Source organism: Malus domestica, chromosome 02 (genome assembly GCF_042453785.1).
Source record: "Malus domestica chromosome 02, GDT2T_hap1".
Classification (NCBI taxonomy): Eukaryota; Viridiplantae; Streptophyta; class Magnoliopsida; order Rosales; family Rosaceae; genus Malus; species Malus domestica.
Genome location: NC_091662.1, coordinates 34633446 through 34774145, shown reverse-complemented (window position 1 = coordinate 34774145; position 140700 = coordinate 34633446). Strand labels below are relative to the sequence as shown.

The 140700-nt window shown below is 38.8% G+C and overlaps 15 protein-coding genes, 2 long non-coding RNA genes, 1 other non-coding gene and 3 pseudogenes across 24 annotated transcripts; 10 read left to right on the top strand and 11 right to left on the bottom strand.

Moving 5' to 3' along the window:
- Positions 1–131: 131 nt before the first annotated feature.
- LOC103407428 (protein LNK2) lies at positions 132–8322 on the top strand. 2 transcript variants are annotated; one of them, XM_008346367.4, is made up of 10 exons: positions 185–581; positions 1921–2209; positions 4059–4188; positions 4687–4814; positions 4893–5002; positions 5102–5188; positions 5795–6532; positions 6616–6773; positions 7489–7892; positions 8003–8322. In XM_008346367.4, exons 1-9 carry the CDS (start codon positions 558–560, stop codon positions 7859–7861), a joined length of 2037 nt encoding a protein of 678 aa, XP_008344589.2. In that variant the 5' UTR covers positions 185–557; the 3' UTR covers positions 7862–7892; positions 8003–8322. The 2 variants fall into 2 exon arrangements, with proteins under 2 accessions (XP_008344588.2, XP_008344589.2); XM_008346366.4 differs by having other exon boundaries at positions 132–581; positions 4687–5002.
- A 1413-nt stretch (positions 8323–9735) lies between these two features.
- On the top strand, positions 9736–10638 carry LOC114823732 (F-box/kelch-repeat protein At3g06240-like). Its single transcript, XM_029099164.1, has one exon. The coding sequence runs from the start codon at positions 9736–9738 to the stop codon at positions 10636–10638; it is 903 nt and encodes a 300-aa protein (XP_028954997.1).
- Positions 10639–26996: 16358 nt separating this feature from the next.
- LOC103407453 (F-box protein CPR1-like) lies at positions 26997–28180 on the top strand. Its single transcript, XM_008346388.3, has one exon. It carries the CDS (start codon positions 27053–27055, stop codon positions 28178–28180), a length of 1128 nt encoding a protein of 375 aa, XP_008344610.2. The 5' UTR covers positions 26997–27052.
- A 1298-nt stretch (positions 28181–29478) lies between these two features.
- On the bottom strand, positions 29479–31537 carry LOC108174988 (uncharacterized). Its single transcript, XM_070817895.1, has 7 exons — positions 31372–31537; positions 31146–31235; positions 30968–31001; positions 30785–30883; positions 30410–30454; positions 29926–30103; positions 29479–29790 (listed from the first exon to the last, which is right to left on the bottom strand). The coding sequence occupies exons 1-6, from the start codon at positions 31394–31396 to the stop codon at positions 30088–30090; spliced, it is 309 nt and encodes a 102-aa protein (XP_070673996.1). The 5' UTR covers positions 31397–31537; the 3' UTR covers positions 29479–29790; positions 29926–30087.
- Positions 31538–41537: 10000 nt separating this feature from the next.
- LOC103447588 (F-box/kelch-repeat protein At3g23880-like) lies at positions 41538–42722 on the top strand. Its single transcript, XM_008386784.2, has one exon. The coding sequence runs from the start codon at positions 41538–41540 to the stop codon at positions 42720–42722; it is 1185 nt and encodes a 394-aa protein (XP_008385006.2).
- A 474-nt stretch (positions 42723–43196) lies between these two features.
- LOC139190623 (uncharacterized) lies at positions 43197–47679 on the bottom strand. The gene is made up of 4 exons (XR_011574952.1): positions 47317–47679; positions 47079–47123; positions 44402–44444; positions 43197–43506 (listed from the first exon to the last, which is right to left on the bottom strand). It is a non-coding gene; the product is annotated as an uncharacterized lncRNA (long non-coding RNA).
- Positions 47680–50263: 2584 nt separating this feature from the next.
- LOC103411520 (F-box protein SKIP5) lies at positions 50264–53617 on the top strand. Of its 2 annotated transcripts, none has more exons than XM_008350149.4 (5): positions 50264–50569; positions 51269–51413; positions 51494–51572; positions 52206–52264; positions 53083–53617. In XM_008350149.4, the coding sequence occupies exons 1-5, from the start codon at positions 50410–50412 to the stop codon at positions 53429–53431; spliced, it is 792 nt and encodes a 263-aa protein (XP_008348371.2). In that variant the 5' UTR covers positions 50264–50409; the 3' UTR covers positions 53432–53617. The 2 variants fall into 2 exon arrangements, with proteins under 2 accessions (XP_008348371.2, XP_008348378.2); XM_008350156.4 differs by having other exon boundaries at positions 50344–50569; positions 51300–51413.
- Positions 50858–50977, bottom strand: LOC114823798 (U5 spliceosomal RNA). Its single transcript, XR_003771745.1, has one exon. It is a non-coding gene; the product is annotated as a U5 spliceosomal RNA (small nuclear RNA).
- Positions 53618–54128: 511 nt separating the features above from the next.
- LOC103411508 (uncharacterized) lies at positions 54129–61383 on the bottom strand. 3 transcript variants are annotated; one of them, XR_011578547.1, is made up of 12 exons: positions 61207–61373; positions 60725–60796; positions 60445–60599; positions 58415–58699; positions 58015–58144; positions 57048–57155; positions 56843–56945; positions 56625–56750; positions 55626–55819; positions 55268–55396; positions 54749–54844; positions 54129–54489 (listed from the first exon to the last, which is right to left on the bottom strand). XR_011578547.1 is itself a non-coding variant. In XM_029096124.2 (11 exons), the coding sequence occupies exons 2-10, from the start codon at positions 60775–60777 to the stop codon at positions 55300–55302; spliced, it is 1251 nt and encodes a 416-aa protein (XP_028951957.2). In that variant the 5' UTR covers positions 60778–60796; positions 61207–61383; the 3' UTR covers positions 54129–54489; positions 55268–55299. The 3 variants fall into 3 exon arrangements, 2 of the variants coding, with proteins under 2 accessions (XP_028951957.2, XP_070673995.1); XM_029096124.2 differs by lacking the exon at positions 54749–54844 and having other exon boundaries at positions 61207–61383; XM_070817894.1 differs by lacking the exon at positions 54749–54844 and having other exon boundaries at positions 54129–54483.
- A 627-nt stretch (positions 61384–62010) lies between these two features.
- Positions 62011–64617, top strand: LOC103411499 (uncharacterized). Its single transcript, XM_029096128.2, has 3 exons — positions 62011–62484; positions 63087–63487; positions 63947–64617. Exons 1-3 carry the CDS (start codon positions 62320–62322, stop codon positions 64383–64385), a joined length of 1005 nt encoding a protein of 334 aa, XP_028951961.2. The 5' UTR covers positions 62011–62319; the 3' UTR covers positions 64386–64617.
- Positions 64618–65057: 440 nt separating this feature from the next.
- On the top strand, positions 65058–69445 carry LOC103411490 (E3 ubiquitin-protein ligase DIS1-like). The gene is made up of 4 exons (XM_008350124.4): positions 65058–65406; positions 66443–66674; positions 68115–68501; positions 68731–69445. The coding sequence occupies exons 2-4, from the start codon at positions 66465–66467 to the stop codon at positions 69049–69051; spliced, it is 918 nt and encodes a 305-aa protein (XP_008348346.3). The 5' UTR covers positions 65058–65406; positions 66443–66464; the 3' UTR covers positions 69052–69445.
- A 1428-nt stretch (positions 69446–70873) lies between these two features.
- LOC103412188 (protein PTST, chloroplastic-like) lies at positions 70874–76373 on the top strand. Its single transcript, XM_070817893.1, has 9 exons — positions 70874–71103; positions 72368–72402; positions 72662–72971; positions 73618–73707; positions 74491–74559; positions 75082–75187; positions 75685–75773; positions 75914–76026; positions 76102–76373. The coding sequence occupies exons 2-9, from the start codon at positions 72368–72370 to the stop codon at positions 76202–76204; spliced, it is 915 nt and encodes a 304-aa protein (XP_070673994.1). The 5' UTR covers positions 70874–71103; the 3' UTR covers positions 76205–76373.
- A 769-nt stretch (positions 76374–77142) lies between these two features.
- LOC103407425 (small ribosomal subunit protein eS25y) lies at positions 77143–77967 on the top strand. The gene is made up of 2 exons (XM_008346362.4): positions 77143–77375; positions 77462–77967. The coding sequence occupies exons 1-2, from the start codon at positions 77373–77375 to the stop codon at positions 77783–77785; spliced, it is 327 nt and encodes a 108-aa protein (XP_008344584.1). The 5' UTR covers positions 77143–77372; the 3' UTR covers positions 77786–77967.
- Positions 77968–81082: 3115 nt separating this feature from the next.
- On the top strand, positions 81083–86685 carry LOC103411460 (probable ADP-ribosylation factor GTPase-activating protein AGD11). Of its 3 annotated transcripts, none has more exons than XM_008350095.4 (11): positions 81083–81609; positions 81709–81788; positions 81892–82041; positions 82672–82752; positions 83376–83460; positions 84116–84191; positions 84296–84459; positions 84545–84767; positions 85050–85166; positions 85258–85353; positions 86094–86685. In XM_008350095.4, the coding sequence occupies exons 3-11, from the start codon at positions 81993–81995 to the stop codon at positions 86373–86375; spliced, it is 1173 nt and encodes a 390-aa protein (XP_008348317.2). In that variant the 5' UTR covers positions 81083–81609; positions 81709–81788; positions 81892–81992; the 3' UTR covers positions 86376–86685. The 3 variants fall into 3 exon arrangements, with proteins under 3 accessions (XP_008348317.2, XP_008348320.2, XP_070673993.1); XM_008350098.4 differs by having other exon boundaries at positions 81165–81625; XM_070817892.1 differs by having other exon boundaries at positions 81456–81588.
- Positions 86686–88291: 1606 nt separating this feature from the next.
- On the bottom strand, positions 88292–90726 carry LOC103407448 (subtilisin-like protease SBT4.4). Its single transcript, XM_008346383.4, has one exon. The coding sequence runs from the start codon at positions 90638–90640 to the stop codon at positions 88457–88459; it is 2184 nt and encodes a 727-aa protein (XP_008344605.2). The 5' UTR covers positions 90641–90726; the 3' UTR covers positions 88292–88456.
- An 11671-nt stretch (positions 90727–102397) lies between these two features.
- LOC103412178 (subtilisin-like protease SBT4.4) lies at positions 102398–105205 on the bottom strand. The gene is made up of 2 exons (XM_008350780.3): positions 104737–105205; positions 102398–104210 (listed from the first exon to the last, which is right to left on the bottom strand). Exons 1-2 carry the CDS (start codon positions 105203–105205, stop codon positions 102466–102468), a joined length of 2214 nt encoding a protein of 737 aa, XP_008349002.2. The 3' UTR covers positions 102398–102465.
- Positions 105206–106219: 1014 nt separating this feature from the next.
- LOC103412159 (uncharacterized) lies at positions 106220–112614 on the bottom strand (annotated as a pseudogene).
- Positions 112615–118469: 5855 nt separating this feature from the next.
- Positions 118470–122894, bottom strand: LOC139193959 (uncharacterized). The gene is made up of 2 exons (XR_011578546.1): positions 122803–122894; positions 118470–118680 (listed from the first exon to the last, which is right to left on the bottom strand). It is a non-coding gene; the product is annotated as an uncharacterized lncRNA (long non-coding RNA).
- Positions 122895–123808: 914 nt separating this feature from the next.
- Positions 123809–125403, bottom strand: LOC103411453 (uncharacterized protein At5g39865-like). The gene has a single exon (XM_008350087.4). It carries the CDS (start codon positions 124988–124990, stop codon positions 124169–124171), a length of 822 nt encoding a protein of 273 aa, XP_008348309.2. The 5' UTR covers positions 124991–125403; the 3' UTR covers positions 123809–124168.
- Positions 125404–127200: 1797 nt separating this feature from the next.
- On the bottom strand, positions 127201–129453 carry LOC103418568 (subtilisin-like protease SBT4.9; annotated as a pseudogene).
- A 4542-nt stretch (positions 129454–133995) lies between these two features.
- LOC108169274 (subtilisin-like protease SBT4.6) lies at positions 133996–136168 on the bottom strand (annotated as a pseudogene).
- Between the last annotated feature and the right edge of the window lie 4532 nt (positions 136169–140700).

The following is a 140700-nucleotide window of genomic DNA, read 5'->3' as shown; positions in this document are numbered from 1 at the left end:
CTCCAAAATCGAAAGAGCCAGTGGGCAAAAATAGTGGCTTCGGTTCAATCCAGCCCCACTTTGGAAAGCGACCTCCAGACCCAGCCTCCACCACAAACCAAATTAAAACAATTAAAACCGGACCGAAATGCAAGTGCAAATGCAAAAACCGGACCTCGAAAAGTCCTCCGGCCAATCAGGTCGCAGCATTAGATCACCCCTCTCTCTGACCACGAGTTTAGATACGCTTCCCGTCACCCGTGTCCCCAAAATTCACCCGTTCACGTGAGCCTCACGTGACTTCGGGTCCACGCACCACAAATCCAACTCCTCTTCTCTGCCATGCTCTCGAAGGCTCTCTCTCTCTCTCTCTCTCTCTCTCTCTCTCTCTCTCTAGCTCTGAGAGGCTGTGCTTCTGCTCTTTCACTCTCTCTCTGTCTCTCTCTTCAGCTCTGTGCGTGTTGGAAGGTTTGATTGGATGCTGACAGTGTGAAGTTTCTTGGCGATGTGTGGACCAAACTGTGTGCGTCGATCTGAATTCGGTTTCGGTTTTGCGATTAACTGTGGCTTCTTCAGAGATGTTTGATTGGAACGACGAAGAGGTGTGCCTTTTCTTCATCTTCTTCTTCGCAATATTTTTTGGATTATTAAGCAATAAGATTAAAACATTTAAATTTGTTGCGTTGATTGTGAAATGATTAAACTTTTGAATTTTTCTTTGGTTTTTGAGTGAAAAGATATGAGTTTCCGTTGCTGTTGTTGAATTTTAGGTGAATTTCTGTGTGTTTTTGGTGATCAATTTGGGTTTATTCACCAAAAATAAGAGTCAAATAGTTATATTTCTTGAATTTGTGTTACAATTTAGCCAATGAGAAACCGAGATAAAGAAATGGTTGTTAGTAAATTCTGAACTCAGTGAGAAATTTGCGAAATAAGTTGATTAGATATTCGACTATATTTTTGTAAAACGATTGAAGCACAATGGAGAGAGTCCAAGAACAAACAGTTCCGAAGGTGGTTTAGTTGTTGAACAGACGGAATATCAGTTATGTTGTTAAGGTGTTTGGAATGCCAATTTGAATTTGTATTGGAGTCACTGCTTATTAGTATGAGGATACGAGCACGTAGTCATCAAAAGTAGGGGATAAGGTGATTATACATGATGGTGAAATAGGTCCTTGGTGGAGTGAAAGCAAGGCGAAGAAACCTTAATCGGGCAGAACTAGGGTTCATTAAAGTGAAATGAAATGAAGACCTGATAAACAACATTTTCAGAATTGATGTTGCTCTAAGTGGAGGTTATGCAGGAAATATTGAGCTTTAGGGGTTATATGGAGTTCTATGGAAAATGTGTTTCGTTAGGGTTTCTATACTGTAACTGGAAAATATAAGAGTGAAGAAGGTACAAGGAAAAAAAAATACTAATAAAGTCTTAGTCTTGAAAGCTATAAAGCACTGTCTCGAAGGCTATTATACACACTGTGGTAGTTATAGAATACCTAAACAACAATGAAAACTACGAAAGCTGTATTGTGGAACTGCAGAATTGGCATATGTTTGGGAAATGGGATCTAGGCTTATCAGGTGTATAAATGCTTGGATGCAATGAGTACGGTTCTCATGCAAATGTGCTTGGATAATGTTAGCATTTTGTTCTCCATTCAAATTTGCGAAGATCAAAATTTGTAAAAGATCAAGAAGCTTCAAGATTTGTGGTTGTCCAATGAGTGCACATTAATCCTCATGCAGTTATTGATTTTGTCTCTATATCTCTGATATTTATGCAATCTCAAGAAGTGATAAGCCACTGAGCTGACAGAATCTTCTTCTATTACTTTCAGTGATCTTTTAAGTAGTTTATACCAACTTTTCAACGATACTATTTAAATATTGTTCTTGGCATGCCCTAATGCTAATGTTAAAGTTCTTTTATTCTTTCAGCTTGCAAACATAATATGGGGTGAGGCAGGTGAGAGTGATGATCATATTGTGCCTTATAACGAGGCAAGTGATGATTATTACAACAAGAAGGAATGGAAACAAGAGTCTCACACCATCAAGCCTACCAAACAGAAGATCCATGGGTCCAAAATTGACTTGCAAGACAGAAAGTTGGAAAACAGTTCCAATTTTGATACGGGTGAAGGAATTTCTACCTCTGAATTTGGAATGGACTCGTGGCCTGATTTATCATTATCTAATGTTGCAAAAAGTGAACAACATTGCACAGGTACTGAAGCACCTAACAACAACTTAACTGAAATTATCACCTTCAATTAAGATTTATTTATTTATCTATATTTTAATCATAATGCATCTTTAGTTTGGATAAGATGTTGGAGAAACAAACACTGACAAACTAACACACAAAGAGACCGTCATAGGGGATTGATAATTGAGTGTCAGTTAACCCATGTACATTTCTGGTTGACGATGGACATCAATTATTTTTATTCAGGCTTAGGTTAATTTGTTATGCTTCATGTATCCTATTGAAAAGTTAGTCTTTATCTCAGCTCCATTTACTACTGGTCCTTCTATTCTTTATAGGACCTTTATAGTTTATTAAATGCTGAGTCTTTTTTAGTTAAGTGTTGTTATTTTCTGGGACGTCAATCTTTCCATTAGTTTTTTTCTGTGAAGTTGTGAACACAATTAGACTATCTCTGATTAACTTGTTAAATCACCTGAAAAACCCAATTTCATCGAACTGCTCGAAATTCCAATATTATTGATAGTGTGGTGCAATTGTTTAATATGAGATTTTAATTGAGTTGATGTGGCATAATGTTGGTAGAATATATGCTTTAAACAACATTCATGGTGATTTCCGTGTGTCTTTAACTTGCAAGATCAACAAAATGAAGTTAGAAGCCAAAAACATGAACTTGTATTCAATGAAAAAAAAAATGTGGGATGTGGTCTTTCTAAAAATGACAAAGAAGCTAAATAGCACCATGATAAGCAAATAGCTATAAATTGTGCCTGCATACATACATCCCCACTCTCACATTTCCTTTGGTTGTTCAATAGAACCTGCATGGTTTGCTACATGATTATTGGAGAAGCGAGTAGAAGTATTAAGTTTTTTGACAGGCTGATTAGGGAGGCAGAGAAGTTTCTGTAGGTCTTACAGGACAATCAATCTGCTTGTCCAATTTTAATGACAGGTTTGGTTTCTAAGTTGTACAGATTCATTTTTGCACTTGATTGGGAGGGGGAGTAGCTGGATGTTGGACGACAACCCTAGTTTTTGGACTAACCGTTATACTGTTCTGGTGGATTCGTCTTGTCAGATTATATTTGATGATTAGTGGTTGCAACATAAGTCTTTCAGGGGTTGTTTTGAAAGATGGTGGCTGGAGTGTTCAGTTCAGGGATGGAAAGGTTTGAAGTTGTTTTGAAAGAAGGTTTTAAGTTTCTAAAGAAATTGCAATGAGCTTAACAAGCTGAAAGTGTGTAATAAGAAAATTTCTGGTGATGTGAGTTAAATAACACAATTTTGAGCATGACTAAGGAGATTGATTTGTTAGATGAGGAAGGAGTCTAGGTATCGGACTGAGCTAGAGGAGTGATATTAGAAATAAATTGTTCCAAAGAAGAAGGCCTTATGACTACATTTTTCTACATTGACTCACTAGGTAGATTTGGGCTTGCATGTTGGTGGTGTTTTTATTTTTGTGACTTGTGAGTGGTCCAAGGAGCTTTTTTTTATCATTGTTGGAGGGTAGTTGGGCAGAAGGAGGATAGCAAAATGGTGCTCAGTCTAGAGAAGTGCTGATTTTTCTCTCATGTGGAGTGTTAGGTCAGAACAGAACATGAGGCTCTTTGAGGACAGAGGGGAGGATGTGGAGTTAAATTGGTAGGATAAACCTTTAGCTTCTTGACGGTGTCTGCTGTCAAAGCATTATAAAGGAATCCCTGTTAATGCAGCTCCTTATTTGTTGTGTTGGGGAAGGGGACTGTTGTCTCTACCGTTTCTTGTATAGAAGTGATGAATTTTTCGTCCATCTTATATCTTATTCTGCTGGTTTTTACAATATTTGTGGTTCTTATAAAATGTTGACCCTTTTTAACAGCTGAGGGAATCCAACTTGATAAAGATGGTGAAATTTTTCAAAACTCCAATGAAGGTAAAGAACAAGGTGATCTTGTTGACTACGGATGGGCTAACATTGGAAGTTTTGATGATCTTGACCAGATTTTCAGGTAATTTATAATGACATCATTTTTTAATTGTTAACGGAGCATATTTGACTCAAGAACATTCTGACATAAATGATTTTTTTTTCTTTCACAAAAATTGCAGCGCATTCTTATTCTTTTCAGATTTGACAAGCTGGCACGATCTGCAGAACTAATTAAATGAAAACTAATTGTGTAGTTTCATTATTTCTCAGTAGTTTCTAAACACCCATGCCTAAAAAAATTAGGTTTGTTCCGCGACGGTTGTGGCCTTTTTCCTTTCAAGTACCTCATTTTTCCTTTTCCGCTGATGTACAAGTTCACAAACTGAAAGTACACCATATGCAAAATACACAGTAGTAAATTACATTAGAATTTCTGACCATGAAATAAATATTAATAAGTTATGATACTCCTCTCTCCATTCCTCTACATAGATTATTCTACTTTCCATTTTTTTTTAAAATACTATTAATAGTATCCATCCAACTCTGTAGTCTCAAACAATTAATGATTTTGCAGCAATGATGACACTATATTTGGCAACGTAAGTCTTGGTAATGCTGAAGAGCTATGGTCTTCTAGAGATGCAACTAACAGTCCAATCAAAGCCTTTCCTGTATCTTCAGATTCACGGAGTTTCACATCAGGTGCGGTAACGAATGCTTCTGAGCATTTGGAAATTAAATCAGACTATATCCAGAAAGATGACCAGTCGATCATCCCAGGCTATGGGAAGATGGATTATTCTACAGGTCATGGTCTGCGGAATGTGCATGCCACACTTGATCAAGTAGAATATGCTGCAGGTAAAAGTAAGCCCGTGGACAAGGAACAGGTAAGAGTTAATCTAAACATGATTAGTCCATAGCATAGTCATGTCTTTCACCTAATTAAGCAAGCCAAGTGATCTCATAATTGTATTTGACTTTCACAGTCAGATATGGACACGGGCAAAAGCACTTTGACAAATCCTTACCTGAATGCTGAAAATTCTTCTTCCCCAAATGAAATAGCTGATAAGGTACTGCCACTTTTTTTCTTTTTATTACTCTTATGTTCTGATATGTCAAGGTCCCGTGATGAGGCAAATCAGTTATGAATGTTGGTAAAAAGTAAACGGAGTGTCAATTTTTTGTAATGAAAGTCTGTTTAGCAGGGAGGCAGAGTAACTAGTAACCAAATTGTTATAGAGGCGCAGTGTCCATAGCCTGGTTATCCTTAGTCAAAGTATGGTTGTTTTCTTCTTATATCGTGTTTTTCAGAGTTTTTCCCTTAGAACCTAGGTGCCAGCGGTAGTTAGAGTACTATCATTAATCTTTTACTTGCTATGTAGATCGAATTGTACTACTTTCACATTTCATTGACTCGCATTCAGAGAGAATGATGTACTTAACATCAATTGTAGAAATGTCATAATCATTCTAATTATCCGTCCGACTATAAAGATATATTTTATTTCTTCTATGGATTCATGCGGTTATGTAATATTTTGAACATTTCCTTTGACACCATAATTTCCTCGAGGAAAGAAAAATCTTTACTGATGACGACGTGTCAAACTACTGTTATAGTTTGTATTTATTCATCGTTCAAATGGTTTATAGTGTTTTTCCCTTCATACATGCAGGTTTCTAGGCAGAAAAAGTTAATGAGGTGTCGTAAAAAGTTGGAGGAAAAAAATGAGGAGAAATCAGTGCAAGATTTTTATGGTACTTGGCCTTCATCAAGAACCCCTTCTGGACATTTTGAAAACCAATCGGAACACTTCATGCTACAATCTTCCCCTTCTGCAGCTCTCAGTCAGAAGAGACAGCTTCAAGGACCCGAGTCTTTACCCTACCAGGAGTCTTTACCCTACCAGCATATCTCAAACCAAAGTGTGGCCCAGTCTATGTATGGGAACCTCACTAATCCATCTATGCATGTGTCATCTCACATTCTGCCTGGGGAATTTAAGCATCAAAATTTGTTTTCTGGTTGTGAAGTTTCTTCTGGAAAGGCAAATACTATAAACAAGTCATTAGATACTTCTGCAAAGCCGCTAACCATGTCTCCTCAAGAAAAAATTGAAAAGTTAAGGAGGCGGCAGCAACTACAGGCAATGCTTGCCATTCAGAAGCAACAGCAACAACTTAGTCATCAAATCTCTAGTACCACTCAGTCTAGCTCTCAAAAATGTCCGCAGGAAAATCAAATTCAGCACTTTGAGAGAGCTGATCTGGAAGTTGAAGGCTTAAGTACTCTTCCTTCTCTGGACCCAAACTCATCCATAGAACAAGATGATTCCAATATAGTTTCTGCAGCAGTTGATGATCACTCAGCGGAGGATACAATACTTTATAGGCTTCAAGATATTGTATCAAAGGTATGCTCACTTTCAAAGTAGATTCTCTTCCTGGTAAGATAACTTGGATTTAGTTACAACCGAAAAACAATGTTTTACTACAGTTGGACATCAAAATAAGGCTTTGCATACGGGATAGCTTGTTCCGGTTGGCTCAAAGTGCAGTGCAGAGGCATTATAATAGTGATACTAGCAGTTCAAACAAAATTAGCAAGGATGAGGATGAAGTCGTTGCAAGGGATGAAATCAATAGTCATAACAGGTTAAAAAGCTTTCTTTGTTCTCATAGGTTTTTTTTTTTTACATTTTCATTTTGCAAGTGTTGGTTATCCTTTGTATGCTGAATGCCTTCATGGATTTTACACATCCCACATCGAAAGATGGAACTCTTGCCTACGTGCTTAAAAGATCTTGGGCCTCTCCATGCCAACTGTTTTTGGCTTGGATGCTCATATTTTAATACAGTCCCTGGCATACTCCATAGTCCCACATATGCCACGTCAACCATAAAAATGGTCCATGTGAGGTTGTGTGTTGAGAATATCTCATATCGAAGGATGCAATCTAAATGCTAAAAAAAATCTTTGGACTCCACATTGCCAATTGATATTGTGTTGAATACTCACATTTTCACCAAAGGGGAATGGTCAGCCAGGTTCTTGTACAGAGACAAAGGTGGAATGGTCGGTTGGTCCATGGAAATTTTATAAAGAAAACTACCTTATGCTGTATATATTTCTTATCTTCTATTAACTTTCTACAGACACTCACAGCTACTCCGGTTCTTCATGTATTACGTCTTCTTGACTATACTCAATAGCCTATGTATTGCTGAATGTTCGAGCTTTTGTTTTGCTCTATCTATTTGTGGTGTACAAACTGCGGTCAATTTTATATTTGGGTTAGGGCTAAGAAACATTTCGTTTTTAGTGATTGTTTCTTCACTCACTTTTCCTGTTAATCCTATGGTATTGTAGGTTTGGTAGGATACTGGATTTGGAAACAGAGACCAATCCCATAGATCGAACCGTGGCTCATTTGCTCTTCCATAGACCTTTGGATTCATCAGGAAAAAAATCCGACGCGTCTGAATCACCTATTTCTACCAAGTTGCCATGTGAACACAAAACAGCGGGCTTAGTGAACTTGTCAAATGAATGCTTTCCTGACAGGGTGAAGATCAAGCAGTGCTTTCCTCGCCAAGGATCTGTAAGTTGTTGCCCATCGGCTGATCCCGGTTCTGTGGACCAGTTTAAAAATAGTCCTCTGATGGATACCTCGGAAGACGCATCTAACAATGGTCCGGCACCAGCGCATGGTGGAACTATGAAGGTTGAAGCTTCTCTCTGAGGAAGTCCTTGCGCCTCAGAATTCGATAAGGGTATAATTCCTTCCATCATCTCTCCCATGCTTGTTAATAATTTAATACATTTCTCATAAATGGATGTAAGGATTTACTGGTAACATGGAGATTTTCTTTCGATGTCTTAGCGTTCGTGGAGCTTCAGCCTTCGGACATCAATCATTACCGATGGGGAGCGTCCTGTAAATCATTGTGCTCTGTAAAACTGGTTGCATGCATATACATATCATGTTGCAAGACTTAGTGTCATAAGATTAGCTGGTGTGTTTCCTTTAAACATATTCAAGGCAATACTTGAGACCTCTGTAAGTAATATTTTCTTGTACGAAGGGTGGGAGCCTGTGCACATTGGATCCGTCTCTCCGCCTCTCTTCGGCTTGTAAGAAATTTGTACGTTCAGATGGCGAAAATAAATCCAGAGCTGAACTGAGATTCTTTCGTACCTTCAGCACCAAATGGATCTCATAGCATCAATTTAACAGTATCTAAAACAGTCAAAACAAACAGAAGGCTTAAATCGAGAGGTCGTCTTGGCTCATTTTGATAAGCATTCCCAAACCTCAAGAAATATTTTACTGGGCTGGACATTGGCTTGATGTGTCAAGTGTCATATACAAATAGTTGAATTTTTTTTTTTTTTTTTTTATGTTTCTAATCAATTGTACTATTACAATTATTATACCGGTATTTGTTCCTGGCACACTAAAAATCTCTCTCAAACCTCTTAGGTGTAATGCAGTTTTGTCTTTTTCATGGAAATTAGTTCAACAAAAATATTTTTCTATATAATAATATTAATTTGGACTACCCCTTTATAATAAGAGTGAGCTCCTCACCGGATCCTCTTTATGAGGATCATGGGGATCCTTCGCACGATGAACAGATGTGATTGGAAGATGTTCGGAATTCTCACAAAGATGATCCAGCGAGGATCCTCCTGGTTATAATAATATTATATGTTTTCATTGGGCCTTACCCAGAGAGGTTGAAGAGAAATTTACGTAAGCAATTAAAGTACAATAACATGGTCACTTAGTATTACGGTTTATTAATATGTTTTTCATTTATAAGTGAGAGGTCTTAGGTTTGATATCTCGCCAAATACGAATTTAAACCACATTATTACTTGCCTATTGCGAGGTTTAATTTATCCTCTCCCTCTTAGTCTAGATAACACCTAAAAAAAGGCTTAAATGTCAAATGGTCCCTATGTTATAGCCATATGGTCAATTTAGTCTCCGTGTTGTCAATTTGACCAACTTAGTCATTGTGTTTATCTTTGTTAGCCAACTAAGGACATTTCTTTTAATCTCTGTTAAAAAATTCATAAGAAAAATCATAAGAGATATAATTACCCTTTCTCTTTACATAAAAATGCAAATTAATGAGAAATAACACATATAAGAAGAAAAAAAACTTCCAATTTGAAAAATTATTAAGGTTATGACATAGAAAAGAGAGGCAAGTAACGTTAGGAAGGAAGTCAGAGAGTTGGGAGGAGAATAATTTTTTTTTAATTTTATTTATTTTTAAATACTTTAAATCAAATAAATAATTTAATAACTAAGTTTATAATAATTTATGAATTTTTTACGGATATTAGATGAAAATGTCTTTAATGGGCTAACGGAGATAAATACAATAACCAAATTGACCAAATTAAAAACACAGAGACTAAATTTACCTGATGACTCAAACAGAGACCATTTTAACATTTAAGCCAAAAAATAATAACGTATGCAAGTCTGGAGGCCTGCTTGTCCCAAAACTCGAGGAATTGGTGGAAGCCAACCCAAACCATAAAAACCCACGCACAAGTGACGCCTAACCCTAAACCTACAGAAATTCTGCAAGCTTTACCATGCGGGAGTTCCCACCGGAGTTACTCTTTGAAATCCTTTTGCGGCTCCCGCCTGAGGACTTGTTGCGATGTTTATGTGTTTCCAAAGCTTGGAATGCTACCATCCATGACAAAACCTTCATCAAATCCCATCTCCAACGCTCCATCCAAACCAATTCATTTGGCTCTCTTTTTGTATCTGCAACTTTTCCTTGCAATAAATGTTCGTTCAAGTTCTCTGATATTTACGACGACGGTACTATAGAACGAGCCATGAAAATCGAGCAGCCGCCACTGCAAGACGCAGAAAGCCGGACTCCTTTTCCTTCCGCGTTGGTCTCATCCAATGGGATAATTTGCATTCGCACCGGGCTGTACGAGGACGATTTTGTTTTGTGGAATCCGTCAATTCGAAAGTTCAAAAAGATTCCCTCCCCAACGTTTGAGCAGTCTCCATCACCAGATATACATGTGTACCTAGGCTATGGATTCGGGTATGATTCAACAAATGGTGACTATAAACTTTTGGGAATTGCGAATTTTAATGAGGCTGTGCATCAATGTCAAATTTATAGCCTAAAATCCAACTCATGGAGAAAGATAAGAAACATGCCTTGCGATGAGTTTCATATGATTGTAAGTCGGATCCTGTTTTCGAACGGTGCTCTAAGTTGGCTGGCACAGAACATGTTAGATAGAAAAATGCATGTTGTGACCTTTGAGCTTGCCACCGAGAAATATCACTGGTTTCCCACCCCGGTTGATGAGAATGTGCAGTTAGAGGTCTTGGGAGACTCTCAATGTATTTTTCGTCGTTTGCGCACCATGGATGCTTGGATTATGAAGGAACATGGATCTTGGACCCTGCTTTATTCTATAGAGCTGCCCCCTATGAGTAGGGTTAATCGGTGGTGTTTGGGATAAAATCTGAACTTTGGGCCAGAGAGAAAGTCGGCCCAAACCCAAGGCCCAGAGGAAAACTTAGGAGGCAGGAAAGAGGCTTTCGGCTGGGCACAAGTTACAAAGGCCACCTGCTTACCTGCTCAAAGACCACAGAGGGTAGGCTATTCAGTCACTACACAGCCCAATAAAGTACTTTATTGGTGGCATTCATGTAAAAAAGCTAGTGAGTCATCACCAAACCGCATTCGGGCACCGCTATTGCTACAGGAACCCAAGCTGAAGTCGTCTATAAAAGGAGGAAGAGAAGACAGAATTAGGGACACTCAAACAAACAAACAAAAGCCAAAACTCTGCTCAAGCCAGATTTGCCTTCAACGAAGCTGTAGTCAGCACAAGCCTTCATCCCATTCGGGATAAACCTTCCCAAACCCCTGTAATAGCTCTGCTACCTTGTTCATGGTGGTATCGATTCATTTTGTATCCTCTTCTCCCCCGTCAACCCCTCTAAAAGCTTTCAGACCTCTGACAGAGCCACAAAGATAGATTTTGTAAGAAGTTCAGCCTTGGCCGATAAGGTTCAAACTTACCCGACTATCTTTGCTCTGTCTTTGTCTTTTCTTTCTTTTAAAAGCACAATAACATGTTATATATTCCCAGTTATATACAAGTTATTTCTAGCAAAGTCATAATGAAAATGAGTCTTCAGCACTTGAATCCGATCTGAATCGCGTCAGAGTTCAAATCAGATCTAAGTCTTAAGCCCGGCGGGCATGTAATTTAAAGATCAGTTTAAAAGTCCTTGGCCTCAAGGCATAAAAAAGAACTCTATGTGGACTCAACCCATCCACGACAATCCTTGATAAGCGAGAAGTCCGAAGTTACTTGGGGCGCAAGTAATCAATCTATTTCTCCGTTTTGTTGCTATTATATCTTGATTCGTAGAAAAGGCTTAAGCATGGAGTGAATTCTGATAGAAAGCCTCAAGGCCTACACCTAAGGCCCCACGAAGGCATCTATTTAGCTTCATTTCATGTTGCGGTCTAGTTGGTCCGAGTATAAGGATTAACTCTGATGGGAAGCCTCAAGGCCTATACCTAAGGCCCTACAAAGGCACTCATTTGGGTTCGTCCTACCTCTTGGATTCAGATAATCAAAGGTATAATAGTGATAAAACTCTGGCAACCATAAAAGACCAAATATGATACACCCAAGCGCTGGTTTAGTTTGACAGGAAGCCTCAAGGCCTATACCTAAGGCCCCACAAAGGCACATGTTATATCTAACTTGGTTTCTCGGGCGTATACATATTCAATCAAAGCTTAACACCCATTCAACATCTGCCATACTGAAGATGGCAGTGGCACGCCTGAGCACGACAAAGTTAATCTTGATTGTGAGCCTTAAGGCCTACACCTAAGGCCCCACAAAGGCACCCTTTCAAATTAACTCTGTCCTTCTTTTTCAGAACTGCCCGACGAGCCTTGCCCGAAGTGTGTCTTGCCCGACCAAGATCTGCCCGACAAAGGCTTGCCCGAACGAGCCCGAGAAGAAAGCAGAAGTACGACAGATACCCTCAACCGACGCCATTCTCCCAGGGGAGCTGTGTGCTCGTCCGCCAGGAGATTCCTGCGACGAACATAGTTTTGGCACGCCCGGTGGGATCCTCTGATCTGAAGATAAAGATAAACATGCCAGAAGATTTACAGAATACATTGTTTCAAATGCTACAGAGACTGAATGAAGCCTCCCTAGGCTCTAGAAATGAGACAGGTTTGGCTCCTCCTAAAGGAGAAAGACACAGGACTACCCAACCAGATGAGGTAGTCATAGTCAACCCTGTGTTGCCCTTTTCTGAAGCCCCGGTAAACATGCTCAACATGACCTGGGCAGAGAAAGGAAAAGGGAAAATTATAAGGGAAGAAGAAGAAGGGAAACTAGCCAAACGACCTACGGAAGGGATAGGCAAACCATCCGAGTACCCAAAGGCTGCCATAATCAAAGGGCTGGTTATGTGTAGTAAATGCCAGTGTGAATGTGAACTCGAGATTCCCCCAGCTGGAGTCCTTATTGATCACGAGTTAATTAAAAGAGAAACCCGCGAAAGGATTAAGCAGGCAACAAGAAAAAATACTTCCCGAAGCGTTTTTCAACGTTTAGGAGGTGATTCCCAACCCAAGGCGTTGTCAGAAGTATTTCGAAACTATGAAGTTTCTGACGAGGCAGAGGACATGGAAGCCAAACTCCAAAGAAGTACAGAGCAGCTTCAAAATGGCCAAAAGGGGAAGGAAGTCAGAAGAACTGATGGGATAGCTAATCCTGTTAAGAAAGCAACTCCTGCATATCGTGGGCGGAAATGGTATGTAGTTGGAAAAGATGGGCAGCCCACCAAACCAATGGGAGCATCCATGGTCAGAAGGGTTCAAAGGCAGCACAAAGCCTACATGAATTCCCTGATGACCCCCATCACCTCTGAAGCCTCAAAAAATCAAAAGCCAGAGAGGGCAACATCTGGAAGTAGTAGTCAGCTTCGTTGGCGAAGTAAGAAGGAAGTAGAAAGGGCCAACGGCAAGACGGAGGGTATGGGGAATCATGTGCCACAAAGCCAACATCCTGGCAAGTATAGGATCTTAAGAAGGGCTCAGGAAGATCTGACTATGATGCCAACACCTGGTTGGAGGCCAGGGCCCACCCATGAGGAAACTGTTGCATCTGAGAGGAGACCAACCTTTTTGCCTTTGGATCCGTTTGGTGAAGTTCCAAAGCAAGCGCTGTACGGAGACATGAATCAACCACAACAGGAAGGGATACCAGAGCCCTTACTACCAGCCGATGCAATGGCCTGGTTAGACGAGTTCATGGATCACATTGGGAGCAAGAAGGAGGACTTGCTCGAACCCAGCAACTTCCACATCAACATGACGTATGTGTTATCCGCCATGTTTGGCGCCAGGCCTGACCAGCCCGCTACCATGGAAGGTGATTATTTAACAACTGAGTCGATGATGGCTCACGTCAATGTGGAGGTAGTTACAGAGGAAGACTCAGGCAAGGTTGAATCCTCAAAAGTACCTAAAGGTGGTCCCCTACGGATTTACACAGATAAAATGGTGTTCAGCCACCCAAGTATTTCGTTGGCCAACCACCTGAAGCCTATATACGTTTCAGCTCATCTGGAAGGTGTACCTTTCAAAAGAATTTTGATTGATGGAGGAGCGGCTGTTAACATATTGCCAGCCAAGCAGATGAAGAGGATGGGGAGAAGCACTGAAGATCTTATTCCCACAAACCTTACAGTCTCGAGCTTTTCAGGTGCCATCACCAGGACTCATGGGATATTACCTTTGGAGGTAGATCTGGGGTCCAAGAAAATAATGTTGGCGTTCTTTGTAGTAGACTGCACTTCCACTTACGGGGCCCTACTTGGAAGAGATTGGATTCATCAAAGTTTAGCCATACCTTCTACTCTTCATCAACAAGTGGCTGTATACCACGAGGCAAGTACTGAAGGATCAAGCTTTTGGGAGTTGGTAGAGGCCGAATCACGGCCGTTCCTCCCCTCAGCTAATGTTGCAGAAGCAAATTTCTACAATCCCAACGTAGGAATTTTGAAATGTTTAGGAGCTGATGAGAACGGCCGCCCTACCAAGGTGACGGCCCGAAAGCTTCTAGAACAAGGGATGCTCCTTACCAAGGAGGAGTGGGAGAGACCCTGTCTTATACCAAACTCTCTATACCATTAATGATCGAACAAAAGAAGAAAGATCAGGTCATGGCAGTCAGATCCCTGATTAAAAGACTGTTGGTGTATGGAAAGGGAAGAAGACAGGAAGAAAAGCTCTTGGATAAAGAAGAGCAGGAGTGGCAGGGGAAAGTTTCTACCAGCCAGCAGGAAAATGAGGAAGAATCTTGCACAGAGGAGTTAGATAAGGCCATTCAAATGGCCGAATGCGTCTACGATATAGACGAGCCAGACGGTCTACTCGAGAACCCGGAGTTAGTTGAATTTTTGTGTGCAGAACCTGATAAGCCACCTCCAGAAGTCCAGGATCCATTGGAAGTTATTGATCTAGGCACAGAAGAGGATCCGAGACCAATTCAAATCAGCGGTTTATTAAGGATTGAGGATCGGGCCAAGATTATCTCTCTTTTGCAAGAATTCAAAGATTGTTTTGCTTGGCATTACACCGAGATGCCAGGATTAGACCCAGCCTTGGTGGAACATAGAATGCCCATCAAGGAAGGATATAAACCTGTCAAGCAGGCACCACGAAGGATGTCAAAGGAGATAGAAGAAAAAGTCAAAGAAGAAATTGAAAGGCTGGTGAAAGCTGGCTTTATTAGACCAGCTAAATATGTAGAGTGGCTAGCCAACATTGTACCCGTTTTAAAAGCTATAACAAAAGCAGTACGGTGTTGTGTTGATTATAGGAATATTAATAGCGCCACACCAAAGGATGAATATCCCATGCCCATGGCTGACTTATCCATAGATGCTGTAGCAAAGCATAAAGTTTTATCGTTTATGGATGGAAATGCCGGTTACAATCAAATAAAGATGGCGCCAGAGGATATTCATAAGACAGCTTTTAGATGTCCTGGTCATGTGGGGGCATATGAATATCTGGTCATGCCATTCGGGCTCAAAAATGCAGGCGCCACGTATCAAAGGGCAATGAATGCCATTTTTCATGATTTAATTGGCCAAAGCATGGAGGTGTATATCGATGACATTGTGGTGAAATCTAAGACAGAAGAGCAGCATCTCGTGGACCTCAAGCAAGCATTGATGAGGATGCGGATCCACAAGTTGAAGATGAATCCAAAGAAATGCGCTTTTGGAGTAAGAGCGGGCAATTTTTTGGGATTCTTGGTGCATCAGAGAGGTGTGGAGGTGGACAAAAATAAGTCTCGAGCAATATTAGAGTCACTTCCACCTACCAACAAAGTACAGCTTCAGAGATTGCTAGGTAAAATCAACTTCTTAAGGAGATTCATTGCCAATTTGGCGGGCAAAATCCAGCCACTAACTCCGCTACTGAGATTGAAGGATAGGGAGAATTTTGAGTGGGGGCCAACCCACCAGCAGGCATTTGATAGCATCAAGGCTTACTTAACTTCCCCACCAGTGCTGGTGCCACCTCAAAGGGGAAAGCCATTGAAACTATATATTTCTGCATCGGAAAGATCAATTGGGAGTCTACTAGCCCAGAATAATGAAGGAGGAAAAGAGCAGGCTGTGTATTACCTCAGCAGAATTCTGACCGAGGTAGAAACAAGATATTCTCCAGTGGAAAAACTGTGTTTGGCTCTATATTTTACTGCCAGCAAGCTAAGGCATTACATGCTACCTTGTCATGTGCACATTATCGCCAAAACAGATGTGATAAAGTATATGTTGTCAAGACCTATGCTAGCAGGGAGGATTGGGAAGTGGATTCTAGCATTATCAGAATTCAGTTTTCAGTACATACCCCAGAGGGCAGTCAAAGGCCAGGCAATTGCTGACTTCCTGACCGAACATCAGGAGTCTCAAAGCGAGGAAATCAATATCCCGGGAAGTTTAGAAGTTGCTAATGTATGGATCCCACCAAGAAGTGATGTTTCGGGCAAAGAAGATTGGATCCAGCAAGAGATAAGGAGAGTAGCAGGTCTTTGGATTACACCTTGGAAGCTATATTTCGATGGATCCTACACTCAGAAGGCAGCAGGAGCTGGAATTGTGATTATAAACCCTAAAGGAGTTTATCATTACTATTCCTTCCTACTTGATTATCAAGAAAATACCAATAATCGGGCGGAGTATGAGGCATTGATTATCGGCCTGGAAATCCTGATGGACTTGGGGGCAACTGAAGTAGAGATCTTTGGTGATTCAGAGTTAGTAATAAATCAACTAAATGGCGAGTTCAAATGCAGACATATCACTATGGCAGGGTACTATATGGCAGCAACACAACTGCTGAGTTTGTGGGAGTCTGAGATATCAGTCAATCACATTCCTAGGGGATCTAACTTGGCAGCCAATGAAATGGCGTAACTAGCTTCAGGAGTGCCAATGCAAGAAAGGAAGTATGGTGTTGATGTTGAGATCCAAACAAGAAACCTTCCCTCTATCTTAGATCGGAGGTTCAGTCTGGATGTAATGGTTCTAGTGACCGAGGTGGAAGATTGGAGGACACCTATTACTCAGTATTTGAAAGATCCTTCTTCACCCACAAGTAAGAAGAACAGGCAGCAAGCAACCAAGTATGTCTTGTGGACAAAAAATCTGTTGAGAAAGACCCCAGATGGGTTGCTATTAAAATGCTTAGGCCTAGAGGAATCCATGAGAGTAATGGCCGAAGTACATGAGGGAATATGTGGAGCACATCAAGCGGGAACAAAGATGAGATGGCTACTCAGAAGGTATGGTTATTTCTGGCCTGACATGGAAAAAGATTGTAAGTCCTATGCCCGCGGATGTGAAGAATGTCAGAGACATGGACCCCTCCAGCACGTACCATCAGTACCTCTCAATCCAGTGGTCAAGCCTTGGCCGTTCCGAGGATGGGCAATGGACTTCATCGGGCAGATTTATCCGGCCTCTAGTAAGGGACATACTTTCATAATTGTGGCAACGGATTACTTCACCAAATGGGTAGAAGCATCGGCAGTAAAATCCATAACTTCAGCCGTGGTCAAGAATTTTATTGAGACCAAGATCCTGCACAGGTATGGGGTGCCTGAAACTATAGTAACGGATCGTGGGCCATCTTTTATTTCAAAGGAGGTTGAAGAGTTTGCAAGCAAGTACAAAATAAAGATGATCCAATCCAGTCCATACTACCCTCAGTCAAATGGGCAAGCAGAGGCTAGCAACAAGATCTTGGTCAACATTATTAAAAGGATGGTGATTGATAGTCCAGAAAGGTGGCATGAGATGCTAGGGAACACATTGTGGGCATACCGGACTTCTAAAAGAGCGGGGACAGGCACGACTCCTTATGCCTTGACTTTCGGGCAAGATGCAGTGCTTCCTATGGAAATCAACGTCAGTTCCGTAAGAATTCAAAACCAATTTGGGTTGCATAGTGCAGAATATATCGAAGCCATGTGTCAAGGTATTGAAGATCTGGATGCAGCCCGAATTGAAGCCTTGAACCAGATTCAAGAAGGAAAGATTGCTGTTGCCCGAGCTTATAACAAAAGGGTGAAGTTAAAGTCTTTCAAGGAAGGAGATTTAGCGTGGAAAACGGTCCTCCCGCTAGGCGCTCAGCTGCGTGGCTTCGGGAAATGGAGCCCGACATGGGAAGGTCCTTTTATTATTAGTCGGGTTTTGAACAAAGGAGGATATTATCTAGCAGACCTCGAAGGCAATGAGCAGAAACACCCTATTAATGCAAAATTCTTGAAGAAATATTGTCCTACATTATGGGATGTTAGGGATTGCTATATCGAAGAGGGAGCAGAGTGAGACGGACCTTAGAAATTCACATACGGTATTTTGTTCATCCAAACATTTAAAGAAGGCAGAAATGCAGAAATAGATAAAAATACTTATTTCATGTCGACAAATTGATGAGATTACAAGATACCAAATCTTATGTATTACATTTGATCCTCTCTGAAAGTGTTGGTGTCTTCAACTGGTTTCCCGCTATCTTCTTGGTTGAAACCCAATCAGGTGATCGGGTTGTGCGGCCAACATGAGCTTGGTAGAGGACCCTCCCACAAGATCTTCACCATGTATGATGATGAAGCCCGACTTATCACCACAAGTTGTGGGAAGATCAGTCATCAAGAGGAGACCGCCTGACCAAGGGTGTTGGAGGTAGAGGGGTGATCGACCAAAGGTGTTAGAGGTAGCAATCATCAGGTGAAAACTTTCTTTTTTCTCACGAAAGGGGAGTTTCAGGAAACTCCACTCAAAACCTGAGGAACCCATTTCTCAGTGGGGAGACGGAAGGATTCAAGGTGGATGAAGGGTGAAGACCAAAATGAAGAAGAGGTGATGATTTGAAAAGGGTTTCCAAAGCCAGAATTTATAGAGAACCAGAAGGCAGTTTTAAGGTCGCAAGAAGCTCAAAGGGCACGCATGCTGTTATTCATTTAATGTTGGCGCTTGGGATCCCAACCTTAACATCAATTGAAGGGGGCACTGTTTGGGATAAAATCTGAACTTTGGGCCAGAGAGAAAGTCGGCCCAAACCCAAGGCCCAGAGGAAAACTTAGGAGGCAGGAAAGAGGCTTTCAGCTGGGCACAAGTTACAAAGGCCACCTGCTTACCTGCTCAAAGACCACAGAGGGTAGGCTATTCAGTCACTACACAGCCCAATAAAGTACTTTATTGGTGGCATTCATGTAAAAAAGCTAGTGAGTCATCACCAAACCGCATTCGGGCACCGCTATTGCTACAGGAACCCAAGCTGAAGTCGTCTATAAAAGGAGGAAGAGAAGACAGAATTAGGGACACTCAAACAAACAAACAAAAGCCAAAACTCTGCTCAAGCCAGATTTGCCTTCAACGAAGCTGTAGTCAGCACAAGCCTTCATCCCATTCGGGATAAACCTTCCCAAACCCCTGTAATAGCTCTGCTACCTTGTTCATGGTGGTATCGATTCATTTTGTATCCTCTTCTCTCCCGTCAACCCCTCTAAAAGCTTTCAGACCTCTGACAGAGCCACAAAGATAGATTTTGTAAGAAGTTCAGCCTTGGCCGATAAGGTTCAAACTTACCCGACTATCTTTGCTCTGTCTTTGTCTTTTCTTTCTTTTAAAAGCACAATAACATGTTATATATTCCCAGTTATATACAAGTTATTTCTAGCAAAGTCATAATGAAAATGAGTCTTCAGCACTTGAATCCGATCTGAATCGCGTCAGAGTTCAAATCAGATCTAAGTCTTAAGCCCGGCGGGCATGTAATTTAAAGATCAATTTAAAAGTCCTTGGCCTCAAGGCATAAAAAAGAACTCTATGTGGACTCAACCCATCCACGACAATCCTTGATAAGCGAGAAGTCCGAAGTTACTTGGGGCGCAAGTAATCAATCTATTTCTCCGTTTTGTTGCTATTATATCTTGATTCGTAGAAAAGGCTTAAGCATGGAGTGAATTCTGATAGAAAGCCTCAAGGCCTACACCTAAGGCCCCACGAAGGCATCTATTTAGCTTCATTTCATGTTGCGGTCTAGTTGGTCCGAGTATAAGGATTAACTCTGATGGGAAGCCTCAAGGCCTATACCTAAGGCCCTACAAAGGCACTCATTTGGGTTCGTCCTACCTCTTGGATTCAGATAATCAAAGGTATAATAGTGATAAAACTCTGGCAACCATAAAAGACCAAATATGATACACCCAAGCGCTGGTTTAGTTTGACAGGAAGCCTCAAGGCCTATACCTAAGGCCCCACAAAGGCACCTGTTATATCTAACTTGGTTTCTCGGGCGTATACATATTCAATCAAAGCTTAACACCCATTCAACATCTGTCATACTGAAGATGGCAGTGGCACGCCTGAGCACGACAAAGTTAATCTTGATTGTGAGCCTTAAGGCCTACACCTAAGGCCCCACAAAGGCACCCTTTCAAATTAACTCTGTCCTTCTCTTTCAGAACTGCCCGACGAGCCTTGCCCGAAGTGTGTCTTGCCCGACCAAGATCTGCCCGACAAAGGCTTGCCCGAGTTAGCCCGAGAAGAAAGCAGAAGTACGACAGATACCCTCAACCGACGCCATTCTCCCAGGGGAGCTGTGTGCTCGTCCGCCAGGAGATTCCTGCGACGAACAGGTGGGAACCCGTGCTGCTTTCAAAGAATGGTGAAAGTGTTCTTCTGATGAATGACTCACACAAGTTTGCTTGGTTTGATTTAGTGAAAAATAGTTGGAAAGAAGTTAAAACTGCAGGTCTATACCGTCATTTCATATATACCATTTGCATGAGGAGCCTATGTCTTCTTGATGGCGACCCAATTATTGTTGAGAGCAGCAAGTCCCTCTCCCTCAAGAGGGGGAAAACTTCAAGAAGGGATACTTGATCCAATGGTCAGAGCAACAGAAGATGATCAGAATAATTAGGAGAAAAGTCGTTAATTGGCACAAGAAGGGTACGTATTTTTCTGGTTCAAGTTGTATGCGAACTAATCTCAGTAATCAATTGCTTTCTGTTAATTTAAGGCAACATTATGTATTATTTATTTCGTAAACTTGTGTTCTACTCATATCCTTACTGGTCTTCTGGTTTTTTTAACTGTTATGTGCAAAACATACAATGAAGCTGATGGTTGTGCTGAGAAATTCAACCGAATGACATGTATATATGTCATTTCAACTTTCAACTTGGTCGATATTATCCCATCTTCTTTAGTTAGTAATATTCATGAAGCTATAACACAGCGCCTTTAATTGAATTCTCAAGGAATGGTCTGCAAGCTTGAACCTTAAACACACCAAATTTGGCCCCAATATACGCTTGTTTCAAATTTTCTTTTGAGTGTTTGCATCAAGATATTTCTTGTTTCGAGCAGCATTAGATCTTCCAAAGGGAACTCAGTTCTTTTACCCAAATTATAAGGTGTAAAAAATAATACGATGAACGAGATCTTCTGCGCATATCTCGTTTCATGAGTTTGGCTTGAAACACGGGCCTCTGATGAATTTTCGAACCACAGACCTTCAAACTCACGGCGCCACTCCTCATCTCTTTATCCATCTATGCATTTCTCTTTCTATATCCCTTTAGAGCAACTCCACCCTTAGAGCCTTCCTTCCAGGCAATCCACTATTCAATTCACCCTGTGAACAGTATGCAGTAACTACTTTTTGCATCTCCACCCTTGCACTTGAATAGCCCTGACAATAGGTAATAAAATATTATTAATTTTTTTTTTTACAAAATAATACTAAATAAATTTATTTGTAATTTCAGATAAGATATTATATTGTAATTTCGGAATTTGATTGAAAGTAGTTGAGAAAATATGAAATTGTGGTGTAAGGTAGATGATAATGAGAAGGTATTTATAGAAAAGTAGAAACATTTTTTTTTAATTTTCAAATATTTTTTTTGGATTTTTTACAATTTTAAAAAAAAATTTATTCAAATAATTAATCTCTGCTGTTGGATTTAAAAAAAATTGAATTCCAACATTCCATATTGTGCCACGTGTCACAACGATAACTTTTCAAAAATTTTAAACTATTTTTTCTTTTCTTTTTTTTAATTTATAAAGCAAATTAATATCAACCGTTGATCTCAGATCGAACGGTTGATATTAAATTAGTAGTTTTTTTATTACCGTTTCAAATCGGACGACTCATATTAAAGAGCCATTGAGATCGAACGGACCGTGGGAAGCCACATGGCTTCCCAACAGTCACCCGCATTTCCTGGCGCGCGGGCCCTGTGCCCTGTAAACTTGTCAGCTGACACGCCCCCACTTGCGAGTGAGGGGCACGCGCCTGACACAAAAAAAATATAAAAAGCACCAGCCCTCGAGCTGTAGGCCTGTCAATTCTCCACGGGCTTGGCCCTCGGGCTCCCCACCTTCACTGGGGTTGCCCAACGCTGGAGGCTTATCCACCAGCCCTCAGGCTCGTTCCCTTCGCCTGTCCCCCGAGCAACCACCAAGGGTGGAGTTGCTCTTAGACAAGAACAAACCCATCTGTAACAACCCATTCCGATAAAAATGAGTATTTTCGTGAAATTGCATCTTGAGCTAGATCTTTTTTTTTAAATTGATTTTGGTATTATATTCTTATTATTTTTTAATCTTATTATCTCTATTAAAAAAATTAATATAAAATATTAACGTGACTTAACCGTGACCGCACAAAATAGGAGGGGATGGGAATGTCACCCAAACAGGAGGTTAGACAATCAGCCTCCGTTAAATGGTGTGCCCAAGGGGCCCACCCTATTTTATTTGTCCCCAATCCCCTCTCGTTAGCTGTCAAGTGGCAGTTTCCCTGAACCCATATCTCGTCTCTTCTCCTCTCCCGAGTTTCCCCCTTAGCTCTCACCCTCGTTCTCTCATCTCTCTCGAGCATTAGACACTCGCACGCATACCACTAACCCTCTTTCTGTTCTCCCTCACTCCTCTCGGACGTTCTCACCTCTCTCATCCCTCTAACTCTTCTGCAAGTGCAGACACGGGGACCTCCATCACTACCACCGTCGATCAACGAAACCGATGAGTTCCCCCTTTTTTCGACTAGGTAAGCCTCGGGATTCCCTCTCTCTATTTTAGGTTGATGCTTGAATTCGATTATTGAGAAATATACTCGTTGTCAAGGTTTAACACGTCGGGGAGACTTCCCCGGATTCCCACGAGGAACCTGTCACTTTTGACCCAATTTCAGGGCAAACCACAGTGATTTGTCAGTGTGCAAGGTATCAATCTCTTCGTGTCGCTGAGTACTACAACTTTCCTTTTTGTTTCATCCAATTTCGTTGAGTATTGAAAAAGTTATGTTCATTTGAATCTTATCCAGTTTTCGGCGACCTTCGTGAATTTCGAGGCATTTTCCGGTCAAACCACGGCAATTTAGATGTCGTGCGAGGTACCATTCTCTTCATCTCTTCGAGAGCTATGATTTACATTTTTGAATCACTCGATTTCGTTGAGTATTGATAAAGTTATGAGCATTTAAAGTTTGTCCAATTTCCGACCGATACTCCAGCCTTCTTCTCCGGTGTGAAACCCAACCCAAGGAACTACTCAGACTTTCGGCCCATTCATGCTGAGCCCAACCCAACCTTCCTTTCTTTTTTATTTTGTTTTTAGTTTATTTATTTCTTCTTTTTCAAACTAAAGGCCCTTTGGGCCATTTCTTTAAAGCCTCAGGCCCGTGAGCCCTAAAAACCCAAGCCTTTAAAGGCTTAAGGCCTTCGGGCTGTTTCACCTTAAGCCCCTGGCCTTGGGGCTGGGTCCCTAAGCCCCATTCCCTTAAAATCCCTAAGCCCAACTCCTAAACCCAATTCCCTAAAGCCCTAAACCTAACCCACCTAAAAGTCTAAGTCTAAACCCTTTAACCTTTCAAAACCCTAAACCCTAACCCAAGTCCAAAACCTTTAAACCGGAACCCCTCTTAGGCTAATTTCGACATCCTAGACCCGTTTTTTCCGTCCTTTTTCCTAAATTAAATCGTTTGAGTAGAGTTTGACTAAGTTTACCCTTTATGTGCTTAGGTGCATATATTGTGGCATTTCTGTCTTCGCTAGCAACGCGGCTTTTCGACAACGAAGTACTGTGATTGGACCCCTTCTAAAAATGAATGTTTTGATAGTAGAAATGCATACATGAAAAGCATGATTTAATGATTATGTTCTATGAAACGCTTTGAGATAACATGCTCACTGAGGCTAGATTGAATTACTACTATTTTTCTTATAACCCGTGTTCTCATAGAATATCTGATGGATGACGATATAATATTTAGAACACGTTTAGAACACCTCTTTATAGTATAGATGATGGATGACTTTATACTATGAAATTGTTTTTCAATTTATGTATGTTCAATGGTTTTGTACTTACCTAGTAGTCCTTATTCCGCTACGGGACGTAGGGATAGATTCTGGTCCGTCCCGAGCGACGGTTTGGTGTTGGCATAAGGCCTAGAGTGTGTTTCCTCTGGCTATTAGCACAAGGATGGAGAGCCGGCATGGGGCCTGGAGTGTATTTTTCTCTAACTATCTGCTCAGAGACAGGGAGCCGGCATGAGGCCTGGGGGTTATTGGACATTCACTAGTGATTATTATATATACAAGTTATGATTTGAGACATTGCACAGCATGCTAGGTTTAAAAAAAAACTATGTTTATCATTATATAAGTGTTTTCATAAAACCTGGGGGTTAGTATGTTGATAACTGTTTTACTATATATATATATCAATTTGGTCCACTTATGTTTGTTTTGCGCCCCCTTCAAGATTTAGAATTGAGGCATATTATCCCAGCGTCAAGACATTTCCGCATCGGCATCTTCAAGTCCTATTGGTGTAGGACCCATTATTTTATTCATTCAATTTTATATATTTTTTTTTAGTATTCTAGTTAGTTGTATGATTTGAATACGTTCCTTAAATGCATATTCATTATTTTTATATTTATAAGTCTGATTTATTCCTCATTCTTAGCATTTGCATTCAATAAATGATTTTCGTCACCCTCGGGTGTCGGCCAACACGTGCCTATCCTGGTGTTCAGGGAACATCGGGATCGGGCGTGTCATCACTCTTCCCTTGCATGAAAAATCATACTGAATGCATTTGAGGGCTATCAATTATTAATGTAAACTAACATCTCTATTTCCCTTGGATTATCTATCTTTATTGTATGAGTACGTAGTGAAAAAAGCTTGTTAAAACCCAAATTAATGAAAGAGAAATCCAGAGCCTAGCACATGTGATCGAAGATTTAGCCCTAGTTTGGGATTGAGGTGATTTTAAAAAAAGTGGATATGAAAAAAAATTTGGATGGTTTTTTATGTTTGGTAAACTCTCAAAATCAGCTTTATTTCAAAGCTGTGGATGAAAATAAACCCAAATCCTGAAGTTGCAAATAGCAGCTTCCAAAAACCAGCTTATTTCAAAAACACGGGTGAACAGTATATCTTTAATGAATTTTTCAACAACCCCAAAATTGCCCTCATTTCCTTGCACTTTCGGAATGCCTCTCACAAAACCTGAACCAGAAAATTTCAATCCCAAATCTCTCTCATTCTCTCAACAATCTCTCTTATTCAAGTCACGTTCTCCGGCTCGACGTCCTTCCTCAAGTACTCGGACAGCCTGACGGTGGTGGGCATCTCCTTTTGCACCGCCTTCATATGCGAGGCGATCTCATGGGTTCTCATCGACAGCTCTCCAGCTTTCTTCAAAATCCCCTGTTCTCCTCTTTTGAGAAGGTCACCTACCTTGCCGGCAAATAGTCGATCTTCCTGATCTTGAGCCTTTGGACCAAGCAAAGCTATCCCAGGCCCCTCCTCCATTATCGACCTAGTTTTTGAACCTGCAATCTGACCCGCCAAAGAACCATCCAGCACAGAGGAAATTTTTTTTAGGATTTCAATTGAGAAGGAAAGATATCGCATGAAGATAGGAAGATTAACGGGAAAGAAAATGTGAAATGGGTTGGAGCGGCGGAAAAGACGAGAACGGGAAAGAAAAGAGAGCAATGTGAGAGAAAGAGGGTTTGAGATATGCTTCTAGAAAATGTGGACTGATTTTAATTATGATAATAAAACATAAAAAGATAGGGATTTTAAATAATAAACTAGTTTACTTTTTTTTATAAAATAACCATTAGTGTTGGAGATCCTTATGATAAAGAGTAATAGTTGTATAGTAAATAGATATTATAAATGTTGGATTATATGTTGAATGTTATTTTATGATTTTTTTGTTAAACGTTGGATTATATGTTTAAGATAAAGTTTATAAATATTTTTCTTTTAAAAATAAAATATATTTAGTAATTCACTTTTATTTGTTAAGAAAATTAAATTAATGACACATCTAGTATTATATCCTTTTTGGTCATTTTACACAGTTACAACTGTTTTTTATAAAAGTTTACCAAACACTATAATACTGTTTTTTTTTCCAAAATCACTTTTACAAAAAAATTTATCAAACACTCTGTTACTTTATTTCACAGCTGCTTATTCTTACAGCACAGCAGAAACAATTTTTTTTTCAAAACACAGCAATACCAAATCAGCAGTAATAAGAAAGAAGAAGAGGTGGTGTTATTTAGCAGTTAGGCCTTCCAGCCGAGAACTCAGACATAAACTAGTAAAAGCAATAGGACACAAAAGAGACAAAGAAATGAACATTCCGCAGTATCATATATATTGTAATCCTATTTTACTGAGGGAAAAGAGAAGAAGACAACAGGCGACAAGGAGAAGAGATAGAAAGGTTTGAGGAATTCGTGAGTTTTGTGCATTTGTTTATATTAATAAGCGAAAGAGAAACTTGCACACCAAGTAATACATGTTGTACAAGGAAAAATCTTCTATATCTGATATAATTCCTATATATAATATACTAGAATTTAGATAATCATACAGCTGATCTAACATCTTTTCTATAATAATATTAATTTTGAGAATTTTTTATATTTCATAATGCTTGTAATGTGCCTTGACCTCGTGAGGTTGAAGAAAGTTTTCCGTAAGCAATCAAAGTTCCACAACGTATGAAAGTCTAGTGGCTTACTTCTCTCAAAATTTGGAGAAATTTTTCCTTGTGCCGGTAACACAAGTGGTTATTATATAAGTGATGAGAAATTTTATTTTTTATGTTATTATTTTTTAACACAAGAATCTCACCATTTGTATAGACCCCGTGTTCCAGGCACATTTAAAAATCAAGCAAACCGAAACCATAAAAACCCACGCACAAAGGAAGCTTAACACTAAACCTACAAGAATTCTGCAAGTCTCATCCATGGCGGAGTTCCCACCGGAGCTGATCTTTGAAATCCTTTTACGGCTCCCGCCCGAGGGCTTGTTACGATGCTTATGTGTTTCCAAATCTTGGAATGCTACCATCCATGACAAAAACTTTATCAAATCCCATCTCCAGCGCTCCATCCAAACCAATTCTTTTGGCTCTCTTTATGTATATGCAGGTTTTTACCACGACGGGAGGAAGTTGAAGTTCTCTACTATTTACAACGACGGTACTATAGAACAAGCCACGGGAATCGGACAGTCGCCTCTGCAAGACGTAGAAGGCCGGATCCCTTTTCCTTACACGTTGGTCTCATGCAATGGGATAATTTGCATTCGCACCGAGACGGTCGACAAGGTCGAGGAATTTGTTTTGTGGAATCCGTCAATTCAAAAGTTCAAAAATATACCCTCCCCAACGTTTGAGCAGCCTCCATCGTCAGACATATATTTGCACCGTCGCTATGGATTCGGGTATGATTCAGCAAACGACGACTATAAACTTTTGGGAATTGCAATGTTTTTTGTTAATTGGGACTTGAATATTTCTGTGCACCAATATCAAATTTATAGCCTAAAATCCAACTCATGGAGAAAGATAAAAAACATGCCGCGTGATGAGTTTCAATTCAGTGCGAGTGAGATCGTGTTTTTGAACGGTTGTCTAAGTTGGCAGGCATATAACGTATTAGATAAAAAATTCTATGTTGTCACCTTTGAGCTTGCCAGTGAGAAATATCACTGGTTTCCCAACCCGGTTAATGGGATTGTGTATTTAGAGGTCTTGGGAGACTCTCTATGTATTTTTCGTTTGCGAACCACCATAGATGCTTGGATTATGAAGGAACATGGATCTTGGACCCTGCTTTATTCTATAGAGCAGGCCGCTATGCGTTGGGTTAGTCGGTGGAAACCCGTGCTGCTCTCAAAGAATGGTGAAAGTGTTCTTCTGATGAATGGCTTAGAAAAGTTTGCTTGGTTTGATTTCGTGAAAAATAGTTGGAAAGAAGTTGGAACTGCAGGTCCATACATTCATACCATAGATACCATTTGCATGAGGAGCCTATGTCTTCTTGATGGCGACCCAATTATTGTTGAGAGCAGCAAGTCCCTCTCCCTCTAAGAGGGGGAAAACTTCAAGAAGGGATACTTGATCCAGTAGTCAGAGCAACTGAAGATGATCAGAATAATTACAAGAAAAGTCGTTAATTGGCACAAGAAGGGTACGTATTTTTCTGGTTCAACTTGCATGCGAACAAATCTCAGTAATCAATTGTTTTCTGTTAATTTAAGGCAACATTATGTATTATTTATTTCGTAAACATGTGTTCAACTCATATCCTTACTGGTCTTCTGGTTTTTTTTAACTGTTACGTGCAAAACATACAATGAAGCTGATGGTTGTGCTGAGAAATTCAACCGAATGACATGTATATATGTCGTTTCAACTTTCAACTTGGTTGCATAGTGGCCAAAGGAAAGAGTTTCGGGTTGTTTTCGCATTACTAAAAGTACTGAATTGATGATCTGCTTCTAGTTTCCTACACCTAAAAATATTATCCCATCTTCTTTAGTTAGTAACTAGCAAAAATGCCCGCGCATTGCTGCAGGACTTGAATGCACCAACCTTAACCACATGAATAAGACATTTAGCCTGAAAAAAAAATTCGACATAATCATGAACGAACAAAAGGGATAGATAAGTGAAAGGTGTCGCGGTAAGATAAGCAGTTCGGTTTTTATATACATTCAACCGAGCTGATTACAAAAGATACAGTTGCAAATAATGCTCTGTTTCCTAAGAAACATAAGCAACATGCATTTAACATTTATATTGCCCTTCAAGTTAAGATGGCAAAATATATGTCCTGCAGGCCAGTCACGTGTTTTAACAACTAAACAACAAAGCCATAAACATGTGTTGTTCTTGTTTCAACAACTAATCTTTCAAGCACTAATGTATGGATTAATGAATAATATCTGAGATCCTATTTGTTTTTTATTGACTGATGTTTCAACATCATCCACCTAATTCATATCACACATCCATAGATACCTGAGAACGCTTATTCCCACCACCATTGCGTTGTTACTTTAGTATGTTTTTTCACTGAGAAGAAAAGGAAAGAGCATCACGAAAAACACTAACAATTTCAACTCTAAAACGTCACCTTATTCCTATAACCCACCTCAATCAACAACAAAAGAAGAAAAATAATTGATCCCTTCAAAGATGCTTTCATAAGCTAAAAGATGTCCTACCCATCCAAACGAAAGTGGGATGTTATTTTCAGTCCCATGTGACATCGGCACAATGGAGGGTGACTCTGGTAAATTCAGATCACAAATAACTCCAAGAACTCAGTTAACCACATCATCCCCACCAACAATCTGAGAAGAAATATAAGTTAGAAGGACAGCTACAGCACAACCCAAAGATTAATTAAAGAAAAAATATCCAAAATGTATGTCAGATATTGTTGAAATTATAAATACAAATCCAAAAACAAAACAAAAAAATAATAATAAGAAAAAGTCTTGAACAATTGGCTATATGGGATAAATTTAACATGTTACTCACTATAATTCTCATCCTCTTATGAATATCATCAGCAAACTCATATTTTTCACTCTTACGTAGAGTACCATAAACCTCCTTTAGCACGCCCTCAGGATCCTCTATCTTTATTGGTCTCTTAGAATCAAAGTCCTCTTCCAGCACAGCAAAAAGACCTAGGAAAGAAATTATAATTTGAACACTGTCAAGTTAAGCATGTTTACAATCATACAGGTCGGATTTCTTTTTTTAAATAATCATTTCAAAATGCCTTTCTTCAAGGAGAGACAATTACAAAGAGAGAATAATACCTGTTTTTTATTAAGACGGTACCAAAATTCGTTATAGAGTCGTCCTCCAAGCTTTTCATCTCTTATATCAACAAATACTAAAACTTGGCAGTTTGGTATATCAACAGAAGGTTCACCATCCAAATCATGTTTAAGCAATTCATTAGGTAGATACATCTCCTTCTAGAGACGTTTGGACCTACAATTTGACCCGCAATATTCTTATTGCATGTAAAACTAATTTTGGGGAACCAAATCTTGGCAAATATAAGAATCACCCTATTTAGTTCACTTCTTCATAAGGGGTAATCTTATATAAAAAAACTTGAAACAAATTCAAGGTACAGCAGCATCAAATACTAAGCATTAGTCTACTCCACGAAATTCAATATTATATGTATGTAACACTATCACAATAAAGGAGTTAAACTGAACAATTAAATACAAAAATTCACCCATATATATACAAAACCCATCAACGAAAAAGAGGGGTTTAGAAGAATACTCAATCTCACGAATCTGCTCCTCAGCTTCACAGAAGCGAAGATGCCTTCAAAATAGACGCAAATCCTAGACTCAGACACACAGAGAGAAATATTTAGAAATTTTTTAGACAACAACTCTTACAGAAGGACAACAACATTTTGGGATGACGACCCTCACAAAAAGAGAACATCGTTTGACGGTGAGAGAGCACAAAGCAAAACAAAAACGAAAGTTAAAACAAAGGAAGATGCAGTCAAACGAAGCGGGAAGCAACAGAGCAAAAAAAAAAAAAAAAAAAAAAAAAAGCAACAGAGCAAATTTCTGAAAGAACACGAACCCATCACTGATATTAAAATTATCTTTGGGTAAATTGGGTATGAGTGAGGGTACTGACCTTCTCCGGGCATCTCGTGTTCGAAATTGGAAGAGTTTAAGATGTGATTTTGGTGGAAAATGGGCAGCGCTGCAGAGAGAACGAAGCAAGTCCATGTTTCTGTGGAATTGAAATTGCAGAAATCAAACGATATAGATGAGTATTTTGAAGATTCTGAATCTAAGAAAGAGAAGAGAAATTTACCTTTGGGGAAGAGTGGTGGCCGCTGCTGCTGAAACTGAAAAGATTTTGGCAAATAAGTCGAAAAGGAAGACAGTGGGAGTCGGCAACTCAGAATTTCAGCCAAACATAAAGAGAATATGAAGAAAGAAATAGTTTTGTAAGATGCTAAGAAGAAAAACAGGGAACAATAGGGTTTTACCTGAGGACTCGAGCTGGGTTCTGAGATGTAGACCTCCATCTCCCGTCCTCTCCCTGACATTCCACACCTTCCCCCCTTCTCTGTCTGTAACTAATCCAGCCCAAACAAAATGTAACGTTTACATGTATATCACTAATTGTAACGTTTAAATAAATACACAATCAAACGTTTAAATAAATGGTTGCAAATGACCTGACTGTTAAAGAGTAAATTCATAAGAACTTACCATGCACTTGAGCATTTTTCAACATTCCATTAAGCACAAACAAAATGTAATCTACACGTAGATGAGATAAGACATGTTTAGGTGTTAAGCCAAATGCAAGAAGTCAGATAAGTGAAGAAATAAGAACCTTGACAGCTCATCATTTCTTATACTTTGGACTCAGCGTTTGAAATTTGCCTACCAGGCATAACATCTGAAACATTATTTATTCATATGAATGTGAGAATGATTACTTTCAATGGCATTCCATCTAGAAATGTAAAGGGGTAATTGAATCCATCTATACTTCACCGTGTTCATGACTTGCAAATTTTCTAAATGACACAATAAATAACAGAGATTAGCGAGAGTTGAATCAAAGGAATCAGTAGTGTAAAACTGACAACATGCTTACAAATTCAACTCCAATTGTGCTGATGTAGCTATCCAAGTATGAATCATCTTGTTCAACGATTCCGAAGCTCAGACAAAAACTGCATGAGAAAATTGAGATTATATGCAATTGTATGTCAAATAACCTAAAATATAACATATATCCAATATTAAGTGCATACTTTAAAATAATACATATCAATGTAATCTAAAACATTGGAAACATTATCATACAATTAAAGAATCACGATGCAGAAAATTTTATTTCCATTATTTTCAGATAACTTTTCACCCCACAGCACTGAGACAGAAAGCATACCCAAACCAATAGTGGCGTTCCAACCACTGCGATTTCACAAACTTCTCAATGGAGGAAGAAAAACACAAAATACACTACAAGATCACTTGTGGCTGAGCTTTTATCGCTCAACCTGTCTTTATCTTTGTGTAGCTCTCTGACTGAAATATTATTCATATAAAATTTCATTACAGTATAAAGTATACTTATATATATAACATAATAACCTTCCAAAAGCAATATCTTTTAAAAACATTCCATCAATTGAACATTACCTCCCTGTCTAAGAAAATTGATGACAATCGTAAGCTAAACTATGAAATACCAAATTAAATACAGAAACATCACAACCCCAAACCAAACAAAACCCCAAATCAATTAAAAAAAAAATTAGGCCAAAAGAACCCCACACCTAACAAAATCCCAGATTCGCTCAAAAAGAGATTTATCTTATTTTAGCAAAATGAATTCCAACTGGCCACAATCAGAGTGGGAAAATGCTTTATGCAGAAACGTGAAAAAGAACAAATCAGAGAGGCACTTACACCACAATTCATGATCATTATCCAAAATTTGCAAAGCAAACATACAACCAAACAGATACCTCTCTATTTTTCATCTCTCTCTCCCTGTTATTTGTATTGTGATAAGGTTTATGATAAACAATGATTTTACCAAAATTTAATAATAAAAAACATCACAGTAGAAGTTTAACATGAGAGAAAGAGTCAATCTCTACCTTTGATGTGTTGATCCTACCATCCCCTTGCATGCTTGATCTCTACATAAAAATAGAGTTTGGTTGGTGAGAAAATGCAGAGAAAACGAACAAAATTTAATGTAATTCTAAATTTACCAGTATTAACAGAACCAATAACTTAATAACACTTTTACATCATTAATTAGTAGAAAACAATACATAAATACAACCCAACAAAATAAACATACTCTTAAATTTCAGGTAGACGGGCCATTGGCCCACTCCAACAACACCGATATTGTCCCCACTTGGCCACCTGCTCAATCCGTCAGGTGTGGGGTTTTAATACAAAAGGCCTCGATGTTAGTTAGAGTGGGGTAATTCTATATAAATGGCTTGTTTTCAAGCCTTCTGGCTGATGTGGGACAGAGGAATTCTAACACTTCCCCGCACGTGAGACCCCATTTTATGGGTCACACGTAGAGTTCCACACATCGGCAACCACGTGGAGCCAAGTCGGGGCTCACCCATTCGCGCTGGGCCAATGCACGTAGCATCTCTTGGCCTACGTGGAACCAAGTCGAGGCTCACCCATTTGCGCGGGGCCAAAGGGGACCCACCCGTTCACGTGGATGTACGGACCCGTCCCCTGGCTCTGATACCATCTTAAATTTCAAGTAGACGGGCCATGGGCCCACTCCAACAACACCGATACTGTCCCCACTTGGCCACCTGCTCAATCCGTCAGGTGTGGGGTTTTAATACAAAAGGCCTCGATGTTAGTTAGAGTGAGGTAATTCTATATAAATGGCTTGTTCTCAAGCCTTCTGGCTGATATGGGACAGAGGAATTCTAACACATACTGCATTCATTGCTGAAACAGGGAGCCAACCTCCATGCTGCTGTTGTGCAAAATCCAGCAGAGGAATCACTGTAGACTATTTGTAGTTGGATGGATAAAGGGATAGTATCTCTTTCACCTAAAACTGAAAAAAAATGACACCTTTTAGAACTCAAAAAACATAAAAATAATCTTGCAAGTGCCAAATAATGGATATAATCAATGCTCGTGGTTTGCAGCTCAATTCAAGAACTTATATAACATCATCATCATATGAATCAGTAAGATCACTTTCTAAAATGCAATAAATAACTTGGGGAAATTTAAACCTTATAGGACAATCCAATTCTAGTAACTCAACTTAGCAACGTGGTTGGAACGTTCACCACCCCCTACACTCTAGTTATGTATAAATTCAAAACTGAGCATGTTTGAATTAAGGGTGCTAAGAAAATCCTAAACCTTTTATACACATCTTTGCTTAAATATCGGGGCTTGTAATGTTTGACATAAATAGCTTGTAATGTTTGACATAAATAGCTCAGCCTAAAGCACACATTGACAACCAAATTACACAATCTTTTCTCCTTTTTTCATCTTTTCACAACTACACGTCTTTTGCCAGAGTTACTGCATTGCATCGCCATTGAATAATATGCTACAAACTAATTAGGCAAATGGGTCGCTGAAATTCACTGCAAAAATGCTCCGCAAAATTATTAATTCCAACAAAATTGATAGAACCAAGTGGAAGTTTGTAAGACCCATTTGCAGGAAGGAAATGGGTGCTCTGTAGAAATTGAAAAGATGGAAAATTGATAGTTCATGATTTTGGTAGTCCAGATTAGATTAGCTTTAGACTCTACCAGTTTATTGCTTGTCTTTTATTCATAATTCATGTCCTAATTTATCTGTTTAGGTTTTAGTTTTTGCCTTTGGGAAAACCCAAAATCTCTACCTCCAACGCCCATCTGCAACCACACTCCTTACACCCCCTGTCTCTTTCCCCAACCCCTCCTTCACCAAATGACACACCCAGACCTCTCTCCCCACAAATAAGGAGCAACCAAATTCAACTCCAATATAATAAAACTTAAACAAAATACCAGCTTTCACTCACTCCAATCCTCTAAGAACCCATAATTTTTTTCAATCAGAAAAAGTAAAAATTAAGCATTGACTTAAATCCTGATAAAATGATTAAGTAATCAGCAACACCTGGTTCAAAATTTTACAAATTCACCAACAGTACACTCCAACACATCCCCAAACAGCTCAGAAATAGTGAAATTTGATTCGATTCAATTCAATTCAACTCCATTTGATTTGATTCAATTAATTTCAATTCAGTTAGTTCAATTCAACAATTATAATCATTATTATTATATTGGAACTAAATTGATTGATAGGACACCTTTAAAATCATAAATCTGATAAGCAATCTTACAATTAACGCAGATTATGTTCATATCAAAATCCATACAGAAATACAAATTCGGAAAAAGAGTGTAAATTCCATCAAACACGAAGAGAGAGAGAGAGAGAGAGAGAGAGAGAGAGAGAGAGAGTACCTGTTGTTGCTTGGTGACCTGATCTCTTAGCTTCCTGATTGCCTCCATTGCAGCTCAGCTGTAGGTAGTCTCGATTTTTCAAAGTTGTGCTTCAAGCCTTAATCTAGACTCTAGAGGCTGAGTGGGTTTATAAAAAATAATAATTTAATAAGAAATTAACACTGAAAATAAATCAAGAATCCAAAAAAAAAAAAAAAATTTCATACCTCTAAGTTTCTGGGTTTTACTGTGGAATCCAATTGAGAACCACTAAAAAACACGGAAAACTGACCATAACACGTTAGACAATGCAAGCAAAAAAGGGATTTCAGTGGAATTGAAAAAGGCAGAAATTAACAACGAAAACCCATTTAATCATACAACCAAAACCCAATACCCATTTAATCATACACCAACGAAAAATCTAAACACAGAGTCACAAATAAACGTACTGAAAACCCACAAAAAGAACCCAAAAAAAGAAAAAGGAAACTGACCTTAAAACAAAGAACAATACACAAAACAGAGAGATGCATCCCCAACAGTAGAGAATCGAATTAAAATTTGAACTTTCTATCACTGTCTCCCTTCCACTCACCCACGCCAGGATCGGCATGGCCTTACCTGCGCCCAAGAAAGAACCAACTGACAGGGAAAGAACCCAGGGAAATTTGAAAATATAACCATTTTGAAAACCACATAATGAAATACAGCCTATGTTTTCTATTTGTTATAAAATTAACCAAAATTGAAGTGAAAAGGACTTAATTACCCTTAAGTTAAACTCACGTTCTCCTCCTCTGCTATTTGTCTCCTACGCACCTGATTCCTCAATGCTATTCTCATTCTCAATCCCTCAGTGGATATTGGATTTCGAATCAAAACCTTCAATCAGTTGGTTGCCGAGAATCTGCACGCGGGGAAAAGAAATGTTGACTGGTTGGCTACTGAGAAAACGCAAGAAAACGATAGGATTACAGTTACAATTTGAAAATCGAACGATCCAGTACCTACCTGTATCCGGAGAGGAAGAGCAATACATGCTATAATCCAGAGCTGGATACACTAAATGCATTGATTACTAATAGATTATCATAATCTAAATTACATAATATTTGATATTATTGTCTTCCTCCCTTAAGGAATTCAGTTTACGACAAGGACATGAGAAAGTGTTCTGTTGGATTGGATTTGGGAGATTCTTCTGCAAAAAGGAATGCTTTCTCTTTCTTCAACTTGGAGCGTAGGAGACAAACAGTAGAGATAGGAGGAGAGAGAGTTTTGCATAAGGGTAATTAAGTATTTTTACTTTAATTTTGGTTACTTTTATAACAAATGAAAAACATAGGCTATATTTCATTAAGTGGTTCTCAAAATGGTTATCTTTCCAAATTTTCCAACAACGTAGCCCCAAGCTGAAACCCTATTGATAAAAAGATGATTCTACCCCTCTAACTTATCGTCCTCACCGTGGGATCTGAAGGTGCGATGGACAGTCGCGTCATTTTAAACAATAAAAATTTCTGAAGCCCAGTGGCAAAATTACCCTCTGAACTTTTAAGAATTACCCTCTCAACCCAGCCCCATTTGGCTGGTATTGTTGTAAATAGCATGAAATCGAGTGGCTCCGTGCTAAACCATATGGACAAAATCACCCTCTGAACTTTTGAGAATTACCCTCCCAACCCAGTCTCATTCGGCTGGTATTGTTGTAAATAAAGCAAAATAAAAAAAAATTGAACAGTGCATGTGCCCCTATGATGCATGGACACGGATACGAACACAAGGATACGACACGGGGATACGTCAAATTTCTAAAAACTAAGACACGATACGACATGGATACGGCAATTTATATAATAAATATATATTTAAAAAATATATTTTAAATAACAATAAAAATTTAATTTATATTATTCAAACTCAAAAAGAAAGGATGGTAGTGGTGGAAATTCGGTGGGCTATGTAGTTTTGAGCTTTAGTCTCATTTAAATCCTAAAAAAAATTTAAAAAAAAAACTGGTGTGTCGTTTTTTACTACAGAAACAAACAAACGGCATGTCGACCTAGCAATCATCTTCTTCGCGAAGCCTCCTCCACCAAGTCGGGTCGTCTGCGTGCGACCAGATCGGGTAGTCTCCGTGCGACGCCTTCCTTTGTCAAATTGCGTTATCTTCTTCGCGAGGCGTCCTTCCACCATATTGCGTCATCTCCATCATGAGATTTTCTTCCACGAAATTGCGTCAAAGGCCATGGTGCAGATTTCCGTATCCAGATAGTCGGATACGAGTATCTATCGGATACCCGTATCCATCCAAACACCGTATCCGTTGATCCAGATATGTATCCAACGCGTATCCGACTGTATCAGAGGCGTATGGTGTCCATTTGCGTATCTGACACGCAATACGCGGCCGATGTGCGGTGTGTTAGAGCAATATTAGAAAATATGAAAAATATAAAAGAATTCCAATAATAATAATCATAAAGAAATTCACAACATCAATTATATATGAGATTAATATAAACAACTAGAGAGAAAGTTAGAATAACTGACAAACTTGGAGATTGAGGCTTGCATAAATGCAATGTCCTAAAGATAAAATTTCGCCCCTACTCTTGTGCTTGTAGTTCGATAGGCGTCTATCTCCCAGGATTCAATAATCTATAATCCGAAGTCAAAAGCACTTCAATCTTCAGACTCTGACAAACTTTATATATTCTATACTCTCAAGACACGACTCAGAATTTGACACACAAATCATTTGAGAAACAAAGTGGGGAAACCTTATTTCTCAAGAGTAAAAATTAACTCTAATTTTCTATATTTAATACCAATGGTTTCATGGGTTTATATAGAATCCAACTTCTACTTATTAAAGAGATGTAACTTTTCATCTATAAGTATACATCACTTATCAAGTATCACCTAAACAACATAACCTTTCTAAGAAATTGGTTAACACTATTTTTCATTCAATTATTAAAATTATATATTACAATATTTTATACTATAATATATAATTTCCAACAATCCCCCACAGGAATGAAAAATCAAGAAGAATTTGAGAGTACAGGCGGACAAGAGATGCATCGAGAGAGGTGTCTTTTGAACTTGAACCTACCCTAGTGAATACTTATCAGATTTACTTGGTGACGCAATGAATATAGAATCTTGAACTGTTCACCACAGCAATAAACCGAGACAAGAAGCAACACACATCACTAATCCTAATATATTACTATTCATACGGTTGTGTTCATTTTGGTCCTGAACAAATCCTGGATTCATGAGAGCTTTAGAGAATTTAGCCATCTCATACTCATAGAAGCGACCCACTTCTACTCTCACATAGGTGACCAATGATTAAGAATAGTTTGCTCTATTCCTTTTATTTATAAGATATCACTGTCATTAAGTATAAATATACAACCTAAAACGTCTGCAGACAACACACTTCTTCCACCATAGGAATGAGGTATATAGTGTGTTAACTTCTTTGAATCATGCCCAACCAGTTTGCCTATTGAACTTAGACCATGGGACCTCCAATCAACTAAGTTAGGTTTCCGCTCGGCTGATTCATTAGTTATGTTGGCTTTAGCCTCATTCCCCTCGATGATCAACTTATTCTCTAGTCAAACCTTTAATAATTGGATCCACTACTAGGTTGACTATATCTTTAATGGTGTGCACAATCCATCTTATGAAATTATATTTCATACGAGAGTAGTTGACTTACAATGTCAAGTCCTCAACCATACATGTTGGGACTTTATTAGTTAGTAATTTGCTAATACTTGGGCATACTCCCCCACATTTAAGGTAGTTGTAAGAAGGTCTCTAACCTTGTCATACCTTAAACAATTACTCATTACAGGAGATGACATCTTAAATGTCGTTCAATTAGCAAATTACTTTTAACCAACCCCCACAATTCTTTCATAATTGTAGTTTCTTGTAATGCTATCATTAAATCGATCACATTTTCCACTTTAATAAGTAATGAACAACTAAGATAGACTTTATCTATCTTTTTAGGCATTCATGCCTCACTAAGCTGTTACAGGAAAAGCTTTTAAAGGCTTTCACACTTTATCATCTGAGTTTTTAAATTATCAAGGGACTAGAATCCCCGCCAAAGAATGTTAATCTTAAATTTCATTTGACTCTTCCTCGCTATGACTAGTAACAAGAGAAAGCAAAACTCTTATCATTGCAAGGTATTCCCAAACTTCCAATGTCTAATTCTTCTCAAGGGAATTGGCTTTGGTTTCTTACATGACTAACATGAAAATATCCAAGCCCACGCTTGCTTATTATAAAGCCATATTGGGTCTAATGCATTCTGCAAAATGCTCCCACATTTTTGGTGTCTTATTGTTCTCAAAGGACTTGGCTTTTAGTCTGGACCATTCCCGATTTATGGCAAACCCAGTTTTGTGGTTTCCATTAGACATAGTTTCCATTTATACGGAACTATCCTGTAAAACTCAAAGGACATATTAACTCACTTAAAACTTTGAGATAATTCACTATGGCCTTGAAGCCTTCGCACATCTACCTAATAAGGATCTAAAGATATATAATTGATGTTGTGAATTTCTTTATGATTATTATCATTGGAATTCTTTTATATTTTTCATATTTTCTAATATTGCTATAACAATCTAAAGATAGAATTTCGCTCATACTCTTGTGCTTGTAGTTCAATAGGCGTCTATCTCCCAGGATTCAATCATTTATAATCCGAAGTCAAAAGCACTTCAATCTTCGGACTCTGACAAACTTTATATATTATGTACTCTCAAGACACGACTCAGAATTTGACACACAAATCATTTGAGAAACAAAGTGGGAAACCCTATTTCTCAAGAGTAAAAATTAACTCTAATTTTCTATATTTAATACCAATAGTTTCATGGGTTTATATAGAATCCAACTTCTACTTATTAAAGAGATGTAACTTTTCATCTATAAGTATACATCACTTATCAAGTATCACCTAAACAACATAACATTTCTAAGAAATTGGTTAACACTATTTTTCATTCAATTATTAAAATTATATATTACAATATTTTATACTATAATATATAATTTCCAACACCGTGTCTGTGCATCGTAGCTGCCCCCTCCTACTTTAGAATACATAATATTCATGAAGCTATAACACAGCGCCTTTAATTGAATTCGCAAGGAATGGTCTGCAAGCTTGAACCTCGAACACACCAAATTCGGCCCCAACATACGCTTGTTTCAAATTTTCTTTTGAGTGTTTGCATCAAGATATTTCTTGTTTCGAGCAGCATTAGATCTTCCAAAGGGAACTCAGTTCTTTTACCCAAATTATTAGGTGTAAAAAATAATATGACGAACAAGATCGTCTGCGCATATCTCGTTTCATGAGTTTGGCTTGAAACACGAGCCTCTGATGAATTTTCGAAGCACAGACCTTCAAACTCATGGCGCCACTCCTCATCTCTTTATCTATCTGTGCATTTCTCTTTCTAAATCCCTTTAGACAAGAACGAACTCATGACTCTTCGCTTGCATGAAAAATCATACTGAATGCATTTGAGGGCTATCAATTATTAATGTAAACTAACATCTCTATTTCCCTTGGATTATCTATCTTTACTGTATGAGTACTTAGTGAAAAAAGCTTGTTAAAACCCAAATTAACGAAAGAGAAATCCAGAGCCTAGCACATGTGATCGAAGATTTAGAGTAAAAAGAAACAAGAAGAGGTGGTGTTATTTAGCAGTTAGGCCTTCCAGCTGAGAACTCAGACATAAACTTGTAAAAGCAATAGGACACAGAAGAGACAAAGAAATGAACATTCCGCAGTATCATATATATTGTAATCCTATTTTACTGAGGGAAAAGAGAAGAAGACAACAGGCAACAAGGAGAAGAGAAAGAAAGGTTTGAGGAATTCGTGAGTTTTGTGCCTTTGTTTATATTAATAAGCGAAAGAGAAATTTGCACACCAAGTAATAAATGTTGTACAAGGAAAAATCTTCTATATCTGATAGGATTCCTATATATAATATACTAGAATTTAGATAATCACAACATATTTTCTATAATAATATTAATTTTGAGAATTTTTTATATTTCATAATGTTTGTAATGTGCTTTGACCTCGTGAGGTTGAAGAAAGGTTTCCGTAAGCAATCAAAGTTCCACAACGTATGAAAGTCTAGTGGCTTACTTCTCTCAAAATTTGGAGAAATTTTTCCTTGTGCCGGTAACACAAGTGGTTATTATATAAGTAGTGAGAAATTTTATTTTTTATGTTATTATTTTTTAACACAAGAATCTTACCAGTTGTGTAGACCCGTGTTCCACGCACAAAGGAAGCTTAACACTAAACCTACAAGAATTCTGCAAGTCTCAACCATGGCGGAGTTCCCACCGGAGCTGATCTTTGAAATCCTTTTACGGCTCCCGCCCGAGGACTTGTTACGATGCTTGTGTGTTTCCAAATCTTGGAATGCCACCATCCATGACAAAAAATTTATCAAATCCCATCAACGCTCCATCCAAACCAATTCTTTTGGCTCTCTTTTAGTAACTGCAGGTAATTCCCACGACGGGAGGAAGTTGAAGTTCTCTAATATTTACAACGATGGTACTATAGAACGAGCCACGGGAATCGGACAGTCGCCTCTGCTAGACGTAGAAGGCTGGACTCGTTTTCCTTACACGTTGGTCTCATGCAATGGGATAATTTGCATTCGCACCGAGACGGTCGACAAGGTCGAGGAATTTGTTTTGTGGAATCCGTCAATTCAAAAGTTCAAAAAGATACCCTCCCCAACGTTTGAGCAGCCTCCATCGTCAGATTTATATTTGCACCGTTCCTATGGATTCGGGTATGATTCAGCAAACGACGACTATAAAATTTTGGGAATTGCAAGGTTTTTTGTTAAAGGGGACTTGAATATTGCTGTGCACCAATATCAAATTTATAGCCTAAAATCCAACTCATGGAGAAAGATAAAAAACATGCCGCGCGATGAGTTTCAATTAGGTATGAGTGATATCGTGTTTTCGAACGGTTCTTTAAGTTGGCAGGCATATAACGTATTAGATGAAAAATTCTATGTTGTCACCTTTGAGCTTGCCAGTGAGAAATATCACTGGTTTCCCAACCCGGTTGATAGGGATGGTGATATTTGGCTTGTAGAGGTCTTGGGAGACTCGCTATGTGTTGTTCGTTGGTGCATCAGAGAAGCTTGGATTATGAAGGAACATGGATCTTGGACCCTGCTTTATTCGATTGGGTGGGTCGATGAGTTTCGTCGTGGTTATTGGAAACCTGTGATGCTCTCAAAGAATGGTGAAAGTGTTCTTGTGCAGATAGACTCTAGAAAGTTTGTTTGGCTTGATTTAGAGAAAAAAAGTTGGAAAGAAGTTGAAATTGGTGGTCTACACGACGATGGTTTCAAAGCAACCATTTGCAAGCGGAGCCTTTGCCTTCTTGATGGCGACCCTGTTATTGTTGAGAGGATCAAGAATCCCTTCTCGAGGTTTTCTCCTCCACTACTAGATCAAGAATCCCTTCTCGCCAATACTGAGTGACACTACAATTCACTCAAAACTCGCAACGTGGCAAGTTTAAATAGTCTTTCATCATTTTTTTTTATACATCACATTCTCATAATTAATTTTATACTAATTAATATCCATCATAAAATCAATTTAATTTCTTGTTATCCCTTTTTTTCTTCCCAAGTGTTCCCTCCAATTTATATTTTTATGTGGTACTCTTCATTTTATTCCCTCCCTGAATTGACTGGGGCTTTTTGGGGCTTTTCAATTTTATACTAATTAATATCCATCATAAAATCAATTGGGGCTTTTTGGTTCTTTAAACAGTACTGAATTGATGATCTGCTTCTAGTTTCTTGCACCTAATAATAATATCCCATGTTCTTTAGTTGGTAACTAGAAAATGTGCCCGCGCTTTGCTGCGGGCGTTGAATGTATTAGTCGCAACATGCATTAATAGTTTCCACACAAAGCAACTAAAAAGACGTAGTACCTAAGAACCAATGAAGTCAATCTTTGCTTGCTATATATAAATATGCATAATTCATTTGTAGATTGTATTGTGTCACCAATATCATAGTTTCAAGTAATCAACCTACTACACAGAAAAGGGAAAGTAAAAAATTAGAAGACATAATACTTGATAGTAAGTTTCTGGAAAACCCCATCAATAAAATTGGCCGCAATAGCAAGGGATCAAGCACATAAGACCGAGGCTGATGAAACACAGAAATCTCTCACCTGCCATCCAAAGGGTAGACAAATATGTATCCATCTTTCTTGTCCGTGACAGGGAGAAATCTTTTTTTATTTTCTGCAGCAACTGAACCATGTCAAAAGTGTTCTTTTAGGATATCGGTCAATATTGATCAAAGGAAAGCAACTCACTTCACGTTACGCACATTGTTGCTACTTAAAACATTGTCTAGGATTCAGTGTGACATCCAGAAAACTTAGTACTACAATGCTAAACTTAAAAGGAAAAGTACGTAAGAATTGAAACCATTATAATTCCTCACATAATACTGAATGTCAGTTAGAAGAGCCCAAGAAGCAATTGTTCTTGCTGCTAACAATCGGTGGCCCCCGGATCTATTTGCCAAAGATAGACACCAAATTAGATGGAAACTCAAAAGTGAAAATTGATGGGGCCACCCAGTTGTCATTCTAGAGGCGGTCTAGCGGCTCACCACTAATTAACATTGCCAACATTCATTTATTTTTGTATTTCATTTTGTTACGTTTCCGACGTGGGATTTTAACATTCTCCAGACCAATAGCATCAATGAACACAATACCACAAACCCAAAACTGTACATTAAAAGAACAAAAATTGATGACTGATTACAAATTTACATGAGGGCAGTAAAAACTAACAATGCAGGTTGATTTCCACTTTGTTAGTATCATAAATATTCTCATTAGACACTTGTGTCCCACTTAAAGCAGGAATTAATGTCTTTCTTGTATCACCCGCTCTGTTGCTAGTCCTAGTTTTTTTGCGCATTGCAGTTGCAAATTAACATTGCCAAGCAATAAACTGATAAAAGGAAGGGCGAAAATACAACCAAGCCACCTATAGACCAACCAAGCAAAACCAAATGCAAACAAATATACAAATAAGCAAACTTCAAAAGATACAATAGCAAAAAACCAAACACATACAACCACAATCTAAGAATATTTTAATGACAGAAAAGAAAACTGACCTTTTGCGTGGAGGCAATGAGAAAATATAGAGAAGCAAACCACCTATTTGAAAAGGTAAAAACAAAGGACTAAAATCAAACAATGATATATCAGTCTCCAAAATAAGTATACAATATCTTTCAAATTTGATGACAAATTTACATGCAATAAGTCACATTATCCTTCCTTCAACTTATGTACATCCTATATTAGACCACACAACACATGCACTCTAATCACTTCATTGGTGCTCTACCTCATTTGCAAATGTAGTTTTATCTCCACTGAGTTTCTACATGCATGGGAACATATGTTTTTCTTACTAATTTGATTAGATTATAAACTGCAACAACTAATTCTTGGAATATCATATCTGTAATATCAAACTATAACAGTTGGATTTTACTGGTAAGAAAAACAATTGTATAATGAACAAACAATGAATGAAGAAAGCCAAATAATGACAATGAAAAGAAGAGAATTCAAACATATTGATAATATTAGTTTCAGATTTTGAGAACAGACTTATTCCATTACCTTCTACCCTCCATCTCCCTTTGAGCAACAGAGTAGTCATTAAATTTCATCTTATGGCGTGTGTGTTGTGAGGTTGGTGAAGCCATGTGACCCTAATTTATTTTCTTTTTATTTTTATTTTTTTTGAAAAAATTATACAAATGGTACAGTTTCAAGTGTACATGTTTAACCTCGGTGTTTTTCAATTTCAGTTTTACTTCTACCATCCATTAATTTTCCTTTCCAAAATGATTTGAAAAATAAATCTATAGCTACTAACGGTCTATATGCTTGATGTTGTCAGACCCTGCAATCTAAAAATTTATGTAAATGCAAAGGTTTGGCTGAACGAGAGGGCATCAAAGAAATCCAGAAATCCTTCCATGGCAAACTTAGTTGTACACCCATGGCATGTGTGTTGTATGCTAGATGCCCTCTCTCTTTTAACAACACACAATAGCTTATGCAAATGCGCAGAGGACTTCAACATGTTTCATTTAAAATAAATTTTACATTTTGTAGCAAATGCATATGGCGAAATAGTCCATAAGTAATCATACTGGCAACCAAATACAACAGTTCAAAAACTTCAATGGAAATATAAATTGCAGAAAAAAAAATCTTGAATTTCCAAAACCACAAAATAAAAAATTCAACCAAATTATGTGTAAGAAGAAATACCAAGAACTGAGAGCTGCAGGCTACCAAAATGCTCATGATCTTGTTTGTGCTGATGAACTAAAAAACTTGAAATCGAATTTACATAGGTAGAAGTTGAGATTCCAATATGAGACAGAACAATCCAAATGAAGATAAGGCACCTAATATGAAATCAGGGCTCGAAAATAAAATTAAAATTTTTGGGGAAGGTAAAAAACTAATCGTTGATTAACTAAGACAAATGACTGAAATTGTCAACTTTTCAAATTACGTATCCTTAGTAAAAAAAAGCGCACACACCTTAAAAGGCTCATTATTTGTTCTGAAGCTAATGCCTGGAACAAACTCCAGCCAAACTGGAAACCCCCTAAAGAAAATAGAAACATTCAAAAAGAAATTCATTGACAAAACAAAAAACTGCCGAGGAAAATGATCATTCCCAAAATTCCATTATGAACAAATATATGGACCAGTCTTAAGATGAATATAGAGCCCTGCCTTGTAAACCATCTTTGAGCCAACCAATTACACAAATCTAAATAAGAGATGGCAGAAAAGGAATATGAAAAAAAAAATGTGTGTATGAGTTATGCATCTTGCTTGAATGCTATCTATCAATGGTAATTCCCAAATCCACAACCACCAAATCAAAACCCCAAAGCCAAACAGGGCAACTACATATGTATTAAATTCACATACAATTAGAAAGATCAAACTCAAACAAACACTGAAGCACTCATGCAATTTAGATAATGCTTGACAGATGAAATTCAAACACTAAAATCACTCTGCAACTGATTCACATGAGCTATAGCATGTTAAGAATGAGCTATAGCATGCCAAATACCCTTGTCATTACCCACTCCCACTCTCTTTGGGAGGGTTAAATAACAGAGAAAAACACATTATCAGTCATCTTTTACAGACAAGAAGACAGAAAATAATTTATAATTCTATATTAACCCAACTTATGATTTTTGCATATACATTGGTGCATCCATTCATTGCATATGCATTACTACTGATTACTCAATTTTACGGGCAGGAAGACAGAATTAAAACTAAGAAATGTAAGGAAAAAGAAAATACAGAGAGAGAGAGAGAGAGAGAAGAACATGCAAGTAGGTTTTCTCAAAAGCATAATTAGTACCACCACCTGATTTTCGACTGCAATTGTGGATTTGCGAATGCAAAAATTTGAATTTCCATAAACCCACCACAGTAAAAACCCCAAAATCCCAAGATTTATACCCAAAAAAAAGCATAATTTGAAAACCAAAGACCAAGGTTAACCGATATAGCAGAATAATTCAACAGAACATGTGCAAATAGTTTATACCAAATCCAAATTCCTAAAATCCACAAAACACAAACCATAAAATAGATATCAAACATCACAGAAATTAGAGAATCATGTAAACAAAACCGAGGCCTAATTCTCTTTTTCACTGAGAAGAAAATCTAAATAAGGATGTCCCCTTGATTAAGCTCTGAACAAAAAAAAGGTGTATGATTATATACCTCAAAATGCAAAGTACCAAGTTTGCACTCCAACGATCCAAAATTCTGAAACATAGTAAATCCATTAGCAATTCTCAAACATGCTAAATTCAGATAGAAGCAGAGCACATTTTAAATTCCGCTCCGCTCCTGGAATTTTTGAGATTTGAGCAGAAAATTTGGGAAGGAGAAGAATTTGATCGGAGAGAGTGAAAATTCAATCTACTTCAGGATCAAACACTAAAGTACGAAACTTTACCTTTTCTTCATCCTCACTTTCTCATTCTTCACAACAGAATCAGGTGACAATTAGTAACGTAGAATTGAAAATAGTTGATTAAAAGCATCAAACTTTCAAAAAGGGGAAGCTCCTAAGAATCTAAAAATTCAACAGGAAAGCACTCCTACTTCAATTTAACATAACACAATCATAAATCCAATCCAAAGCAATGAAATTTCAATAAATACCGTGTATCCAATTCTGATGAGGGTTTCGGAGGACTCGTTGGTTGGAAGCACGACTTTCTCAGGCTTATCAGCTGCCTCCATCTGGGCATCCTTCAATTTGTCGTCTTGGGTCGAAACCTGAGCCACCGTGGCCATCGCCGAGGAGGTGGAGACTCCATTTTGTTAGTTACTCAAGCCCGAGGAAGAGCTCAACCCAAAAGACTAGTCCAATAGGTGGGAGGACCTTGCACTTAAGTACCACTACATAATTTCTTGTGTACTCGATGTGGGATCATAACATTACACCACCTTTTGGAAGACCCGACGCCCACGGCGGCACCAGTTGCCAAGTCCCTTGGGAGCCCATACTCCCAAGGCGGCACCACTAACCCCGCAGCATCGGAACCTAGGCTCTGATACCAATGTTAGGTACTCAAGCCTAAGGGAAGAGCTCAACCCAAAAGACTAGTCCAATAGGTGAGAGGACCCCTTACACTTAAGTACCACTACACAATTTCTTGTATAGCCGATGTGGGATCATAACATTACACCACCCTTCTAGGCTCTGATACCAATGTTAGATACTCAAGTCCAAGGGAAGAGCCCGACCAAAAGACTAGTCCAATAGGTGGGAGGACCCCTTACACTTAAGTACCACTACACAATTTCTTGTATAGCCGATGTGGGATCATAACATTACACCACCCTTCGGAAGACCCGACGCCCACGGCGGCACCAGTCGCCAAGTCCCCCGTCACCAAGTCCCTTGGGAGCCCATACTCACAAGGTGGCAACACACGCCAAGTCCCGCAGCATCGGGAACCTAGGCTCTGATACCAATGTTAGGTACTCAAGTCCAAAGGAAAAGCCTAACCCAAAAGACTAGTCTAATAGGTGGGATGACCCTTGCACTTAAATACCACTACACAATTTCTTGTGTAGTCGATGTGGGATCATAACACATTTTCACCGCCGCAAAGGGACAGAGCCCTGAACTCAGAGCTCAGTGGCCAAGCATAGTGTTTAACTAGGGAAAGCAAAGAAGCGGTCTTTAGGAGAGGGAGGAAAATTCGATATGGGTTCATGTGTAGGTGCATCGGTGATTGTTCGACGGATTTAACTGAGATGATGAAGAGGAATGGGGTGAGCAGCGCTGGGGCTAGGTTAAGAGAAATGGAGAGAGAAGTCTCTCGAATTTGAGAGAAATGAGAGAGAAATGGTGCTAGGGTTGTAGGAAATGAGCTTACAAAGTGAGAAAATGGAAGGATGGGGGATTTGATGGATGGTTATCGAGAGAGTCGGGAGAGAGAAAGAGGGAAAGAAATGGTGGTGGCAATTTTGTAAATAAAGTGAAATTCAGCTCAATCCAACGGACACAATTACCCCTTAACTTTTAAGAATTACCTTCCCAACCCAGCCCAAATCTGATGGTTTTGTTGTAAATAGCGTGAAATCAAGTGACATTTTATTGACTGTAGCCATGAACAGGCCAATTGCCCACCAACTTTAGAATAGATAATGTTCATAAAGCTATAAAAGAGTGCCTTTAATCGAATTCCAAGTCCAGCCACGATATAAGCTGGTTTCAAATTTTCTTTTGAGTGTTTGCATCAAGATGTTTCGTTAATCAAGCCGCATTACATCTTCCGAAGGGTGTAAAAATTAATATGACGAACAACTGCGCATATCTCGTTTCATGAGTTTGGCTTGAAACTGGAATCATTCAGTTACTAAGATTTTGTATATGCAAGTTTTGCATATGTAACCTTTCCAGTATAACAAATATAATCAATCCGTTTCTTGGTTGACAAGAAAAGAGGAAAAGATCCAAATAAAACGTGAACGAGTAGATCAACGCTCATCTGTAGTACTGTTCAACGAAAGATCCACTACCACCTTAATGTATTTTTCATTAGTAGTAGTACTGCACTAACTGCAAGATTGCAGTAGAATCGGAAGAAGACGATGATCAATGAGAAGCGACCTTTAGTGTTCCGATGTACTCGTTGTATGTTTATAGCTCCGAATACACGAGCCTCTGATGAATTTCCGAGGGACAAACCTTCAAACTCACGGCGCCTCTATCTCTCTCTTTATCTATCTGTGCATTTCTCTTTCTATATCCCTTTAGACAAGAACGAACTCACTCGTCGTCGTGCATGAAAAATCATACTGAATGCATTTGAGGGCACTACTCTTTGCAGGACCCATCAGTAGTACTTAGGTGCCTTACCACTCTTAAACTAACATCTCTATTTCCCTTGGATAATCTATATAAAAATAGAACATTTTTTATTATTATTTAACTATTTTAAATTTACATGGTAATATTTAATTAAATTTTTAGACCCCGATCATAAGCATATAACAAAAAAAATTACAAAATTGTAATGAAAGTACTACATCGATGTGCGACACCTATTTTTAGAGATTACATTGATCGATTTTCTATTTCAGAAATCATCTTAATGGGGTATATCAATTTCAAAAACCAATTGTGATAAAAACCCAAAACCAAGTTAATGAAAGAGAAATCAAAAGCCTAGCACATGTGATCACGCTTATATTATTTAGTTAATTAGCTTAATTTGACAACAAATTCGCATGTAAATTAGTGTTTATTGTAGATTTAACCAGTATCACTTTCAACTAAGAGAGCAATTTATATCAGAGTAATCATACGTTTCAGTCTAATAATGCATATGAACAGGAATCATGTGACGGATTCATATGGTAAAACCCGTTTCGTGTTACTAATTGTCCGACGAACCAAATAAAAAAAAAAGTAAATTGGCACGTGTGGGAAGATAAGTGGTAAGTGTGTCGGTTTGTCGTAGTCAACAACCTTAACATTCCAAAGAGATCTCTCTTGCAAGAGTCTAGAGACGCAGAGAGGGAAGAGGCTATGGAGGAGGTGGTGGAGGAGATAGAGCAAAAAAGGTGGAGGAGAAGCCTCACAAAGACAAAGAGAAGCAGGAGCTCCTCAAAGTCGTCCTCATGCCTTATAAATAATCTTGATGATGGATGTCTGATGCACATCTTCAGCTTCCTCTCTCCCATCCCAGGTGCCTCTCTTTTTTCTCTTATTCTTCTTCTTATATTTTTCGTGAAGATTGAAACTTTTATGCAAAAGCCCAATATTTAATTCGACTTATGAGTCATTGCAGCGTGCCAGTTTCTGGGTTTTGGTTCAATTGCACTTTCATTGATATTTTTGGTCAATTGTGGCCTTAGGGTTTTGCTCTGCGGTCTGTAAATTGGGTAATTGTTATTGCATAATTCTTGTGGTTTTATTGGTTTTTAGCGATTTTATGGTTCTTTGTTTTCCCTTTTTTAAAAAGATTTTTGTGGGGCTTCTCTAAGAAGAGAAATCCCATGAAAAAAAATTGGCGGATGCCGCTGGATGCGGCGTTGCACACAGTATTTTTAGTAAAAGGCGAAAGAATAGTTCGGTCTGTGTTCACCGCAGGGCTGCTTAAAGCATCTGGTATTGTCAAGTTACAGACTTAGTTGTAGAATGTAGAGAATTGGAGATGTTGGCAGAGTATTTTGAATTTTCTAGCAGTTTTATAATTGCATTGTTATGACGGAAAGATGAGATTGTTCCTGTATATATTTTGGCGGGCACTAAAATGGATGTTATGGTTGTCTAAATTTGTCTATATCAGTTGTATCAAGTTTTTGTGATAGATATTGATAGCTTAAATGCATGCTTCAAATCAATTTTTTTCAACTTCTGTCTCAAATTGCTATTGAGTTTGCAGATCGGTATAACACCGCCCTCGTTTGCCACAGATGGCTTTACTTGGCATGTCACCCTCGCTTGTGGCTGCGAGTTGACCGGTCTGTCAAAGATCTTTTGGAGCCTGGGGTTTTCCCCAACCTTGAGACAGCTGTTGAGGCTGCAAGGTTTGGAAAGTTAAATCTGTCTGTATAAATCTTTTGTTCATGTGGTGGGCTATTAAACTGTTCATTACTTTTTCTTACAGGCCAGGCGACACTATTCTAATTGCAGCAGGCGGAAGACATCTTGCTTATAATATTCAAATAAAAAAGCGACTTTGCCTGGTATGTCTCCAAGTACCCTAAACTCAATTTGCATGTTTGCACACGCAGTGTGTGCTGTTGTCCTGGTGATGCAGGAGCCAAGTTTAAAATTTAAGAAATTAGAGGCTTTTTAGTTTCTTATGTAATAAACACGCAGTGTGTGCTGTTGTCCTGGTGATGCTGGAGCCAAGTTTAAAATTTAAGAAATTAGAGGCTTTTTAGTTTCTTATGTAATAAATGCAGTTTGCACATGTACTCTGCAGGTTAATGTATCAGGTGTCATAACTTAGTCTTTAGGATTTTCAAGTAGATTAATGTGGATCTTTACAGATTTGTGTATTGTAAGATTTTAAAATGAGAGCGAGTGAAAAGAAATTATGGATCTCTTGTATCCGTGTGAGGCACAGGTTCACTTGGAGGGGTTTCAAGGCACCACCGATGTGATGCCGAAATATTTTTAATTTCTCTATGAGAGTGGTTCACTTACGCCTTTGGTGTGATGCCAAAGCCCGGAGTGCGTCTAAATATCTTCTTGCATTCCTATTGTTTTTTATTATCCTACATCACCTGGATGAAGGATGCATTTATCAAAATGCTAGAGGTAGATTATTCCAACTTTTTCTCCATTCACTATCTTCAAGTTTCTTTGTACAGATTGGTGCAGGTGAGCAACCTGATGAGACGACTATATATTGTTCTCGAGGTTCTGACAGGTATGTGTGTTTTAAGGCTACGCTTTACTTTTTATTGTTGTGCGGTGATTGTATGAGATTACTCTCTTCAATGTCAAATCTTTCCTGGAGCCACTTCCGTGCTGCTAAATTTTACTTGCAGAAAGTTAAAGTTGTTACTCTTTGAGGATAGAAATTTTATTGCCTGAAAATGATTTTAGTAACTTTTCGCTCTTCCGACTTTTCTTTTTGTTTTGGATCTTTTTTTTATGGTTTATGTAAGGCAGAATGCTAGCAAAATAAAAAAATTGATCGTTTGTTTTGTTTATTCTTTTCAACGTTTCACTTCCTTAAATATCACCAAATACTAATAGTCCTACAGGTTTCGGTTCGTGATTGTAAGACGATGTTTGACTTTTTCTTAAAATTGAAATCGTGGTTTTATTTCCTATACGTTTTCTACCATATACAAATTTATTTTTGAATTTGATATCAGAGAAATACAATAAATTTATCCTTTCTTTCAAAAAAAAATCAGCCCAAGGAATGGCCTTAGCGAACTTTGTATGATTTTGGACCATTTTTGGTCCTCCTGTTGGTTTTCCACTTTTCCTACTTTAACTGCTAATTGGTTTTAACATTAAAGCGGGATTGGTTTCAATATGAAGCAGTCAGTCCAAAGGACTATTCTTCTTCTTCGTGTGTTTTTAAACGAAAAAATATAAATCATCACGATAGTTTTTTTAGTTGTTACTGTAGCAGTCCGGAAGTGCTCCTGAAAGTATGACCGCACTGTATTTTTCTTCTGTTATTATCATGAGAAAATGGTTTGGCATGCACTGTTCATTTTGTTTGAGCAGTGCATTGGAGCTCCTGTCGACCTGCAAATTGGCGAACTTGACTGTGAAGGCAGAGCTTGGCTGTTGCTTGCTTCATAGGAGCGGAAGGGTGACGATAGAGGGGTGTGTGCTTCAATGCGAGACGAATCCTCTAGACCATCTTTCGTGCCCTATTGTGAGCACAGCTAGTGCCCAGACGGTAATATCTTCCCCTGTGAAATGTTCTAATGATGGCGTTTCTGTTTTTCGAACTCGAATTGAAGGAGGTGCCAAGGCTGTCTTGACTAGCGGAGACTTGACCTTGCAGCGAGTTCGAGTTATTTATGCTCGGACGTCGATCTTCTTCTGGTTTGACGTAGAGCACCAGTAATGTCTTGATTTTCTTACTGGGCGCTTGTAAAGTTGTACTATAGCATTGCAGTTTTTTATTTTTTATGTACGGGACTATGTTCAGTTTGTTTCTAGTGTTGTAATAATTTCCAATTTAGATATCTTTTATCTTTAAAAGATACAATATAATCGTCGTTAATGAAATTAGATAATCACTTTTAATAGACTTTCAGTTTGATTGTTCAGCTCGGTAAGAAATTTAAAATGCATGACAGTACGTGATTCTCTTGAATATTGGCCAAAATGGTTGTACTTAGGCTTCTCTTCTAAAGTAAGGTTATTGTTTAGATTTTACCCGAAAAAAATAACCCATATCACGAATTTTAACTTACATTGTGTGAAAAACACATTTTGTATAAGGACCTAATTTCCGCACCACTTTTCTTCTTCTACACATCCCTGGTTTTCCGTCACTTGATTCTAATTTGATTTATTCGATCCAAAGATCAGAAACAAACGAGGATGCATAGGGAAGGAAGACCGAGTGACAATTTGCAAAAATTAATTTCCTTTAGAAATTGTCACTTGGTTTTCTTTCGAGGAGCAACAAGAAGAGCAGGGGCACGAAGAACAATTTCCTAAAAGATAGGGAGATAGGGAGGTTAACAAAACACTCATAGTTCTGTTCACTTTTAACGAAAAATCACATTTATACCTTTTCTTGGTACTATTCGCTATACCTTTAAAAAGGGCTTTTCATTAAAAGAGAAGTTTTTTTGGACTTTTCGTTAGTTTTCTAAAAGATAAAGCTCCACGCAACACATCTTGTTATGGGAAACAATATGCCTTTCCATTTGTCCTTCCACGATCGCAAAAATCACCACTGTCTAGTCTATTCACTTCAGTATCAATACAGCTCTACGTTTCCTAAATGGCCACATACACAAAATTGGCTCTCCTTGTTTCTCTTGTGTCCCGGGTTCGTACTTCATATTGCTACTCGTCCTGCATGATGATAACGCTCCTCATGGTTCAGCACGACGATAGTTTAATTTCATTTTCCGCTTCATCCATCCATCACCATTATACTGCCTGAAGCTAGAATACAGGCAAAATGTTAGTTCAATATACAGTAAATAAACATTCATGACGAAACTTGAGGCACACGCACACCCAACGGTATATCTGTCAAGATTTAATACACTTCAGACAGTTCATATCTCGAAAATTGCCTTAATTTGATTGCATCCCTTCCTCTCAACCCAAAAAAGAAAAATAAGCGAATTTTCGAACACATACAACACAAGGCACCATTTTTTTTTAAATAAAAACAAAAAGTTCAGATCAGGTTCCTTACATTATTGTCAGCTGTTCTATTAAAATTTTCAGTTTTCTGATTAGGATTGAAATCAAAATTCAGGAACATCTTTCCACCTGTTTTAGTTGGACTAATCTACAAAAACAAAGAAAAGGCGGCTTAAGGCGGATCATGACAAAAATGGAATCAATACATATGAGGATATTAAAACGAGGTTTTCTTTCTTCATTGAACCGAATGCGAAGACTAACTTAAATTAGTGGAAATAACCAAAAACCATAAGAAGCCAGAAAGAGCATACAACAGATATAAACACTCAAATAAAACTTTTAACATGTCAAACTTTCAGGAGGGTAAAAACGAAAAACAGCCCTTCAAAGTTCGGCGTAGAGAATAAATTTTTGCAGTGTGAATCATTTATAACTTACTGATCCTAGAATTTGAAAGTTCACTTTTTCTGGTACTGGATTTCAAAACAGTTACAAAGTGATGTACTTTACCTGAATACACCAGACACATACCAATGGTTGTGAGACTAAAATTAGACTAAAAACTTACCCAAGAATATGATAAACATGTGGGAGCTGAACTCAACTGCCCATAGCAGGTCTTCGTTGGACCACCAAATCATCAGCAGAATAATAATCTGCGATGAGCCGGTACACGTATGAAGGATTATGCCCTCCCCTGTGAAGGAATAACAATAGTAAGTTACAAACTAGCTAGTTAGTCGGGAAATAGAAAACTAGTAAGTATGAAATACTCAGATGAGAATGTTATATTTCTTTAAGATCTGGCCAATATATTAATTTTCCCTTTTCATTGGTTCCTACAAACAATAGACTAGAAATTCAATAAGTGAAATCTTTAATTTATGATTTCAGTTCCATTTGGTGCATGAAATTAGTTGACTTACGTATCAGTGATAAATAGACTGACAAGCTTTGGTGGCACATAATCAAATGTAGGATTGACAACTTGAAGAAGCGACGAAGCAGTGCCACTTCCAAAATCCATACAATCTGAGAACTCTCCAAAATCCAGTAGCTCAGAAGGAGATCTTAACTCATTAAATAAGACTTCAGGATTGTGAGGATACAAAGGGCACAACTGTCATGTAAACCACCAGGAAAAGAATTGGATTAAAGAAAACGCCTTGGGGCTAAAGTTCAAGAAATGAGCTGCAGATGAAATGACGCCCAGTTCAATGATTCAATCCAGTTAACACCAACTCCACATACAAAATCCCATAGGATCTGATCCCCAATCTAGTCTAAACAAGCAAAAACAAGGCTAATAAAATACTAGGAAGCAGCCATTAAAAACTTGAATAAGTTAACAACTAAACATTAACAGAGCCTACTTTAGAAAATAACTCTCAGACAGTAACATAAGTATCACGATGCCTTTTTGGATGACGTGAGAATGCCATGAATATAAAGTGAATTATTCAAGATAGTTTGAACTGGAATTATAAGAAACTAGTGTATTGATCGACATTTTAAACAGCATTACAAGACAAGAAAATTGTTGTATACTTTGCAATTCCATTTTTTTGCGTGTTTTGAGTCTGAGGACACTTATCAGATAGATGGGACTGAAATTTTACTTTAGCAACTTAATTTAGGCAATACTCATTCATCACAGGTAGATCTGTTTGAGTTTAAATAGTCCTTCTAAGATGCAGATGGGAATCATGCCTTTCTAACCTGCTCTTTCATCTTTCCCTTGTGTCTCTATTTCCTAGAACCGCAAAAGATGTTTATCTCATGCTAATCTATTCATTGAAAATTCTCTAATGGTGGAACCCACTGCTTCAACTTCGCGTCTTGATTTTAAAAGAAACCCAATTTATGAATGACAGCAAGTCTCTAGAATCTCCAAGGCACACCGAACAGTGATTGAATTGACTTACCTTGTGACTGCCGGCAAGTACAACAAAAGGGACAGCATGCCTTTGCGCTGCAAGTGCTACCATATTCAACCCGACAGGTGCTATAACCCCCCCATTGGCCATGACAGCATGAGCGCCAACGATAACCTTTAACATTAAAAAATCAATATGAAGTTGATTGGGTGAACAAGGATGTAGAGTTTCATATTGGGAAAAAATATACTAAGATCACATCATACCATGTTGACTCGAGATATCATGGCAAAAACAGCTGAATCAGTTATCAGCGTGGTCTGTAAACCTCTTGCAACTAGTTCTCTAGCAAGAAGATGCCCCTGATACCTAATACAAATCAATTAATAACAATGGTTACCAATAATTTATCAAAATTACATCAGTATGGATCCCATTCGCTGTAACAAATATGCAGACTTTTACACTAACCTTGGAGCTCCCTCTGCAACAAATACCCGAAACGATCTTTTTTTATCCTTCGCGGCACATAGAAATTCCAGTACTGTTCTTGAACTACCTAAAGTTAATATAACCTCGCTGCAAAAGAAAAGCAGTTAGTAGCATGATTTAAATAACCACAATGAAACATCAATTAAAATCAACCACAAGCCACTCTAGCAAAATATTCTCATTGAGGTCTCATTTTTTTCTCATGTTTTGCAATCTCCTATTTATCAAGATTTGCGATCTTTGCAATCTTTGCCCTGTCCAATTCTTTTCTGGAGAAATATGATATATTTTTTTACTTTTTGGTATGAAGAGAATGATGTGCTTACCAGAGAGTGTCACTGGAGTGCATAAGGTTCTGGGTTTCTAAGGGTTCAGGACTTCCGATATAGGCCTATATCCTAGATACTAATTCAAACCTAAAGATAAACACCAACTAAAGGAATAAAAATGTGCATGAATCAATAAGAAAGAGCCCTCGTGATGCAGAAATCTTTCCTCAGGAAAAGGTAGCTTAATTTCTCAAATAAATACAAACAAATGAAATACGACGTGACTGTGACTCAGTCGCAAGGGTGCTTGAAAGATCGATGGACAGATGGAAGCACGTTTGGCCCTAATTAATTTATGCTTAGTAGCTAAACTCGAAATTTTTTTCTACCGCTGCTATGTCGAACACCAAAGAGTTTATCTTAGCACCTCAACCATACTGAGCCTATAATAAAATCACCAAAAAGTCTAACCACCTCATATACGTGTTCGAAGTTAGAACAATAGCACATAGCAACCTCACGCAAAATCAAACTTAGCACCAGTTATTATATTTCATACGCATTTTTACATTGAAATTAAGCATATTATGACAGAAGGATGCTTTTCTAGTTGAAAGAAAAGATAAACTGTAACAGTGAGACAAACTTAATAGCTAAGGCTTGGGGTAAATACATACTTATGGTGAATGTGCTCTACTGCTTGCTCAGCAATCTGTTCATGGCAAGTGCCAATATCTTGTATAAGTTCATTGACTGCTTCAATAACATCATGCTTCAGCCTCCGACTTCTTGAACTTTTATCAGCAGCTATGAAAGAAAACATATATCTACAAGTCATATGGCTGTATAATCTGCCATTAAAAGGTACTAACTTCGATTCCACCACCACAAGCCAGACCACTAAAAAACTAATTTTTAATTGACTAATTTCCAAACACAAATACCACATTTATGATCAGAAATAGATATCAAATGTGTATATCCTATCCTTAAACCTTTTTTTTTTCTAATCTAAAGAGGAAAATGAAAGGTGTATCTAAAGAAGTTTCTCAATGATGCTAAGAATGAAAATCATACATTTGGTTTTTTCTTCAGAATCACCCCCAGATGATGAAGTGCGAGGAACAGCTGCTGCATCAGGTATGTCCTCAAGCAGCATTTGCAAAGATGGTGGACGCAGTGTGCTTCTTGCAGCAGCCGCAACAACAGCGGCAGATAGAACCGGATGGTTGTCACGGTCATCATCTTCATCATCACTAACAGTTGACATGTTCAACCCAGCCATAGCAGCAGTAGTGAGAGAAAGATCCTCCTCCCTAATAATGTGCAAAACACGGCTCACAATATTACCCACAGCAAGCTCTGCGATCATATGCGCAAAACATTATTATGAAAATCAAAAAAATAAGCCTCTACGTCCATATTATAAGAAAAAGATTTTGCAGTGTATCTTAAGATAAATATATCTAAATTCAAATGCATACATCATGTACCTTTGCTCTATATGCCTGGGAGATATAACACTTGTTTTCTTTGGTTAAAAGGAGATATCATTTTGTTTCGTAACACATGAGTATTAACTAAAGATACACAAACAAAAACGGCAACAGGCTAAAGTTTTGCATACACAATGAATTTTAGAAAATTTGATAATTAAACTTGGCTAACATAATCATTAGACTTAGCTAACATAAGTTATAGTTTCAATAGGATTGCAAGCAAATAAACAATTCACGTGCTTTGATCTAAAAATGTCCTTGACAACAAAAATTAAATGAAGACACGCACAGATGTGCACAATAACCTCCTTCATGCTTCTCTAAGGGGTACATTTCAAATATCTTTCTAAGAACAATTTGAGCAGCTAGTTCAACAGCCTGTCCAATTAACCGCTACTAAAATTCCCCTTTATGTGCTGAAAATGATCAAGTTATCCTCACTACTTATCTCTCAAATGAATCTATAAACTTTTATGTAAGTGCCACATAAGCTTCAATAAGGGTTGCCATGTCCCCTCCTTTTTTCTTTTAAACAACAAATAAGGACTTCATATTAACAAGGAAGGAGTAGGGGTTGCGTTTACGCAAAGCTAGGTGATTATATCTCAAACTTCGTTAAGGTTTATGGGTCATATACAGTAGGAGCGACAACATAACCTAGCTTTCCTTTCTCGTGCAAAGGTATTTTTTTGGTGGGGAGGGCATGGTAGGAGGCATATAGCTCCTATAGCAGAGCACTTAACCCCACACCCACGAGGAGTTTGACACTTGCCCTTGCAATTCTAGCCGTCCAAACTCCTTGAACAAAAAGGAGGACAGAATTTTTGTATCAAAGTATTTGCTTATCTAGAAAAGAGGTTACTATTGGCTTTTCTTCAGGGGACCCACGTGAAAGCTGAAGAAACATTATCTTCCACATTTCTCCTCCTAGGAAATAAAAGTTATTATACATATTGATTGACTGTAAACAGAGAGGAACTTCTCAGCTTTGGATGATTCACTACAAATTGGTCACCGTAATCAACTAACTATCCTTCTTTTTTTTTGAAATGAAAGAAGACTGTAAACCAACTATCCTTTTAACAGGATAATCTGTAGTACACTTATATATTTATGTAATTTGACTATATTCTTCAAAGTCAAATGAGTACTCTATCAAAAGTACCAACTACAGCAACACAAAAAGTAAAAATATAACACTATCAACCCTGATACTCACTACTACCCACTGCATTTATGCTACTTAAAAAGAAGACAGTCTGTTATTATATCTGCATTTGAAACTTGATAAAATATAAATTCTAAGTCTACCCATATCACTAACAAAGATAAAGTCCAATTTGAAAGGCGACAAAAACATGGTCGCAAAAGTACTTGAAGTTCATATTACTACAATTTGAAAGCTATATAATTCCTCCAAAATGACTACCACAAAGAACAAATTTTTTAAACAGTAACAAGTCATTGAGATGAGATGTCCATCCACAGCCCCGTGTCTTTTCAGACATTACAGACAAAGATGTCCAAGTAACATAAATAACCTTTGTACTAATGGCAAAATTTCCTCATTAAAAATAGCAACATTGAACCATCTTTCAAAACACCTACCAACAGGATTTGCAGCAATCAGCTGCTCCCCAACAGCCTTCACAGCATCAATCAATGCTCCAGCTTGATTTGTGTAGGGCACCCGCTGCGCTGAAATTACCGACCGAATTAATTCAGCCGTCTGTTTTGCGGTGGCCAGCGAGCCCTCAATTTTACTGCAACAACAAAATATTCGCAATCAAATTATGAATTATGAAAGATGCCTATTAACCAGTATAGTCTCTTGAGCACGCAGCTTGTGCCAGTATAGTCTATCAAAGTGCGCCGAAGAACAACTAACCGCTTTTTAAGCTTAATAAGGAAATCATTCACAAGGGAATGCACGTCTGGCATGGCTATCACCAAATTTAACCTGCAAATGTTCAAAGATATAAACTTCAAATCATTACATTCAAACAGAACCCTTATTATCCGTCGTCTAGGGCAACCAAACAAAACCCAACAAAGCTCCTCAAATTACAAATGGGAGCTATTTTTTTAGGTGATTTGTTGGTTTTTATTTGGAAGCCAAATCAGCTGGGAATTTGAGAAAAATGAAAAACCCAAAGCTAATTAAATCCAAAAACAACAATCCACAATGAAAGTGAAAAACTTGGGGAGCTGAAATACCAAAAACCCACCTAATTCAAAACCTAAGCAAAACCCTCAATTAAACCCCAACTACAAACCTGAATTAAACTCCAAATTAAACTATTAATAAAACCCAAATTAATTCATCAATCAGGAAAGATAAAAATACAAAAGGGGGTTTAAGAGGTGTACCTGGAGTGAGTGAGTGGGCGAGTGATGCTGCCACTGTGAGAGGCTGAGAAGAACAAGGGGATGGGTTCGAAGAAGATGAGGCCGAGAAGAAGGTGAGTTTGCGGAATCGGAGACGGAGGAGAGTGAAGAGAGAACACGCAGAAGCTGAGAGGGAGAGGGAGACGAGAGAGAGGGACCCCAGAGAGAGAACTATGGATTGGGTGGTGGGGACAGATTTGGGCTACTGTTGGGCCCTGTTGGGTAGTGATGGGCTGTATGAGGTTATTGGGCTACATGGTATAAAACCAAAATTACGACATCATTGATCTGACCAGGAATCGATTTCTAATTCGGTTGATTTTTTAAGAAGTTAATCTTTAAAGATGATTTAGAGTCACTTAGTAGTATGGTCCAGTGATATTCTTTTCACTTATAAGTGAGAAGTTTTAGGTTCGATTCTCGCCAATTTGACCCACATTATTGCTAGTTCATTGTGAGGTTAAGTCAACATCTTCCTTAGTATAGATAATATCGTTTGTTAAAAAAATAATTTAGAAAATTGACGGTTTTGACTATTAAACACCATTATACACTCGTAAAATGAAATGATAAAGTACATGGAAAGATCATTACACACCATTATACGACTTAGTCCAACCATTTTAGATGCCAACAGTAAAGTAGAAACATAACTAAAATAAAAAATGATACTATAAAAAAATTCGGGTGCTCCGGATTACTAGGTATTTCGGGCGCTTTAACAGTCGTATATATCTTAATTTTTGTGTTACGGTTAAAACATTCAAAATATTAAGGAGTCAGAAGCATCCAAGAAAGTCCCATGATCCACATCCTCCTTCCTTGTAAATAGGAGTCATGCCGTCATTGTGTCTTAACAAAATATACCGTAATTTCACTGCAACCTAAAAAAGGGAAAAAGTTTATGAGGGAGGAAGCATGACATCAAACATTCATATTCTCTCTTTTTCTTGTAACATATTCTGATTCTCTGAAGAAGAAGAAGACCAATCAAAATTGAAATCCCACTTCACCATTTTCCTCTTTCTGATCGACTCTCAAGTCTTAATCTTTATGTTCATAATTTTGTTTTAGAGAGAGAGAGAGAGAGAGAGAATGGGGGTGGATTATTACAGTGTATTGAAGGTGAACAAGAATGCTACAGAAGATGATATAAAGAAGGCGTATAGGAAGCTGGCCATGAAATGGCACCCGGACAAGAACCCTAATGACAAAAAAGAAGCAGAAGCCAGATTCAAGCAGATCTCTGAGGCTTATGAGGCGTGCATGCATTTCTCTCTCTCTCTTTTCTCTCTCTTTTTCTCTTACACATTTACTTAATTATATCTATAATTTTGTTAGGGAAGAGACGTATGTTCTTTATTATTGTCAATATGTCATCAATAATGTGTTGATATTGTATCCAGCAACACAATTTATCGATAACATATATATCAGATACATTGTTTGACAATATCGATTCAGGCACTCAGAAACTTCTGTGTTTCTGTGTGCATCTTCTTTCCCTTTCTCAACAACTCTGAATTTACAACCAAATATATGGGGCCATGAGCCTAGATTGTGCTTAGTTAGATTGCACTTATAAATTAAAGGCAGTGGTTTTCACGCACAATTTTTCCGTTCTTACGCATCCCGGTTTATTTATTTCTAGCATTCATATTGAATAAAGTAGAAAATAATCTAAGGGCATCAATAAACAAGAGAACGAAGAAGGAGAAAAAAGATGTGCAGAAATTAAATGGCTCTCTCTGGATAGTATCTCACAGTCTGTGCTCCTTCATTTATATACGCAAGCAGTTAAGATTCAGGTTTGTTCTAGCTAGTAGTGTGAATAAAATAACGTAAGGGTTTTGTGAATCCAGGTGTTGAGTGATCCTCAGAAAAGACAAGTTTATGATCAGGATGGTGAAGAAGGTTTGAAAGATATCCCACCACCTGGAAGTGGTGGATTCTCATATGGAGGTGGATCCAAGGGATTTAATCCTAGGAACGCGGAGGACATTTTTGCAGAATTCTTCGGAAGTAGTCCTTTCGGATTTGGATCATCAGGACCTGGGAAATCCATGAGGTTTTCATCCGATGGAGGGGGGACGTTCGGGGCATTTGGTGGCGGTGGTGAAAATATTTTTCGATCATATAGTGAAGGTGTCACGCCAAAGAAACCACAAGCAGTTGAGAGCAAATTGCCATGCAGCCTTGAGGAGCTGTATTCTGGATCAACGAGGAAGATGAAGATATCAAGGAGTGTGATTGATGCAAATGGGTAACCATTTTTAACACTCTCCCTATTTTCTTTCTTTATTGATTCATTGCTTGCTAGAGGTCGCACTTGGTGTGATGGCAAGTGCCTTCGCCCATGAGCGGTAGGTCTCGGGTTCGAGACTTGGGAGCAGCCTCTCCATAAAATGGGGGTAAGGCTAGCCGACATTCACCTCTTCCAGACTCTACGTAAAGCGGGAGCCTTGTGCACTGGGTGCGACCTTTTTTTATTGATTCATTGCTTGCTAGTTGAACATGTATTGATTTCGCCAACTGATACTGTTTCGTTCACCGTCGTTCATTGTAAACGATGATATAAAATAGTCATTATGCGCTCTTTCCTCTCCCCCGTTAACTTTTTCATTAAGAAAGGATTGGAGTACAACTATTTTTGAGTGTCAATAACAGCTTCAAGTATATATAAATATCTACGTAATATCAGCTGACTTATTTTGCTTTGCAGACGCCAAGTGACGGAACAAGAAATATTGACGATTGATGTGAAGCCAGGATGGAAGAAGGGAACCAAGATTACATTCCCAGATAAAGGAAACGAGCAGCTAGGTCACCTGCCGGCAGACCTTGTCTTTGTGATCGATGAGAAACCACACAGCACTTACAAGAGAGATGGCAATGACCTCATTGTGAACAAAAAGGTGACATTGGCCGACGCATTGGGCGGAACCACGGTGAACTTAACCACGCTTGATGGTCGTGATTTATCAATTCCGGTGACTGACATTGTGAACCCGGGCTACGAGCTTGTCGTTGCCAGGGAAGGTATGCCAATAGCAAAGGAGCGTGGGAATAGGGGTGATTTGAAGATCATATTTGAGATCAGGTTCCCTACAAGACTGACCCCAGACCAAAGAGCTGGACTTAAACGAACATTGGCAGGTTGAAGAGTCATATATGTTGACCTATGTTCCATTGTAGATTGCCCAACAGTTTTAGAGAGTCACATACAATACAAGTCTAATCTGCACTTTTTGTGTAGTGTGTATGATATGTTTGTACAAACACTGACTCCTTACATATAAAGAGTCATTTTACGATCGTTAACTGCAAATTACAGTCTAACACTAATGCAAAAACAACTCGTTAAATTTACAGAAATAAAAATTTATGCACACATGTCAAACTGTGATTTGTTTGTCGATTATGTATTTTCTCAATATAGTAGTGAACAATACTACTCCATTCGTTGAGGTATATGGTTCTATGATTAGTCACTGATTGATTTTTTGATTTGAGGTTAAACTTAATTACCATGATAAACCCATCAAGATTTTTAACTTTTTATCCATGCAGAATCTTAGCATATTAACTAGCTCCAATCATCATTAACAGAATCAACCAGGAGAAGAGGGCTTTTTTGGGTAAAAAACAAGAAAAAAAGGGTTGCTAAATTTCAGACGGTCACACCCTCAAAGGTTGAGTGAGTTAATCTCTTTTTCTTTTTGTCGACAAAGTTTAATGATTGTTTGGTGTGAATGATTTGCAATTTGAAACAAAAAAGGGTTTGAGAAAAACTTGTTTATATACTTTGGGAATTAAGACGAGAACAGTGGGCGGGACCCACTCGCTTCCGGCTTTCGACTTCGATAATTGACCTTTCCACTTTTGTATTTTTTTCTCTCTCCTCTCCCTCCCTCTCTCTCTCTCTCTCTCCCCCTCTCCTAAAAGCCACGCTCCTCCGGTCCTCCCCATCCCCCTTTCTCTCTCTCTCTCAAGCGGCTTTAATTTGAAATTCTTCGAGTTCGCAAACGCGCATTTCCTCGTCTCCCTTTAATATATTACTGCAGCCTGCAGCGGACAATTCTCCATAGTCGGCCACCTACCAAACTTCTCCTTCTCTCTCTCTCTCTCCTTTCTTTCTCTCTCTGCAATGGGCGTTTGATTCAACTATACGCCATCTCAAAGGTATAAATTTTTCATTTTTCCAGCTTAAATTTGTTGGGTTTTATCTATATTGAGTTTTCTCTAATGGGTTTTTCAATTTTTGGTGGCCCATTTGAAATTTATGGAATATAAGGCCGAATATTTTGATATTATAGATCTGTCTGTGGAATTGACTTTGAATTTCAATGTGGGCATGCGATCTTAGAGTCTGATTGTATCATTTCGACGAACCCTTCTTAAGTTCTTTGTTTCTGTTCCGATCTGCATTGATAGTTTAGTTTTTTGAATTCGTTTCACGTTTTTTGCGAATTTTGAAGTTTTGGGATTTTGAATCCTGACGGTTTGTTGAAATTCAGAGACTTACTGTACATTTCCTCCAAAATTTGATTTTTGAAAGTTTGAATGTATTCAAAATTCTGATAACTGGGAGGTATGATAGGTTCTTGTTTTTTGAATCCTAAAAGTAATACATAATTGTTATGGAGTTTTCTCACTTTTGTTTAAAAAAATAGGCGGCCAGTCCTGCTCTGTTCCCTCACTTTGTTAAATACACCGAAAGTATAGTGTTATTCGTTTTATGGGAAATGCAATTTACTTCTCCCCTGTCCTTCTCATGCCATTTGAGCCAAAGATGATGGATAACCTTTGTCTTGTAGTGTGCTACAAAATAAGGGTTAGTTTGAAGCTTAAAGATTGTCTTAGAAAATAAGAAGTCATGTTTTGATTATAAATTGACTTAGAATATAATGATGGCAAGTTTTGATAGCGTGTTGACAGAGTTTGAAAAGAAAACCAGATACTCTGATGCTAAAAAAGTTTTTGCTTTTAAGGACATATGCGGTACTTCTCTCTACTTGTGGTTATCCTTAATAAAATAGATATGGTTAGAAAGCTTTGCCCTTCTCTAGATTGGAGCCCTTAGAATTTGGTGCGTGAATTAAACATGGTGTTTCCTACAATAAGTAGCTGTATGTTCGGCTCAGATAAGTAGTTGTGTGTTTCCTATCAAAACATGCCTTTACCTATATATTGAGCTTCTTTTATGTGTTCGGCTCAGATTAGTAGCTGTGTGTGCCAGCATGGCATCTAGTAGTCCATTTTTTGATGACATCCGGACCAAATCTGAGGTAGTTGATTCTCCACAAAGTGAAGACATGCTGGATGTTGGAGAAAGTGTCAATGATGCTACTTTAAAGACCCTAAAACCTAATGTGATGGTTTCTAGTAATGTCCGTGAGCTGCTGGAGTGCCCTGTGTGCTTAAATGCTATGTACCCCCCAATTCATCAGGTTTGATTACTTATTAATTTTGCTTTATCAAATGAAGTCAAACGCACTCCCTTAGTTTTCATTCCAGTAATTGTTCTACGTACTAATTGGAGATACTATAACCGAAGCTAACGTACTTGCTCCCTTAACTCTTGCCTATGCTAATAATTCATTCTTTTAAAGTGGTGTGAGGTTTTGACTTGTTTAATATAGTTTTGTGGGAGGGGTTCTGTTGGGAAACTGGTAGACGAGGTGCTATTGTCTGCAAACTTGCAGATGGGTTTCTGTTGTGCCATTATTTGCTTCATTCATTACTAACTCTTGCCAATTGCTTTTTGTTGTGCTTTTGATTATTGAGTTGGATTTTGTTTCTCCCCTCTAATCTTTACTGTCTTGGCACATGTCAGTATTTAAGCAATAAGATATCAGAAGACCAGAATTTAAGCTGAAAAAGGAATTATGTATCTTGGTCTATTTGAAGTCCTTTGTTTGATGTAAATTTGTTTTCTTTCTTTCTAAAACCATTTCCTTTTGAAAGTTCGAATTTATTTATTCACGTGACTTGGGGTTTTTTTTTTTTTTTTTCCAATTTTGTTAGATATTTATTAAGAAAAAAATGTAGCACTTTTTACTAGAGAAGAAAAAGGAACTAAGGGCCAAGGCCTTGGTATGGAAGGCAGTATACAAGAACAGAACTGCTTTCTGTGCATTTAGTCCTCCGTCTCCCATTAGATATTTTCTTTCAATAATGTCTACTTTTGGCAATGTCAGATAAACTTCCATGCATTGTTATATGTTTGATTGTCGTTATGGTAAGTTTAGGCATTGTGGGCTGTTAAGTTTTTCCAGCTTTTCATTTTGTTTACTTTGTGGTTCATGCTTGGAAAAAGGGGTATCTTACTAGAAACCGTTCTACAACATTGCAGTTTTAATGCTGTTTGGACTTTTCTGACTACTTTGCTTCCGGAAGCTTCTGGACACATACTATTTTTGGAAAGTAGAATCAGATACTGTTTTCTTAAAAGTCAATTACCTGGAATTTCTTATTCCTTTAGGCTAGAGGATGCCTTCTTTGAGAAGTGAAAAGTTATGGTTCTTTTGGATATTTTTGTATTTAATGATAGAGGTCATTTTTGCTCACCACTTCAATGTTTGCTATTGGATGAATCTGGCTCAAAAATAAAATTGATCTAATGGTAAATAATGGTGGTGAGCAAATATATTATCAAAAATAATGATAAGCGTTCAGTCTTAGAAATTGCATTAGTCGAACAGGTCACTTGGTCAACAACTTTTCCGTACCCGTTCACTTGCATCACATACACAAGTGCTACTCAATGATATTGGAAAAATGGTAGCATAATGTAACAACTAGTGTTGAAAGAAGTTGAGGAAGTGGATGTGTGCGATGTTTAAATTAGATGCCTTTTGTTACTTAATTGGCCTTCTACCTATTTGCAGTGTTCAAATGGTCACACATTATGTTCCGCTTGCAAACCAAGGGTTCACAACCGATGCCCCACTTGCCGGCATGAACTTGGTAATATCAGGTGTCTTGCATTGGAGAAGGTGGCTGCTTCTCTTGAACTTCCATGTAAATACCAGAATTTTGGTTGCATGGGCATATACCCTTATTACAGCAAGCTAAAGCATGAATCTCAGTGTCTCCATAGACCCTACAACTGCCCCTATGCTGGTTCTGAATGCACCGTCGTTGGAGATATTCCTTATCTTGTTGCCCATTTAAAAGATGATCACAAAGTTGACATGCACAATGGCAGCACTTTCAACCATCGCTATGTAAAATCAAATCCACAAGAAGTTGAAAATGCTACTTGGATGCTAACGGTATTATTTCACTTTTTCCTTATTCTTTATTCGCTTTTTCCTTATTCTTACTGTTCTCCTTTATCCTTCTTCGCTCCCCTCTTACATTTTATTTTTTTTAGCCAGCTCAAAACCATTTAGTGTAAAAGCTTTGATGAGTAACACCTACACTGGAAAACAAAGAGTGAGAAAGCTGTAAGTGACACAAACGAAGCATGATTAGACGTTTGCTATCCTTTCCAATGTGCAGGTTTTTAGTTGCTTCAATCAGTACTTTTGCCTACATTTTGAAGCTTTCCAGCTCGGAATGGCTCCTGTCTACATAGCATTCTTGCGGTTCATGGGTGATGATAATGAGGCCAAGAACTACAGCTACAGTCTAGAAGTGGGCGGGAATGGGAGGAAGATGATATGGCAGGGGGTGCCCCGTAGCATTAGGGATAGCCACCGGAAGGTTCGTGACAGTTTTGATGGTCTCATTATTCAACGCAATATGGCTCTCTTCTTCTCAGGGGTAGACCGGAAGGAATTGAAGCTTAGGGTGACCGGAAGGATATGGAAGGAACAGTGATAGCGATCTGTCACGTTGAACTCTTTCGTTCGATCTTCTTATGTAGTTAGTAGGTCAGTAGGTCAGTCGCATTTCGTGGTTATGAGTCTCTTGTGGCCATGTAATTTTGGGAATTTTAGGAAGCAAACTCTCATTGCTTGTTCATGCTTTAATTGCGTGAATGGGAAGGCACTCTTATAAAAAAAAGGTCGTACCAGTGCACAAGGTTCCCGCTTTACGCAGGGTCTGGGAGAGGTGAATGTCGGCTAGCCTTACCCTCATTTATGGAGAGGCTGTTCCCAATTCTCGAACCCGAGACCTACCGCTCATGGGCGAAGGCACTTGCTATCGCACCAAGTGCGACCTCTTATAAAATTTAAAATATGGTCTATACAGATTTAGATTGTTTATGGCATGCCGCAAATGGCACCTTCTTTTTATAGTTGATACCGTTGACACATTTAACGGCATACGAATGTGACTTGGTAAAATCTCACTAATATGACATATTGTCCAATATCTTAGTCGATAGATCTATATATATATATAGGAATTGCTTAAGGGGAGAGGGATCCCCATTTTTTCAAAAAAATGGAGACACGCTCCCCACCGTTAGATTGACTTTAATGAAATTGTGTGGTTGAGATTAAAACACAGGCCATAGAATCTCAACCACAGGATTTCATTTAATTCAAATCCAACGGTGGAGAGCGTATCCCCATTTTTTTGAAAAAATGGGGATCCCTCCCCTTAAGCAATTCCTATATATATATATATATATATCACTAACGAAGTAGAACTCGATAAATCAATCTAGCACTCCTCTCATCTGAAAAAGTCTGCTATACGCAAGTAATAACCTCCCTAATAAAATTTGTGTTATCCCATAATTATGACTATATAGATATTTTATTGTACATATAATGTGTATATACAGTTAATTGCACACTTATGGTATCTTTCTTTAAGAAATTTATAGATATGGTAATGGGGAGTTGAATTTAGGGGAGGCATCGGATTCCTTTCCTTTGGGGCACGTGATAAATGATGCACGAAATTTTCTTCGATCATTCCGACTGTTTAAACTTTCACACGTTCGCAGGGAAGGCAACAAGGTGGCGTGTCGGCTGGTGTGGTGTGGGTTAGTCTTGGTTCAACAAGTCTGATGGTTTGAGGAATTCGGATGTATTCAATTTTTTACTTATCGAAGATGGTAATTTTATGTAATGTTAGTTGTTAGATGATTTTTTTTCTTTCTTAAATCGGATTAAAATTTCCAATACAATTTTTATCGAGATCCATTGTTGTACACTCTATCATTTGTCATGTACGTGTATTAGATTTAATGATTTAATGAATATCGTATTAAAAAAAAAGAAAACCAATGAAAAGGGTTTGAAAACTTTAAATTTTAATGATAATGACAAAATAAAGGGTAAAGTGAATAGTATCAAATTTGATTTTTTAATGTAAAAATATAGTTTTCGTTAAAGTAAACATTACCGCAGACTTTTCGTTAAAACTTCTTAAAAAAAAATCATATGTATTAAAAAAATAAAAATAGAGAAGTAACACGATTTGGAAGTGGGTGGTGATGATTACCTTGCGTTGGGTAAGGGGTTGAGAAAAAAGAGAGAGGGTCTGCCAGATCTTTTTGTGAGGATTCGGAAATTCTTTAATTATATCGGTTCATTGTATATCGTATATTATACGATCAATTTTTATCAAGTATTGTTTATATTTAATTTTAAATAAACAAATTAAAATAATTTATGTAATGAAAGAATGTAATTTGAGAATCGTCGAAAATCTCACTCGAGAAAAAACGCACCCATACATACAACTACACGTGCGGCGTCATCTTATTGGATGCAGAATGTCTCTTCAATCTAGTTATCCGGCACTACACAGTACACACTACACCGGATCACTTCTCAAGATTGAAGAAGTTTCTAACCCTCTTTCTCCATTGATTTAGCTCCTCCTCCTACTCCAACCATCTCTCGTCTCCCACGCCACCATCTCCACCTGAGCGCCAACCGGCGCTACTACTCACCGCGCCATCTTTCTACTGTAAGTCCTTTCAATTTCTTTTCTTTTTTATATGTAGATTTTCCAGAGTTGAAATGTGAGTCCAGTTCCATTATTCAATTGATGGGGTTTCTCTTAATTCATGTAAAGAAACAATTTTTATGTGAATTTATTGCATTCCGATTACGGATTAGTAAACGAACCAGTGGATGGATTACTATCATTGGTAAATGGTTCCTTTCGATCATGGTATAAAATATCGATAATATCGAAAATATCGGTAGTTTAAAAATATGAAAATTTCGATGGAAATATTGGAATATTATTGATATCGATAAAAATTAAATAAAAACCACGGAAATTGTAAAAAAATTTGGAAATTTTTATTGAAACTTTGGAGAATGTTTATTTAGTCAATTATCTATTAGTTTATAAAAAAAAAAATAGAAGAAAATGCATTACATGATGAATTTAACTTATTTAAGTTGATTATACAGCGAGCTGGCAAACACTGTAAGTGTAGAAAATATATAGTAATTAATGAAAAAAAGATTAAACACACCATAATCATTTATATATAATGATTTACTACAATAGTTTACACTTTATACATTGCATGGTAAGATACATGAGTGATTTAGTACCACATAAAGTTCCTATGAGGTTCAAATTTTTCACTATCTTCATCATCTCCATGTGTAGAGTAAGTTTATTGTGAAGAGTATTCATCAAATGATAAATCTCCAAAATAGTTTTGCATGTAATTGTTAACATGTCACTCATATAAATATAAATATTTTAGCATATTATCACTAAAACATAAGTGATATATCGTGGTTAAGGTGTTGGAGGAGTAAAATTGGAGGGGTTCAAATCCCCTTTGTGTATTTTTTTCCTCCATTTTTTCCCTTTTTCCCTTTTTTTCTTCCTTTTCCTTTTTTTTTTCCTTCCTTTACATCGATATTTTTGATATTTTAGCGATATTACACCGATATTCGATATTTTCCGATATTATTGTCGATAGTTGTTTTTTCCTTCCTTTACATCGATATTTTTGATATTTTAGCGATATTACACCGATATTCGATATTTTCCGATATTATTGTCGATAGTTGTACGATATTACATGGATATGTTCCGAAATATCTGTGATTCGAAAAAACCGAAATATCCTCGATATTTCGTCGATATTATCGATATTTCAGACTATGCTTTCGACAGACAAGTGGGATTTTAGAGAATTGTGGAGTTATCCAATCTTATAGCAAGATTGTGACCACGTTTTTTTGTGGTAACGATTTTTCAGATGGAATCTATCAACATGGAGATAGGTACCGTGCGGTAAGAATTCTCAACTTTTATAGATAAATTCAGTTGGTCCTCCATGTACTAGTTGAAAAATCACTAAACAAACACTGTTTTACCTATAGATGATTTGCATTGACGCTTATCGGAAACATTGATTCTGCATGATCTGCTCTTGCACTATCAATCTACTTAACAGTGATGACAGTAATAACCAATCTCCATTAATTCATGGCAATGATCGTGTCGTTAAGCATTTACGAATTTCATTCTCTTATCATCATAATCTCGACAGGTGTTGCCTTGACAAACAAGTCCTGTGTTTATCAAGAAAAAGGTTGAGAAAATTGGATTGGAGAAATATCCGCCCACTTCCACATAGTGTAACTACTTGGAAACTAAAGTTGGGTTATCAGAGGCTGATAGGTTCTGAAGTTTCTACTGGGAAGCATCCCTTGAACCATGTCTTCTGGAGAATACATTCAATTCCCACTGGTTCGGAGGAATCATCATCAGTACATGCAGAAATCTATAGCGGAAATGATGAACATGCAACTGAAGATTCGCAGGAGGAGCCTCTTCCTCAACCTTTAAGAAGTAATGAGGTAACCCATGCCACTAATTTGTTTAACATTGTAAATTGGGCGGTAAATGGAAAAGTCACCACCCTTAAATTCCATATTTATAATTTTCATGGTCCAAAGTCCAAACCCATATTTTTTGTTCAACTGATTAGTGAAATTATTTTTGTAGCATAGTTAACTGATAATATCTGCATTGGATATCTACTATCGCAAATTTGCAATGGGGTTTTTATTTTTATTTTATTGATTTTTTTGTCACAAATGCTGGACAGCATTCCAAATTTATGAATTTCCTTTTCTAGTTGTTTAGCATTCCTGGCTACTTGTGGTTCATACTTTAAATCCTTCGGTCGCTCAGTGAAAGTAAATGAAAATAGAGAGCTTTCTTCTAAAGGAAAAATGGTTAGATTGTTCTGGAAAATACCACCACATGATTGAAAAAGTGTTAACTCCAATATCTGCCTTGATTCTGATCGTTCTAAACTATATGGTAATTGCCCCACACGTGAGTGTTAAGGCCGGAAAGGTATAAAAGGATTTTTAATAGTATTAGAGGGAAGGTTGGGGAAAAGTAAGGTCTTGGACTTAACTTTGGGCATGGGTTTGTTTGGCATTTCCAGAAATATATTAGATATCAAGACTAACTTATCTTAAAACTCTATATCAGTTGAAGTCACTGCTAGCTGATTCTGAAAGAACAAAGCTCGTCAAAAAACTAAGTGAGGCCAATCAACAAAATCGGTTCCTCAAACGACAGGTTTGCATGTATCTTGTAGCAATGTCCTTTGTATAAATTGATAGCTAATTCAACATGTCATTGAAATTCATCTTCATCATTTTATGAGAGTGGCCATGTTTTATGTTCTTGTCATCTTTGCTGGTATCCTCATTGATTTGACTGGATTGTTATGCACTTAGTAATGCATTGTAGCAGCAGTATACATGTTAATTCAACCGAAGAGTAAAGATTCTATCACACAACAGGAAACTGGATTGATACATTGTTGAGTCCAGCTTTTCAATGATACTGCCTGGCTATCAGTAAATGCTCCATTTAAATAAATAAAAACCATATAACAGGAGGAAAATAAATCATAACTGAGTCTGAGAGATGAAGCATTAATTTGAAAATAGGGTGGTTGGCGATGGCATGTTTAGCATATGAGTAATAACAAATTTATACAGATATAAAGGTTCATGTATTCACAGTCTCATTTTAAACTTGAAGGGAGTTGAATATACGGAAAGTTAAAGATGCGCCCACCACTTTCATCATTTGAGTTATGAGAAAAATGTGAGAAAATTTATTGCATGAATTTTTGGTTTGAATTATTTATTTTACATGAGAGCTATTGTCTTAAGTTAAATGAGAAAACTAACACGCATTCAATTATAATTCATGGATGCTGTTAAACGGAGACATCTTGGATGTGTATAAGGTTACTTGATTTGAATCATACATCTCTTCGGTCTGTCAGTCTAGATAGTTCTATCATGTGTAATAGATTTGTCATCTGATTTTGATTTGTTACTTACACAGTTGCATATAAAGGAGGATGCGTTGGTTAACTTCAAAAGTGAACTCGCCGTCTTGGAACTTGAAATTCAGGTTACATATTTTACTAGTGGGTTGTTGTCTGCACGTCTTGCATGAACACATGTCAACACTTGTGACTTATTAAGTCCCTGTAGATCAGCATTTTTTATCACACGGAGTAATCTTTTTTTTCGTGTTTGGCCTCTTCAACATTCTACAAATCTTTTTTGTAGTATAAAAGTGGTTGTAGATCGAGCACTATTAGGAAAAAGCAAGTAATTCCAGTCCCGGTTTTGATATGTTGTTGGAGTCATATCTGCTGCCAAAATGCATTTAGTTAGATGTTTATAGTTGCTTGGTTTCAAAGGCCATCTTGATTGAATTCTGTTAAAATAAATTAATCATTAAGAATTTCAAACATCAAACCATAGGATCTATATATTATAGACGTTGAACTTTTACGACAACCGTGTTACTATTAACGTACCCACCAGCACCATTTGAACATTGTGTTATCATGCATTACGGTTCACGTGATTCAATAAAGTTGAAGACTTGTGATGTCATGATTCCTTTAGTTGTTCTAATGGGCAGGCTTTGGTGAAATTGGCAGAAGAAAACACCAAATCTGTTATTCCCGAAGGTTCAAGAAAGATTAATGGGAAGTACATTCAATCCCACCTTCTTTCCCGTTTAGAAGGTAACTTGCTCTAGATTGATTGATTTATTCCTCTTGAGTGAGGAGTGAGGAGTGATAACGGGAGAAAGGACGACCACTTAATAGTTGGTGATTCAGAGTGGAAACCTAAGGAAGAACATTGGTTGGCTCTTGGCATTTGGGGATAGAAATAGGCTGTACTTGGTAAATGTTGGTAGTGATTACCTCGAGTACATAAAATTCCTGGGCATCCGCCATTTGGAGTCAATACGGTTTTCATGCAATGACTGGGATTCTTGAGTGAGAGATTATTTCTGATATCCTGTACATGTGTTTTTCCTTCTGTTTCATTTCTGAACTTTGGTATTTGGAACTGGGATAAACATTGGCAAGATATTTGGGTGGGGAGCCATGTTTAATTTCAAAATTGTTGTTTCCCAACTTATATCGAAGTTCTTTGAATTGTAACGCCGTCATCTTGTTGTTTCCATGCTTGTAAACATTCCATGTGTTCTGACAAAAGTACTGCATGTGTGAAGCTGTACATGAAAAGTTGAAGGAACAGATAAAGGACGTTGGTGCTGCACAATCCAAGGAGGTTCCCCTATTCTGGTGTGGCATGGCTGAGGTACTTAAAACCATATACTTGTGTAATTCCTTTTCCTCTACCAAAGGAGTGTGGTAATGATTGGCGACTCTCTGGAAAACAATGATATGGTTCAATCCGTCGCAAAGAAAATGATGACAGAGTGTTTGTCTTGATAACAGAGTGTGCAAGTTATGGGCACTTTTGATGGATGGAGTCAAGGAGAGGATTTATCTCCGGAGTACACTGGTTCTTTCACCACATTCTCGACAACATTGATGCTGAGACCTGGAAAGTATGTAATCGATCACACAACTATTCCTCCTCTTCCTCCCTTTCTTCACTCTGACCCGTAGGTTTATTTTCGAAGGTACGAAATCAAGTTCTTGGTTGATGGGGAATGGAAGCTATCACCAGAATTCCCTACGGTTGGTGAGGGATTAACAACAAATAACTTGTTAATTGTGGAGTAGGTCAAGGTCTACAGTCATGGGATAATATATGTATCAAACAACTGGAATTACTGATTTAGTATGCTATTCTCTCATTAGCCTTTTTTAAGGTCCTTAATTGTGCTTCTGATGTAGAGAAAAACCTAGCATTTTAGTGAATACATAATCAGTATGATGTGTATTTTTACTATTGTATGTTTGGTACTGTATCAGATCAAGAGCCTGGATAAGTTGCATGTTTGGTCTTCTACAAGATAAAGAGGTTATTGAATGAAACCACCAAGGCCGTCGTGATTTCTTTGGGGTAGTGATTTTCACACTTGCGTTTTATCCATTTAATTCAATTGCACTCATTGTTGGACTAGAACGATTGAATAAACAAAAAGAGAATTAAAACATAAACACTGAAAGGAGCGTAAACGAACAAACTGAATGTGGAAAGTTGATGCAAGAAGAAGCTTTAACAAAACGAAGTAAAAGTGTGGAAGGGACTGAGTGTTCCCAACGTTCGCCTTCCAGTAAACATTCCAACTTGCTACTCCTCCGGCTGAACTGGTACTGGTTATTCATCGCCATGGAGGCTGTGGCGACCCTGTTAGGGGTGTAGCAAGCCCCCCCCCCCCCCGGCATGTACAGGGAGCAGCTAAATCGGGACAGCACATCCGGGAGGCAGTAACGCGGTATGTTGTTCTCCAATTGCTCTTCCGGAGTGGACGCGTTGGATGGAAGATCAATGCACAACGTTCTCTGCATAATTGTGAACTCAGTTGTTAGTTTAAGGGTGCCTTGGCCCCTTGAGTAGGCCTTTAGACTCTTCTAAACGAGTTGGTTGGTTTCAGGCGTGTCACTATTGGCCAAGACCAACAGATTAATTGATTGTTTTTGTGAGCGATAATAAATTAGTTGCAGTCCCGTTTCCTCAATTACATTTCTATGTATAAAAAAAAAAAAAAGTTAAACAGTTCTGGGCCTAAATATGTTGAACTTTCAGAAATGGGCTCACTCAATCAAGGAGACCTTACCAGCCCACAACACATCAAAACGACGTCGTCAAGATACAACCCGGTGAAACCCTAGGTCATAAAATCCCCACTCGCATCGCTCCCCAATTCAGTCTCTCGTTTTCCCCAGCCGCTGTAATCCGAGCTCTCCTCTCTCCTCCCTTTTCCCGTCGCTGCAATCCAATCCCATGGTACGTCCGTATCCAATCATCTTCCAGATTGCCCACCATCCGTTTGCGTTAATGCCTCTGACAATCTTTCGTTTTTGATATTTCAGGCGCCGAAGAAGGACAAGGCACCGCCGCCGTCGTCGAAGCCGGCGAAGTCCGGCGGAGGCAAGCAGAAGAAGAAGAAGTGGAGCAAGGGAAAGCAGAAGGAGAAGGTGAACAACATGGTGCTCTTCGACCAGGGAACCTACGACAAGCTCCTCACCGAGGCACCCAAGTACAAGCTCATCACACCGTCCATTCTCTCCGACCGTCTCAGGATCAACGGCTCGCTGGCAAGGAGGGCCATCAGGGAGTTGATGGCCAGAGGCTTGATCAGGATGGTCTCTGCTCACGCCAGCCAGCAGATCTACACCAGGGCTACCAACACCTAGGTCTCATGCTTTTCTTTTGATGAATTGTCGTTTCGGGTATTGTTACATGTCGTTTTAGACTATTTGGCGTCGATTTTGTTTAATCTACAGTCTTATGGAAACCTAGAGATTTTCTTGGCTTGATAATATATGCATCAACCAATGATTGCTTCTTATTTATTTAAATTGATCTTTTACTTGAATTTCATTGCTATATATGCTGATTTTTCACTTGAATCATGATGAATTATAATGCTTTTCGGGTAGTCTCAATCGAAAATGTCTTATGTTTTCTTGGTTGGTAGGATCCTCTACTGCCCGTTTGCATTGTTTTGCGGTTGTTCTTATATTTGTAATGCTTAGGGTTTGAGGCTTGAAACAGCATTGCTTTTTGTTTTGAGAACAAATGTCGTTCTGGTAACTAATGTTAAAAATCCCATATCCGTGGAAATGATCATCTGCAGATGGTGTTCTTTTAGTTGCATATAATGTTTCCCACTTTTCGACTTTGACACAAGCTTAATGCCAACACTAATTAGAGCGTCTGGACCGGGTGTCTTGTTAAATCTGGTTGTTATCGCTATACGAATTCTTACGAGTTGAATATGGATGGGTAGTAGAAGTTGGGTAGAATACTACTTCAAGTGCAGGTGTCCTCGCGCTGTTGATTTCGAAGAGAATCCTCTCCTGAGCTCAGGATGGGGATCCTTCTGACCAGGCCATCTGAGTCGTTCAAATTTAATCCAACAGTTGCAATTATTATAACTTTTAGAGGGTTAAATTTGAACTGCCCAGATGGGCTGGTTAGGAGGATCCCCATCTTGAGCTCAGGAGAGGATCCTCTTCCGTTGATTTCTTGTACAGTTGAATATGGCAGAAAATATGATCAGTATTATATCCATATAGGATTACTATTTAAGTGCTGATTAACGTGTTTATTTCTTATTAGTAACAAATCGTGTGGTTGAAAAATTTAGTCTATGTACTTATATATCCTCTGTCTAAAATCTATTTTCTGTTCCTCATTAATTTACATTTCGTAGAAGACCTTCGCTTTAATATGCATTTGGTTTTACGAAAAACAAACTATGATATATTTATTTTTTTCTGGACTACATACTAGAAATCGTTTAATGATATCTTTAGCATTTTCCTAAAATCTAGTTGTAAACTAGATTTGCTTAGAAACTGTAGGCTCTTAATGAAGATATTCATCGGAAACCCTAACTTGTCTACACAGCCTCTGGAGGTCTAGCGGTTGGGTCCTTGATTTGCTCCCAAGCGTTCTGGGGTTGGACTCTCACCCACGGTACCAATCTAACAAATGTTGTGGGGTCAAAAGTAGGGGGAGTAAAACTTTAAAAACATTAGTGAACAAAGTTTGCTTGTCAAAGTTATTTGAGTTTAGGGAAATTAACAACATAAGGCGATGGAACTCTATTACGTGAACAACGGTTAATAGGGGACACACTAGAATGAAACTTCCATATAAAGCTTTCGGATGACTTCGGAGCAATCACACATAATACGTGCTTATCTCCACGGTTGATAGGTGCTCGTGACAAAGGTCAAAATAATAACATATTAATTGCATTTTTAATATATTAATAATAAAATAATATTATCATATTGGCTAGATTATCGCCACTTCGATAAATTCCTTCCGCTTTTGCAATGACATCTTGTGAAGCTTTCAAATCTTTCCGCTTTTGCAATGACATCTTGTGAAGCTTTCAAATCTTTATGTAGATGTTTGTACATACTCGTCAGAGATTACTCGGTTTGGGATGTGCCTTGAATCATGTCGACAAATTGTGCATGACTTCTTCCACATGTGTTGCATCCTCATCTCATTTTCAGTGATTGGGTCATGAGTAACAAGCACCCAAGCCTCAATCAAAGCAAAGTCTTCTACGATCGATTAAATTGCCTTTTCACCTAAAAGAATTTGAAAAGTGGAAAACAAATATAGAAGATTGTAGTAAAAATGAATAGAGTTGTGATAGGGATATGAAGAAGATGGTTGGGTATTTATAAAATAATAATATAAAAAAAAATTTGTTTTTTTTTCTATTTTTCTATTTTAATTTTTTTTTACCGTTGTAATAATCTTGTCCGTTGATTTTCGAACTGATTTGAAATTGATGGCTAGAGTGTGCCACGTGTCAAACGGTAACATTTTATTTTTTTACTGTTAGAAATCCAATGGTCCATATCATCTGTCTGTTGGAAATCCAATGACCCTCTATTCACTGCATGTCCAAGTCGTTGATAAGCAGTCAGTGCTCTGCTGCAGCGGGGCCCATCGCTGCAGTTTTGTCGGCCCACTCTCCCTTCTTCGCGCTTGTATTACATGTGGCTAATAGAAAAAAAAAAAAAATCGTGGCTGACGTCAACACGGGGTTTTGGGGCGGGCATCGGTTGGGCCATCACTTGCCCTTGCTTTATTGGACTGTTGGGGAGAGTTTTAGGCTAGAGGGCAACATTGTTGTCTTTGCTCTTGGCTTCTACCTTGGCTTCTACCAACGGGTGGACATGCTCTAACTTCTTATACAATTTAATTATTTTGATCATAAAATTAAATAAATTAAAATAAAGTACATACATAATTAAACATAGATGTATAAAAGGCTAAAAATGTGTTTTTTTTTAATTATTTTCATTTTGGTTCTTTGCCCATTTTGCATGCCCTTGGTGGAAATGGTTGGCAAGCAAGAGTTGGGCTTTATTGAGGTTAAGTAGGGCTTGTTGCAAAGTTTAGCGCGGGAAGGATAAGAATAAGTCTGAAAATTATGTAATGGGTTGATTTGGTATAAGATTCTTATAGACTTATGGGAAATGTTATTAATACCGTCGATAATATTTATTCTTGTACTTGAGGTCTTAAATTTGATCACTCCGTTCTATTCTCTTCTTTCTTCTCTAATCTATTTTGCTATAAAAAATGAGAAGGATTATACATGCGTTGGAGCATAGGAGACTCAAGAGTAGGATAAATTTTTTATTGTGCGGAGAACATGATTTGACACACTAATGTAAATATGATCTTGCATAACAAGTGTAATAATACAATTAATTAACTACTTGTATTATTATAGTTAGTGTTACTGAACCGTATTCTTGTACACTAAAAAATATCTCGAGGACTAAGAGAATCGGTCTCGATCCTAGACGTGTTGTTTCATTTATTTTTTCCTTTATTTATGGTATGAGACTTCATATCTTGTTTTTGGTAAGACTAAACATAAACATGTTTGCATGCTTCTTGAATGGATAATCAACCACCCAACTACCACGAAATGCTTCATTCCCTAGACTTTTTTTTTTTTTTTTCCGGAACAACCCTTGACTTTCTTTTTGCTATTATTGAAAGCAAAGAGACTATTTATTTTTATTTCTTTTTTATTTCTTTTTGGTAGAAGATACGCCAAACTCTGGTTTTATTTGTTTTCCATGCCAGACTGTTTAGAGGCCATCTTCCTCCTACCACAGTTTAGAGGGTCCATTGTCACAGAAAATAAAAGTGTGTCTGATTTACCAAGAGATAAAAAAAAAAAAAAAACCTGTATCTTTGAAATTTAATTAGTATTATTATATACAAAATTAAAGAGAGAAAGTAGAAGGATTGAGAAAAATTTGACATAAACCACATGCAGATCATAGTTTCTATCCTCTTACCCTGAATCTCTGCTTTGACTTCTTCCCAAATTCCACCAAAAAAATTATTATTCCTCACATTCTTGGCCCACCCACCATATCTTCCCCCCATTTCTCCTGTGTTTTCCCTCCAATATGCCAAAGTTTTGAGCTTTAATCTGTTTAATGTCAAGGATTTCTCTCAATCTGTGAGAACCCATCTGGGTAGATTTTGTTTAGTGGATTGTTTATGAAATATGTATTTCAATGATCTACTAATTTGTCTAACTTGGCTTTGTTTGATGCAGGGAAGAAATTGAGAAGAGCCCCCTTTTGTTTCAGATTAAAACATATTCTACTCTTCCTTTGCTGCCCTATATTTCAATCTGTAAGAACTAATTTGAATTATTTATTTCATTATCTGTTCTGATTTTTCCTTTAGTTTTTTATGAAATGGATATATTTTTAATTTAATGTGGAATTGGATGCAGAGGAACTGCTGATTGATTAAATGGGTGTCCTCAGAAGGTCGCACTTTTTCATGATTTGGGTCTGAATCATTTTTCATGATTTGGGTCTGAATCATTGGAGGATGGAGATGTCTACCCAGCAAGATAATTCTGTTCCCAACAAAGTCTCAGGTATAAATTTTATTTTTGGAATAAAAAGGCGACCCTAAGCCAATAAGGCTCCCCGCTTTGCGAGGGTTGGGCAACGTCTATCGTAAGTAACTTTACCTTTGCTTTGCAAATAGGTCATTTCGACTACCTTGAACCTGTGACCCTTCGGTTACCAAGGAGCATTGCGCCAAGTCTCGTCTTCAAATTTTATTTTTGGAATGATTTTTAATGTTTGAGAAAATTTGTCATGTAAATTCATTTATTGCTTTCATAAAAATTGAATGAGTTGGAAGGGAATAACATGATTCATGCTCCTAAAGAGGAGAATGTGTGTAAGGTTGAAGAGGATTTATGTGTTTAAATTTTAATGATCACTTGAGTGATTTTAACTGTAATTGTTAAAGAAAAGTAACTTTAGGATACTTTTTCTTGAATGAAACAGATGGTTTCGGTAAGGTCAACATCTTATTTGGGAAAATTTGCTTCTATTCCTCAGCATCTTGACGCTTATATATGGTTTTGATTTTCTTACTGTCAGCAGTTGTTGATATCAGCATTTCTACGATATAAAACTTGATGAATTTATTGCACTGTGTTGCACAAATGAATTATACTGGGGTTCATTAATGAAAGAACATGTTTCATGTATAGGGTCAGGTTCTTGCCTCTACGATCTCTTATGTTCAGACACACCGGTTTGGAGATGCCCTAGTGATCGACGTACATTATCTGGTACTTTTTACTTTTTACATCAAACACTTGTTTAGGAATCTGTTTGTGTTCTGACTTTGCCAATATTTTCCTCTTCTTGACATGCTAGTGTAGTTAGCTATTAGTGGCGTGTCACAATTCACTCAATCCATTTGAACTAGATGATACTCAAAAGTTTGTGATGTCAGCCTTTAATAAACAACATGAATTGCTCCAAGCAACATGTCAAATCTTGCCGGTGGATCAGTTAAGTGCAAAAATGACATATAGTATATAGATAGCTCAGGGAAGATCCAATACCTCCAGTTTCTACTTGTTGCCTCTCATATACCTTCATGGAGATCGGTCAAAAGAATGTGCGAAAATGAAGTTCAAATAAAAGGTTTATGATGTAAAAAGTGTTAGTCGGAATGCAGGAGATGCGTCCAGCCTTGGAGAACCCAAGGCGGGATTATAAATATCTAAAAATCATGTAACAATTGAATTAAATCCCAAAAAATGAGTTCTGCATCACCATTCTCTCTAGTCTGTCTGATATAGACATTATTTTTCCGGGTGTTTTTCCTTTTATGGTTGTGGGTCTCGCTGTGATATTGTAATAAGAGCACATCCTATCTTTTGTAACTTTATAGTTCAATGAACAGGTCCACAAGAAAGGCTGGAGATTTTGTTGCACCAATCTGCCAACAGGTCCTGTGCAGATTGTGGAGCTCTAGATCCAAAATGGGTGTGAGTATCATATTTTCATGAAGAGAAAGTTTTGACATCTATCCTGCACCAATTTTAATAAAACTGAAGCGAAAGTTATATGAAGTTATTCCAACCTAAATTTAATAGAACTTGTTTTAATATCTAACCTTGTCGTTTTTCTGTTCACCATTAATTATGTTAATATCTTTACAATCTTCTTTTCATCCTATTGAGCTCAATTTTGAGTTAAGTATATATCACAATGTGGACAGTGCAAATTTCATACATGTTCACGGTTTGAGATGCACTTAGGTGGATTGAAGCAAAATTTGTGATATGAGTAATGAAACATGTTTTTAGAGAATGATGCTTAATGAGTAGTAGTTGTGAATTTGACTATTGATCATACAATTGTTGGCAATATTGATTATCTTTTGCTCAATAATTTGACTATGAGTTTTTCGCAATTTATGAGTTGGATGTTACAACAAGAAACTGTAGGTTTTCAGGGGTACATAATACTGACCATGTGCACAATTATTTGATGTTTTTCAACATGATATTGATGACTAGTAAATGAAATAACTTCATATTTAGAATTTTTGCATCAACCACCTCTTCTTAGATTTACGTAAGTTATGACTGTTTTGGTTGCTTACGTTGTATTTTGACTGTACTGATTCGTTCATATCAGATCTTTAACCTTCGGAGTATTTATTTGTATAAAGTGTTCTGGTGTACATAGAAGCCTTGGAGTGCATATTTCGAAGGTGTGGATTATGCAACCTTGTTCTGGATTTACCTAAAAATTGTATGACACGGAAGTCTGAGTATTGGAATTTGGATATTCTAATCTGATCTGGACATATGATAGGTTGTATCAGTGAAGCTAGATGAATGGACAGATGATGAAGTTGAGATCTTGGCAAGTATGGGAGGAAATACTACTGTAAACAAGAAGTATGAGGCTCGCTTGCCAGAAAATGTCAGCAAACCAAAACCAGATTCTTCTATAGAGGAGCGCTTTTATTTTATTAGGTAGTTCAAGTACAGAACTTTTTTCATTACTTTGTTTTGAAACCTATACGATTCTAAATCTGAGATTTACTTCTTGAATACGCAGGAGAAAATATGAGCTGCTAGACTTCTTGAACTCTGATGAACAGATGTCATGTCCCTTCCCACCTAATAAGAAATCAAACAATTCAACTGTTAGTTCTACCCAAGATAAGAAACAGTATGAGAAACAACCAACAAAACACCGCATTGGTCAGGCATTTCGTAACAGCTGGGGAAGAAAAGATTCTGAACATAAGACCGCAAAGAAGGGCTACTCAATGCCGATGGTAATGGCCTTTCTGTTTGTTTACTGTGTTGTTTTATCTTGTTATTTCTGAATTGTTTTTATGCCCTTAGTCCCTTTGGAGCGAGGGTCTATTCTACATTACCATGCCTATGTTTTCATTATTTGAAAAAAAAAGATGGTTCTTTTTGAAATGTGAACCAGAAATAGTTGTGCCGTAGTTTTAATTCATGACAACCAAAAAGGATAAATTAAAGTTGTTTGAATAAATTTAACATTTTTGTTGGCATGGGTAGAATCTCACTGCTTAATGCGTACGTTATAGGCAGGTATGGTCGAATTTGTTGGACTAATTAAGGTGAATGTGGTTAGAGGAACCAACCTAGTTGTACGGGATATGGTGACAAGTGACCCTTACGTCATCCTTGCATTGGGTCACCAAGTAAGTTTCTTCTACTTAAGCTATTATTTATGAAATGAATCAACATAGTCAATAAACTTAAAATGCAGTTTGCCCTAAATATTTGTTGCAGTCGGTGAAGACACGTGTCATAAAGAACAACCTTAATCCAGTATGGAATGAGAGCCTGATGCTGTCAATTCCTGACCACATACCTCCTCTAAAAGTGGTAAGTTTTACTTGGTTCCTAAGAAAATACTACAACATCGAGTCCGCAATGCACTCTTTGTTACATTGAAATTCAAACTGCGTATTATAATATCTGCAATTTCATGTGTATCGTGTTGAGATTTCCATTTAATGCAAGACGGTTATATACGTATGGATGCTAAAGATGTGCTCTCTTCATTGCGTAGTGACCTGTTTTATATTTTTGTTTGTGTTTTAAGCAGTAAGTTATGCAGACGCAATTTTTTGCATCGTCAGAACTATTTGGCCTACGTTAATAACGTAGTTCATTAGTTGCTCAGATTTGTGAAGTTTTTAACAGGGTAACATTTTCTGGTATTACTATTACAGTTGATAAACTGAAAATGAGTGAAGAAATCCAGTGGATTTGTTCTCCTACAGTGTGCGTACAGAAATTAATCGTTTATTGAGCACTAATGTCAAAGGAAGCGTTTAATAAATATTCAAAACCCTTTTCCCCTTTAGTTTGGGACGGTTGTGAAATTGAATCCCCCAGTGCATGAAATTTCCTCTAAATTACAGGAAAGTGTGTAAAACTCATAGCCTGCCGTAAGAAACTGATAATGATTCTCTGCTTTTGTTTTTTACTTGATTTATCATTGTTATATGGGCATAATCTACCGTCATACAAGCATTCCCTTAGTTCGATGAAGATGTTTATGTGCTTTACATCTCTGTCTTCGATAAAGTTTTCTAGTAATGTTTTTATCGTTACATCAGCTGGTATATGACAAAGATACGTTCAAAGCTGATGATTTTATGGGTGAGGCTGAGATTGACATTCAACCTTTGGTGAGTGCTGCCATAGCCTATGAGAAGTCCTCAATCAATGAGCCGGTGCAGCTTGGAAAGTGGGTAGCCAGCAAAGAAAATGCACTTGTAAAAGATGGTGTCATCAACCTAGTGGACGGGGGAGTGAGACAGCAGATCACTCTCAGGCTGCAGAATGTTGAGAGGGGTATACTGGAGATTGAGCTTGAATGTGTGCCTCTTAATCAATAGCCCGCATTGGCCTAGTAAGTTAAAAGGAAATGAAACTTACATGACCTCTATGATGCCGAGGTTTGTAACTCACCACGATAGATGTATGTATGTTATACCGTAGAAGTCATTATATCGATAGCTCTGTCAAGTGAGTCTTGGTTGTATATTGCTGTAGTTTTTTTCTTTTTAATCTGTAGTTAACAATTTTAGGATCTTCACTTCATGGTATGCAGATGGATTTGATTTTTTTATTTTTCTGGATGAAACTTAAAACGTTGTCCAGTTTGTGAAATTTGGAAATTCATGAATCAACATCTACTTGACTTAAGGAGGGTGTATTCAATTGAGAATTTGAGAGACTTTAATGGATTTATAAATCTATGGATTTTTATGAAGTTTAGGAGGGTGTATTCATTTAAGAATTTGAGAGACTTTAATGGATTTAGAGACTTTAATGGATTTATAAATCTACAGATTTTTATGAAGTTTAGGAGGGTGTATTCAATTGAGAATTTGAGAGATTTTAATGGATTTATAAATCTATGGATTTTTATGAAATTTAATTGATTTGTAGAGATTTCATATAAAATTTTGATTAAATTCCCTTGAAATCTCATGGGAAGAGGTGAGATTTATGGATGCTTAAAATACACTACAAAATCTCTCAAATTGCCTAACTCGATGACCAAGATAGCAACTTTCGAACCGTTTTTTGTCATACCATGGCGAGTTGGCCGTCAAGAAAGGTACCATTCTCTTCGTCTCATCGAGAAGTATGATTTTCGTTTTTGAATCACTCGATTTCGTTGATTTCTTTGTGTATTGAAGAAGTTATGAACGTTTAAAGTTTACTCAGTTTCCGGCAAGTTTTCTGGTTTTCCCGCAGACCAGTCACCTTTCAGGTTAATTTCTAGCCAGGCAACCATTGGATTTCCAAATAAGTATAATTTTGTTCTACACTTTCATATCTTCATTTTGATATATTATGAGTCGAATTTTGTTAAGAAACGATTGAGTTACAAAACTTTGAAAATTGCCCAAACTTCCGACCAAGAGCTCCGGGACACTTAACAGAGTTTTGAATAGAAGAACCAAAATAATGGATGGTGGACAATCTCAGGGACCATTTCTATTGATTTTCAATCTCAATGACCAAATTGATGTGTTATGCAAATCTCAAGGATCATTTTGGATAAAAAGCAATATTTAATGTACCATGCTATTTTAATTCCAAATCTACCTTCAACATCATTTAAGGGTTATCCTAGTATGCCTAAAAATGACTACAGAAGTTGGGTTTAAATCGAATTCACTATTTGAAAAGGTGATGCGAGTAGGCTAAATTTTTTAAAAACAAATTTTCAATTGATCTAAAAATTTGGTCTTTTTAGCATTAATATCCTTTCAAAAAATAAAAAATTAATCCCCAAACTTACGGAGTTTTTATTTTTATTTTTAACAAACGATATTATCTATACTAAAGTGTAGGAGAGTGGGCTAAGCCTCACAATAAGATAACAATACTATGATCCGGAGTAGCTTTAAAATACCACAAAATTCGTTTGACAACAACCCAATGAGCCGTTGTCGGCTTATACATAAACTTACAAACTTATTAACTAACCTGTGAATAAAACAACCCTAATTCGGTATCTTTTTTGTATTCTTCCTTTACAAATGCCATAATTCAATGAATAAATTTTCCATTTCAATTCCATTTTAATTGGACCCCAAATCCTCTCCTATTGATTGTCAAGATCCTTTCAACATAAAATCTTGGTGTCCAGTTATGAGAGAATTATGCTTGATTGTGCACCGGAAATAAGTAAACAAGAACCAACGCACTTATACTACCATGTGTGGATGTTTCAGAACGTCCAATAACAGTAGAAGAACACTTGTTAGAATTTTTAAAAGTAGATAAAACAAGGAGCTCCACAAATAAGAACTTATACATTACAAACAGATTTTCAAGACACGGTGCTCAAAACTCTGGCCATATTTATTTCAACAACTTAAACAGAATGAAGAATGGAAAGATATACAATCACTAAATACGTTTTATTTGCAGCAATGAAGGCCCATTGATGAACTCGTGATCAAGCAGAGAAGCTGGTTACAAGAATTGGACTTCGAACGCTGTGCGTGCCATCCGTCCACACCAACGACGCAGATACATGCGAACGATTTGGCATACCTCTTCCGGAAACTGTCACATTGAAGGTCTTTTTCTCATTCAAAGACTTGAAGGAAAGAACTTGAGGCACCACCTTGATGTTAACTCCCGGCTTTGAGATGATCTTTGCCTTGTATGTGGAGTTTGCAACGCCAACATTTTTTACTGTTCTTTGAAACTTAACCGAAAATGAAGTTCCTGGTGAAACATTACTAGCCAGTGAAGGGTAGTTTAGATCCTTGGCCGATTTATTGCCAGTACTTGCAGAGCAAGGGGCTTTGTCTCCAGAAATAAGTCGAACTTTGGACTCATCCAAGGTCGAGCATAGCATCTTAATGTAATCATTCTTAGAAGTTTCGTACACAAGCCCTGGATTTACAGCTTTTACAGGATTGATATGCCCAGATCCATACGAAAATTCACCCGGTGAGGTGGAATTGTTGGTGCCATTCACAGGCCCAGCTGTAGTAAGAATAGATGATTTGATAGCAGATGGGGACCAGTTGGGGTGGAATGTCTTGATATACGCAGCGACACCAGCAGCATGCGGGCAAGACATGGAGGTTCCAGATAAGATACTGTATTTTACATGCCTCTGGTCTTCAGAGCTCTCTATGAGAGGAGCAACAGGTGAATATGCAGCCAAAATATCAACCCCCGGGGCAGTTATGTCCGGCTTGATAATTTCAGGTAAAATAGAATTAGGCCCCCGTGAAGAGAAGGAAGCGATAGTAGGTGCAGCAAGATCTTTTATGACTTCACTTTTTAGTATCTTTGCTCGAGGGTTGGCTGTGGAGCTGAGATACGACTCGACAGCGCCAAAATCTTTACTGTCAAAACTTGCTGCAGGTAGTGGGACAATGAAAGAAACATCGGGTTCGGTAGTGCTAGTTAGCGCACCTATTGCACCGACTCGATAAGCCTCAATACTGCCCCTAGCAGCAGAACATACCACAATCTTTCCCTTAGCTAAATTAGGGTCCAGGCAACCTATTTCACAATCCAAGAAGCAATGACTTGCCTTTTTTCCTTCTATCAACGGAAAACTTGTTCCATTTAATTTGAAAGCATTCACTGAACTACCGACAAGCGTCCTTCTGTTTCCAAGAATAACCTTGTCAATAATGCGACGATCTGTGCTACTTGCTGCAACTGCAAGAATCCATGGTGCTACACTTGCTACAGAACCTCCGTCAGGACCACTATTTCCTGCAGATTGCAAGGTTAGTATCCCTTTCTCAATTGCATGAAGAGCACCGATTGCTATAGGATCCTGATCCAAAGGTTCTGCAGAGTAGGCTCCAATTGAAATTGTAATGATGTCAACTCCATCATGAATAGCGTCATCAAAAGCACCCAAGAGCCCTTCTGAAGAGCAACCTTCAGAATTGCAAACTTTATATGCAGCAATCCTCGCAGAGGGAACGCCTCCTCTTGCAGTTCCCTGCCCCAGTCCATAAAAGCTCACACCCTTTACCGGATTTCCTGCTGCGGTTGAGGCAGTATGAGTTCCATGACCATTCTCATCTCTGGCTGAGGAATCAGTGTAAAACCGAGCTCCAATGATCTTGTTGTTGCAAGTGAAATTTTTGCCTCCTTTGCAAACTCCTTTCCACTTCTTCGGAGCTGGACCAAAACCTTCATCGCTAAAACTTTTAGATTCAGGCCATATCCCACTATCGATGACACCAATAATAACATTGCTCTCGACAGTAGGATTTCGTTTGTGCTTCTCATTGAAGCCCAAGAATTCCCAGGATCTTGTTGTTTGGAGTTTGTAAGTTTTGCTCGGAAACACAGAGACAACTTCCTTCATCTTAGCAAGCGTTTCTCCTTCTCGGTCAGTGAGCTTTGCAGCGAATCCGTTGAAGCTTTTTTTGTAGCTTCTGACCAAGAGATTCGAAGCAGAGCTGCTCTCGGTAACTCTTTCGAGAATACCAATGTGGTGAGACAATGGCGAGAACAGCTCATCCTTAGGAAGTGATCCCAAGTAGATAATGTATGTCTTTCTTTCTTCCTGATCAGCGGCTTCAGACGGTAAACTCACAGTGAGCAAGAGAATAATGGAGAAAGCATAAGAAAACAGGAAAGCTCCATGCTTTGCCATTGTTTTTGTTTTGATGATGACAATTGTAACCAATGACGAGTACTTTATAGTTGGATGAAGGACCACAAAAATCTCGTGTGCATTAACATCCAGATTTTGCTTCCTTCAACGTTGAATATTTTGGAATCAATTTCATTCCTCGACAACAATTTCCATGGACATGAAAATTAATTTATTTCCATACAGGCCGAGCCAAATCCGAAGGTTTAATGCAATTCATATTGTGTATAAAATTTTGGTTTGGCAACTGTACTATCACCAAGAAGGCCAGATTCAAAATATTGTTTGAAATCTTTCTTTTTATTCTTGTCTTCCAAAAGCCATAAATCCATGAAAATGTTCCATTTCAATTCCATTTTAATTAGAATCACATACGATCATAACGTAGTCTGCCAAATCATATCCTATCGTATTGATTGTCACAATCCTTTGTATTTGTTATGCTAATATTGCCTTATATTCGAAACTGTATCATTCCCGTAAACATGATCATATTGATTAGAACAGATATAATCTCCCTATATATGCATCCAAGTTCAAGAATTTCTCACCTGTTATTTAAATTAGTTAAAATACAATTTCATAATTTGAACAAACATATAATACATCATTCCCCACTTCTATGCATGCAATAATTTTTCACTAGCAACATTAAACACTAAAATTTAATCAATTGTTATAAGCATGCAGCCGAGCCAAGTTGTGATTATTTCTGAATTCCTCATTAAAGAACGAGTGAAACGAACGAGAACTTAGCTGTAAGGTAGGAATTGCATAACAACTGGATAGTCATCGGCTTGTGAGGTGGTGTCCGTTGAGCTGCTTGAGTCTTCGAGCTTTGATGTAGCGGGAGGTCACACATGGTACTTCCTTGGATTGTAGGCATTCCACTGCTTTTTGATCTCTTTGTCATTCATGGTGACGATGGTGTAATTACCCTTGCCGCCTACTCTGCTGATCTTGTACGGACCTTCCCAGATGTGATCCATCTTTTTGGAGCCTTCTCTGTGGACAGTGATGAAGGCTTTTCTCAGGGCTAGATCTTTAGGTTAGAATTGTCGGATCTTGGCCAATTTGTTGTAGTTGGAGAGAAGCTGCTGCTGATAAGCTGCAATGCTGGTAATGGTTTGCTCGCGTTTCTCCTCCGCTAAATCTAAACTTGTGGCTATCTCCTTACTGTTCGGTTCCTCGTCTTTTGGTGGGGCGATATGCCCATAGACATCCGAGGAGTTTGTCTAGCCATTTTCCCTTCTTGTTGGTGAGGTATTTCTTAAGGCAGTCGAGGATCATTTTGTTGGATGCTTCGACCTGCCCATTGCCTTGAGGATATCTCGGCGTGGACATGTGCTGCTTGAAGCCATATTTTTGGAAGAACTACGCCAAATCTCTGCCCATGAATTGCGGGCCGTTGTGGGTGACGATGGACTGAGGGATGCCAAATCAGCAAATGATGTTCCTCCATATGAAGCGCTCTATGTCTATGTGAATCGTGGTCATCATGGGCTTTGCTCTACCCATTCGGTGAAGTTGTCAGTTGCCACAATCATCATGCCTCTACCCTCAATAGTAGGCGGCATAGGTCCTACCAGGTCAATTGCCTACTGCATAAACGACCATGAACTCGTCTGCGGGTGTAGCTTATTGGCAGGCAGTGCTGGTACCGGCTTATAGTGTTGGCAACGATCGCACTTTTGTACTAACTCCTTAGCATCTCGGTGTATGGTAGGCCAGCAGTAGCCTGCGTAAGAACCTTCTGTGCTAAAGATTGACCTCCGGAGTGATTTCCACAAACGCCTTCATGGATTGAGCTTAGAACCTTCAAGTCATCAAGATGCGCTAGGCAGCAGAGATGTGGTCCGGTGTAGGATCTTCGGATGAGAATGTCGTTCCACATGTAGTAGCATGCTGCCTTGATTTAGAGCTTCTTAGATTCTAATATGTGACACCTCGGCTGCTGGCTTCGTTTCTATGCTTGGCTCGTCTAGATACTCCACCGAAATAGAGCGTTTGAGTTAGTGGTCGAGGGCGGAGCCTAGGCCGGCTGGTGCGTCCATGTGAGCATTGTCTGCCTGTGGAACTTGAGTGAGGGTGTAAGTCTGAAACACCTGAAGTAGTCTGGCTAGTGATTAGCTAGGAATCAGAATGAATTGCGAGCTTTTGCACCACCAAGTTTTTTGCCATTTAGAGGCTTGCTAGTAGGGTCTCGTACTCTGCTTCATTGTTGGATGCTTGAAGCCTAGAGTGATCGCCTACTCAAGCATCGAACCGTCTGGTTTGACAAAGACTATGCCTACTCCCAAATCTTTGTAGTTAGATGCGCCGTCAACATGCAAATGCCAGAAGTCTCCATAGGGTGAAGCAGGCGCGGCTAGGGCTTACTCGGCTACCTCGGGGGCATCGTTGGGCCGCTCTGTTGCGTCGTGAATGCGTGGCAGGGAGTCGTAGAGCTAGGGCCATGTTACACGTAGCAGGAGATGCTCAACTACTGGTATTGGACCACTCTAGAACTAAATTATGGAGCAAAGGTCGGCTAAGGACGTGTGACGTGCAGCAGGAGACGGTGCTCAACTGCCGGTACATAATGCTCATATGTAGAATCTTTTGGGGCCACGAGGATAAAACTTGCTTCCAAGTGTGTCATTCCAGTGTTCGTCTGCCCTTAGCGTGTCTTTTAGGTTGAGTTGTTGCATTCATCAGAGAACTTTGCATCCGTCAGAGTCTACGCCTTTATTGTCTCGTGTCTGGATTGGGCGGAATAGTGCATCATAAGGATGACTACGTGTGTTTGAAGGTAAACTTGAGCTTCCGAGTTGAAAGAACTATAGCCAAAGTTAGCTTTTGAATTTCTGGTAGCATCGATGAGAGCTTTTGAATTGTGGAATACAGGTAGTTGGACCCTCAACTTTTCTTGTATGATAGCAGAGTGGTCCAATAATTTAGTTCTAGAGTGGTCCAATAACAGTAGTTGAGCATATGCTGCTTCAGATATTGTTAAACATGCGAATAAGTCATATGCTGCTTCCGGTTTGGATAGTAAGAAGGTGATGTCGGGTACTTCTTCAAGTCCTTGAATGTGCATCGGTGAGCCTCATCCCAAAATGCATGCTTATCTGCTAGAGCGAAAGAGTATGCCAGAGTTAGATATTCTTTCATGATCAATTTTCTGAATAGCGGGTGGTCTGCTGGAAGTCCTTTTTGGAAGGCTGCTCTACCTATCGAGTCGTTGCATCTAACTATCCTTTCCTTCTCTACTTTGAACCTCTTTATATAGTCGCGAAGCGACTCCTTTGGGTTCTTCTTGATGTTGAACAAATGGTCGGACTTTTTCTTGATCGAGCGATAAGATGAATATTCTTTGGTGAAAACCAAAGAAAGCTCGTCAAAACTCCAGATAGATTGTGGCGGCAGGGTGTAGAACCAATCTTGTGCCTCCCTTGTAGAGTGGTGGCGAATATCTTGCACATGAGATCGTTGTTATTTCGATAGAGGATCACTGCGTTTCAGTAGTTCTTTAAGTGTCTCTTCGGGTCTTCATCCCCTTTAAAAATGTGAAATGTGGCATGCTGAACTCGCGTGGAGGCTTTGTCTACTTGATCTCGTCTGTGAAGGGTGACCTACTTATATTGGTCATGTCCCGTCGTAGTGCATCGTTGGTGACCTCATTACGTTGAAAATCACGCAATTGCTTGGTCAAAATCATATCTACTTCTTCCTGAATTTGCCTTTGTTGGGTAGTGGAGCTCTCGACTGCCCCTAGTCGTGACTTGATGGTCTAGGCTGCTCTTCTATGTGTTTGGCTCGTTTATGACACGAATGCGGTGCTTGTGGTTCGTTCTTAACAGGGGTGAAAATTCTTCGCAGACTGTTGGTTAAGCTTGAACTAGACTGAGTGACTGTTTGTCTCCGTCTTTCGTGTTGCCTTCTACGATGTGAGGTGAATGATGCTCCTTGTTGGCTTAGCTACGAATGAACATTTCGCCTGGAAAGTTATTCATGTTAATTATCGAAATGTGGTCACAACCGTGAGTGTATGATCGTTCGTGGGCCTAGTTGAGAGTGCACGCTCCTCCGCGAGCTAAGACGGGAGTGTACGCTATCTCGAGGGCTCAATCGAGAGTGTACACTGCCCGAACACTCAGTTTGTGGCTGGTCGAGTGGCTGCTTGTCGGGACGCTGCTGGAGAGGTTCTTCGTCTGCCCTTGTCCTTTTTCAGGACACCTCATATGGGGCACGTTGCATCTTGGTGGCCTGTAAGAGCTGGTTTACCAAAGTCGTCTGCTGTGCGAAAGTGCTCGTCAACTCTATGACTTGTCGAGACAAATGTTGTTTGCCATTCAGATTAGAAGAGCTTAGAAAGAATGTGCCTCCTTGAGCAGTGGAAATATGGTAGACTCTGGGCTCAAGATTTGAGTTGGGAAATGTTAAATCTGTAGAAAAATGTGGTGAAAATGCTACCAGTTTGATTGTCGGTCCGGAAATTTGGAGCTGGGACGGTTAAACTAATCTTGGACCGATTTGGGCTACTTGGAAAGCCACGGGAGCAGGATAGGCTGCGAGAATAGGTTGGGCCACTGAAATGGGCTACTCGGTGGGAGCAGTCTGGGCCTCGAGAGTGGGCTGCTCGACGTGTGGCGCATGAAACACCCCAACCCCCCTTTTTATTCCAAAAAATTGTTTTAAGGTCTTAATTGGTGAGCCCGTATGGCCCACCTTATATTTTTTTTTGTTTTTACCACCTTATAATTTTTTTTGTTTTTCCCCCGGTCTCTCTCTCTCTTCTTTGCTCTCCCCGTAACCTTCTCCTTCTTCTTCTTCCCTCACCCGAGATCTCTCTCCCCCTCGTCTCTCTCCTTCTCATCCTTCCATGAGCACATACCCATCACCACACCACCCTTTATGACGTCAACGGAGTCATCATCATTATCATCAGTTCGTTCTCCCTCTCTCTCAGTTGTTGCAAGGACAGCAAAACCCGTACACGAGCTCCGGCGAGCACCGCCCCTTTCGAGGCCATTTCCGGCCAAACCACTGCGATTTTTACGGTGTGTAAGGTATCAATCTTTTCGTCTCGTCGAGTACTACAACTTTCCTTTTTGTTTCACTCAATTTCGTTGAGTATTAAAGAAGTTATACTCATTTGAATCTTACCCAGTTTCCGGCGAGTCCGACGGCTTTCGAGGAATTTTCCGGCCAAAAAACGGCGAGTTAGATGTCGTGTGAGGTACCATTCTCTTCCTCTCTTCCAGGGCTACAACTTTCGTTTTTGTCTCGCTCGATTTCGTTGAGTAGTGACAAAGTTATGGTCGTTTAAAGTGGGGTGGTTTTCCGGCCGAATTTCCGGCCTTCTTCTTCATTTGAATCCGGTAGCCCAAAACCACAAGGCCCTTGGGCCAATTTGGAACAGGGCCTTCGGCCCGTGAGCAGCAATCCAGAAAACCCTAGGCTTTTAAGCCCTTGGGCTTTCCAAGTCAGGGCCCTAAGCCCTTTTTCTTTTAAAAACCCATTCCCTTTAGAACACAAAAAAAAAAAACCCAACCCTTTTGGTTATTAAGGCCTTAGGCCTTTGTGTGTGTGTGTGTGTTTAGGGTTAGATGTGTGTGTGTGTGTGTTTAAGTGCATGTGTGCGTGTGTGTATATGCATGCTATGCATGCATGTGCATGCCGTGCATATGTGTGTGTTTTTGGTGGTATATATGTGTTTGGGCTTAAGCCCAAACCCAATTTTTTTACCTTAAAACCCTAGGTCTCTAAATCTATTAGGGCCTCATTCATCCAACCTAATTTCCTTATTTAGTTCAAACACAATAGATCCTAATCTTATTTAACCTAAACCCTAATCCGGATTCAAACCTAAAACCCTTTAAACCTAATTTGACCGTTGACCCCCGGTTAACGTTGACTTTAGGGTTGACTTTTTGGGTTTTCGTCCGGGACTCTTCTTAGGGCGCGTTTACTAATCCGTAATCAAATTGAGAGGAATTGAATTGAGGAAGAATTGGAATGAGGTGGAGTCAGAATCAGATTCATATTGAAGCTGTTTACTTAAATGTTCTGGAATCGGAATAGAAATGACACTAATTCTATAAAGCTGTTTACTAAATTAACAGAATCGGAATATAAACCAGTATAATTACTAAAATGTCCTAGTCCCAAATCAAATATTATATATATATATATATATATTAATAAATTTTGATGTAATATATAATAGTAAGAAAAAAAAATTATTTAAAATTTTAACAATTCCCGTGTTTGTTATTTTTAATAAAACTTGAATTCTTTTTACTCTTTTTTTTCCTCACTTTTTACTCTTTCATGAGTAAAAAACTCATTCGACAAAAAAAGTTAAAAAACTCAACAAAAATAACATGAGTCAGGAGAGGGTGGAACCTTCACGGTTCGACTTCCACCACAACCTTCTTTACTCTGCGCCCTCTGCATCCTCAATTGGTTTTTGCGATCATCTTCTGACCTTGTTCTCTACTCTCCTTCTGTCGAGTCATCGAGTTGTAAACGATGAACTCCTTGTTGGCAGCCATTCTTGGATTTCTCAACCCCTTGTCAGCCGCTCAATGCTATCTGTAAAAATGTCTGCAATCGAGTTGGGAAAAAAAAACCATACTGTAAGTCAAGTTCCCATTTTTCCAATTCGATTCTCAGTGTGCAAATCATAAGGTTTGCTTTTATCTATATACTCCTCTTCATCTGTCTCTCCACAACTGAAATTGGATCTGCGGCTGTCGAGAGTTTGTTGGTAGAACCGTTGGGGTCGGTTGGTGGTGGGTCTTGGCAGTCTAGGGGGTGGTGCGGTGGTGTGAGTTGATTAAGGGGTGGGGATAAGTGTGCTTTTCATGGTTGAATCGTGATGAAAGGGGCAGGCTAATTTCGGTAGAAAAGTCTGATTCCGGAAGTTGGTCTTCTTCCGGAATTCAAATACTTCCTCCAAGTTAGTAATTGGATTCTGGCAATATTAGGAATCTGATTACTGATTTTGGGTGGAGCCCACAAATATTTTCATTCCCAAAATTTAGTAAACGCCAGAATCAGTTGGGGAAGAATTCAATTCCTATTCTTCTACCTCCATTCCGGTTTAGTAAACGTGCCATTAGGGTAATTCAACGTTCTGAATCCGTTTTCAAAGTTCGTTTTTCCAAATTCAATCGATTAAGTAGAGTTTGATTAAATGTGCTCTTTAATGTGCTTAGGGGCAATTATTGTGACGTTTCCGTCTTCGCTAGTGGCGCAGCTTTTGGCAACTAAGTACTGTGAGTGGACCCTTCTAAAATTACATGATTTTATAGTTTAATTGCATAAATGATTAGCATGCCTACGAGTTTATGATTTGATTTATATCAATCATGTTTACTGAATTTATTGATTATCGTCTCGTGTTTTGGTGAGGAATTAATTGTTAGCCTATTTTGAGCTATATTTTAATATATCGTATTTTCTATAAAAACCATGAATTGGTAGACTATCTGATAGATGACGATAGGATGCTAGAACATGTTTTTGAACCCTCTTTATAGTGTAGACGATGATCGGTAATCTATGCTATGAAGTGGTTATTTATGAGATGTGTAAATATTTGTGCGTACCTAGTAGACACTATGCCGTATGGGGCGAGGATCTGGTGTTGGCATTTAGGCCAGGAGAAATAATCCCTAGCTACGGGCTGAGGGACACGAAGAGGCATTGGGCCGGGTGGTAGTTATCTCTGGCTACGGGCGCAGAGACTTAGGTGCAGGCATTGGGCCGGGAGTTATATTTATTCGGTGATCCTACTAGCAGCACACCGCGTTTACGAGACGATTTATGATGCGTTTACTGTTTTGATTTCCGCGATGAGTTTCCGCGATATGGCTTTTGAGATATTTTTGGCATGCTAGGATTTTTATTAAATCCATCACTTATTATGCTAGTAGTTTTCATTATATAACTTTGGGGGTTAGTATGTTTATAATTGTTTTATTATTATTATATATATAAACTTGGTCCACTCACCTTTGTTTTGCGCCCCCATTCAGGACTTAGAATCAAGGAACCTAATCCCGGCGTGAAGACACTTCCGCAGCAGTATCTTCGGATCCTCTCGATGTAGGACCCACTTCTTTATTCATTCAATTATATCTTAATTCTTTTTAGTGATTAGGTTTAGTTGTATGCTCTGAACACATTCCTAAAATTGTTAAACTCCTTGTATTTTAAATTTCTAACCCGTATTTATTTCTTATTCTTAGCTTTTGTATCAATTAATGGCTTTCGTCACCCTCGGGTGTCGGCCAACACGTGTCTATCCTGGTATTCGGAGAATATCAGGGTCGGAGCGTGTCAGCGCACGTGGGTGCGAGGCTTGGGCTCGGCTCGGCAACACATTGGGCTCGCGTTAGATTTGGACTGCACGAGCCGGTTTGCCTTGGGCTTGGAGTGACATGGCTTGGGCCAAGGCCTTGGTGCAACAGGCCTTAAATGGCACGACAAGCTTGGATGACACGGCTTAGGCAGTGGTGGTGGCGCCATAGACCTCACCGCGGGTGGCTACCATGGTGGCCACAGCAGTGGTTGCCATAATGGAGCCTCGTGGTGGTGGTGCCGCTCCACTTATTGTCACGTTTAGCCTTGTGGATTGTTGTGGTCCCATCTCTTGGATGCGAGAGTCTTCTAGAGTGTGTGACTCAACTCTCAATGAAAACACCAATTTGTGGATGCAAATTTCTTTCTCCTTGTTCTTAAACAAAATTGCACCTACAAAACAAATAACACCTTAGGTCAAAGCCAAGAGCCTCACGTGCCCACGATGAATTGGGGTGGGGGGGGGCTTTAGTCGAAGAACCTCCGATGCCAAAGTTAGAATTTTGAAGGAAAAATGTTTGGAGAATTTAGAGAATTTTGGCAAGAGAATTGTAAGTAGTTTTTGGAGAGAATGGAGAGCTATTTATAGGGATATGGTTGGCTCTATTAGGAGAATAGGGACCGGCCATTTGGGGTATTTTTTGGGTGTAATTTGTAGTTAATTAGCCATTAATAGATTAATTAGGTAATAAATCCATTAATTGACTAATTAACATAATTTGAAAGAAATAATTTAGGAGTTACCTTGTGGGGAGGATTTGATAAGGATGGATGAAATAGGTTTTGAATTGTTACCTATATTGAGCATTTTTGACTTGTTTGAGGGATGATTGTCCGCTGCTAGCGCGTAGGAATCTCGATATGCTTTAAGGGTATTTTTGTCTATTTTTATCCAAAAATCCACGCGTCGCCTTGTGATTATTTTTGACTCCACAGATTGATCAAGTGGAGTTGATTTGTCCATTATATATTAGTCAGGGCCAGTTTTATGCAGATACTTGCTTTGATCTATTATATGTAGAAGTTGTTGGTCGAATGCAAAAGGCTGATACGCTTATTAAGTACCTTTTCTATTGTATATATGTATGGATATATGTGTATTGTTAAAGAAGCATGTTGATAATCAGTGTTTATACTTTTTGTATGCTTATACTCTCCACTGACATTATATACATACATATATATATACATACATACATACATACATATATATATATATATATATATATGTGTGTGTGTGTGTGTGTGTGTGGAACGAAGCATATGTTAGAGTACATAGTACTGATTACTCATATTGCATATATGTATAGTAATGACAAAGCTTTTATGTAACTATTAAGTGTTTTGAGTACGTCATTTCTATTTTAAACCAAAATGACATTTGAATTAGTAGTGTGGAATTAGCAAGCTTAAGTGTGTTGTCTAGGATTAAAGTTCATAGTGTGTTGTCTAGGATTAAAGTTCATGTCATGCTTTTTAGTAATTGCTTACGCTTGTGAATAGGAGTTGCTTACATTTGTCCTACCAAATTTATATCTGAAGGTAGATTCTGGTAACAATGGTGTTGCTTTTAATGTTTCATTTCCAAAATTTCTACAAAGTAGACTACGTGATTTACGTCATTGGCGACGATTCTTTGATACAATTATTAGTTTATATATATTAGAGAGTGATGGGTGGATCTATGCGTCATGAAATTGAACACTTAACCCTTCCTGGAGGTTGGAGGTTGGATCTACCTTACTCAACTCTTCAGCCAATTTCTTTTAAATTACCATTGTCTTATATCAGTGTTATTATTTGAATTATGAGTTGTACTAAAATAATGTCTATACTAGGCATGTTTAATGAGTCACTTCATTGCTTAGTAATATCCATTATTGGTGTGTGTTACTATTTGTTCATGCTTTTATAAATTGGATTGAGTTCGGGTGTTCCTAGAATCCTACCTGTTTAAAAAGCTATTAATTAATTTATACCCATTTTGTTTCATAAGCAATGAATGCTAGAGATTTAGATTCAGTAAACCTTAGTGATGAGTCTATGGAGATTATAATGGGAAAGATCTTGGAAGTGAAAGTATAGACAATACAAATACGAGTCTTGCAAAGAAAAAGTTTAGAGCAATCAATTTAGGTAAGCGAAAATATACTTAAAAGAAAAATACGTTTTTATGTTTTGGATGTGACAATATGGTATGTATATACTTATTTAGTATTATGTTTTCATTTGATTATTTATTGGTTTAAAATATATTTTCCTTAACAAGTAACAGGTCGGGTCATATTACTTGTTAATATTATCAGGTCGATTTCGGGTCCGGTCATTTTACCTGTTTATTTTAATAGATGTTACACGACACAACCCGTTAAGATATCGGGTATGACATGAAAATGACACGAACATGGAAAACACAATACGAATGCCAGGTCTGGATGATGCTAGCGAGGCTAAATTTTTTAAACAAAATTTGCAAACCAAATGATGTAGTTGTTGATGATTGGATTATTACTTTAGTGTTGATAATGTGCTTATTTCTTATTGGTGACACATCATTTTGTTTAAAATTTTGGTCTCCTTAGCATTACCTTTTTTCTTTTAATCGGTCTCCTTGTCTTAACTCCCTTTTTTATTTTCCAATTTGTGTTGCATCTTTAATAAAAATAATAATCAATTTAACGTCCTTCTTACAGAAAAACCGTATAACCAAAAGAACAATATTGGCAACAAAAAATAAATAAAAATAAAATAAAAAAAACTGAACCTTGAGATTAGACTTTGTGCAAAACCGATGGACTTGACTTCTAAGATTCATATAGCCGACCTCATTTATGGAATAAAGTTTTGTTGTTGTTTTAACTTTTAAGATTATTTTGGAAGAAACTTTAATTTATAGTGAAGTGGTCCAATGGAAAGAGGGAGTTATGGGCTATTTCTCCATCGATAATTTTTTGGTTGGTTGCTGACAAAAAAATGTAGGATAAGAGAATAATAGAAATTAAAGTTCAACATTTTTGTTTTCATTAGGTTTAGCGAATTGGTTTAGTTGGGATAATTTATCACCATGGAATAAAAGAGAGTACTTGTTTCAATTTCTATTGAAAAACTTTTTCTCTAAAAGTAGAACCTTATGCATATCTTTGAAGATGAATTGGTACTCAGATTTTACAAGAAATTAATGCATATTTTTTAGTTTTTCCAGTCAAATGAAAATCCATGAATCAAATATCGAGGGGTTAGAATTCAGGGACACACACTTTTGAATAAAGAAGACGGGAACATTACATAGGAGCATTTTTGTCACAGGAACGAACAGGTAGGAAAATGTGTACGCCAAAGGTCGGAGATAATGCCTACGGTGGGCAGATCCCCTCACTGAACAGATTATTTTTTTTTACAGCTCTTCATAAATATTATAATCTTAGAAGTGATGAAAATTGATGAACATTTTTGTGTGAATAATACTATCTGAATTAAATTCTGACACTCTGTACACTGCGTACAATAACTGGACTTCTAACAGTATGAGTTCCATCGGACCAAACCAGTGACGCAGACAGATGTGATCCGCTCGGAAAATCTTTTCCAACAACGGTCACAGTAAAAGCCTTCTCCTCATTCAAGGACTTGAACGAAAGAACTTCAGGAGTCACTTTGATGTCAACTTCCGTAGTTGGTAGGAATCTTGCCTTCGAATTTGTGAGGATTTTAGCCTTGAAAGTAGAGTTTGTGAGGCCAACATTTTTAACTGTTCTGCTGAATTTAATCGCAAATGATTCCATTGGTGTAACATTAGCAGCTATTGAAGGATAATTGAGATCCTTTGATGATCCTTTCTCAGAGCCTGTAGGACAGGTGCTGTTATCTCCTGATATAAGTATAACTTTGGCCTCATCCAAGATTGAGCAGAGCAACTTTATGTAATCGCCTCTAGAAGTTTCGAACACAAGCCCAGGATCAACAGCCTTGAGAGGATTGATATGTCCAGAACCATAAGCAAATTCACCAGGATAATAATAGTCAGTATTATTCATGAGCCAAGCTGTAGTCATAAGAGATGATTTGATGGCTGCCGGAGACCAATCTGGGTGGAATGTTCTTATATATGCAGCAGCACCAGCAGCATGGGGGCAAGCCATGGAGGTTCCAGATAGTAAGCTGTATTTTACATGCCTTTTGTCTTTAGGGGAACCTGTGACACCAACGACAGGTGAAAATGCAGCCAAAATATCAACCCCCGGGGCTGTTATATCTGGCTTGATAATTTCAGGTAGAATAAAATTAGGCCCCCGCGAAGAGAAGGAAGCAACAATAGGTGCAGCAAGATCTTTTATGGCTTCACTTTTCAGTATGTTCGCCCGAGGTTTGGCTGTGGAGTTGAGGTAGGAAACGAGAATTAAATAATCTTCAACGTTAATAGTTGCTGCGGGTAGTGGGACAATGAAAGAAACATCAGGTGCAGAACTGATTGTAATTGCACCTATTGCACCGACTTGATGAGCCACAATACTGCCACCCTCACGAAGACATACCACAATCTTTCCCTTAACTAATTCAGGGTCTAGGCAGGCTGCTTTACAATCCGAGCATTGACTTGACGCATTTTTTCCTTCTATCAACGGAAAACTTGTTCCATTTAATTTGAAAGCATTCACTGAATTTCCGACAAGCGTCCTTCCATTTCCAAGAACAGCCTTGTCAATTATCCGACGATCTGTGCTACTTGCTGCAACTGTAAGAATCCATGGTGCTACACTTGATACAGAACCCTCTTGAGGGCCGTTATTGCCTGCAGAATGCAAGGTAAGTATCCCTTTCTCCATTGCATGAAAAGCACCGATTGCAATAGGATCCTGCTCGAAAGGAGGTGTAAAATCGGTTCCAACTGAAATTGTAATGATGTCAACTCCATCGGCGATGGCGTCATCAAAAGCAGCCAAGAGCCCATCTGTATTGCACCCGTTAGAACCGCAAACTTTGTATGTAGCAATTCTAGCTAAGGGAACGCCTCCTCTTGCGGTGCCTTGTGCTATTCCATAAAAGCTCACACCCTTTACGGGGTTCCCTGCTGCAGTTGAGGCAGTATGAGTTCCATGACCAACATCATCTCTGGCCGTGGAATTAGTGTAAAATCGAGCTCCAATGATCTTGTTGTTGCAAGTGAAATTTTTGCCTCCTTGACAAGCACCTTTCCACTTCTTGGGAGCAGGACCAAAACCTTTATTGGAAGAAGCATCAATCATGTTCCAAGTCATATCTTTTGTTAAAATGCATGCATGAAATAAACATGTTGGATGACTAGTGAAGTTAGGCTAGTCAACATTCTTTGTGTAAATTAGGCAAGTTAGGCAAGTTAGGCTTATGTTATCTTTCTTTCCATATATATATGTTTCATCTTGTAATTGTTTTGATATGAAATATACATCCAAAATTCAACATGGTATCAGAGCCAGGAGGCGGGCCCGTACTGCCACGTGATTGGGTGGGTCCCCTTTGGCCCCGCGCGATTGTCCACGTAGGCCAAAGATGCCACGTGTTTGGGTGGGTCCCCATTGGCCCCGCGTGATTGGGTGAGTCCCGACATGGCTCCACGTGGTTGCCGATGTGTGGAAATTCACGTGTGACCCATAAGTGGGGTCTCACGTGCGGGGGAGTGTTGGAACCCTTAGTCCCGCATTGGACAGGGGGAGAAGAAAATAGAATAAACGGTTCAGATATGAAATATACATCCAAAATTCAACAACCTTTGTCTTTAAAGCTCTCCGATTCAGGCCAGATTCCACTGTCGATCACACCAATAATGACATCACTCTCGACAGTACGGTTTCGTTTGATATTCTCATTGAACCCGATAAAGTCCCAAGATCTTGTTGTTTGGGGTTTGTAACTCGTGCTTGGAAACACAGAGACAACTTCCTTCATGTTAGCAAGCCTTTCTCTTTCTTGCTCAGTGAGCTTGGCAGCAAATCCGTTGAAGCTCCTTTTGTAGGTTCTTACCAATAGATTTGAAGCAGAGCTGCTCTCCACGACGCTTTCGAGAATGTCAATGTGGTGAGACAACGGCGAGAATAACTCATCCTTAGGAAGTGATCCCAAGTAGACAATGTATGTCTTTCTATCTTCCTGATCAATGGCTCTACACGGTAAGCTCACAGAGAGTATGAGAATAGTGGAGAAAGCACAAGAAACCAATAGAGCTCCGTGCTTTGCCATTGTTTTGTTTCGATGCTGAAGATCGTAACCAGTGCTGAGTATTTTATAGTTGGATGGACAACAAAAATCTCATTTGCATTAACATCCAGATTCTCTTACCTTTTAACGTTGAATACATATTTTCGAGTAGATTTTATCCCTTTGAACGCAATTTCCATGGCCGTGAAATTAATTTCTTTCCATGCAGGATGAACAAATTCCAAATGTTTAATTTTGGAATAGATTTTATACAATTTTGATTTGTCAACCTATATTGTACGAAATCTTTCTTTTAATTCTTGTTTTCCAAAAGCCATAATTCAATGAATAAATTTTCCTTTCCAATTCCATTTTAATTAGAATCACACAGGATCATATCGTATGCTGCCAACCTGAACAAAGTTATCTGAATTACAGCTGTATGGATTCACGAGGCATCCAAATCCTCTCCTGTTGATTGTTAAGATCCTTTATATTTGTTATGCTGCTATTTCCTTATATTCGACACTGCCATATTGACTAGAGTGGATGTATGCATCAAATTTGTCCCCACTTAGAGTCTAGTATCATCCTTTGAACAAACAAAAAACAATGTATTGTTCCCCGCTTCTATGCATGCAATTAAGTTTTTACTTATCAACCCTAAAAAAAAATTGAAGCTAAATTAAAAGACTCTTAACCCTGAACCTGAAAATTTTAACCCCTACATGGCTACACCTAAAACCACGTCATTGCACAGGATCCTATTTCTCTTATTTACCTTTTTCTCCTTGACGCAACTCATATTCAGATTTATAAAGGGCATTGTTATTAGCACTCAAAAATTCTTATTATGTTCTCCAAATTTTCTATATTTAAAAATAAAATACAATTATAGGAGTGCAAAACGAGTTTTTTTAAGTGCCAAATAACAGTTCGCATAAAAAATGTACATTCTTTTTTAGTGGTTCTTAATAATAAAATCAAAGAAGTTCTGAATAGTTTCCTAGGTTTGCAACAAGGAAGTTCTGAATAATAAAAACAATTCCGTTATGATTAAATGTATACACTGTGTACAAGAATTGGACTTGTAGCGGTATGTGTTCCATCAGACCAAACCAGCGATGCAGACACATGTGATGCATCTTGTATATCTTTCCCAACAACGGTCACAGTGAAAGTCTTCTCCTCATTCAAGGACTTGAACGAAAGAACTTCAGGAGTCACTTTGATGTCAACTTTTGAAGTTGGGAGGATTTGGACCTTGTAAGTAGAGTTTGCAAGGCCAACATTTTAAACTGTTCTGTTAAACTCAATCATAAATGGTTTCATTGGGACAACAAAAGCAGCTAGAGAAGGATAGTTGAGATCTTTCGCCGATCCTTTGTCAGAGCCTATAGGACAAGAGCTGTTATCTCCCGATACAAGTCTAACTTTGGCCTCATCCAAGGTTGAGCAGAGCACCCTTATGTAATCAGCTTCAGATGTTTCGTACACAAGGCCCGGATTTATAGCTTTTACAGGATTGATATGTCCAGAACCATGAGCAAATTCACCTGTAGTCATAAGAGATGATTTGATGGCTGCTGCAGACCAATCAGGGTGGAATGCTTGTATATAGGCAGCTGCGCCAGCAGCATGGGGGCAAGACATGGAGGTTCCAGATAATATGCTGTATTTTACATGCCACTTATCTCCAGGGGTATCTGTTACACTAGCAACCGGCGAAATGCAGCTAAAATATCCACTCCCGGGGCACTTAAATCTGGCTTGATAATTTTGCAGGTAAAATTAAATTTGGTCCCCGTGAGGAGCAGCAGCCAACAATTGGTGCAGAAGGATCTTTTACGCCTTCACTATCTAATATCTTGGCTCGAGCATTGTCTGTGGAGCTGAGGTACAACCTGACCACTTCATAATCTTTGGATCTCAATCTGGTTGCAGGCAATGGGACAATAAAAGCAACATCATTTCTCAGAACATCCCTTATAATTGAACCTTCTGCACCAGCTCGATGAACCTCTTTATGTCCATTGAACTGATCACATAATACGATCTTTCCCTTAACTAAATCACTGTCTAGGCATCCTTCTTCACACATCGTAGCAAGTGATTCCTCGCATTTACTTGACGCATTTTTTATGTATACCAAAGAATAACTTGTCCCGTTAGATGTGAAAGAGTTCACCGAACTCCCAATTAGTGTCCTTCCATTTCCAAGGACAACCTTGTCAACTATTCGGCAATCTGTGCTACTTGCTGCAACTGAAAGTATCCAAGATGCTGCACTTGATACAGTACCCAGGGAAGGACCTTGGTTGCCTGCAGATTGTGCGGTTAGTATCCCTTTCTGCATTGCATGAAAGATCCAATTGCTATAGTGTCCCGGTCAAAATCAGAGGCAATATTGCGTCCAACTGAAATTGTAATGATGTCAACTCCATCTGCAATAGCGTCATCAAAAGCAGCCAAGATCCCATCCATAGCACACTCATCAGAACCACAAAATTTATATTCAGCAATTCTCGCTGAGGGAATGCCTCTTCTTGCAGTGCCTTGGGCCATTCCATAAAAACTCACACCCTTTACGGGGTTCCCTGCTGTGGTTGATGCAGTGTGAGTTCCATGACCAACCTCATCTCTAGCTGTGGACTCAATGTAAAATCGAGCTCCAATGATCTTGTTGCATGTGAATTTTTTGCCTCCTTCACAAACTCCTTTCCACTGGAGCAGGACCAAAACCTTCATTTTTAAAGCTCTCCGTTTCAGGCCAGATTCCACTGTCGATCACACCAATAACAACATCACTTTTGGCAGAAGAGTTTCGTTTGATCTTCTCATTGAGCCCGATGAAATTCCAAGATCTTGTTCTTTGAAGCTTGTAAGTTGTGCTCGGAAACACAGAGACAACTCCCTTTGTGTTAGCAAGCCTTTCTCTTTCTTGGTCAGTGAGCTTGGCAACGAATCCGTTGAAGCTCCTTTTGTAGCTTCTCATCAAGAAATTTGTAGCAGAGCTGCTCTATACAACGCTTTCGAGAATACCAATGTGGTGACACAATGGCAAAAACACCCCATTGTTAGGAAGTGATCCCTGATACACAATATATGGCTTTCTATCTTCCTGATCAACGGCTTCACATGACAAGTTGCTAGCAAGTAAGAGAATAATGAAGAAAGCATACGAATACAGGAGTGCTCAGTGATTTGCCATTGTTTTTGTTTCGATGATGAAATTCATAAACGGTGAGAACTACTTTATATTGAAATTAGATAGATAATACCTTCTCGTAAGACACTTCTGATAACCAGCTTATTCAATGTATGTATTTACTATCTAGTCAATCAATGTATAAATGTATATATTGATTCAATCTATTACATGTATCCGATGTACCTAGTTATTCAATACACACTACGATTATATAATATATATTACATGTATGTCTTTTTTTATTTATTCTGAATGCATCTTTGTAATTACTAATTACATACCCACATCATTTACTTTCCCAAACCACAATTTCAAGTTCATATAGCATGCATTTTGAGACATGTTCAAAGTTCATAGGACGCGACAAGGCATTATAACATCAATAATTTCTACAGTTGCAAGTTCTTTGAATTTGGTATGTTATTTTCAGGCTAATTAACTACACAGAAGTGTTTAAAGGTACCAAATAAGGAGAAGAGAAAGCAGATATACTAGCTCTCATCATGACAAATAATACGAGAGGGGTTCCTATTTCCATATACCTGTGGTACCGCTGGTGAAATTTAACAACACCGAGTTTTCTAACCACACAATTTTCTCATCCTCAATTGCCAGTTGTTGTAGCTGGCCAATCACTTGGATTCACTGCAAAATCCGCACCAGAAGTGGGAGTATGATCAAGATGAATTTGGAATATTATTTATAAAGAATACTTGTTGAAAGAGCGCTGTTAAATAACGAAGAATCAACGTGACACTACAAGTCTACAACAGTTGTAAAGTAGACATCAGTTGGGCGCAGACATAATTCATTGCACGTTCCAGTTCGTATCTATAAAAGAGAAGATTGAGATACAGTATAGGAAATGGAAATGGCCATTGGATAACTTCCATAAGTTCCAAACTATACTGAGAAGCACTTACAGAAGACTTGTCACTAAAACTAGCTAGTAAAAAGACCCAAACAAAATGAACTGATTGTATCAGCAATTAACTTCCAAGATGATAGCAGCAAAGCAATCAAGTTGCAGAAGCAACAGATTGTTTAGTGCCGAAACAGAAGATGAACACAAAACTGATCGAACAGTAAATTTTAGGATGAAAGCTTAAAATAATGGCCTTCTGATCAATGTCTGTAGATATTATGTGCATTTGCAACTGGTAGTGGCAGGCAAGTTATAACATTGCTAGCCTGAAATTTGCACCATGGTTTGGTTCCAAGAACAGAGTTAACTATGAAGGTAAAAGGGGGACAAGGTATCATGTTCAGATTTCATATCTTGATCTCTTAATATTCAAAAGACAGAAACAGCATAGGTTAAAGATTTTTGTTACCATAGGACTTGTATTAACGAAGATATTTTCTTCTGGATAATCAGTCTCTCGGTTTTGAGTAACAAATGCTCCATGGTTATGGTTTTATTTATCACAGTAACTGAGTAGTAGGTAGGAAAATGTGTCATTACAATAAAAAAATTTCCTAGGTTTGCAACAAAGATGTTATGAAATACAAACAATGCAGTTATGATAAATTGTGTGAGCTGCGTACAAGGATTGGACTTGTAACAGTATGAGTTCCATCGGACCAAACCAGTGGCACAGACACATGTGATGCATCAGGAAAATCTTTCCCAACAACGGTCACAGTGAAAGTTTTCTCCTCATTCCACAACTTGAAGGAAAGAACTTTAGGCGCCACTTTGATTTCAACTTCCATAGTTGGGAGGATTTTGGCCTCGTAAGTGGAGTTTGGAAGGCCAACATTTTTAACTGTTCTGCTAAATTTAATGTTAGATGATTTCAATGGTGTAACAATAGCAGCTAGCGAAGGATAATTGAGATCCTTCACCGATCCTTTGTCAGAGCTTGTCTGACAAGAGCTGTTATCTCCCGATATAAGTCTAACTCTGGCCTCGTCCAAGGTCGAGCAGAGAAACTTTATGTAATCGTCTTTAGAAGTTTCGTAGACAAGACCCGGATGTACAGCCTTTGAAGGATTGATATGTCCAGAACCATAAGCAAATTCACCAGGATAATAATTGTCAGAATTATGCATGGGCCAAGCTGTAGTCATAAGAGACGATTTGATGGCTGCTGGAGACAAGTGTGGGTGGAATGTTCGAACATATGCAGCTGCACCGGCAGCGTGGGGGCAAGACATGGAGGTGCCAGATAGTATGCTGTATTTTACACGCCTCTTGTCTTCTGGGGTATCTGAGAGGACAGGAGCAACGGGTGAAAATGCAGCCAAAATATCTACTCCTGGGGGACTTATATCTGGCCTGATAATTTCAGGTAAAATTATATTTGGTCCCCGTGAGGAGAAGGAAGCAACAATTGGTGCAGCAGGATCTTTTACGCTTTCACTTTTGAATATCTTGGCTCGAGCATCGTCTGTGGAGTTGAGGTAGGACCTCACCACTTCATAGTTTTTGTAGTTTAATCTTGTTGCAGGTAGTGGGACAATAAAAGCAACATCACTTCTCAAAGCATCCCTTAAAATTGAACCTTTCGCACCAGATCGACGAGCCTCTGTATGTCCATTGAGCTGATCACATACTACAATCTTTCCCTTAACTAAATCACTGTCTAGGCATCCTTCTAGACACATCGTAGCAAGCAATTCCTGGCATTTACTTGACGCATCTTTTCCATATACCAAGGGATAACTTGTTCCATTGGTTGTGAAAGTGTTAACCGAACTCCCAATTAGTGTCCTTCCATCTCCAAGAACAACCTTGGTAATGATCCGGTGATCTGTGTTACTTGCTGCAACTGTAAGTATCCAGGGCGCTACACTTGATACAGTACCCAGGTTGGGACATTCGTTGCCTGCAGATTGTGCCGTTAGTATCCCTTTCTTCATTGCATGGAAAGTTCCAATTGCCACAGCATCCTGGTCAAAATCAGCAGCAGTACCACTTCCAACTGAAATTGTAATGATGTCAACTCCATCAGCAATAGCATCGTCAAACGCAGCCAAGATTGCCTCCGAAGAGCACTCGTCATGATTGCAGACTTTATATGCAGCAATTCTTGCAGAGGGAACTCCTCCTCTTGTAGTGCTTGTGCTAGTCCATAAAAGCTCACGTCCTTAACGGGGTTCCCAACTGCTATTGAGGCAGTGTGGGTTCCGTGACCTGCCTCATCCCTCGCCGATGATGAATTGTAATGCCTTGCTCCAATGATCTTGTCATTGCAAGTGAAATTTTTGCCGCCTTCACAAGCACATTTCCACTTCTTGGGAGCAGGACCAAAACCTTTGTCTTTAAAGTTCTCCAATTCAGACCAGATTCCACTGTCGATCACACCAATAATGACATCACTCTCTGTAAGTTTATGAGTATGAATTATGGAAGGAATCAGTTCTTGTGTTTAAGATTGATATGGAAAAGTCTTGGTCAAAAGCCTTAACTTATTTGGTTTCCTTGTGGAATAAGTTTTGTGAGATTCTGAATAATCCTTGTGGGATTAGAACTCGGTAATAGAACATGTTTGGGATTGATATGTTGTATCAATTGTGATGCTTGAATCCTAAGTCTATTCTGATAAGGAATGACAATAGGAGTGCTATAAAAGCTTATGCCACTGCTCTTGCAATATACGGTTATATAGAGTTCCCAGTCCTATTGTCTGGAAGAACCATTGAAATTTGTAAAAGAGGAGAAGGCAATAAGCTGTGAAGTCGCAATGGCTTCTTCATCTGGTTCCAATTCTGCAGGTAAGTTCTCGAGCTTTTCTCATGTTTTTGTTCATCTATTGGTTAAGTGGAGTTGTGATTTAATTGGTTGTATCCATGTTCTTTTGATTGATAAACTGTTAGAGTTTATTCTTACACTCTCGACAGTAGAGTTTCGTTTGATCTTCTCATTGAACCCAATAAAGTCCCAAGACCTTGTTGTTTGAAGTTGGTAGCTTCTGCTCAGAAACACAGAGACGACTCCCTTCATGTTAGCAAGCCTCTCTCTTTCTCGGTCAGTGAGCTTGGCGGCGAATCCATTGAAGCTCCTCTTATAGTTTCTGATGAACAGATTCGAAGCAGAGCTACTCTCCACAACGCTTTCGAGAATACCAATGTGGTGAGACAATGGCGAGAACACCTCATCATTAGGAAGCGATCCCAAGTACACAATGTATGTCTTTCTATCTTCCTGATCGACGGCTTCACTAGCTAAGCTCATGCTGAGAACAAGAACAATGGAGAAAGAATAAAAAACCGGGTGAGCTTCGTGCCCTGGCATTGTTTCGATGCTGAAACCGCAGCCATTGACGAGTACCTTATAGCAAAATGAAGGACAGAAAATTTTCATCTGCATTGGAAAAAGGATTTACACATGGTCTTTATAGATTTGGAAAAAGCGTATGATAGGGTCCCAAGAGACATCCTTTGGAGGATTTTAGAGAAGAAAGGAGTACGAGTAGCATATATCCAAGCTATACAGGATATGTATGAAGGAGCAAAGACTGCCGTAAGAACTCATGAAGGACAAACCGAAAGCTTCCCCATAACTGTAGGATTACATCAAGGCTCATCCTTAAGTCCTTACCTTTTTGCGTTGGTAATGGATGAGTTAACAGGACATATTCAAGATGATATTCCTTGGTGTATGCTTTTCGCAGACGATATAGTGTTGATAGATGAAACTCAGGAAGGGGTAAATGCAAAGCTTAACCTTTGGAGAGAAGTGTTGGAATCTAAAGGTCTTCGCCTAAGCCGATCAAAGACAGAATATATGGAGTGCAAGTTCAGTGCAAATGGAGGCCAAAACGAGTTAGGGGTGAGGATCGGAGATCAAGAAATACCAAAGAGCGACCGTTTTCGTTACCTAGGATCTATCTTGTAAAAGAACGGAGAATTAGATGGAGATCTCAACCATAGAATACAAGCTGAATGGATGAAGTTGAAGAGTGCATCCGGCGTGTTGTGTGACCGCCGTATGCCACTGAAGCTCAAGGGAAAATTTTATAGGATGGCAATAAGGCCGGCGATGCTGTATGGCACAGAATGTTGGGCGGTGAAGCATCAACACGTACACAAAATGGGTGTAGCGGAGATGAGGATGCTTCGTTGGATGTGTGGGCACACGAGAAAGGATAAGATTAGGAATGAGGATATCCGGGGTAAAGTAGGAGTAGCCGAAATTGAAGGAAAGATGAGAGAAAATCGGTTACGGTGGTTTGGACATGTGCAAAGAAGGCCTACTGACGCTCCGATTAGAAGATGCGACTATGAGACAGAGGTTCAGGGCCGAAGGGGTAGAGGAAGACCTAGGAAAACTTTGGAAGAGACCCTAAGAAAAGACTTAGAGTACTTGGATCTAACGGAGGATATGACACAGGACAGAACACAATGGCGTTCTAAGATTCATATAGCCGATCCCACTCAGTGACTTGGATTTTCCAAGTCTCCAACCGAGAAGTTTTCCTCATTCGGGAAATTAAGGGAACACTACCTCAACCTACATGCTCCACTCACAAAGCTTCAACATACAAGCTTCAACAAAAGAAAATTCAAAGAACTTAGTGAAGAAGGCTTTGGTGTATTTAACACAATACGTTGAAATGAAGGAAAGTTTATTTATTGATATCCCCGATAAGTTACAAATATGTACATATACTTGAGTCAAAATAAACAAACAAGAGGGAGCCTTCACAAAGGTTGCTTAAGAGAAGTCTCAGCAGTCGGTAGAGCCCCAGAAAGAGAAGGCATCGGAGGGGGATCATTCGGAGCCTCAGTACTGGACAGAACCCTAGAAGGATGAGGCATTAGAGGTTGATCATTTGGAGCTTCATTACGCGGTACAGCCCCAGAAGACGAAGGCAATAAATGCCTTTGGAACAAACCCACAAATCTCTGATGATCAAGTAAAACCTAACCATCAGATTCCTTCATCTGGTCAAGCTTCCTCTTCATGTTTGTAGCATAGTCATGTGCGAGCCGGTGCAACTGTTTATTCTCATGCTTGAGCCCTCTAATCTCCTGTTTGAGACTCATCACTTCAGCCGCCAATGATTCAACTTGGCGGGTTCGAGCAAATAGGCGTTGGGCCATATTAGACACAGAACCTGCACACTGAACACTAAGAGCCAGAGAATCCTTAACAGCCAACTCATCAGACCGTTTGGAAAGTAGTCTGTTATCTTTGGGAGTGAGAAGGTTCCTGGCCACTACCGCAGCGGTCATATCATTCTTCATCATGGAATCCCCAACGGTAAGAGGACCAGTAGGGGAGACGAATGATGGGCGCCATATGTTGTCTGGAGAAGGCGGGGCTGCCTCTTCAACAAGGTTCAAGTCAAAACGACGGTCGGAGGGGCCAGACATTTTCAAAGGTGTTGAAGAGAGAAGAGGTCGGACAAATCAAGATCTTAGAAGTGCAAGAATGGAGCTTCTATTGGTGGATATTCAAGTGTGCTTTGGAACTTAATGTCAGCCCCTATAAAAATCTGCACTCGATGAAGCTTCAGAAATCGAAGAGGCGCCTGCTCAGAAATCGAAGAGGCGTTTACTTTCTCAAAAGCTAGGTTGCTCAGAGACCACGAGGGTCGATCTCAGAAATCGAAGAGTCGTGTGCTTTCTCAAAAGCTGGGCTGCTCAAAGACCACGAAGGCCGATCTCAGAAATCGAAGAGGCTTGCTTTCTCAAAAGCTGGGCTGCTCAGAGACCACGAGGGCCGATCTCAGAAATCGAAGAGGCACCTACTTTTCCAGCCCTGTCAGCACTTGTCACACGCACACTCAGCTTTGCGGAAATTATGGGCATTCTGTCGAAGATTTCTGGCGAAGTAGAAATCACATGAATCGTACTGTTCAATCACCCACTTCCCACACGTAACAGTAGCTCATGGGTACCACATATAACTCTGCCAAAGTTCTCTGACAAAGTTCTCTGACAAAGTTGAGACACGTGAAGCTTGCAGCTCCCACTACATCACTCTGACCAAGAAGGGTAAAAGATTAGCAAAGAAACAACACTAACAAAGTTTAGACACATAAATTTTGAAGGTCTAGCTACCATATTATTACCCACAAGGGTAAAGAAACAGTACCCCTGCTGGATAATTGGAAAGTTCCGGTGTGTCAACCTCTGTGCTTCGTGGCAAGGTAGACTAGCAAACATGCCCAACCTTTACTCACATTCGAGAAAACACTCCCAACAAGATTGCTTGCTCCAAAATCGAAGAGGCATCGCCCTCCGAATCTCGAGAGCCAGACTCCCAACATGATTACTTTCTCAAAAATCGAAGAGAGGGTAAAGGAACAGTACCACGGTTGGATAATTGGAAAGTCCCTGTGTGTCAACCTCTGTGCTTCGTGGCAAGGTAGACTAGCAAACATGCCCAACCTTTACTCACATTCGAGAAAACACTCCCAACAAGATTGCTTGCTCCAAAATCGAAGAGGCACCGCCCTCCGAATCTCGAGAGCCAGACTCCTAACATGATTACTTTCTCAAAAATCGAAACGAGGGTAAAGGAACAGTACCACTGCTGGATAATTGGAAAGTCCGTGTGTGTCAACCTCTATGCTTCGTGGCAAGGTAGACTAGCAAACATGCCCAACCTTTACTCACATTCGAGAAAACACTCCCAACAAGATTGCTTGCTCCAAAATCGAAGAGGCACCGCCCTCCGAATCTCGAGAGCCAGACTCCCAACATGATTACTGTCTCAAAAATCGAAGACATCGCTCTCCGAATCTCGAGAGCCAGACCCCCAGTAGGATTGCTTTCTCAAAAATCGAAGAGGCATCGTTCTCCGAATCTCGAGAGCCAGATCCCCGACAGGATTGCTTGTTCGAAAACCGAAGAGGCACCACTTTCTCAACTTCAAGAGCTGGATCTCCTTGGATAAAGTTTGTCTGTAATCTTCACACGCAACATCAGCTTTCCAGATACCACAGACCACTTTTTCAAAGTACTTTGACAGAGTTAAAACTTGTGAAGCTGGCAGCTCCCACTACCGTGCTATGACCAAGCAGGGTAAAGGAATAGCATTATTACTTGATGTTAGGGAGACTCCTATATATGTCGACCTCCATCCCCAATGGACATGCAGACCTGCAAAAATGCTCAACCTTCCTCTTATCTGAGAGGGCACTCCCAACGAAGCCTTTCGAAATATTCAGCTTTCTTTCCCCCCGATAATACCTCTGTAAACAAGCTATACTAGAGCAAGAATATCTCATATCATCAGGGTTAAAAGCAAGAGTATCACATATCATGCTTTTTCCCTGTCTTTTCCTTTGGCCTTGTTCTTACCTGCAAGACAAGGAGAAAGAGAGCAATCAGTCAGCATTTGGAATCAAGCTTCCAGCCAGGAACTGACTGCCTGGAACCCCTTACCTGATTACTTACCTGGCATTGCTCTCGAGTACTCATCTTCAACATCTTATGCTTCCAGGGAAGATCCCGCATCTGCCTGAGGAACAGATAGGGCAAGTGAGAAGGATACAAGGAAGCATGTGGAGACAAGCGTAACAGCACACGTGCCGATACATCCATTACTCTGTCAAAAGCAAAAGTATCCCATATCAGCAGGGTCGAACGTACTCTAGATTTGATGGACTTGTTTTGACCCTCAAATTCTTCAGTCGGCCTTATCTCTGGAGGAAACCAGAAAACCCTCCAGCCCAGTTCAAGAATAAGCCTGTGGAAAGTTACTTCTTCAAAAGCAAAAGTATCCCATATCATCTCTTCTCATTTTTCTTCTCTTTATCCTTCATGCTGCCTGCAAGATAGGGAGAATGTGAACAATCAGCCGGAGCTCTGATTGCTTACCTTGTCTGTCACCTCTTTCAGCAGATCCCCTAGCTCGGCGACTTGGGGGACTCCTACTACATGGTTTGTATCGCGCTTGACCAAGCCTGAAACTACAAGTAAGCTTCAAGTGACATTGATACATTACCTTGTGCATCTCCACCAGTTACAGATACCACCCCTGAATGGAGGAAGAGTACTTCCAGAGAAGATGCCACATCTACCTATGAGACAGATAAGGAAAGTCAAGACGATACCACACTCCAGTACTTAGAAGTTTCGTGGTTACGAGATCATTCTCCCACAATATTTCCTAATGTCATTTGTACTAAATCATTCACTTGTACTCACTAAAGGAGAGCTTGAACCTATGTACTTGTGTAAACCCTTCACAATTAATGAGAACTCCTCTATTCCGTGGACGTAGCCAATCTGGGTGAACCACGTACATCTTGTGATTGCTTTCCTATCTCTATCCATTTATATACTTATCCACACTAATGACAGGAGCAATCTAGCGAAGATCACAAAAAGTGACCGTTTTTGCTACCTAGGATCTATCTTGCAAGAGAACGGAGAATTAGATGGAGATCTCAACCATAGAATACAAGCTGGATGGATGAAGTGTAAGAGTGCATCCGGCGTGTTGTGTGACCGTCGTAGGCCACTGAAGCTCAAGGGAAAATTTTATAGGACGGCAATAAGGCCAGCGATGTTGTATGGCACAGAATGTTGGGCGGTGAAGCATCAACACGTACACAAAATGGGTGTAGCGGAGATGAGGATGCTTCATGGGATGTATGGGCACACGAGAAAGGATAAGATTGGGAATGAGGATATCCGAGGTAAAGTAGGAGTAGCCAAAATTGAAGGAAATATGAGAGAAAATCGGTTCCGGTGGTTTGGACATGTGCAAAGAAGGCCTACTGACGCTCCGGTTCGAAAATGTGACTACGGGACAGAGGTTCAGGGCCGAAGGGGTAGAGGAAGACCTAGGAAAACTTTGGAAGAAACCCTAAGAAAAGACTTGAGTACTGGGATCTAACGGAGGACATGACACAAAACGGAGCGCAATGGCGTTCTAGGATTCATATAGCTGACCCCACTTAGTGGGAAAAGGCTTTGTTGTTGTTGTTTGTTGTATTAATTTGTATTCTGATTTTACTTCCTTTTACGTTCATTGACTAATTTAGCCTTGATCCTGGCCCTAATCATTACTAAAAATGTCACATCCCAACCCGGGGTGACACACCCCGACCTTGATATTCCCTGAATATCAGGATAGACACGTGCTGGCCGACACCGAGGGTGACGAAAGCCATTAATTGATACAAAAGCTAAGAATAAGAAATAAATAAGGGTTATGAATTTAAAATACAATGAGTTAAAATTTTTAGGAACGTGCTCAGAGCATACAACTAAATATAATCACTAAAAAGAATTAAGATAAAATTGAATGAATAAAGAAGTGGGTCCTACATCGAGAGGATCCGAAGATGCTGCTGCAGAAGTGTCTTCACGCCGGGATTAGGTGTCTTGATTCTAAGTCCTGAATGGGGGCGCAAAACAAAGGTGAGTGGACCAAGTTCATATATATACAGTAATAATAAAACAGTTATCAATGTATTAACCCCACAGTTTATATATAATGAAAACTACTAGCATAATAAGTGATGGATTTAATAAAAATCCTAACATGCCAAAATATCTCAAAAGTCACATCGCGGAAATCAAAACAGTAAACGCATCATAAATCGTCTCGTGAACGCAGTGTGCTGCTAGAAAGATCACTGAATAAATATAACTCCTGGCCTAATGCCTGCACCTAAATCCCTATGCTCGTAGCCAGAGATAACTCTCTCCCGGCCCAGTGCCTGTCACCATATCCCTCAGCCTTTCACTAGGGATTATTTCTTCCGGCCTAATTGCCAACACCAGATCCTCGCCCCAGGCGGCATAGTGTCTACTAAGTACGCATAAATAGTTACGTCTCTCATAAATAACCACTTTATAGTATAAAGTCATCCATCGTCTATACTATAAAGAGGGGTTTTGAAAACATGTTCTAGCATCCTATCGTCATCCATCGGATAGTCTACCAGTTCATGGTTTTTATAGAAATAAGATATATCAAAATATAGCTCAATATAGGCTAATAATTTATTCCTCACAAAAACACGAGATGAAACCAATATATTCAATAAACAAGCTTCACATAAATCAAATCATAAACTCATAGGCATGCTAATCATTTATGCAATTAAACTATAAAATCATGTAATTTTAGAAGGGGTCCACTCACTGTACTTAGTTGACAAAAGCTGCGCCACTAGCGAAGAAGGAAACGTCACAATAATTGCCCCTAAGCACATAGAGAGCACATTTAGTCAAACTCTACTTAAACGATTGAATTTGGAAAAACGGACTTTGGAAACGGATTCAGAACGTCGAATTACCCTAAGGAGGGTCCCGGACGAAAACCCGAAAAGTCAACCCTAAAGTCAACGCTGACCGAGGGTTAACGGTCAAATTAGGTCTAATGGGTTTTAAGCTTGAAATCCGGGTTAGGGTTTAGCTTAAATAGGATTAAGATCTATTGGGTTTTAGAAACCTAGGGTTTTTGGGTTAAAAGGGTTTTAGGGTGAAAAGGCTTTAGGGTGAGGAAATGAGGTTTGGGCTTAAACCCAAACACACACACACACACACCACAAACACACACACACACACACACAAGCCGGCCTTAAGGCCAAAAAGGGCTGGGCTTGAGCCCTTTAGCAAAAACCGGCCCAAGGCCATTCTAAATAAGGCCCGAGGCCTTTGGATTTTAAAAACAATTAACTAAAATTAAAAACCAAAAGGGCTGGGGTTATGGGCTGAGGCAAAACGGGCTTAAGGCCCGTGGGGTTTCTAAACGGCCTGAGAGGCCTGGTTTTGCCGAAGAAGAAGGTCGGAAATTCGGCCGGAAAACCACCCAACTTTAAATGGCCATAACTTTATCAAAACTCAATGAAATGAAGCGAGACAAAAAAAAAAGTTGTATCCCTCGAAGAGACGAAGAGAATGGTACCTCACACGACGTCTAACTCGCCATGGTTTGGCCGGATAATGCATCAAAAGCCTTGGAGGTCGCAGGAAACTGGGTAAGATTCAAATGAGTATAACTTCTTCAATACTTAAACGAAATTGAGTGAAACAAAAAGGAAAGTTATAGTACTCGACGAGACGAAGAGATTGATACCTTACACACCGGCCAACTCACCGTGGTTTGGTCGGAAATGGCCTCGAAAGGGACGGTGCTCGCCGGAGGCTCCAGGGATTTCGTCGTCCTTTCTACAGCGGGAGAGAGAAAACTACAGAGGTTTTGATGGTGATGTCCTCAGCAGATGGCATGGCTGAGTGTGTTGCTCGGGGAAGAGGGAGTTGCAGCGAGGGAGAGAGATGAGGGAGAACATAGGGAAGGGCAAAGAGGAGAGAGAGAGACCGGAAAACACAAAAAAATAAAACAAGGTGGGCCCACGGGCTCACCAATTAAGGCTTTAAAACAATTTTTAAATAAAAATGGGGTTGGGGTGTTTCACGGGGTCCATCACATCCCGGGCCCGCTCTACCGCCGTAGCACGATATTGTCTGTTTTGGGTCCCGACTACGCCATCTCGCTTAACTTCGGAGTTCCGATGGAACCCGAAGCCAGTGAGCTCCCAAAAAACCTCATGATAGATAGGGACGAGAATATACATATAAGGATCACTCCCCTAGGCGATGTGGGATCTTACAAAAAAAACGTTGCAAACAGCCTAGATTTGACTTCTCTTGGTGGCATGCCTACAAACTAATAAGGGCATAAATCTAATCTCCATTAAAGCTGCAAAGTTGTATAATGCAGATTTGGTAAGTTATTTTCTGTCTGCTAAGTAAATTAAGTGTACGATTTTCTCCCCGTTGATAAAAAAAAATAAAAACAATAAAAAATGAGCAAGGGGACGCTAGGCTCAAAACTATAGTATCTCATATCAACAATTTCGTTTTATATAAATTGACGCATAAAATCTTGTATTTCAAATGCCTTGTTATCCCTATTCACTGAAAATGGAAAGATTAGGGTTGTAGACCAGCTTGAACTTGCACAAATTTCGACTTATGTTTGACTTGTTGTCATAGCTCGACTCATGAAAGAAACAAACCAAGCAAGCAAGCTTAAACATTCGTATTTCATACTGGTCAAGTTCGAGAGATACCAATACAGTCGCCCTATCGTAAGAAGTAAATTGACTCTTTTTCTAAAACGTGCTACAACCTTCATCTATGTCGACCTAGCCTCCCACAAAGTTACAAGCATAATATCGAATAAAAAATAAATAATTATGTGATCATTTCAAAAAACTTTGTTTGAACTTTTTGCGAATTTTATGGTAAACAGCTCGAAACACCTTTATCTTGGCATCGAGCTTGAATGTTTTAAGCTCACTTGAGCTCGGCTCATACGAGGCTAATTTTATCTAATAATCTTGAATGAGGATATTTTAGGAAGTTAGGTTAGGTCTAGATAAGAAATGTTTATTTCATTTAAATAAGATGTTCATTGGCCCACTTAGCATACTCTAGTCATTCAAATATATAGAACAAATCGAAGTTGTAGGTACCAAATAACATATTCATGATGAACCGCCCATTTATTGATATGTTTGGATGATAAAACGATCTCTAATTCGATTGATTCTTGTAAGAGTGATCTTCAAATGAAGACTAACAAATTGAACGGATCCGATCGTTGATTTATTCAATCAAGATGCATTACTTGCAAATGGGGATATGTTCATCCCCATCATATGGGATGCAAGTATTATTCATCTCAAAAGAACAAAAGGGTAACCTAAAATACAAGAAAGGCATTTTCTTGGCTTTTGCAATTCTCATGAGAAGCATCTACAAATGATGCAACACTTTGTAATGTTTGTGTACAAAATCTCACAAAAGAACACCCAAGATAAAACCAAGAATTGTTAATCATGTGCTCATCAAACGCCAGAAAGAAATGTTGTCCACATACATCTACATTAAATCCATAAATCACCGTATGTGACTTATGGCTCAAGCAGTTACGAACATTCACATTTGTAATTGCATATACAACCTGTATAGAAACCTAGGGTTCTAACTTCTATGGCACAATTTAGAATTATAGGTGTCAATATCAATATTTTCTAGAATTTGGCTGGGTTGTGAAAATAAAGTCGGGAAGAAAAGGGCACGGTGAAAGAGTCTAGCCTAAATCGTGATCATGAACACAGAAAAATTATCTTTTATCTCTGAAAACATAGCGGTCGATTTTAGGACGCCGGCAAGGTCACCGTCCTTCGCTTAGGTTCCGCTGGAGGAGGGAGGGAGAGAGTAGGAGAAGGAAGGAGAGAAAGGAAAGGAATGAGAGGTAAAAGAGTTTGAGGATCCAAAAGTAGAGATGAGAAAAGGGTAAAGGTCATATTCTATGTAAAAAGTCACAAGTTGGTCGGCAAGCAAAGTTTGGATGTCCAAAAGCTATCTTCTAAATGCCAGCCGACCAAAGAACATAAGGTAAGATGGAACACTCCCATAATTTACAGTTGCATACAGGTCATGAACAATCCTAAAATATAAATGACAACTATGGAATCCAACGAACGAAAAGTAATCATACCTCGGCCAGAAATATGCGCAGCAAGAAGCAAACGGGTAAAGAGATTACATAACTAAGACTCCAACAAGCACAATTCTGAAATCAGCATGTCCTAAACAACACAGCAAACACCGACGACAATTAACATGAACCCAACAGAGGAACAAGTACACAAGATCAAGCTCATGATTGAAAAAGGATAAAACACAACCCTGTTACGAGAGCTCTTATTTAAAATGCAGAGGAAATGAAACGAAAAAAAATGCACCAGATCATTCAATTCTCACAGAGATCAGTGAGAACAGATGAGAACCCTCTGTTTGGTAATAAGGTAAAATCATATCCTACTATTATCCAGCCTTTCATTGACGGTCTAAGAACAATATAAGTACCTTGATATATGTACTCGTATATCTGCGTGATTACTGTATACATTTATATAATTTCAAACTCATTATGTAGCACAATCGAAAATAAGTATGCATTCCTTGAAACTGCATTTCTCCTTTTATATGGTCTTTCCAATTAGGCAATTACCTACCAATCAGAGACTGCCAAATTAGATATGGCATATCACAATTGATCCCCACCAAGTACTAAGGATCAGAGGTTCAAATTCCATCAGACATATTCAGGTCAACATATTGATGCAACCCTCAAAGATCAGCACATTAAACTACAGATAACACCAAATCATAGAAGTCCTATATATATATATATATATATATATATATATATATATATATATATATATATATATATATATATATATATATATATATATCAAGCAATACAAAAAAAACACGTATGAACTAGATGAATGTTGTCAAATTCCAAGCAGCAACCTGACCGTAATCACTCACAAAGACTATTACACCAATTCCATACGAGTGAATAAAATGGGAATACGAACACAAAGGCCAAATCCTAATTCTATTTATGTCTAGATCATCATATCATCAACACATCCACCAAGAAAAATACCCACATAAACATGTACGCGAAACTGCATGGAATGCGAAAGAAATTCAAGAGTGGATAATTAAGACATAAATAAATCCAATCTCAATACATTTCATCAGTTTTGCAACCCTTTGCAGTGATAGTGGAATACTAATTATTTACATTAGCATTAGGGAGGGCATAAAGACCTCTCCCCACTGTATAATACAATCAGACGTACCCATACTAATTTGCATTTCGATAATAAACCATATTATTCAACATGCAGTTCAACGAGTGAATGAACATCCATTCCCTACAGATGCACAATCAGCCAACCAAAAAAAAAGCCACAAATCATTAAGCATTACCATCAACTATTCTTGAGTATTTATTTATGAACAGCGGAGCGTCTAGAGTATGCAGCAAACTGGCATTTGACAATTCAGCAACTGCAATCAGGACACCGAATCAAACCGTTTTCATTGCATTCGGTGCACCTCTTGAGCATTCCTTCCTCTTCATCAAACACCTTCCTACTCCCACTGCAATTCACACAAGGCGCGAACCGCGCATCCCCACAACCTTCGCACACATACCCGGGTTTCCGAGTGGGAATCCCTTGAAGTATTTTTGCCAATTCACCGGTTTCAAACAGCTGTTTGATTACCTCAGCACCTCCCACATACTTTCCCCTTATAAATACTTGTGGCAAACTCACATTCTTCTCACCCAGAACGCTCTGCAACTCTTTTCGATACGCCGAATCCATTGATATGTCTCTCTCATCAACCCAAACCCCAAACCCTCTGAATATCATCCTCACAGCATAACAATCCTCGTATGTCCTCCGAACTCCTCTCAAACTCGTCAAATACACCACAATCCGATCATCGGTGCCTGGCAACCGTATTGACAGGATCCGAAAATCGGGCGCCATGGATTTCGACAAGGCCATTGATTTCGACGGTCGTAGCTTGACCGTCAGGGATTTAGACTCGTCGGGGTTTCGTGACACGGGTTTCTCCGTTTCGAAAAAACTGCAGAGCTTTTTGACCTTCCCTTTGAAGGAGCTGCTGGCGGACCGCACCGTCTCGATGGAATTGTAGAATTTCTTGAAGGAATCGGTCTGGTGATCGATGGTGGCCTGGAAACGGGGCTTTTGAGGGGCATCCATGGGGGTTGGGTACATGCTAAGCGATCGATTGAAGAAGTAGGTGGGTTTGGGCTTACCCGCCAATTCGACCTTGTTTTGGAGATCCGCCATCGACCCAGATGAAAACTAACCGGGAATTTGAATCCCTTGTTATCTTTATGGGGGGTTTTGCAACGCTAGGGTTTGAATTCAAATTCGAATTCGATCGAGAAATGGGCAGAATTGACCGCACAAGTTAGGGCTAATTAGAAATGTCAAAGAATGAATTGATTATTTTCTGTCAACCGAAGAATCAATGGGCAGATCTGAGGAAAAAAATACGACCGTCGGATTGAGGGCGGTGGAGGAAAGAGGTGTGCGACGATGGCGATTGGGAGAGATATAGGTAGGCAGGTAGGAAGAACTAGAAGACGAGGGAAACGGGCGTTTGTTGGGATGTGGGTATTTTGTTGTGTTGTCAAAAGCGACTGTTTTTTTCGTTTATCCTGTTGTGTTTGTTTGTGAGAGAGAAAATGGCTTTTGAAAGGGGAGGCTTGTTTTCAAAGGTAGGCATTTTTATTTTATTATTTTGGTCTTTTTATTTATTTTTTTATTCTTTTGGTTTTGATTATGTCTGTTTGGTTAAAAAAAAACTAGCCTCTTGCCACACGCATACGCATGTGGCAATTGACATTTTTATATATCTTTTATTTAAATAATTAATTTACATATTTTAAAAAAAATATTTAAAAAAAGAAGAAGAAATGAATTAAAAACGTGAAACCACCCACTAAATTGGGAGGTTTTGTTTTTTTTTTTTTCTATAATTTTAAATATTAAATTCATTCAAAGTAAAAATATGGTTAAATGCTTTAGCTTCTTTTTGTTCAATTGTAATTTATGAAATTCTTAAAGGACAATTTATGGTATTTTGAATGTTTCACCATTTTAGGGTGCTCACTTTATATATATAGATATAAAGATTTTATATTTTCAAAGGTAGGCATTTTTATTTTATTATTTTGGTCTTTTTATTTATTTTTTTATTCTTTTGGTTTTGATTATGTCTGTTTGGTTAAAAAAAATATAAAGATTTTATATTATATAAGATAGAGGGAGGTACGAAATCATTTGGGTGTCTATGATTTGTTTTAGGGTTCACTTATATATATATCGTGTAAAATCTGCTAAACAGAGGTATTTATACTTTTCATGCCATACCTGTTCAACTAAAAATTATTGGTTGCACGATGAATGTGAGGAAGAGGGTGAAATGCTTTTATGAGTTTTTTGGGTCCCAAAAAAAGGTAGATTGCAACAACGAAACTACCAGTTAGTTCATTTTTGAAAAAGAAAAAGAAATAAATAAATAAAATAAAATTATTGGCTGCACATTAACAAACAACTGTTAAAACAAGGGCGAAGTTACATAGGGACAAGGAGGGGTGGTCGCCCCTCTCCTTGTCGGAAATCAAGTCCTGGAGCGATGGTTCCACCCCTCTGGTCCTGTCGGAAGTGATGAAATTCGATTTGTGTTGTTTTGGATTTCCGGCTGCTGCTCAGCTCTGCGCGCAAGAGTTCAAATTTTTTTCCAAAAAAGCCAGGCCAAAACGACACCGTTTTTTGGTCCTGGTTAAAAAAAAAAAGTAATTCCCTTTAGTGGGACGACGTCGTTCCGCCTTATGAGTAAAATTACCATAACAGACAAAAAATGAATTAGTCATAACTCACCATGTTGGGGGTTAGGAGGGACGGGCTAAGATGAATCCTTGGGGATGAATCTGATGAACAACTAAGTTGGAGATAGTGATAGAGAGAGGGAGGGATTGATGAGAGTCTAAGAGAGTTGGGTTCCTTCTCTTCTTAAGTTGTTCTTCATCTTTCTCTCTAATCATCTTCTTGCTCTCTAATTAAATCGAGCTCTTGGGATTGAAATTCTGGAACTAAAGGTTCAAAATGAGTTTGCTTCATTGCTTGGCCTGTCCTGATTCATATTTCTACAAAAAAATCTTTTGAATCGAAAATTATTTAGTTATTCACATTGTATTAAATAAATCAACAATGTTTTTATTTTTACTGATAATGACACCTATTATGTGACATATTCAAAACATGAAACTTGTCCAGCAACAGTTGTAACTTATTTGTTTTGGTAAACCATGAACGATATTAATGTCATTTACTATCTAAAAGTATTTAGTTGTCGGCATGTTTTTTAACCTTGCACTCTTTTACTTACGCCCCTTCCCATTAAAATTCCCAGCTTCGCCACTATGTTAAAAGGTTTGGTTTCTTTCTTTGAAAATTATAGGAAAATAATAAATTACAAACAGATTTTCAAGAACATGGAAAGATATACAATCAGAAAATACGTTTTATTTGCAGCAACAAAGCCCCATTGATGAACTCCTGATCAAGCAAGGACGAGTCTTAGAAGAATTGGACTTCGAACGCTGTGAGTACCATCCGTCCACACCAACGACGCAGATACATACGTACGCGATGGTATATCTCTTCCGGAAACTGTCACATTGAAGGTCTTTTTCTCATTCAAAGACTTGAAGGAAAGAACTTGAGGCACCACCTTGATGTTAACTCCCGGCTTCGAGATGGTCTTTGCCTTGTAAGTGGAGTTTGCATGGCCAACATTTTTAACTGTTCTTTGAAACTGAATCGAAAACGAAGACTGTGTTACAACTTTACCAGCCAGTGAAGGGTAGTTGAGATCCTTGGCCCATTTTTTGCCAGTCCTTGCAGGGCAAGGGCGTTTGTCTCCGGAAATAAGTCTAACTTTGGACTCATCCAAGATCGAACAGAGCAACTTAATGTAATCATCCTTAGAAGTTTCGTACACAAGGCCCGGATTTAAAGCTTTTAGAGGATTGATATGCCCAGAACCATATGAAAATACACCGGGCCAGTAGGAACCGTCGGTGCTATTTACAGGCCCAGCCGTAGTCATGATAGATGATTTGATGGCAGCTGGAGACCAGTTGGGGTGGAATGTCTTGATATACGCAGCGACACCAGCAGCATGCGGGCAAGACATGGAGGTTCCAGATAGGAAACTGTATTTCACATGCCTCCGGTCTTCAACACTCTCTGTGAGAGGAGCAACAGGTGAATATGCAGCCAAAATATCAACCCCCGGGGCAGTTATGTCCGGCTTGATAATTTCAGGTAAAATAAAATTAGGCCCCCGCGAAGAGAAGGAAGCAACAGTAGGTGCAGCAAGATCTTTTATTACTTCACTTTTTGGTAGTTTCGCTCGAGGTTTGCCTGTGGAGTTGACGTAGGACTTGACAAGGTCAAAATCTTTGCTGCTAAAACTTGCTGCAGGTAGTGGGACAATGCCAGAATCATCAAGGATGATACTCTCACTTAGTGCACCTATTGCGCCGACTCGACGAACCTCGATACTATCAAAAGCCCAACGACATACCACAATCTTTCCCTTAACTAAATTAGGATCTAGGCAACCTGCATCACTCTCCACATTCACTTGACGCATCTTTGCCTTCTATCAACGGAAAACTCGTTCCATTTAATTCAAAAGCGTTCACAGAATTCCCAACAAGCGTCCTTCGGTTTCCAAGAACCACCTTGTCAATGATGCGACGATCTATGCTACTTGCTGCAACCGTAAGAATCCATGGTGCTACACTTGATACAGAACCCTCATAAGGGCCGCCATTGCCTGCAGACTGCGAGGTTAGTATCCCTTTCTCCAGTGCATGGAAAGCACCGATTGCTATTGCATCCCGATCGAAAGGGTCTGCACTTGTGCTTCCAATTGAAATTGTGATGATGTCAACTCCATCAGCAATAGCATCATCAAAAGCAGCCAATATCTTGTCTGTAGCGCACTCCTTAGAACCGCAAACTTTATATGTAGCAATTCTCGCGGAGGGAACGCCTCCTGTTGCAGTTCCGTGCGCCAGTCCATAAAAGCTCACACCCCTTACGGGATTTCCTGCTGCGGTTGAGGCAGTATGAGTTCCATGACCAACATCATCTCTAGCTGAGGAACCAACGTAAAACCGAGCTCCAATGATCTTGTTGTTGCAAGTGAAATTTTTGCCTCCTTCACAAACTCCTTCCCACTTCCTTGGAGCTGGACCAAAACCTTCATCGCTAAAACTTTCCGATTCAGGCCATATCCCAGTATCGATGACACCAACAATAACATTGCTCTAGACGGTAGGATTTCGTTTGAGCTTCTCATTGAAACCCAAGAACTCCCAAGATCTTGTTGTTTGGAGTTTGTAAGATGTGCTCGGAAACACAGAGACAACTTCCTTCATCTTAGCAACCCTTTCTCTTTCTCGGTCAGTGAGCTTTGCAGCGAATCCGTTGAAGCTTCTTTTGTAGCTTCTTACCAAGAGGTTCGAAGCAGAGCTACTCTCGGCAACCCTTTCGAGAATACCAATGTGATGAGACAATGGCGAAAACACATCATCCTTAGGAAGTGATCCTAAGTATACGATATATGTCTTTCTATCTCCATGATTGACGGCTTCACACGGTAAGCTAACGAGGAGTATGAAAATAATGGACAAAGCATAAGAAACCAGGAGATCTCCGTGCTTTGCCATTGTTTTGTTTCGATGCTGAAGATCGTAACAACTGACGACTGACGAGTCTTATGTATTAGGATGAAGGTCAACAAAAATCTTATCTTCATTGGTATCCAGATTTTCTTTCCTTTAAGGATGAATATTTTTCAAACGATTTTATTCCTTGGGCACAATTTCCATGGCATGAAATTAATTTCCTTCCATGCAGGATGAACGAATTCCAAATGTTTAATGCATTTAAGCTTCTACACAATTTTGATTAGTCAACTATGACCAAGAAGAAAGTCAGATTCAACCAATTCTTCGAAATCTTTCATTTTATTCTTGTTTTCAAAAGCCGTATCAATGAATCATTCCATTTCAATTCCATTTTAATTAGAATCACATATGATCATATCATAGGCTTCCAACATGAACGAACTTATCTGAATTGAAGCTGTATGAATTCACGCTTCTCCAAATCCTATCGTATTGATTGTCAAGATCCTTTCTACTTGTGATGCTAATATTTGCAAACCAAATGATATATCACCAATAAGAAATAAACATGTTAATCAACACTTAAGTAATAATTCAATCATCAAATTCCACATTATTTGGTTTACAAAATTCGATTTATAAATTTGATCTCCCTAACACTACCTTATTTTATATTAGAAACTTCATCGTTCCCGCAAACATGGTCATAGTGACTAGCGCAGGTGTACCATAAACGACTGTTGGTAGTCGGGATCAAATGATCTTGCCAGAGTGCGACGAAAAGGATGGAGAGATCGAGTTGGGTGGAAGACATCGAAACAAAGTCGCGTCGATCTCTGCTGGGTTCTCGGACTATGGCTCGGCTCAGCTCAAGCGGTGGGGTTTAGTGGCTTATGGCACGGCTCACACGTGTTTGAAAAAATTCGGTCTAGATGGCGCGTAGCCTAGGTGCTAGGCGGTAGAATCACACCGCAGTTTAGGCCAAAAATATCAAATGACATTGCCGTAAAATCTCACAGGTGCGATGAAAAGGATGAAGAGATCAAGGTACGGGGTGAACGACATTAAAACGATGCCGCTCTGATCGCTGCTGGGTTCTCGGACTTTGGCTCGTCTCGGCTTAATTGCACAGCTCAAGCCGTGGGGTTTAGTAGCTTATGGCGCGGCTCACACGTAGACAGTGTTTTAAAAATAAGTAATGCTAATTGGACAAATTTGTAGATCAAATATACAAACTAAATAATGTGTTGCTAATAAAAAATAAGCATTTTAATCAACAATTAAGTTTTTCCAAGAAAGGTGTCATTTATTTTAAAACTAAAAAATATAATACAAATTTCTTTTCATGAGTATAAGGTCCCAAAATTCTCTTTACTTGTATCATCCAAGAGCGCTTAGTATATTAAGAATTATTTGTCGATTTGCCATGACAATCATGCCTAGTTCAGGAAACAACCCGACAAATATGTCTTTCAATTAAAAATTATTTCCCGCACATTAACAACCAACTTGGTTAAAAAGTTTGTGTTGGGGCCCCATGTTAGCTCTACGGCTATCGTTTTTGCAGCAACGGCAATCTGTTTGCCATACATATCAATTTTTTTTGGGTTAAAAAACAATAATAATAATAATTCCCCATTTTGATATATGCCTTATGCCTTATTATAGGAAAAGGATCCCCGCCTAATCATTTTCCTGAAGATCTTATGAATTATGTAATCGTATCCGTTCATCGTACATTGTCTGGTCAGAAATCATTTAAAATTTATAATTTAAAATTCAAATATAAATAGTACCTAACGAAAAATGACTGCACGATATATGATGAACGGACACGATTGCTGGATCCCTAAGATCCCTAGGAAAATAATCCCCGGATCCTTTTCCCTTATTCTGTAGTGCGACCCTCGATTCAGTTTTTATTAGTTCTATATTAGGAAGAAGTTGTATTAGGTTGATGTTGTGAATAATGGGGCTGGACTTGATCTTGTAGTGAGATCTTTGCATTAAAACAAGAAGCTCCACAAATAAGAAATGCTTCGCATAAATTAATAAAATGTGGTGAGATACTTGCATGTAAAGGAAAATGTTGTTGTGCCTTGGTCCGTTCATTAGTGCGGAAACGAGATTCAGATTACAACCTCACCAAAATCACACTCAGTTAAACAGAATAAAATACAAGAAATAAAGACACCGAGAAATTTACGAGGTTCGGCAAAAAATTCTGCCTACGTCCCCAGAGAGATATTGCTCTTCACTATGAGAATAACAGTACAAGTACACATGAGTTAAATCGACATAACCCAATCCCGCATCCCTTGCACACCCACTCATAGAATTTTCCCAAGAGCCTCACTCTACCCCAAGAGTTTTTTCACTAGAATACTTTTCACTCTAGCTCTCTTGATTTTTCTCTCACCCATGCCCATGCTTTCCCATGGGAGAGCCGAATGCTCTCCCCCTTTGGATGCTCTCTGATGCCTTCTTAGAAGAGAGCCGAATGCTCTCACTCTCTCTAATGCCCTGCTTCTGCCTTTAAACAAAGAAAAAAAATAAACTTTCCTTCCTTTACAAACATAATCATGATGCATCATGATGCTCCTACTTTCTGCTTTGCCTTTTGACCAAACTCAAAGCCACTCACGTGGCATTCCAATGGGAAACCAAAACAAGGACAAAGTGGAAAGAATCCCAAGCAAACATGTCTTCCACTATTTATCCGAAAGTGCACCACATTATTTTTCCACTAAATGCAAAGCATGCACAATTGCACAAATCATCCACTGCCGAAAACACATGGGTCACTTCATTGTTGCCAGCTTAAAATATGAGCCAATCACAACAATCTCCACCTTGGCGAATATACAGTGCAAAAATCCTTGCACCCATCACCAAAGTCCATTGGCCTTACGTACCAGCATGCACACTCTGAATCCACCTCATTGGTCCTATTCCGATTCAGTCACTGCCAATGCATGTGCAGCTGCTGCAAGCTAAAAATCACAATTTAGCTTCAGACAGGATCTCGACACACCCTCGTCTCCTCCAACAGGTTTTCCTCCTCTTTATTGTCTGCAACCTGGAAACTCGTCAGCGCGCCCGTTTCCAGCAACAACCCATCGAACCAGACAAAATTCCCACACTTCCTTTCCTCAGTACCATCTGATCACCTGTGAATCCTATAGCTCCACCTGCTGCAAAACCCCTGCAACACTTTAGACTATACATCACCAGGAGAAGTGTTGCTTCGAGTACCTAGAGGGCATACTCGAAGTCTTCCGCCACAAAATTGCTACAACCCAGCCTTGCATTCGTAGCACTGTGGACCCTTGCCTTCGGAACCGGATCTGAACCTGCTGTCTCTCTCAAATCCTCTTTCCAATTTTCTTCCACGATTCCAACCTTGAATAACTTAAGCAGTCTTGTGCCCACCATCATCCATGGTCTCCTTTGTGTATCATTTCACACCAAAGAAGCTTGCACCTGCTCCAAACTTACTGTATCTTTCCATGCATTAAAGTTTCACAAGGTTCTCGTACGAATCTGAAAGTGAGGTAAGAAGAAAGAGGCCTTTGTCTTCTTCCTCAACATCAACTTTCGCAGTTGATCCAAGCATCCCTGAACACGGCTTCCATTTCTTCAGGCTTCCATTACTCTCCTTTACCAAGAGCAAAACTGCCTTTCCCATTAAACTGTTCAACTGAAAATTCCATGGTGAACAACAAATCTGGACCTCCAACGAACCAAAGCCCCCAACGATGCTCTGATACCAATTGTTGTGCCTTGGTCCGTTCATTAGTGCGGAAACGAGATTCAGATTACAACCTCACCAAAATCACACTCAGTTAAACAGAATAAAATACAAGAAATAAAGACACCGAGAAATTTACGAGGTTCGGCAAAAAATTCTGCCTACGTCCCCGGAGAGATATTGCTCTTCACTATGAGAATAACAGTACAAGTACACATGAGTTAAATCGACATAACCCAATCCCGCATCCCTTGCACACCCACTCATAGAATTTTCCCAAGAGCCTCACTCTACCCCAAGAGTTTTTTCACTAGAATACTTTTCACTCTAGCTCTCTTGATTTTTCTCTCACCCATGCCCATGCTTTCCCATGGGAGAGCCGAATGCTCTCCCCCTTTGGATGCTCTCTGATGCCTTCTTAGAAGAGAGCCGAATGCTCTCACTCTCTCTAATGCCCTGCTTCTGCCTTTAAACAAAGAAAAAAAATAAACTTTCCTTCCTTTACAAACATAATCATGATGCATCATGATGCTCCTACTTTCTGCTTTGCCTTTTGACCAAACTCAAAGCCACTCACGTGGCATTCCAATGGGAAACCAAAACAAGGACAAAGTGGAAAGAATCCCAAGCAAACATGTCTTCCACTATTTATCCGAAAGTGCACCACATTATTTTTCCACTAAATGCAAAGCATGCACAATTGCACAAATCATCCACTGCCGAAAACACATGGGTCACTTCATTGTTGCCAGCTTAAAATATGAGCCAATCACAACAAATGTGATGCTGAAAATTTAGTAGAGTATGAAGCCCCATTGATGAACTCGTGATCAAGAGCTGTAGTTGGTGGCGCTTACAAGAATTGGACTTCGAACACTGTGAGTACCATCCGTCCACACCAACGACGCAGATACACGCGTAAGTAATGGTATACTTCTTCCGAAAACTGTCACATTGAAGGTCTTTTTCTCATTCAGAGACTTGAAGGAAAGAACTTGAGGCACCACCTTGATGTTAATTCCTGGTTTTGAGATGGTCTTTGCCTTGTAAATGGAGTTTGCATGGCCCACATTTTTAACTGTTCTTTGAAACTGAATCGAAAACGTAGTCTCTGCAAGAATGTTAACAGCCATTGAAGGGTAGTTGAGATCTTTGGCCAATATTTTGTCATTCTTTGCAGGGCAAGGGCGTTTGTCTCCAGAAATAAGTCGAACTTTGGACTCGTCCAAGATCGAGCAGAGCAACTTAATGTAATCATCCTTAGAAGTTTCATACACAAGGCCCGGATTTAAAGCTTTTAGAGGATTGATATGCCCAGAACCATAGGAAAATACACCGGGCGTGTAGGAATCGTCAGTGCCATTCGCAGGCCCAGCCGTAGTCATGATAGATGATTTGATGGCAGCTGGAGACCAGTTGGGGTGGAATGTTTTGATATACGCAGCGACACCAGCAGCATGCGGGCAAGACATGGAAGTTCCAGATAGGAAACTGTATTTCACGTGCCTCCGGTCTTCAAAGCTCTCTGTGAGAGGAGCAACAGGTGAATATGCAGCCAAAATATCAACCCCCGGGGCAGTTATGTCCGGCTTGATAATTTCAAATAAAATACGATTGGGCCCCCGTGAAGAGAAGGAAGCGACTGTAGGTGCGGCAAGACTTTTATGACTTCACTTTTTAGTAGTTTCGCTCGAGGTTTGACTGTGGAGTTGACGTAGGACTTGACAACGTCAAAATCTTTGCTTCTAAAACATGCTGCAGGTAGTGGGACAATGAGAGAAACATCGAGTATGGTACTGTTAGTTACTGCACCTATTGCTCCAACTCGACGAGCCTCGATAATGCCTATAGGCCAACGACATACCACAATCTTTCCCTTAACTAAGTTAGGGTCTAGGCAACCTTCATCACAATCGCCGCATTCACTCGATGCATCTTTGCCTTCTATCAAGGGAAAACTTGTTCCATTTAAATCAAAAGCGTTCACAGAATTCCCGACAAGTGTCCTTCCGTTTCCAAGAACAACCTTGTCAATGATGTGACGGTCTGTGCTACTTGCTGCAACTGTAAGAATCCATGGTGCTACACTTGATATTGTACCCATATAAGGGCCGTCATTCCCTGCAGACTGAGAGGTTAGTATCCCTTTCTCCAGTGCATGAAAAGCACCGATTGCTATAGGATCCTGATCGAAAGGGACTACAATTGAGTTTCCAATTGAAATTGTGATGATGTCAACTCCATCAGCAATAGCATCATCAAAAGCAGCCAATATCTTGTCTGTAGCGCACTCGTCAGAATCGCAAACTTTATATTCAGCAATTCTCGCAGAGGGAACGCCTCCTGTTGCAGTTCCGTGCGCCAGTCCATAAAAGCTCACACCCTTTACGGGAGTTCCTGCTACGGTTGAGGCAGTATGAGTTCCATGACCAATCTCATCTCTAGCTGAGGAACCAACGTAAAACCGAGCTCCAATGATTTTGTTGTTGCAAGTGAAATTTTTGCCTCCTTTGCAAACTCCTTTCCACTTCTTTGGAGCTGGACCAAAACCTTCATCGCTAAAACTTTCGGATTCAGGCCATATCCCGGTATCGATGACACCAACAATAACATTGCTCTCGACAGTAGGATTACGCTTGAGTTTCTCATTGAAACCCAAAAACTCCCAAGATCTTGTGGTTTGGAGTTTGTAAGTTGTGCTCGGAAAAACAGAGACAACTTCCTTCATCTTAGCAAGCCTTTCTCTTTCTCGGTCAGTGAGCTTTGCAGCGAATCCGTTGAAGCTTGATTCGAAGCAGAGCTACTCTCGGTAACCCTTTCGAGAATACCAATGTGATGAGACAATGGCGAGAACACGTCATCCTTAGGAAGTGATCCTAAGTACACAATATATGTCTTTCTATCGCCATGATCGACGGCTTCACACGGTAAGCTCACGACGAGTATGAAAATAATGGACATTGACAAAGCATAAGAAACCAGGAGATCTCCGTGCTGTGCCATTGTTTTGTTTTGATGCTGAAGATCGTAACCACTGACCAGTCTTTTATATTTGGATGAAGGACAACAAGAATCTTATTCACTGATATCCAGATTTTCTTTCCATGAACTATGAATATTTTTCAAACGATTTTATCCCTTGACCACAATTTCCATGGCATGAAATTTAATTTCTTTCCATGCAGGATGAACAATTCCAAATGTTTAAATTTGGAATAAGATTCTATACAATTTTGATTTGTCAACTAACTATGACCAAGAAGAAAATCAGATTCAACCAATTCTTCGAAATCATTTCATTTTGTTCGTTTTTTTTTTTTTTTCAAAAGCCATAAATCAATGAATAAACATTCCATTTTAATTAGAATCACATATGAACAAACTTATCTGAATTGGAGCTGTATGAATTCACGCTCATCCAACTCATAAGGTAGGCTGCCAACATGATCTGTGTATTTGTTATGCTAATAATTCCTTAGCGTTCCAGCAAACATGGTCATATTGATTAAAACATATGTACTCTCCCTATATATGCATACAAGTTCGAATTTCGCGCCCCGACATTCCCCGCTTCTATACATGCAATTATTTTTTCACTAGAAATCTTAAACACTGCAATTTAATCAAAAGACGCATAACCCTAGACTTGCAAAATGTTGTGCTAGGATAGCACCAAACCAATTGGAACCAACTCAAGTTAACCCACAGATAATATATCAAATGAAATGAAAGAACAAAATATAAAAGACACCAAGATTTTAACGATGTTCCTCAACAGTCAGTGTAACAGGAGTACGTCCTTGGAGCAGTATGAGCTCACCCAATAATCCACTATCAACCAAATCGAAGTTTACAAAGTGTTGGCAATCTCACAACCCAAAACCCCAATACACTCAATAACCCTCACTCTCCAAAGAAACAAATAGATAAGAAAATATAGTGAATAATTTCATCTCTATACAAAACTCAAAGCTAATACACAAATACAACTTTGATTGAGTGAGTACTAACCAAATGAGAGGAAAGCACACTTTCTTCTTCTCTCCAAAAAGGGGTTGCGGGACTCTTTTTTTCTTTTCTATTTCTGCTATTAAAAAACAAAGGCAGCTGCTGCTGCCAATTAAAACCCTAGCCACACTTGTGGCTTTTCACATGGGCCAAAGAAGAAATGCCCTTTAAATGGGCTGCTAGGCTTACAAATAAAGGCCCACTACAATTTGGCCATATATTCAACAATCTCCACCTTGACCAAATTCCCGAAAGCACCATGATTAGCCAAACAAACTTAATCAACAATCAAACAAAACCACTCCCGAAAGTAGCAAGAGAATAACTCAAGCCAAGCCAAAATGTGCCAAAGCTCCTACTACACAATGCCTGCTTTATATAGGCAAAATGTGAGCCAAGTTTAAGCAACGAACAAACTTGGCTACACCAACAACCTTAGTCAACATATCAGCAGGGTTTTCTTTAGTTGGAATCTTCTGAAGAATGATATCCCCTTCACCAACAACTTCACGAACAAAGTGATAACACACATATATGTGCTTGGTCCTCGCATGATGAACCTGATACTCAACAGCGGAGGCAGTAACAAGGCTAGGGTGGGCTCTAGCATAGGGAGAGTTTTAGCTGTTTAAGGTTAAAAATACTGATAATTTAGACTATTATATTATTTTTAATTGCTATAGCCCACCCAATAAGTAAAAGTTCTGAAAAATATGACTACTTTTAGAAAAAGTAAGAGTTAATAAATATTAAATAAATTATTTACTTTAATCAATATCAAAATTTATTATTATTATATTTCAAATTGTACACACATTGACACACACGTCTCAATAAGTCTTTTTATTTGATTAGTTTATAAGGAGTAGTCTATAGTGATTAGTTTAGGTTTCCTAGGAGTAGTCATTCGGTTTTAAAAAGTAGATTTAATATTTTATTATTTTAGGTTTCCTAGGAGTAGTTTATTATTTTTTTTCAACTTTTGGGGTATAAAAGTGACCCTATTTCACTTTTCAATTCAGAAAGCTTTTGTTATGTCTCGTCTGCAATTCCAGTTCACACAAACCAAGCATACAAGTGAGAAAGTTTATTGATTTTTCTCATCAATAGGTAAGTTTTTAACCACTTTATTCTTATGTCTTGATGATTTTATTTGTTTATTGCTTTAATTTTAAGAATTCGTACAATCGTACTTTAAAAATTCAATTTCAAGTTTAATATATTTTTTGTGATAGTCTGATAGGTTTCTTAGAAATATAATTTATTATATAAACTTGTATTATTGTTGTTCAATGTGTTAGGTTAACGTTCAATGAAGAGGTTAAGAACTATTGATTCATTCTTTTAAAAAAAAGATGATCGTCATGGTGATAAATTAGAGAGTGGTATACCTTCTGCATCTAATGATAACGCACCAATATCAACTAAGCAGTCTCATGATTCTCACCAAACATCTAATACAATTGAATCTCAAGAAAAAGATTTTGATGATGCTTCTTTGGAATTGGAACGAGACCCAGGGAAACGGATTCAAATACATGAGTATCCTATTAATCAACAAGATGAAGTTCGACGTGCTTATGTCAAAATGGGCCTTACTGACCGAAACTTCTTGAGTATCCTAGGTCTCGGTTTGGATCACAATATCGTCGATTTCAGTATTCTTGGTTTTCACAATTTCCATGGTTAGAATATTCTCCGACAACAGATAGAGTATATTGTTTCCCATGCTTACTTTTTCGGACTGGTCCAGCAAGTCGTCCGGCACTAACTGTTGATGGGTTTAACAATTGGAAAAGAGTTAACGATGGAAAGAATTGTATATTTGTTTCTCATATTGGAGGTTCATCTTCATTACATAATATTTGTGTTTCGCGTGTAGAGGAATTGATGAATCCATCTCAGCATGTTGACAAGGTTATTAATCGACAATCAAAAGAAGAAATTTTGAAGAATCGGTTGCGACTCAAGGCTACAATTGAATGTGTTCGATGGCTTACATTTCAAGCATGTCCTTTTAGAGGACATGATGAATCAGTGGGTTCAAAAAATCGTGGGAATTTTTTTGAATTGGTAAAGCATACAGCCAAGTTTAATGATAAGGTGGCTGCAGTTGTTTTAGAAAATGCACCAAAAAATGCCAAATATTCCTCACCCATGATCCAAAATGAGGTTTTGAATATTCTCGCCAACATAGTACGAAGAAAAATTTGTGAAGAAGTCGGGGATGGTGTTTTTTGTATTCTTGTTGATGAAGCACATGATACTACTCACAGAGAGCAAATGACCATTATTTTAAGATTTGTTGATAATGATGGTTTTCTACGAGAACGGTTTTTAGATATTGTGTGGGTTGAAGACACTACTACACCAACACTTCACAGGGAGATAAAAAAAAAGTCCTTGCTTTCCATGAGTTGCCTATAAACAAGTTACGAGGTCAAGGCTATGATGGTGCGAGTAATATGCGAGGTCAGTGGAATGGGCTACAATCTTTATTTATTAAAGAGTTTTCATCTGCTTATTATGTGCATTGTTTTGGTTATCAACTGCAATTAGCATTAGTTGCAGCATCAAAAGAAGTAGTTGTTATTTGGTTATTCTTTTCAGCATTAGGTTCAATTGTAAATGTTATTACTACTTCTCCAAAGTGTCATACTCAGCTGCAGGTTGAACACACAGTGAACATTGAAGAGTTGGTGGGTGCTGGTGAACTTGAGACTAGAAAAAGAGCTAATCAAATAGGTACTATACATCGACCTGAAGCCATTCGTTGGGGTTCTCATTATGATTCAATGTGTGACTTGATACATATGTATGACGCGTCTTATACAGTACTTAAGAACATAAAAAATGATAAATATGCTACACATTCTTTGCGTGGGGAAGCTACTGGTGCATTGTTTTGCTTATTATGTGCATTGTTTTGCTTATCAACTGCAATTAGCATTAGTTGCAGCATCAAAAGAAGTAGTTGTTATCTGGTTATTCTTTTCAGCATTAGGTTCAATTGTAAATGTTATTACTACTTCTCCAAAGTGTCATACTCAGCTGCAAGTTGCACACACAGTGAACATTGAAGAGTTGGTGGGTGCTGGTGAACTTGATACGAGAAGATGAGCTAATCAAATCGATATTATACATCGACCTGAAGCTACTCGTTGGGGTTCTCATTATGATTCAGTGTGTGACTTGATACATATGTATGATGCGTCTTGTACAGTACTTGAGAACATAAAGAATGATAAATATGCTACACACTCTTTGCGTGGGGAAGCTATTGGTGCTTATAATGCAATTAGATCTTTTGAATTTACTTTCATCTTGCATCTATTACAGGAGATCATGGGAATCACTAATATCCTTTGTCGCGAACTACAAAATAAGTCACAAGACATTTTGAATGCTATGAACCTAGTCACTACTACAAAAAATGTCCTTCAGAAGTTGCGATTGGATGGTTGGGCTACCTTTATTGATAAAGTGAGTTTATTTTGCAAGAAACATGACGTTGATATGTCTGATAT

Coding starts and splice junctions, on each gene's coding strand:
- LOC103407428 (XM_008346366.4), top strand. CDS start 558: ATGTTTGATTGGAACGACGAAGAG. Junction 5,003..5,101: donor AGCCCGTGGACAAGGAACAG/GTAAGAGTTAAT, acceptor TGACTTTCACAG/TCAGATATGGACACGGGCAA. Junction 5,189..5,794: donor CAAATGAAATAGCTGATAAG/GTACTGCCACTT, acceptor TCATACATGCAG/GTTTCTAGGCAGAAAAAGTT.
- LOC114823732 (XM_029099164.1), top strand. CDS start 9,736: ATGCGGGAGTTCCCACCGGAGTTACTCTTTGAAATCCTTTTGCGGCTC.
- LOC103407453 (XM_008346388.3), top strand. CDS start 27,053: ATGGCGGAGTTCCCACCGGAGCTGATCTTTGAAATCCTTTTACGGCTC.
- LOC108174988 (XM_070817895.1), bottom strand. CDS start 31,396: ATGTTGAAAAATGCTCAAGTGCATG. Junction 31,236..31,371: donor GAAAAATGCTCAAGTGCATG/GTAAGTTCTTAT, acceptor GGGCTGGATTAG/TTACAGACAGAGAAGGGGGG. Junction 31,002..31,145: donor AACCCAGCTCGAGTCCTCAG/GTAAAACCCTAT, acceptor AAATCTTTTCAG/TTTCAGCAGCAGCGGCCACC.
- LOC103447588 (XM_008386784.2), top strand. CDS start 41,538: ATGGCGGAGTTCCCACCGGAGCTGATCTTTGAAATCCTTTTACGGCTC.
- LOC103411520 (XM_008350149.4), top strand. CDS start 50,410: ATGGAGGAGGTGGTGGAGGAGATAGAGCAAAAAAGGTGGAGGAGAAGC. Junction 51,414..51,493: donor ACAGCTGTTGAGGCTGCAAG/GTTTGGAAAGTT, acceptor TTTTTCTTACAG/GCCAGGCGACACTATTCTAA. Junction 52,265..53,082: donor TGTTCTCGAGGTTCTGACAG/GTATGTGTGTTT, acceptor TTGTTTGAGCAG/TGCATTGGAGCTCCTGTCGA.
- LOC103411508 (XM_029096124.2), bottom strand. CDS start 60,777: ATGCCAGACGTGCATTCCCTTGTGAATGATTTCCTTATTAAGCTTAAA. Junction 60,600..60,724: donor CTTATTAAGCTTAAAAAGCG/GTTAGTTGTTCT, acceptor TTGTTGTTGCAG/TAAAATTGAGGGCTCGCTGG. Junction 58,145..58,414: donor TTCTGAAGAAAAAACCAAAT/GTATGATTTTCA, acceptor TTTCTTTCATAG/CTGCTGATAAAAGTTCAAGA.
- LOC103411499 (XM_029096128.2), top strand. CDS start 62,320: ATGGGGGTGGATTATTACAGTGTATTGAAGGTGAACAAGAATGCTACA. Junction 62,485..63,086: donor AGATCTCTGAGGCTTATGAG/GCGTGCATGCAT, acceptor TTGTGAATCCAG/GTGTTGAGTGATCCTCAGAA. Junction 63,488..63,946: donor AGTGTGATTGATGCAAATGG/GTAACCATTTTT, acceptor TTTGCTTTGCAG/ACGCCAAGTGACGGAACAAG.
- LOC103411490 (XM_008350124.4), top strand. CDS start 66,465: ATGGCATCTAGTAGTCCATTTTTTGATGACATCCGGACCAAATCTGAG. Junction 66,675..68,114: donor TGTACCCCCCAATTCATCAG/GTTTGATTACTT, acceptor ACCTATTTGCAG/TGTTCAAATGGTCACACATT. Junction 68,502..68,730: donor ATGCTACTTGGATGCTAACG/GTATTATTTCAC, acceptor TCCAATGTGCAG/GTTTTTAGTTGCTTCAATCA.
- LOC103412188 (XM_070817893.1), top strand. CDS start 72,368: ATGGAATCTATCAACATGGAGATAGGTACCGTGCG. Junction 73,708..74,490: donor ATCGGTTCCTCAAACGACAG/GTTTGCATGTAT, acceptor TTACTTACACAG/TTGCATATAAAGGAGGATGC. Junction 76,027..76,101: donor TTGATGCTGAGACCTGGAAA/GTATGTAATCGA, acceptor TTATTTTCGAAG/GTACGAAATCAAGTTCTTGG.
- LOC103411460 (XM_008350095.4), top strand. CDS start 81,993: ATGGAGATGTCTACCCAGCAAGATAATTCTGTTCCCAACAAAGTCTCA. Junction 82,753..83,375: donor TGATCGACGTACATTATCTG/GTACTTTTTACT, acceptor TTCAATGAACAG/GTCCACAAGAAAGGCTGGAG. Junction 85,167..85,257: donor TCCTTGCATTGGGTCACCAA/GTAAGTTTCTTC, acceptor TATTTGTTGCAG/TCGGTGAAGACACGTGTCAT.
- LOC103407448 (XM_008346383.4), bottom strand. CDS start 90,640: ATGGCAAAGCATGGAGCTTTCCTGTTTTCTTATGCTTTCTCCATTATT.
- LOC103412178 (XM_008350780.3), bottom strand. CDS start 105,205: ATGGCAAAGCACGGAGCTCTATTGGTTTCTTGTGCTTTCTCCACTATT. Junction 104,211..104,736: donor GGAGAGCTTTAAAGACAAAG/GTTGTTGAATTT, acceptor CTTCCAATAAAG/GTTTTGGTCCTGCTCCCAAG.
- LOC103411453 (XM_008350087.4), bottom strand. CDS start 124,990: ATGGCGGATCTCCAAAACAAGGTCGAATTGGCGGGTAAGCCCAAACCC.